The sequence below is a fragment of the Tasmannia lanceolata genome, unplaced genomic scaffold (assembly GCF_043159265.1).
Source record: "Tasmannia lanceolata isolate RefF3 unplaced genomic scaffold, GAP_Taslan_0.1 ptg000003l, whole genome shotgun sequence".
Taxonomy (NCBI): Eukaryota; Viridiplantae; Streptophyta; class Magnoliopsida; order Canellales; family Winteraceae; genus Tasmannia; species Tasmannia lanceolata.
In genome coordinates this window covers 17,156,613-17,300,791 of record NW_027518680.1, presented here as the reverse complement: position 1 = coordinate 17,300,791, position 144,179 = coordinate 17,156,613, and the positions used below count along the sequence as shown (strand labels likewise).

At 39.6% G+C, this 144,179-nt stretch overlaps 2 protein-coding genes and 1 pseudogene across 13 annotated transcripts; 1 reads left to right on the top strand and 2 right to left on the bottom strand.

Annotated features, from left to right (window-relative positions):
- Nucleotides 1-25,244: 25,244 nt before the first annotated feature.
- Nucleotides 25,245-68,059, bottom strand: LOC143866424 (uncharacterized). The gene is made up of 3 exons (XM_077375962.1): nucleotides 67,319-68,059; nucleotides 33,580-33,995; nucleotides 25,245-26,369 (listed from the first exon to the last, which is right to left on the bottom strand). Exons 1-3 carry the CDS (start codon nucleotides 67,773-67,775, stop codon nucleotides 25,245-25,247), a joined length of 1,998 nt encoding a protein of 665 aa, XP_077232077.1. The 5' UTR covers nucleotides 67,776-68,059.
- Nucleotides 68,060-83,560: 15,501 nt separating this feature from the next.
- Nucleotides 83,561-91,733, top strand: LOC143852982 (uncharacterized). Of its 11 annotated transcripts, none has more exons than XR_013236949.1 (5): nucleotides 83,725-84,042; nucleotides 84,817-84,913; nucleotides 90,470-90,550; nucleotides 90,653-90,789; nucleotides 91,284-91,733. XR_013236949.1 is itself a non-coding variant. In XM_077362681.1 (5 exons), exons 2-4 carry the CDS (start codon nucleotides 85,862-85,864, stop codon nucleotides 88,389-88,391), a joined length of 2,307 nt encoding a protein of 768 aa, XP_077218796.1. In that variant the 5' UTR covers nucleotides 84,920-85,674; nucleotide 85,861; the 3' UTR covers nucleotides 88,392-88,837; nucleotides 91,284-91,733. The 11 variants fall into 11 exon arrangements, 2 of the variants coding, with proteins under 2 accessions (XP_077218796.1, XP_077218788.1); XM_077362681.1 differs by lacking the exons at nucleotides 83,725-84,042; nucleotides 84,817-84,913; nucleotides 90,470-90,550; nucleotides 90,653-90,789 and adding exons at nucleotides 84,920-85,674; nucleotides 85,861-87,668; nucleotides 87,759-87,963; nucleotides 88,097-88,837; XM_077362673.1 differs by lacking the exons at nucleotides 83,725-84,042; nucleotides 84,817-84,913; nucleotides 90,470-90,550; nucleotides 90,653-90,789 and adding exons at nucleotides 84,920-85,727; nucleotides 85,861-87,668; nucleotides 87,759-87,963; nucleotides 88,097-88,837.
- A 6,630-nt stretch (nucleotides 91,734-98,363) lies between these two features.
- On the bottom strand, nucleotides 98,364-142,740 carry LOC143861635 (uncharacterized; annotated as a pseudogene). Its single transcript, XR_013239980.1, has 3 exons — nucleotides 142,251-142,740; nucleotides 112,335-112,850; nucleotides 98,364-99,717 (listed from the first exon to the last, which is right to left on the bottom strand). The product of XR_013239980.1 is annotated as an uncharacterized LOC143861635 (transcript).
- Between the last annotated feature and the right edge of the window lie 1,439 nt (nucleotides 142,741-144,179).

The window sequence follows — 144,179 nt, the reverse complement described above, 5'->3', positions numbered from 1 at the left end:
CAAACCTATCTCTGTCCATAATCCAATCTTACTTGATATTTCAGAATACACTGGAGGACCACGACCCTTCAAATTTGATCCCGATTTATGAGAATTACCGGAGTTCGAAGATATACTATCACTGTGGTGGAACGAGATTCAGGTTGAGGATTGGAAAGGTTTTGTTCTATGTAAATAGCTAAAAGGGGTGAAATTGAAGATCAAAGAATGGCAAAAAGTGATCGATGAGGAAAATCGGACCTGAAAGGAGGATGTCCTCGCTGCTCTGGAATTCTTTGAAGGGAAGGAAGCAAATGGGAATCTCTCGAACTAAGAAAAGATGGAGAGGCTGAGCCTGTTGGAAGAACATGAGGAGATTTTCAGGAGGGAGAAAATCTGGTGGCGACAAAAGTCTAGGATTTTTTAGTTAAAGAAAGTAATAAAAATACAAAGTTCTTCCATCGAATGGCGAACACTAAGAGGAGGGTTAATGATATAAATTGTTTAAAAGAAGGCGCGGAACTCGTGGAGAACGCGGATGAAATTATGGATAGGAGTATACGGTATTATTCCTTTCTTTACACTAAAACCGTGGATTGGCATCCGAAAATTAATGGTTTACAATTCTGAACCATCAGTCTGGTTCGGCGAAGTTCCTTGGATCTAGATTTCTTGGAAGATGAGGTAGCAAATGCCATCTTCTTGATGAAAAAGGATAAAGCTCTTGGGCCAGATGGTTTTCGTATGGCCTTCTTCCAGAACTACTGGAGTATTGTCAAGGATGCAGTGATGGATTTATCTTCAAATTCCATGAAAGGGGCATTATCAGTGAAGCGGCCAAGGCAATTTTTATTGCACTTATCCCAAAAACGGAAGGGATCATTAGAATAAGACTTTCGTCTGATTAGTCTAATCCTTTGTGTATCTAAGATCATATCAAAGGTCCTTGAAATGAGATTAAAGGGTGTAATGGGTGGTATAATAGAGCAATTTCAAGGGGCTTTCGTTGATTCGTGACAGATTCTTGATGGGGTGTTAATTGCAAATGAGGTGGTGGATTCTATTAAAAGAGATGGTAAGGCTGGGCTGGTGCTCAAAGTTGACATTGAAAAGGCCTATGATCATATTGACTAGGAGGTGTTAGAAGATATACATCAATGCATGGGTTTTGGGCAAAGATGGAGGAAATGGACTAACGCTGTGGTATCTTCCAATAGCTTCTCGATTCTAATTAATGGCTCAGCGAAAGGATATTTCAAAAGCTCTAGGGGCTTGCCACAATGGGATCCTCTAGCTCCCTATCTATTTATATTGGTGGTAGAAGCCCTGAGCTTAGTGCTTATAAAGGCAAAAAGTCTGAGGATTCCCGTTACCATGCTTTTGCAATTTGCAGATGATACTTTGGTTTTCATTGAAAATGAGGAATCCTCTATTGCTAATGTGAGATGCATCTTTAGATGGTTTGAATTGGTATCGGGACTGAAAATCAACTTCCGACAAAGCATGCCGACGGGAATTAATGTGTACTAGGATCTAGGCAAGAGTTATGATAGGGCAGTAGGTTATGAAGTGGGTACCCTACATATTACCTATCTTGGTTTACCTTTGGGGTTTGGAATCCCGTCAGCAGCTCAGTGGGACCCCGTCATAGAAATAATTGAACGAAAGTTAGCGATTTGGAAGAGGAGATATTTCTCGTTGGGCGGAAGGATTACATTGATTAAAGCTGCCTTAGAAAACAAACCAGTATACTTCATGTCTCTCTACAAAATCCCAATAAAGGCGGCTTTGAGAATTGAAAAGCTACAGAGGGTTTCTTATGCGAAGGGGATGGCAATACTAAGAAGTTGAAACATTTAATGAATTGGAAGCTGTCTAAACTGAAGAAGAATGGAGTCCTTAGAATTGGCAAGATTAAATATCGTAACACGTCCTTACTGGGCAAATGGTTGTGGCGATATGGGATTGAAAAATCTAGACTTTGGCATGAATTTAGGGTGATGATATTTTCACCCCCCTTTCATTACGTATGCGCCCCCCCCTTATAATGTGATTTGACGTCAAAAAGCTTTAAAGTTGCCCACTTTCACATCAAATCACGTTATAAGGGGAGCGCATGCGTAATACAGGGGGAGTGAAAATATCATGTCCCTAAATTTATTGGGAGGAAATATGGAATGGAGTGGGGAAAGTGGAATGCTAAAACCTTGGGCACAGGCAAGGGATCAGGGGTTTGGAGATCCATCTGTTCAGTAAAGGAAGATTTTGAAGTTCTCATCCGTTATAAGGTAGGGGAAAGGACATGAAGTTAGATTCTGGCGAGACTTATGGAGTGGTGACAAATTACTATGTGAATCTTATCCGAGACTTTTCAGGGTAGCATTGAATCCTGAGGCGTCGATGGTGGATTACATGGTAAGAGACAATGACGTGGGACAGGGCTTTTGGGATTTAAGACTAAGAAGGGATTTGAAGGATGCAGAAATCTTGGATCTTCAATTGCTTCTCACACAATTAAATTCTATGTACCGCTTGAACTTTAAAGATGCTGAGAGGATATGGACCCCGGAACCAGATGAGGACTTCACTGCTAGGTCATTATTTGCCTCTATTAATAAGGGTCGTGCCTCCTCAAGTTGCAAAGTCTAGAATTAACACTTGTGACTGGCTTAAAAAAAGAAAAATCTAACTAGCCAGTAGATGTGTCTTGTCCTTGGAGGTGGAAGAGACCTTAGACCACCTAATTCTACATTATCCTTTTTCATTTAAATTATGGACTAAGGCGTTTTAAAGTTTCAGAATGTCATGGGTTTATCAAAAATCTATCAGGAGAGTACTTCTAAATTGGAGTACAAGTCCCTTTAGTGATTTCGGGGTAATGCTATGGAAAACCATCCCATACGCCATTATCTGGAACATTTGGAAAGAGCGTAATAGACGGATATTTGAGGAATTGTAGAGATGTGCCAACCGAGGCGCAGTGGATATAAGACTGGAAATCATCTGTTGGACTAAAGCAAAAAAGAGGATCCCATATAGTTTAACTGATATTATGTGCAACTGGTGGGCGATCATATGGGACGGAACTATACGGACTAAACCAACACCAAAGTGGATGCCACCTCCATCGGGTTGCATGAAACTGAACTTCGATGGGAGCTCCATAGGCAATCCAAGTAAGGCTGGGTTTGGGGGTCTGATAAGAGATTAAAGGGAAGCAATTATTATGTCCTGTCCAAGGCCAGCAGGAGAATGTGATGCAAACGAGGCAGAAGTAAGAGCAATTCTCTTTGGACATCGGTGGACCTTTGAACATGACATGAGACATCTCATTGTGGAAGGGGACTCTGTGAGTGCAATTAGTTGGGCATCAAATACCTCAATGGGTCCATGGAGGATTAAGGGGTTAATTGAAGAGACACTGGATCTAATTCGAAAATTGGAACCCATGATTGAGCATCAAAGGAGATCGGCTAATGAGACAGTGGATACCTTAGCAAAAGAAAGAGTATTCAAGGACAGTATGCTACTTGTTGCTTCTTAAACTATCTACTGTTAAAGATTCTGTAATTGTGCTCATTTCGTTTGTTGTACTAGACTAGGGACATCTTGTCCCTATTTTAATCATTAATGAAATTGTCACTTTAAAAAAATTAATTCTATGGTCACAATCAAACGAAGAACAATACCACTTAGAGGTCATTGGCTTAGTCTAAAAAGCGTGTTATTATTATCACCGACCGCCCATGGTGTCAGAACTAGTTCGTCACATATCTGTAAATACCCAAAATACCCCCCTTTTAAATTTTCGTCCCCCTTTTTGAAAGAGGGGCGTTTTTGTCCATTTGAAGTTGACTCAAATTAGGGCTTCCTAATAAAGCCTATAAATACATCTTATGAGAGATTAAGAAACCCTAAACCATCTTTGCAGCCATAAGAAAAGATCTTCGTGGAGAAAAAGAGGAAGAACGCGATTCAAGAAAAGAGATCACAAACCAAGGTAAGATTATTAATTTTTAATGGTTAAACGAATGAAAAGAACCCTAAACTGGAGATTTGATGTGAAAAGAGGTGTGATTAGAGCCTTGGTTTTAGTTTATGGCAAACTCCATGGTAGATCTTAGATTCTTAGGATTCGTTTCGTCTTGAACCCCCCAAAGAACTCAAGATCAATTTGTTTGTATCCATAGAAACCTTGTTATTTGAGAATTTTTTAGCGTGGAATTGGATTAGATGGATTCCTCTCATCGACACGAGTCCAACAGATCCAACCACGTGCGAATCAGATGTCAAACGAAGGAGTTATGGCCGTTTTAGTGCAAAAACGGTGAAAAATTGCGTTTCGGATAAATCTCGGTCTGCGCATGGAGCAGATGTCCGGAAAAATGGTGAATGTCCGTGAGTACCAAGTTTGGCAACAGTAGATCTGCGGACATCCGGGCGACAATTTTTCCAAAACTTCATAAATTCATAACTTATTCGTTTCTTGCTCGTTTTCGACATTCTTGTACTCTACGGGTATGCTGAAAACATCATCTTTCTGTTAAAAATAGTTTCAATAAGTTTTGGAAACTTTACAATAATGATATCACCAAAATACTAAAAACAGCCATATAATGGGTTAGCTTTTGGGCCCTTATTTGTTACTTATGCCTTGTTCAGATCAGGATATTGAATCATAATCCGAATTAAGAAAGGAATCGAACATCTTTGAGGTACGTAATAACCTACTACTTTGGGTATTATAAACCCTTCTCATTTGAATCAGTATTGACTTTGGAAACCTGTATTGATGGCTTTGAACCTCGGGATTTACTTTAAGTCTAGCATGCCGTTTTGTTTCACCCACTGCTACTTTAGAACCTTTGAAACAACTGTCTGAATATCTGTCTGGACTTTAGACATTTGGAACCATCGTTTTGAATTTTGAATCTTTGGAACTATTTGAATATTTAGAAGTATTTGAACCTCTGAAATAACTGTTCTAAACTTGGAACCTTTGGAATAACTATTCTGAACTCTGAACCTTGGAATAACTGTTCTGACCTCTGTACCTTTGAAATAATTGTTCTGAACTCTGAACCTTGGAATAACTGTTCTGACCTCTGAATCTCTGAAATAACTGTTCTGAACTCTGAACCTTTGGAATAACTGTTCTGACCTCTGAACCTCTGAAATAACTGTTCTGAACTCTGAACTTTTGGAATAACTGTTCTGAAGCCTGAATATTTGAAATAACCGTTATGAATATATGTTCTGAATTTTGAACCTTAGAAACTACTGTTTAGAACTTTGAATCATTGGAACCATTTGAATAATTAAAATTATCTGAACATGAACCCTTGATACCTTCTGAACACTTCTGTGGAGGCTTGGATGATTTCTGGACCCTGCCATAAGGGGGTAAAATATTTGGCAACTGTGGACCCACCATGGGGGTAGTACACTGGAACTTCTAGCTCGTCAGTGGGATAAAACGCTGGCCCTATCGACTGGTATCTGAACTTGAGGAACTAGTTCTGACACAGTGGACTGTCAATGGATAAGCAATAACACGTCTTCTGACACTGTGGACTGTCGGTGGATAAGCAATAACATGTCTTCTGACACTGTGGACTGTCGGTGGATAAACAATAACATGTCTTCTGGCCATGTCGATGATTCTGAAGTGTATTTGAACTCTGAACACCATATGGATTTGACCATAGCATTTGAATTCTGAAAACCTTTGACTTTGATCAGAACTTAGACATTAAATTGCCTATTGCACTTTAATTCAGAACCATATTTGACATGCACGCATATTTACCTTGTGCCTATTATTCAGCTGTGAACTCAGTCTTCTGCTTTGACTCTAATATTCAAACCATATTAAACCTTGGCATGCTTAGACTGTACTTAGAGTAGTATTTTATTATGTACTGAGCTTTTCAACTGACTGTGGTTATAAAATATTTTCAGGTTTTGACCCTCGTGAAGTTAACGAGGAACAGGATGCTTAGTTTTGGAATTTGGATTTTGACTCAGAGATTAGCTTATTTGTTTTCAGTTCATTAGGAAGTGAGTACTTTGAATAAGATGTAAAGACAGCATTGTTTATTTTGCTTTGACCCTTGGGGGAGAGGTGAGATTTGATTTGACTCTGATGGGTCCGCATTAAATTGAACTTTGATATTTAGTTATGGAATGCCTGGTTATTTCTATTATCTGCTTTGTAGCCTTGTGCATTTGTGAGACTTGTCTTGCAGGTGTACAGCGCCGCCACGTCCTACGCCCAGGGTGGGGTTTGGGGCGTGACAATATCACATATCTGTCGACAGGGCTGGCATTCCTTCCCACTGATGGGATCCATATAATCAGTGTACGAACCCCAAAATGGTAGGGTCCATATAGCTGTAGACGCCCCATTTTGACAGGCCCCAAAGGTCCTAAAGTTGAGTCGAAGCTTTGGAGTTAAATAAATTCCCGAGAAAGTGGACCCCAAGTGAGGAGAGAACTCGAATTTTACCAGCTTATTGTGTACATTTATAGGTACAAATTCCCTGAGAAGTTGTTAATATTCCTAAGAGTGCCCCTGCAAAATCTCGCAGGAATCGGATAAGAAATGGCGAATAGGGCGAGCCAAGTTTGTGCTATTATTGTAATTTGGCCAATGTAAAAGGGGGAGTGAATAACACTAAGGAGGGCTGTCCAATAAGCTAAGGGGGGGCTCAAAAATATCATTTTTTTTTATTTAAAAAACCCACCGATTAGGGCTCTCAAGGAAGAAAAAGCTCTTCATTTTTTTTTACAGAGGGGAGAGAAGGGAAAGAGCAGCCACCAAACCCATCTCCTCCTCCGGCCTCATCTCCGGCAAGCCACCATCACCGACCACCGCCATCTCCACAACCTCTCCATCTTCTTCCTCCACTCATCTGCCATTTCTCCACTCACGGCCGCCTCTTCATCTTCTCCGGCCATCTCCCTTGACACCGGCACGCACCCACCTCCACCACCTTCACTATCATTAACCCCCATTAAATCCGACCATCTCAGCCATCACCTCTCAAAACCCATTTCGATTTTCATTTCAAAACCCATTTTAAAACCCATCTCAGCCACCACACCCCATATTCCCTTCCCATTAAACCCCTTCTTCCACCTCCGGCCACTCCTCCGGCCAAGCCTCCTCCACAGCCGCCCACTTTCTTCCCTAAGCCACCACCACCTCTGCAACTACTTCAGCCACCACCACCATCGTCTTCCCCTCTTTATTCCCTTCACCCATCCGATCAAACCCCACCTCAATCCGATCACCTACATCCACACCACCTTCTTCTTCTCCAACCCCCAACCTCCATTAAACTCATCTCCTTGATTCCTAGATCTAAAACCCATTTTTATTTTGATTTTCCTCATTTTCTACCACCAAACCCTCTTTCATTTTTTGCCCCAACCACCACCTCTGCAATCTTCTTCCCCGGCAAACCCCGCTGGAATCCGGTCACCCAAACCCTCTTCCATTTTGTGTAGGAAAATCGCAGAGAGAGAAAGGTCTAGAAATCAGGGAGAGAGAAAGGGAAGAAGGTTTTGGAGCTCCGACCACCAAATCCCTTCTCGCCGGCAAGCGTCTCCGACCGCCGCCATAAGATCCTACCCCACCTTCTTCTTCCCCTTCACTTCTTCCACCGTTGCCTCTATCAACATCTGCTGCCTTCAAAACCCATCTCAAAATCCATTTATATTTCTACAGCTCGCTCTCTCTCTCTCTCTCTCTCTCTCTCTCTCTCTCTCTCTCTCTCTCTCTCTATATATATATATATATATATATATATATATATATATATATATATACCCTTGAATCCGATCCCCTCCGAGCCCGTTCCGGTCAGCCATCATCCCCATCTTTTTGTGAGCAGAGAGTAAGGGATAGAGAGCTTTGATTCCTAAAAAAAAAAGGGGGTAAGAGCTGCAAAGAGAGTTTGAGAATTTCTTGCTAGGGTCTATTGAAGGAAATCAAAGAGGGGAAGAAGATGGAGCCAAGGAGCATCCCCATCACCACCATGTCGTCAGCCCCTGATAATTTCACGCTTGCGGGTAACATGCTAATTCTTGGAGTTTGGTTTCTTTGTGTTAATTCTTCGATGATAATGATGATTTAGATTACCTATGGTATGGTTGAGATGGTTTGGTTATTTTATATTGCCGACCCATCTGTTGAGGCCACTAGATGATGCAGGCTTGTTGTGTTGGATCATCAAATAAAGTGAGTTCAATGGTTTGGTCATGAAATGATGCGAGCCTTTCTATAGGGTTGTTAATTAATGTGAGTCTGTCATGTTCTGATCCAGGGAGAATGTAAACTCCTTATATTTTGACAGAGGCTACTCGGAGCTCACATTCTTCTTGTCCTCTTCTTCTCCTTTCTTAGGAGTCTCTTCAACATTCGAGTATTTAATTCTTCGGGATGTTCGATGTTTGGTATGTCCACCTGAGTTAGGGATTTTCCTCGATTCTTTGATATCTTTCATTGGTGTTCGGATTGAATTACTTATTGATTTTCGAAAGCATTTCCTGTTGGGTTTAGGCTATGACGGAATGCATCTTGAGCCAACCCCTTCCCTTCCTGCCTTAGAGTGTTCGCAGGTTAAGGGATTTCTTCCTTTTTAGAGTCAGTCTAGAGAGTTTAGGAGTCGTTCCTACCATCCTAGGATTTAGGAGTCTGTCCTACCCTTGTAGAGTTTAGGATTCTGTTCTATCCCTTCATAAAGTTTAGGATTCTGTCCTTCCATCTTTCAGAGTCAGTCCTTTAGCATAGGAGTCTTTCCTTACTTAGAGAGTCAATCTTTCAGGAGTCTGTCCTATCATCATAAGGGTTAGGATTCTGTCCATCCTCTCATCAAGTCATGTGATTTTTATCCGCTCTTGCAGGGTATAGGATGTTGTCCAACCCTTGCAGAGTCGTGATTCTGTCCAATCCCCCCCGCAAAGGATAGGATGCCGTCCAACCTTTGCGGGATATCAGGAGTCTGTCCTACCCTTATGATGATAGGATTCTGTCCTCTTGTGTCAAAAATAACAAAAACACTTCAAAACATAAAAAATCTCAAAAATCTTGAGTCTTTAAGAGTGTGGTTAGGAAAATCTTGTCCAAACTACGGATGGCTTGATCCTTAGCTGAGGGGTACGTAGGCAGCTCAGGTGTGCAGCTGGCATCCTGAATTCAGTCACAACTTCAAAAAATTCCATAACTTCAAAACCTTTCAAACCTTCCAAAAATACAAAAATTCTTCAAAATAACCTTGCAAATCATTTTCAAAAGATCTTCCCATAGAGTTAGGATTCTGTCCTAGACGTTTGGGGTGTCATAGAGTTAGGAGTCTGTCCTGATTGTGTTGCTTTGCAGTGTCTGGTCATGTGAGTGTCTCTAGAGTTAGGAGGCCTCGAGTCGTGGTCGGTTAGACACTTAGTCGATCCGATGGCTAGACTAGAACGCACTTAGATAGCCCAGCCTAGTCACACATAGGGTGTAGGGTCCACTTGCATTAGTTAGGGCATATAAGGAGTCCTAAAAATTACTATTCACTTGAACTTAAGTAATGGCGCAAGAAGCTTTAAAAACTAGTCAGGTCTAGTTGATCGAGTCTAGGATAGCGGTCCTAGAGGGTTAGGCATTGTAGTTTAGCATAGGTCGCCGAACTAATTTTACTCCGATTCTTCCCAAGGCCGGGATATGTAGTGCAGCCAGGATGGATGGCCATTTTGGTCCGAGTCAAGTATCACTTTAGAGTTTAGGGTTTGTCGTGTCGAGTCATAAGGTTGTGCTGTATGTTTTGCTGTGTTTTCTTACTTTCATGTACAGATCCTATACCTTTAGCTGTAGTATGCGTGTGTTTGTCCACCAGAACTTAGACACCAATCAGGCATGACACTCATAACCTAGCTATTCTTAGGTGGCATATCTTTCATTTTCTTTTGTGTGTGCTTCTTATTCATTTCCGAAACATGCATGATTAGCTAGACGTTATCTCAGGGATATTCATTCTTATTTCGCATGATTTTCGCCCAAAACTCTTCAAAGTTAATAATAAATGGCATAAGAGACCAGGTGCTTGCACTTGGGCGAATTGGGGGCGCCTAACCCCTTCCCCATTCGTCATCAGGCACGGACCTTTTTGTATCTCTGCTTATCTGTTGCGACAGAGCGCAGCAAGGGATCCAGGGCCTACTTCCTTGGATGGCGACTCTTTCTTTGTTTAAGGTACGCCTCAAATCCGGGCTTGTCCTCGAATCGAGAGGTATCTCACTTTGCATCGCCACTCATGCTGTGAGGGGCACTCTTTCGAGAGTTCCTTGGTGGAGCTCTCCTTCACATGGATGATCTAGAGACCGTCGGGGGGCTCGTCCCCCCGCCTCTCTCGGATCGGGGTCCACAATAGCCAGTGGACTACCCCCAATTGGTAGGGTCCATATAACCCAAGCCTCCATAAGAAGTGTCCGCATCTATACAAAGCCAAAGAATCCATAAGCATCTAAGAAGGCAAAGATTAAGCATGGTTTCCACAAGAAGTATTAAAGAGCAAAGGGTTGCATTGCAAGTACAATTGCCAATATCATGAGATGTGCTAATGTGAAAATGGTCCAGGGGAATGACAAAGTAAGCATGCTAGACCCAAAGTAGTTGTTGAGATTTTCTTCATATGTATGTGAGCAGAAGTACACAAGTCTTACAAACAATGGTTCGTAATCGAATAAGAATAACAAATCACCAAAGTAATATGCGATTATGTACCTCAAGGAGATCTATCACGCTTTTCCAGAATCAAAATCAATCACCTAACATCATAATTTATTCCATTAATAGGGAGGTTTTATGGTTTAAGGAAACTTGAGACAAGAGTACACGAATTCCAACTCGAACGGAAAAAAATCAACACAACAGGGTGCTGGTCGGTGACCTAGCATTTCTTGGTCGACTCTGAAAGGGGTGCTCGGTCGACAATCCAACGCCCTCCCAAAAGCTCAGTGCTCTCAATAGTCGACTAACCTTGCTCGGTCGACCGTCCAGCGTACTGATCTGATTTTCTCCAATTTCCATTATTTTTCTCTGAGTTTTTAACAACTTAGAGTGCAAGTATCTTCCATATCTTGTGTCCAAATTGGTCAAAGTTGGATTCTATGGAATCCATATAATAAAAAGATTCCATCAAACCCAATCCGGCGACCAGAAACTTAATGAGCGGTGATCGGAGGCAAAATTAAGATCTAAGGCACATAACTCATATCTCTACGTTCAAAGATCAAAATCATTCGATCTCGAGTTCGATGCACATTCTGAGATACAAAGAGAACTAAGAGACCCAAAATTGGAGACTAATATCTCCCAACCAAGAGAATACGAAGGGATAGCACATCTTTTCTTCAACAAGGGCATCTTTTAAGGGTTTCATGGAGTTAAAGATCGATCTAGGACAAAGATCATGCCTTAGACTAAGATCTTAGACTTGTGAACTTGGTTCTCCCTCTCCTTCACACAAAAATTTCCTCTTAGGGTTAAAACATTTTAGGGTTAAGATTAGTCTCCACCAAATCCACAAGAGATGTATTTACAGCCTTACTAAAGAAGCCCTAATCAATCATTAGTCAAAGACAAAAGTGCCCTTCTCTTCTATAGAAGGGGAAATAAAATTGATTACGGGCATTTTGGGGTATTTCACTTACATTTTTACATACATGCCTTTTAAATGATGAAAATGGTATTTATATATGCCTGCTTAGTCAAAGTATTTCCTCGAATCGATGCAACTACCAATCCTCTGTTCCTTTTACCCATTAAATGATGAAAATTGTAGTATTGTTGTATTTAAAGATTGGACATATTATGCTCTTAACCAGATGATGCATGTTGTCGGTAAATTGTCATTGATTTTTATAAAAAATTTGGTGTGTCATCCAACGATTCTATTGTGATGATTGCTAACCATTATTCAATATCCCAAACTTTCTATAGAAATTATGAACTTATTGTGAGCTTACTGAAATTGATACATTGGTGGGTATATGAGTTTCACTTAGAGCGAGCTTACTGGCATCGATACGGAAATTATGAACTTTGTGCCTTTCAACTCCTCTGTTATTTATTCAACTTTCATTCTCTCACGGTTTATTTTCAATCTCAAATAACTTTCACCCCGGTGCATCGCATGGGTTGTCCCACTGGTATATATTTATATATTGAAAGAGAAGAGGAGAGGAGAGAAAACCATAACTTTTAATCCGATGTTTTCGTGGAGTCATGTGTGTATGATGAAGTACAATAATTTTTCTTGGATTGTGCCCTTCTCAAAGTTCCCATAGTTAAAATAAATCGTATTATACAATACCCCGTGAATATTATTAGTTAGAGAAATAGGAGGGAGTATTTCTTTGGTCCATACAACCTCCATGAACTCACATACAGAAACATTCACGCTTATCTGCATCATGTGAGCTCGACTATAGTTATAACGCATATATACGGTAGCCTAGCCCAACGTTTTAGCCGCCTCAGTGAATGAGTATGTAGATTCTCGACTACACATTCTCGCCCTCCTGTTCCTCCGCCGCTCTCTCTTTCTTAGCCAATGCCTAACTAGCAAAACGGCCAAAGCCACGAAAACCGACCCCATGCAACCCCCTCCAACCAATAGCAAACCCACCAAAACCCAACTAGTTCCCATACCAGGGGGCATGATCACCCACATGGCTGCTATGTAAGCCATTGCCATGAAAGACAAAGCTACCCACATGACCTTATGTGTCATTACTAACAATTTGATTCCTGCCTCCAGCAGTAAAGGTATGAAATCGATTAGTCTCCATAACTGGCTACTCATGACAACTCCAAAATGCTCCTTCCCATTGTTACATTGGTCTTATATGTTCCCTTTGGATGAAAGATAGACGCTAAGACAGTGACAACTTTCTCACCAATATTGCATCCACAACAATTGTTAACAGCTATCCACTCATACTCTTATATCATGATGGAAATGGTTCCGTTGGATGTAACAGAATATCTTGGTAAGGGATTCTACCTAGTCTTTTTTTTTATTTTTATGACATAGGGTATCCCCACCCCAAGTTTTAGGGCGAGACTATTCCCTACAGATGCGCACAATCACCCGTAAAATCGGGTAAGCCCATGGGGGTTTGAACTCGTGTCAATGGAGAGCATACCCATGAATTTAAGCCAAAGAGCTTGGAATTGGATAACATTCAGATGTACCTGCAACTCCAAACAATGAGAACAGAATTGGTTTTCTGGGTTCTCTATTGGCATGTTTGGCAATCATGAAAATTTATTGCATGGGATATTTGTGGTATAAGAACAGTGAAAAATAAATAAAAAATATGCCACTTCAAATTAGGTTTTTTTTTTTTTTTTCCCTGATTTGCAGGGTCTTTTCATGCCCCCTTCACTTTCTAAAAAAAATAAGCATACAAGAAAGAGAAAAATAATAATTTGATCAGATCAACAAGTTAGATTTATTTCTGAAATAACATAACTTTTTAATATCATTGTAAACTCTAATTTCAACACGAGCCATGAAAAAATCAACAAGGAAGAAGTAAGATGGGAGAAAATAAAAAGGAGAGAATTGAGGATTTAAGTTATCAACGTAGCATCGAAGCGTTCTTCGAAGAGAACCTCCGTAGAAGCGATTGAGAGAAGAGATAGAGATACGAGACCCAAAAAAAGAAGAGCTTTTTTTGACGTGGCCATGGCTGGGGAAGACGAGGACTTGTTGAAGAACCTTTTGCAGTGGGTATAATATAAGCGAGGAAAATAAAAGGGAAAGTGATTATATTCGCTCGATTATTATACTTTGGGAGCAATCCCTCTAATAAGAGGAGTACAACTTGGGTCGGGTTCAACCCCAAAAAGAGTAGGGTGTGTGTGGTTCGGGTTGGGTTTTCTTGATCCAGGTTGGGTTCGAATTGGGTTCTGGTTGAGAGTTTGGGCAACCCGACCTGCGTGAAACCCAATATTATTTTATTTTTTATTATTTTTAGTTTTTAGTAAGCTTAAAAACTCAGGTTGGGTCGAGTTGGAACTTGGGTCAGGTCAGGTTCGGATTGGAAAAAAGGGTTCCTGGGTTGGGTCGGGTTGAACCTCATCGGGTTGGAACTTGGGTCTGGTTGAGTAAATGGTTCCTCAAGTTGGGTTCTGGATGGCCTCAACCAGATCCAACCCCACCCGAGTTGCACTCCTACCCTCTATTGTATTTATGCCTACTCTATCATACTAGAGAGGGCTGTCCCAAGTAAAAAAAAGGGTGAATATGTCATTTCCGAAATGAACGGGTAATGTTTGGCAACCATGAAAATTATTTTCCTTCGGAGAAGGATTTTTACAAGGTTTGTTATTGTCTCTTTTAGAGGAATTTTTATATGGTTTATTTAATGGAAAATATGAATTAATAACATTTTGAGTTTAAATTTACAGATGGTTGCTAGTTGCAACTCTATTCACTGAGGGAAGGGCGTCGTACGGTCCAAAAGACCTTTTTCAATCTAATCTCAATTGAATCTGACTCCGTGTTGTATGTGATCAAATCTCGATTTACTTTTCCCTGCCCATGTCATTCAGTTGAAATACAAGTTCACTATATAGAAAATCTCTCTATAGATTAATTCCAATCTGAACCGGAGAGATGGAGAAACTATGATGAATTGGTATAAATGAACACTTAATGGTATTGCTACATTTTTCTGTAAATTCGGCTCCAGATTATTGCCTTTTTATGTAAATTCGGTTCCCTAAAAATTTTTTGGGCTCCACTCATGCCATCCCATGTCACGCCTAGGATAAGGGTGTTTCATGAAATAATTTTCATTGTGGTCAAACACGCCCTAAGCATTCTTATTATTCTTATTCCAATTGCCACCCGAATGGTCCACAAATGGATAAACATAATCTAATCACACATCATATGTAGTTTGAATTTGGAACCATGAGCAGGAAACCCCCAACCTTTTGTAGATGGTGTTCATTTTTGTTGCATTTTGATGGCTTTCTTCTATCTTTTCTCTTAATTTATTTGTTTTTTTATGTTGAAGTGGGTTTTTGTATTTCCCATTTGACCATTTCTTTCTCCTTTTTTTTATATCTTCATGTATTTCCGAAAATTTTCCTATTTCACACCGAATTTTCGGAGGATCTTTGCTATCTTGCAAAATATTTTTTCGTTTCAACCATTTCCTAAACTGTTTTCTATTTTCCCTTTCTCTTTTTCTTAAATTCTTTATTTATTATTTTTTATTATGAAAGTGGGTTTTCTTAGGTTTTATATTGTTGTTGCTGTTTTTTCCTCGAATATTTAATGTGACTTTTCTTCTTGGGTGTTTTTTTTTTCTAGTTTTTCTCTTAATTTATTTGTTTTCTCTGTTTTAGGGGATTTTTACCTTTTCCCCCTTTTGATCTTTTCTGTTTTCTCTATATTTTTTCAAGAATATGATTATTTTTTCCTCTTATTATTAATATCTTCATTTATTTAAGCAAAATACCCCATTCCCTCCAAATTTCCAAAGTTTTTTGCTTTTTCCGTAACACTCGCGTCTTTATTTTGTTTTTGTTTGAAACTTTACTATTTTCTTGAATAGGTTCTCCTTTCGCTGACATATTTTTTCCTTGAAGGAAATACGACTTTAGAAAATGTTCAGTTTCTCTGATTTTTTTTAATCGAGTGTCTACTATTTTTATTTTGTGAAACTTACCAATTACTCCAAAAGCTTAAGCTTTTGGAGAATGCAGTATTTAATCTTTTATACTTTAACACTCCCCCTCATGTGTGGCCCTTCTTTTTTAGGGTTGGCCTACACATGGCACATGTGGCCCCTCTTTTGGATTTTGCCATTGCATGTGAATTTTGCTATCAAGGAGGTTTGAACCCAGGCATTTGCTCTGATACCATGTGAAACTTACCAATTACTCCAAAAGATTAAGCTTTTGGAGAAGCAATATTTAATCTTTTATACTTTAACATATTTGATATTCTGTTTCTTCTTTCCCTTTTCATCCGTTTTGAGTTTGGCAACTCATTGTAATCACCTATTTGGCATATCATTTTCTGATTCTCTAGATTTTGCATGTAGTATTTGGGTGGCTACTTCTTTTTGGCATATCATTTTTACAGTTTTATGATTCTTCACTTCTCTTTCCCAAAATCTAAATGCTTTTGTATTAATAAAAGGAAAAATTGCTAATCTGGCACACCAAAATACAAGAATTGTGAATGGGGGACACAATTTTGAAAAATTGTTAAAGAGGGTTGAGCTAATCTGGCACACCAAAATACAAGAATTGTGAATGGGGGACACAATTTTGAAAAATTGTTAAAGAGGGTTGATAACCCCCTTTTGAGAGTTTGATAACCCCATTTAGAGGGTTGATAACCCCCTTTTAGAGAGTTGATAACCCCAATTTCATCCCTCTCTAAAAAAATTTCAAAAGTGTGGCCCCCGTTCACAATTCTTGTATTTTGGTGTCCCCCATTGGCAATTTTTCCTTAATGAAACCTGAAAATAGCATAAAGAGAGACATTGATTTGATATCTTGATTGATGTTATTATGTTTATTTTTGGGGTTTGCTCCTTTCTTTTTATCCATTTTATTTCTAAGGCAATAGCAATCTTTATTGGATTGTTTTTTTTCTTTGTTTGATGCCTTTTAATTTCGTTATAACCAAACATTTTATTTCTAAGGCAATAGCAATCTTTATTGGATTGTTTTTTTTTCTTTGTTTGATGCCTTTTAATTTCGTTATAAATTTGGTTATTGAATGTGAACCCGAGCAACAGGACTAATCAAAACAAGAACAACACCAACATCATAAGGCAATAATTTTATAAATAAAATAAGAGGAAGACCCCAATATCAAAAGCTCTCTTCCTATGCCAAACTCATGAAAATCTTCCATCAACACATAATGTGACGTATTGTCGTGAGTGTTCTTATTATCTTCCATCAACGCGTAAACTGTGGAATGTGGATTGTTTTGGCTGATTTACTTTATCAACATTTATTGCTAATCACAAAATCCTTTCCGTATATTATCCACTTGATTTCTATAATTGGTACGCGAATCTCTATGATTAGTTGATGGGAATACAAAAAATCATTATATCAAGTATGAGGAAAAAATCCTAGAAATTGTTTGTTGAAAACTAAGGGCGTGTTCGACAACTATTCTTTTCCTGTATTTTCTCCTTTTTTAGCGGTGTAGAATGAGGAAAGCCAAAAATATCTCTAAAATCTCGTTCGGCTACTTGACCCGTTTAGGTCCGTTTCTAAAATTTTGCCTACTTTTTCAACGAAAAAATAGGATTCTACAAAGTGATAAATAACCGTTTCTAAAGTTTCTCATCACTCCGTTTCTCACCCATTTAATCGGGTGAGAATGAGAAGCCTTGCCGAACATGCCCTGACTTGGTAAAACCATTTACTCGACGTGGACTTCATCGGAAAGATTTGGTAACTCCCCTAATTTACTAGCCACCATAAGGTGTATATATTTTGATGAAATAATCAATTTCTCTATCTGTGGTAGAATCACTGCAAAACCCTATTCATAATTCTTTAGTTTTAATTCACCAATTCCTCTTTTACCACATTTGGTTCTTAATTTGCCATTGTATAAACATGGCAAACGAGGCGTACCTAGATGGGTGGAATGTTATTTTCTCCCTCTTGATCCACTTCGAGTGAGGGAAGGATCAATCCTCCTTTGTGTAGAACACAGTTTATAGAATAATTTCTCCATTGATGAAATAGAAGATTACAGCTTATTTATATCCCATAATCCTAAATAACTTTACTACACAAAAAGAATCCTACGCAAATCTACTTCCTAATTGAATAATAGCTTACTATTCTAAGAGTAGCCAATATGCTAAGAGTCTATCAAATCTCCATCTCTTACTGAATATTAATAACTACTAAAAATATTGCCAGCAACCACACTAATATCAAAAGACAATTTAGATATTGCTAAATCCTAAGTGGGACCCATCTAAGTACGTATCATTCCACCCGCCTTGAAATCAACATTGTCCTCAAGGTTGAAGATTAAGCACTGATTGGAGAAAAATGAGATCTTGCGTCCCTTCCTTCCTCCCTTCGTCTTGTAATTAGTCATCATTTCGCATGTCATCATCAAGGGTCGTGACAGCTCCATCTTCAAACGAATCTCATCATGTCGTTCATCAAAGCTCTTTTGCCATGCTTTTTTGAAATAATTGAGATTTGGATGCACGAATGGTCTTGGATGAGGATCTTCTTGATGGTGTTGGACATGTTGAGAGGAATGACTGATTTTCCGGAGATGAACTCGTCGAACTCGACGACGCTGAAGATTAGCAACGACTTTCTTTTGTGGCTTCTTCTCTTCAATATAATGTCTACCGCTCTTCTTATTTTCTCCTCTTTTTCTATTTCTTCGTTTCCTTTTTATTCTACAAGGCTTTTTGACGGTGCTCTCGCTCAATTCTTCCATCAGACATGGAGGTTCTTCTGACTTCACGCCAAACGTTAATGCTATCTCGTTGAACTTGGCCTTCATAGAAGCTAGATGCCTTAGGATCTCTCTTATATTCTCATCCCACTAATCCATTGCTCTTTCGATTTGCTTCGACATGATAACGGATCGTGCCGCTCTGATACCAATTGTTACGAACCCGATTCGGTTCGTAACTGATTGATCTTCTTAGAGAGAAGATCAGCCTCTTGATCCACTTCGAGGGAAGGATCAATCCTCCTTTGTACAGATGACACAATTTCTAAGATATTTTCTTCATTGATTTCTATAATGATAACATGTGCTTATATAAAGCACTAAAAGATAAACATAGAAAGATCTAGAAAGATCTTATTATAAGAATAAAAATAACTAATTAAAGACTATCCTAATCTAAATTAGTATCCTAATCTATCCTAACTACTAAATATAGTTGATTTCAAGGCGGGTGGAATGTTAGGTGCCTAGTTAGGTCCCACTTAGAGTGCAATAAATTAATTAGATATTTTAGAAAATAAGATCAGATCTTGCCAGATCTGATATATTTAGTAGTTAGGATAGATTAGGATACTAATTTAGATTAGGATAGTCTTTAAGTAGTTATTTTTATTCTTATAATAAGATCTTTCTATGTTTATCATTTAGTGCTTTACATAAGCACATGTTATCATTATAGAAATCAATGAAGAAAATATCTTAGAAATTGTGTCATTTGCACAAAGGAGGACTGATCCTTCCCTCGAAGTGGATCAAGAGGCTGATCTTCCCTCTAAGAAGATCAAATCTGTTGCAAACCGATTCTGGTTCGTAACAACTTCAAATTTGGTTTCATGGAATTAGTTGAATAGGAAAGCCTATCGATACTTTACAGAAGTATCTATACTTTGTGGTGTACGTTTCAAAGCCTATCGATAGAAAGGTAAATGCATGAGTCTGATCTAATTCCCATCTTGAACAATTATGAAAAAATGCTAAGCTTGTGTGCACAATTAATTGTCAGACGCCAATGCTCTAAGTCCACCTTTCACAGAATATATGGAATCACATATGGACATATCTAGCAGTACTACCCATCTCACAGGACACGGAATCACATATGGACGTATCTCATAGTACTATCCATTCCAAGAAAATTGTGGTGGCCTTGGAGATGGCTATTAGTAACTTTTACATTTTTACATAGATGCTTATTAAATGATGAAAATGGTATTTATATATGCCTGCTTAGTCAAAGTATTTCCTCGCATCTATGCAACTACCAATCCTCTGTATCTTTTACCCAGTAAATGATGAAAATGGCAGTACTGTCGTATTTAAAGATTGGACATATTATGCTCTTAACCAGATGTTGCATGTCGTCGGTATAATTGTCATTGATTTTTATAAAAATGTTGGTTTGTGATTCAGTGGTTATATCGTGAATGACTGCTAACCATTGTTCAATATCCCAAACTTTATACAGAAATTATGAACGTATTGTGAGCTTACTAAAATTGATACATTGGTGGGTATATGACCTTAATTAGGAGTGGATTTCACTTATAGTGAGCTTACTGACATTGATACTGAAATTATGAACTTCGTACCTGTTAAAGTATAAAAGATGAAATAACGCCTTCTCCAACAGGTAAGCTATTGGATTAACTGGTAGTTTCACAATACCTTTGATGCATATAAGAGGCCAATAAGTGACATATTTGCCCATTAGGATTTCTAGGCATTTATTTTTCATGTTATTTAGTTTCTAGGCATTTATTTTCCATGTTATTTAGAATTAGGAAGTTTAGTCTTTTAGGAATTCTTATTTTAGTAGGTTTCTATCTTTTAGGTTGTTAATTCCTTATTTATAGGGCTCTTTACAGCTTTATTGTAAACTTTTGATGATTATTGATATTGAATAAAGATTCTTCTCCCTCTAATTCTGGTTTTCTTCTTCTCTCTTCTGATTTCTTCTCTTCTCTCCCTAAATTCGTCTTCTTCTGTTATTTTCGTCTCTTCTTCCCCTATTTTTCTAATTCTATCCCCTTTCCTCAATTTTTCTTCACGGTGCTGCATCAATTTGGTATCAGAGCCAAAGATCCAAGCAACTTTCGATCACAATGCAACTCCCCCCCCAAGCCGCAAATCGCCATCACGCGAAGTCTCCGAATTTCGATCACCGTACCACACAAAGCCGAGCAGTTATCTTTAAATATTATTCTGATTGGTGGTAATCACAGATTTGCGTGGTCCTAATTATTGAAAAGCGTGCCTCCTTTCGGGCGTGATCGTGCTCTCCACTAGTGCCGTACACATCACGTGGAAGTTCTGCCACCATCTCCCAAATCAATCCCGTCGCAAAATCATCTCCACTTAGAGAACTATACGGCTGAAATTTTATTCCGTTCGGGTTTGGTCTTCTTGCTGCGGAAGTGGTGGTGAAGGTCACGGAAGTACGGAACTACCCCTTGCCTACTATTTCTTATTTTATCTCAAGTTAGTGGTCCCCACCTCTATTCGTATGAATTATATTGGTATTTGAGGTTTCTGTCTAAGGTAATCATTTAGTTGCCCACGTGACCCCATACGAATAAAAGAAAGAGTGGGCATAAATAAGGTAACCCCGCCCTCCATTCCTTCTCCGTTTAGTTGCTAGTAAAACAAATTTCCTAGGATTCTTGTGGGAGAATATTTAGTGGTCACATCAGCTTTTCCTTGGGGACATCAACTTTTCCTTTCTAGGGAATGGTGCTTTCTCTTTCTCTGTCTTCCCTCTCTCTCCACTCATAACAACAAAGATGTTTAACAACAGATCTCCACCCCCTTGTTTTCCCAGTCAACCCACTTATTTTTACAAGTAGTCATGTGACAAGTAATAAAAAGTCTTATATTATCACCCCACTTTCTTCTTGGGCACCCCTTGCCATTTAAGATACACCAATTTAACCCCATCTATTTTACCTTTAGACACCCCCAGAAAAAAAAACAGAAAAAGAAAAAGAAAAAAAGTTTCTCTCTCTCTTGACTTTCTCTCTCCTCTTCCCATCTAGTTTTCTCTTCACTCGGGCAATTTCTGCTCAAAATTGGGTTTCGTCATTAACACGAAAGTTGTTCGTGACAACTTTTAGAGTATATCCTGCCCACTCTTCGCAATCAGCAATTAGTGCAACTACTAAAACGACTAACTTTGGGCGTCCGTCGATTTTGGTCCGACCACTGATCCGAGCCATCCCGGAGTCCGATCTGAGATCCGCGAAAAGCAGTGTCTTCCATTTCACATGACAGACTGATCATACAATTGATTTTATTTTTTCGACGCCGATCCCAATGGCTCCACCATTTATCCCATATTTTGATAGGTACAACGAAAGCAATTGGAATGGACGCACTCCCTTTAGCTATTAAGAGGATGCATGTTTACAGTGGATTGATGCTCTAGATGCTTATCTTGAGTACAATGGCCATGATCACCAAGGGTCTGTTCAGTTGCGCGAAGGAAACAGAAAAGAAAAGGGAATGACGTGGCATAAAGAAATGGAAAGAAAAATAAACTGTTAAGAAAGCAGTAGGAGTGCGCATTCAATTGCCAGGAAACAGAAAAGAAATAGCAGGAATGTGCATTCAGTTGCCAAGAAACGGAAAAGAAACACAGGAAATGTTCTTTACCACATATAAAGCAAGTTACGCCCCCTAAGCCCTACCAAATAGTCCACCAACACAAATAAATACTCAAAAAAACTTAAGAAGCAGATTTTAAAAGCAATATAATGGAACCAACAACAAAGAGGGAACGAAACCAATGGATTAACAAGAAGAGACAAGGAATACTAAGAACATTGGCTACCACATCCATCATTACAATAACAAGATAAAAATCATATGCCAAAATCTTTTTTTTTTCATTAACAAAGATTGAAGCCAAAAACGAAAAAAAAAGATTGAACCCCAAACCTATTTCCACAAGTTCCTACCTTCATGCCCAATATATAATTCAAAGTTTAAACAACTCAAAACCCAACAAAAAAAGAAGAAAGGAGAACAAAAAAAAAAGCTTTTTGTAAACTAACTTGGATCGATCTCCTCACTGAAAAGCTGAACTAAGATCCCATGCCCAATTCCATTTATAAAAGACTCCCATTGATCCTCAATCTTGTCACTCAATTTGTCTTTCATCTTATAGTAATCACTGCCCTGACCTCAATCCCTGAAGGACTAATCTTTTTTGTTCCTCAAAAACACTGGAGTGATGGTGAGGGAGTGTGTAAAAGGTAAGAAAGTCAGATTTTTTTTTCTTAGAGAGATATCATTGGTTCTAACTTTCTGGATAACATGGCAGAAAAAAGATTGAAGAAGAATCAGGGAAGAGAAGAGATCAAGGGTTCTTTTCTTGACATTTTTTCACTTTTTTTCATTAACAAAGATTGATTTTTTTTCATTAACAAAGATCGAGGCCAAAAATGAAAAAAAAAAAAAAAAAAAAAACAAGATTCAAGCACCAAAAAATAAAGATCAGGGCATAAGAACGAGGAATAAATGTTTGTTGTCGAGGACGAGCGCACGAGGAGTGGAGATTTTCGCCATGCGAGAGAGAGCAACGAAAATTTCCGCCGACGAGAGGAAGAAGATGAAGTTTTTTTAGGGCTTCTTTGTGGCGTGCGAGAGAGATGAGGTTAGGGCTTCTGTTCTCGTGAAGAGTGTCTTTTTTTTATACTCAAAATGCGACTTTGACGATTTTCCGCGGCAACGAGAGCAAATCTGAGCCTTTTAGTCGGAATTAGAGGGGCGGAAATGGGATGGACACGTAAGCCAAAACGGATTCCACGTCAATATTTCGCTTTCCTTGCTCTTTCTTTCTATGAACAACAAAACAACTACTTTGCATCGTTTCCGCGGAAAATATGCCCATTTTCTTTTCCGTTTCCGTTTCAAACGCGCAACTGAACAGACCCCAACCGACTATCTACTGGGCTAAAGAAACTGTACGACGACAAGCACGATGCTCATGGGACCATATGGAAACGTACCGTCGTAGAAGAAGCGAGCCTCCAATCTATTGTTGGAAGGATGTTCATCAATTTTTATGGCTCTTTATACGCTCCAATATCTACGGAGATTGAAGTGTGAAGAAACAGCTTGACTAGAAGAAGCAGCTCGCCGTGAACAAGAAGCAGCAGCCTGTCGTGCACGTGAAGCTAAAATTGAAGCTGAGAATTTAGAGCGTCGCATGCGTGAGTCAGATTTGCAAAGCCGCTCCACTACTTCATCCATTTTACCCTTTGTTGATATTCTTACGGATCCAGATGCTAGTATTGATTAGATCATTGATGTTCAGCCTTTGATTCCATCAGATTCAGACTCTGAGATGGCCGATCCAGAGTTAGAGACTCAGTTGATTGCTGATATCGACATCGTTGCGTATGATGCTTCTGAGATTTCTGCCGCACCGATTGTCGATCATCTAGAGAGTGAGCTTCACTCTTCTGAGGCAGATACTGTGGCAGATCCACGTGAGGCTGATTCATTGCCTGAGTTCGAGCCGAGTGACCAGATTGTTGAGGCATTACCAGAGCATACACAGCACGAGCTGATCATTGAGGATGTCGATTACATATCATTACATGAGCACACTGATAGCATTGTTTCTCCTCCAATCAAGATGATTATGGAGGTTGAGCACGCCGATTTCAGTGCACAAGATGATCATCTTGATGCTGATCATGGATTGATACTGCCCATAGCTATTTTGCCGATCCAGGAGGAATAGGTTGCGATCTTCCCAGATAGTTTACTTCTCCAACGCAGATTCTGTTCGCATGAGTCTAAATGGGCACTTTCTTTCCTCTTCTTCCGCCGACCTTGCAGATGTTTCTCCCGATTGTCTCGAGTGTTAGACATCATGATTGCTTTCGCCGGATTACGCGTTCTACTACTTCAGTGGATTGTTTACATCTTTGACCCAGGTGGACTAGAACTCAAGGGCGAGTTCGTTTTCAAACGGTGGAGAATGATGCAGATAATAGGCCAATAAGTGGCATATTTGCCTATTAGGATTTCTAGGCATTTATTTTTCATGTTATTTAGTTTTTAGGCGTTTGCTTTTCATGTTATTTAGAATTTGAAAGTTTAGTCTTTTAGGAATTCTTATTTTAGTAGGTTTCTATCTTTTAGGTTATTAATTGACTATTTATAGGCCTCTTTACAGCTTTATTGTAAACTTTTGATGATTATTGATATTGAATCAAGATTCTTCTCCCTCTAATTCTGGTTTTTTCTTCTCTCTTCTGATTTCTTCTCTTCTCTCCCTAAATTCGTCTATTCTTCTGGTTATTTTCGTCTCTTCTTCTCCTATTCTTCTAATTCTATCCCCTTTCGTCTATTTCTCTCCCATTTCCTCAATTTTTCTTCACGGTGCTGCATCAACCTTTCAAGCTTACTGACATTGATACAAAAATTATGAACTTTGTACCTTTCAACTCGTCTGCTTATTCTTTATTCAACTTTCATTCCCTCACGCTTTCTTTTCGATCTCAAATAACTTTCACTCCCATGCATTGGACGGGTTGTCCCACTAATATATATTTATATATTGAATGAGAAGAGGAGAGAAAACCAGTACTTTTAATCCGAGGATTTCATGGAGTCATGTATATATGATGAAGTACAGTACTTATTCTCAGTTTGTGCCCTTCTGAAAAGTTCCCATAGTTAAAATCAATTGTATTATACAATAGCCCGTGAATATCATTAGTTTCAAAAATAGGAGGAAGCATTTTCTATGGTGCATACAACCTCCATGAACTCGCATACAGGAACATTCACACGTATTCGCATCTTGCAAGGTCGACTACAGTTATAACTAATACATATGATAGCCCAACGGTTCAGTGGTCTCAATGTCCGAGTTGCTTGAGTGAACTTTACTGTCTTCTTCTCAATGTCTGAGTTGGTAGATGCTTGACTAAGCTTTATTGACTCCATCTCGATGTCTGAGTCAGTAAATGCTTGACTGACATTTTTCTTCTTCTTCTCAATGTCTGAGTTGGTAGATGCTTGACTAACCATTTTCTTCTCCTTCTTCTTCCTCCACTCTATCTTCCTTAGCCTATGTCTAAATAGCAAAAAGGCAAAAGCCACAAAAACAAACCCCACACAGCCACCTCCAACTGATGTCAAAGCCACCAAAATCCATTTGTTTCCCCTCCCAGATGGTATGATCACCCACATGGCTGCTATGTAAGCCATTGACATGAAAAACACAGCCATCCACATGACCTTATGTGTCATTACCAAAAATTTCATCATCGATTTACGTCGGAAAGGTATGATACTTACTTGGACGATGACAATGCCAAGTGACAAAAACAATGCCATGTTGTTGCTGACTATGAACACCTTGAAAGGGGCATTTCTTCCCATAGTTGATTTTCCGGCCAATGCTCCATCTTGGTAGACACCACCCGGCGGGTTGATGCCGGCCGCAAAGGCGACGGTGGCAATGAGAACAGCGACTACTGTTATCGTATTTCGGGCATTTTGGAGCCCTTCGAATTGGACCTTGATCTGCTTTTTTCGGGTAATGTGTTGGGGATGCGAATTGTTGTTTAATGAATTAGAAACCTTCTTCGATGGCAATATTCGTTCATTCAAATTCTGTTGAGAGAACCCTTTGAAGGAGGTTTCCATGGTTCTTTGTATTTCATGCGATTTGGGTGGCAGATTAGTGCTTCTCTTACCACCGGCGTTCTCCAGCATGGAAGTAAGCTTGAATGCACCAGATTTGCTAGCACCACTCTCGACGATATCAAGACCTGTGGATCCACTTTCATTCAAGGAATTGACTTTAACATTGGTCTTGCTGACTAGGTACTCCACCATCTGTGCCAAAAAAAAAAAAACAGTTCTATTATGATGGCAACGTTTCCCAATTTTTTATGGGAATACAGAACTTTCAGATACTTGAATTTGGGTTAATCTGCAAAGAATAGTGAAAACAAGCAAAACAAGAGATATATTAATAGGAACCGGCTCTCTGAACAATCACTTCTAGCATTTGATGCTATCAGTAGACCTTTGTTCCCACATGCTACACGTGGTTGGGATTATAAATTTGGTGGGTGATCACAAGGTGACCCACACAGTCCTGGTTAGATGCCGGAGGGACATTACATCTATTTGAAACCAACATTTTCCCTACTCTTTATGAAACTTTAAACATTCCTTATGTAGAAAAGGGTTATAATCATCCTATTGTAGGGTATTGTGTTTCGTTACTCGCAACTTAAGTGGATTATTCCTAATTTGACTAGTGTTGAATCATCCTTTAGTTTTGACCTAGACCGTATAAGGCATGGAATACCTTATGGTAGCGGTGGTGGGAGAAGAGAGTTTGTATTTTGTTAAAAAAGAGAAAGAGGTTTCTTTCTCTTTTTCTCTCTAGTTGTAAGGAGATTTTCTCTTGTGACGAGAATTGTTGATTCTTGGTTGAGAGAGAAGCGAAAGCAGTATGGTTTGTGGATTGGGTTAATCCCAATGTATTTCTTTCTCAAAGTGAAAGATCATTTTTTGTCTTGTGAATGTAGTAATTGTTGTCGAACCACTTATATCTTGTGTTTGACTGTGTGTTTGTAACTTTATTATCTTTTTATTACTTTGCAGATGTTTGGATCGGTTTTTACCTGTCAGATTTTTCTTTACAAAGTGGCATCATGTTTGTTGGATCAAACTAATCAAAGAAGAATAACAAAAGGTAGAAAGCTTGTTTAGGAAATTCTCGTTGGAGGTAGAGGTCTGTGATGATGTATTTATCATCTAAATATTTCTTTGTGATTTCAAAACGTTGTGGAATCAATCTAAGGATGTTTAGATTTATTGGTGCGGGAAAAGAGAGAGATTGGAAAAGCTTTTCAAGTCAAAAATTCTGACCAACGGATTGTATCTGAAGTGGCATTTATATGAGCTAAAGATCTAGGAGGACAAGAATCTTCTAAAACACATAAATATATTCAATAGGTTTGTGGATCAACTTCACAATTTTGATGAAAGGATGAATGAAGATGACACTGCCTTACTGTTTCTTATGTTGTTTCCTAATTTGTACAACAATATGGTGAATAAGCTACTTTTAGGTAATGATACAGTGAAGTTGGAAGAAGTCGCGAAACACTATTGTAGTATAAAATTATGAGGCCTGATCAAAAGCATAGATTGATTGTTCATGTAAAAAATTAAAGAGGAAGGTCAAATCAAAGGGACTTAAAGGTTGGCGAAAAAAGATAAAAGTTCAAAAAAAAAAAAAAAAAATTGGAGAAAAAGCCATGTAGCGTTACAAGGGTTATAGTCACATCAAGTGGAATTGTCCAAAGCTAGCTAACAAGTCCGATGGCGGTACTGGAAATACACTGGTGGCGATGACAAATGAGTGGAGCAAAACTGTAGGAGATGTTCCCACTTTCTCAACAGGCAATCATACTTGTCATTATGATGAGTAGATTCTAGTTTCAAAATGGTATATTCATATTCCATGAGAGAATATTTTGATGCATTCCATGAGAGAAGGGCAATAGTTTTATCCACAGGTGACAGGTGCACTTGTGACACCACACGAATTGGGATAGTAAAGTTCAAGATGTTCGATAGAGTAGGTATAAAGTAAGTCCCAAATATGTAGAAGAGTTTAGTGTTTCCAAGCCAATTGGACTCGAAGGGCTGCATCCATTCTACACTAGGCAGTGCCATGAAAATCACATGCACTTGCATAATTCTAATTAATAGATCTAAGTGTGAAGGATTGGATCATCTAGTGGGGCAATAAATTTTGGTGTTCCTAGTACCTCGAAGGATAAATATTAGAAACGGAGTCGTGTGCAAATGTAGAGGGTCTCTTCCGTACTTGAGCCATAGGTAGGGGTGCAACTCGGGTCGGGTTGGGTCGGCCCGAGGAACCCTTTTTTCCAACCCGAACCGGTTCCGACCCACCCGACCCGAGGAGCCCTTTTTTCCAACCCGACGAGGTTCAACCCGACCCGACCGAAGGAACCCATTTTTCCAACCCGACCCGATTTCAATCCGACCCAACCAGAGTTTTTAAGCTAACAAAAAAAAATTCATAAAAAATGACGGGTTTCACTTGGGTCGGGTTGCCAAAACCCTCAACCCAAACCCGACCCGAACTCAACCCAAACCCCAATTCAACCCAACCCGACTTCACTTTTTCCAGGTTGAACCCGACCCAAGTTGTACCCCTAGCCATAGGTGGGTTTGTACGCAACATACGAGCGTGGGGTGATATTTCTTAATGGTGGAGATAACAGGTCAAGATCTTGCTCCTGAGTTGACTAGGTGAGTTGAATCAGAGAAGCTACACGTGTGCATTAGATATACTGATTGAGTCAGGTGGAGTTAGAACTAAGATGATTCAATTGTGTACAGCTAGTTCTTCAAAAGGGCAATGGTTGTTTGCAGAAATATATAGTAGACCGGTAGTGACGTGATGTAGGGCGCTGAATGGAAGCCAACTTTTGTCTCAAGAAGAGCATTGGAAACTCTGGAAGTGGTATCTGCTGCTCTTGTATGATATGTATGTCACTCGGTTGAAGAAAGCAGTATGAGCAAATATTATGACATAATCCGGTCTAGTAAACTTAACTGACTGGTTTGAGTAACTCACTGTCAGAGCTTAATTCCATTGCACTGTTGCAAAGGAAATACAAGTTCTCTTGGAGAATCTGTCAAGCAACTGGGCTGTTCTATTTAGTTTAGAACAAGTTGAAGTTGAAACGTGTTATTTACGGTTTACTTGTGGGTAATACTGAATTAAATTTCAGTTCCAAAAATAAGGCCATTAGAACAAGATTATGGGCAACACAGGTCACCTCCTATGAGATTGAAAGAAGAAACTGGGCAGATGTTCAAAAGGAGCCAACTGGAATAAGAAGTCTGTATCATAACCAATAGGAAATTGGAACAACTAGTGTTTTTGATTTACTAATTGTAATGACAAGTAGCAACTAATTTTTCTGAGCAGGTATTCAAACTCTAAGGCTTTTGGCCAGGACATTCAACAATCCTGTGATAAAAAAACATGGGATTCTCAAGTGAGCACATACACCACTAGTTTAAGCTAGTTCAGAATAACAGTTGAACTACATAATTTTCTCAGTCTAGGACTGGTAAGTGTTGGTGATATCTCTGATAGATAATTATGTGGGTAAAAAATTGTGAACTATGATCTGTGCATTAGAACCACTTGGAGAAAGCAATGACACAGCTGGACTATGATTTGTGTACACAGAAACGAGTGTCGTGTGTCGACACGGACACGGAGTGTCGGACACGGCAAACCCCCAAACTTTAGAAATGGGGACACGGTTAAAATAGAAAGTATGCGTAATCATGATTTGTTGAGATGGATTCGTGTGTCCAGTTTCAACATGGATACGAGTTGTCCAAATGAGGTGAACACAATATTCAATTAAAAAAAAGAATGCCACACTTGACATGATACAAAAACATGTCCACACACCCACATTTTGTCTAACACTTCCAGCAATACAAGTAAAAGTGTCCAAAGGAGTGTCGACACGTGTGGACACGCGTGTCGTGTAGGACACGTGAGTCGGCAATAAATTCGAAGTGTCGGCCAAATCATAGCAGCTGGATCTGTCAAAAACTCCTACATGGTTTTAAGTACACAGAGAACAACAATTCCTAAATCTCCTATCTTTGGATTAGGAAAGTGGCACATACTAGGGGGTGGCATTTGTTTATAGGTCTAGAACACTTTAATTCTACAACCTTAATAGGACTATCCAACTGATAAGAAAGAAAAGGAGCAGAGCACATGCTAGCTACTCCAGGAAGAGAAGTCAAATCTGGTCTCATTACAGATCGGATGAGAAAGGCAATTTGCAAATAAAGAAGGAAACTTAGGATTGAAGCTAATTCCAGGAAGAGTGAAGTCAAATCTGGTCTGATTACAGATCGGATGAGAAAAGCAATTTGCAAATAAAGAAGGAAACTTAAGATTGAAGCTAAAATTTCAGCAGATCTCAACTGTTATTCACGGTTCAGTTCAGATCATGGCTTCCTTGACTTAATTCCATAGAAACTCAAAGAAACTTGCTAGTTATAAGTTTAGGATAGAGGAAAACTTGTATTATGTAAGAGAAAATGTAAACCTTGAACTAAGGAAGAAGAATCTCAAACACATGACAGAAAACTCAGACTTGAATTTCAGATCTCAACAAAATTGCAGAACTTGAATGATAACATTAAAAAAGAAACAAAAAGATGGAGAGGTTTCTTACATCGAAGGCACCTTCATACACTCATAAATGGAGGGAAGCTTCCTCTCCCAAGAGCTTAGAGAGCTCTCCAAAACACTGACAGAACTACATTTCAAGAAATCAAGAACTATCTAAAAGTCCTAGCCGCACACCTATTTATAGGTGAGTTTCATGAGTCAGTTAAGTGACAGCTCAGGCCAGCTGTCATATACAGCTAAGGGCCTGCTAGCACTTGTTTAGGTGCTAGCCCACTCATGTGTTGATGTGTTAATGGTTTCATAATTCCGTTGCCACCTTAAGTTTCCTCTTCTTCAATTTTCTTTGAGTTCTTTGAGAGTCTTAGGGGCCGTTCGGATATGTGGATTTTAGAATCTTGGATATCCTCAAAATCCTGGATGGGAGACAAGAGAAGAAGTAGGCCATCTATTTTGCTTCTCTTTGGAATCTTGGATTTTAAGTAAGAAACCTAGGTTTAGAAATCTCTCTCTCAGCAAGCGTTTGATCATGAGGGTTCAATCTCTTAATGAGCATGTGTCACTCATTTCCTCATCTCCCTTTATATCTTTGCAGGTTTTCTAGCCTCGATGCCTAGTGAAGGCTCGTTTCTTTAGAGATAAATATAAAGAAGGCTCGCCGGCAACCTATCTTACTAATAATAATGAAGGTTTTGGGTTGCCCCATCTCTAAACCAAATAATGGCGCAGGAGCGCCCAACCTAGGTTAGGGCTTTTCTTTGCTTGGTTAATCCCGAACTAAAGAGGTTATCTAGGCAGTTGAAACTAATAGTCGGTAGTAGAAATCATCCATCAGGGTGGGGAGCTCACCTACACCCCTAACCTGAGCTGAGCTCCTGGGGTAGACGGGAGCGTATATCAGAGTTATTATAAGGCACATAAGCCCGGTCGGTGCTTTTGACTTCCTATTTAGCCGTTATCCGTATCTTCTGACGAGCAAATAAGAAACCTCATATGAGCAGCAGCAGACAAACCTGACCTACCTGTCCGTTCACTTGAGCGAAAGCGAACGAGACAGGTGCAAATGAGTCTTGCTGTTATGGCATAGTGGTTTTCGATCTACGTTCTACAGCTAAATTCGACATGTCCAATTTCCCATAGAATCTTCGGGGCCTCCAGTTGACTGGATACTTTATTATTGGTATATCGACCGGTCCAACACGGATTGAACGGCCCACTTAGGACAAGGGTGATTCTCGAGACAGTGAAGAATCTTAGATTTTAAGTAAGAAATCCAGGTTTTAGAAATCCCTCCCCCATCCTGAGATTTCTAAAACCTGGAAACATGGGATGATCTCCTACTCTCTTGCTAACAGAAAGAAGGGCGAGAAATCAGAAAACGACGGCTGGTCTCCTTCTTCTTTTGTCTACCATTCAGGATTTTGAGGAAATCCAAGATTCTAAAATCCGCGTATCCATACGGGCCCTTAAAGTGTGAAAAATCTGTATACACCTTGCCCTTAAATTTCAACCTAGGAAACATGGCTGAGATCTACATCAAGCTAGGAAACGAGTCAAGGTGAAGATTGTTGGGATTGTATCTCATTTCATACAACTTGAGTGGACCCATATTAATTTGACTAGGAGTGAGAGTGTGAGATGTAGGTTTCATTATTTTATTAAGAAAAAAAGATAGGGGGATCGGACATGGGATTTTTCTTGAAGTTTTCTTATTTGGACCATAGGAGGGAGACCAAGTCTATGTAAGGCATGGAATACTTTAAGCTACTGGTGTTGAGGGAAGAGAATTTGTCATTTTTGAAAAGAGAGAAAGATATGATTTTCTATTGGTTTTCTCTTGTTGTGAAAAGAAGAGATTTTTCTCTTGGCTATTTCTCTATTGAAGAGAAGTGCAAGGTCTAGACTGAGAGAGAAGAAATGATTGTGATTTTCTTTTTTCTCATAGCGGAAGATCAGTTCTTGCGCCACTAACGTAGGCATTATTTCAGAATCGCATATATCATCTGTTTGATTATGTGTTTGCATCTTTATTATCTTTCCATTTCTTTGCACGTGATCGGATTTGATTTTGCCCGTCAAATTTTTTCACACTATCAAGTTGTGATCAATGTCAATGGCCCTGTTAAAGTATAAAAGATAAATAACGCCTTTCTCCAACAGCTTAAGCTTTTGGAGAAGTTGGTAGGTCTCGAGTTCAAACCTCTCCAGATAGCAAAAATCAACATGCGATGGTTGGCCCAAAGTGGGACCACATGTGCCACGTGTTTGCCAAGTGGGCCACACGTGCGGGGGAGTGTTAAAGTATAAAAGATAAATAACGCCTTTCTCCAACAGCTTAAGCTTTTGGAGAAGTTGGTAAGTTAACAGGCCCCAATGGTGATCATTAGGACAAATCGACCGGTGACTGTTAGTAGCTCCATCTACAAGAAAGCCGGGTATTGCCATTGTACATTTACCGGCAATCACAAAAAATCACTGTTACAGTAGATTTATAGCAGCGGGCTCTTTGATGACCTCCAGTAATTTGCATAAATTTACCGGTTGTCCTTAAAAACCCACCAGTAAATTTTACTTTTAACGGTGGATGGTGGACATTGTTTAGTCAGTAAAACCCGGCTTTTTTGCAATGAGATCAAGAAAGTTTTCATACTGATAATCTCCTTGAAAGTATGGGATGTGTTTAGCCATGGCTATTAGTACAGTTAAACTCGTACCCCATAAAGGGACTAAAAAACTCTTAGCATGTTCAGATTCCCAACATCCCAACTGTTGCATTCCATGCTCATGTGAACTAAAAGTGCTCCTAGATTTTTAAAAGATTATTACCATAGGGAGTTTTGCAGCTGTTGCGAGGTGTAACACGGTGTCCCCGTTGTTGTCAGGCAAGTTTATGAGGTCTCTAATGTCAAGCGCTTCCACCAAATACTGAACAGCTTCATACTTGTTGTTCCTCACGCTTAGATGTAGGACAGTTTCTCCCCCTTTTGTTAGCATCCAAGCTGGTTCGAAGGTTCTGGAGAGGATCTCTTTGAGGATGGAAACTCGCCCTCTGGTTGCTGCTGAGTGGAGGGGTGTCCTTCCCTCATTATCTCTTAGTAAACAGAGGTCTGAGTCGACTCTTAGAAGCTCTCTCGTTACCTCCAAGTGCCCTTTGCTTGATGCTAAATGCAATGGAGAAAATCCTTTCTCATCTCTTTTCCGTGTGAAAGCTGGACGTATATATAGTATTTCTCGAACAATATCTGTAACAAACACAAGTAATAATTATACAATAGTGAGAAGAATGCTTAGCTGTTTAGGCTAAGGGAGGCTTCTCATTTCTTTTTCATTCTGTTAACAACTTACATGTGGATTGTTAGCATGCTATGACTAGAAAAATGTAACTTCCAGAACATAAGTGAGCGTAGTTTACATCTATCTCTGGCGTGAGTTAATTTTGCTGGGTTGTTGTATTTGGAAAGACCGAAAGACCCCAAAGTGAGGGTAGCTTATTCCTTTTTTTTGGAAATTTGGTATGCTGCTTCTGTTCTTTATTTTGGTGTAATAGTATTTATATTAGAGAAGATCCGAGTCAAATGTCGACTCTTGGCATTTCATCAGGCTTCAAAATAGTTTCTAAGTAAGGTGATCTAATTTTTTTTTGTGGGGTAGTAGATGAAGGTGAAGTGGTGCTTCTTTGTCAGTGAAGTCTCTGTGGTGCTTCTTTGTCATCAAAGTCTCTGTGGTGCTTCTTTGGCAGTGAAGTATCTGTTTTAGTTCTGGCCTTTTTATAAACAACTAATAACAAGAATTTTGGCAATGTGCTGGTTAAAAGAGCCCCACAATGTGAACAATTTTGTTTCGATTGGAATAAAAATCAGGTTTTTTATTGCTTAAAAAAATTGGAAAAATATCGAGAATTGTGTCAAATTTCAGAAATTGTCAGTGAATGGTGGTTGAATTTCGGTTCCCTACTTTATAGAGCCATACAATCCAAAAGACAATTTTGTCCTCAAGTGCAAATAAAGCATAGAAAAATGTTATCTTCTTCTCTGATTTTTCATGTTTTCCATCTCTGCAACTCGAAAGAGGAGGAAGAAGGAAAAGGAAGAATCAGCACAGGAAAATTGGAAAAGAAGAGAAGGAAAAAAAAGGAGAATCGATGCTGGAAAAAATGGAAAGTGCCGGAAAAATGGAAAAGAAGAGTAAGAAAAGGAAGCAGAAAAAGGAGAATTGATGCTGGAAAAAATGGGAAAGAAGAGGAAAAAGAAAGAAAAAAGAAGAATTGATGCCAGAAAAAATGAAAAAGAAGAATCATCGCCAGAAAAAAAATGAAAAGAAAAGGAAGAAGAAGGGAAAGTTTGGGCCATCTAGGAAAACATGAGTCATCTCGCTAAACCTTGGGTCGTGGCAGAGGCTTGGTCCTTTCCAGTGGATGGCAAACCATTAGAAATCCCATCTCTCAAGCTAAAAAATACAAAAGGAATTCTGTAATTGTGGAACAAGGAGACATACGGAGATTTGTTCCAAAATATTAAAAGAGCGGAGGATGAAGTCCTCATTGTAGAATCAACTCACCTCTCCAACATGAGTTAAGCCAATTCAGATAATCATTTCAAAGCTAGATGTAAACTGAATGAAACCATCCTCCGTGATGAAATCTTCCTAAGGCAAAAATCAAAAGAGAAATGGCTCGAGGAAGGTAAAAGAAACAACAGGTTCTTCCATGCTTTGTTGCACCACCAAAGGAAATTTGGAGGTATCTCTAAAATCAAATATGAGGGAAACTGGATTTCAGATAGGAGTAGCATCAACGTCCTAGCAAGTGAATTCTTTGCATCAGGGAGTGACGAAGGACTCAGATTTGCTCCATCTCATTCCTCCTCTGATTTCTAAAGAGGACAACCAAATGCTAACAACAATGCCTTCGGAGAAAGAAATCAAAGAAGCAATTTTCAACAGCCCTCTAGAGAGACTTTCTTCTCATCTTGCTGGGATATTATAAAGACAGACCTAGTGGAAGCTACCATCGCTTTCTTCGAATGAAGTAAACTATCTAGACAATACTCCTCTACTTTTCCTGCCTTAATTCCTGTTGAAGGGTATTTTGGTCTTTAGATGTATGTTCAAGGGTTTTGTTATCTTTGTAAATGTAACCTTAAGTTGAGTGCCTATATATCATATTACAAGTGAGCTCCCTTAATGCAGACTCATCATCTTCTCCCTCGCTCTTCTTCTTCTCTTATCTTCTCACATTGACATGATATCAGAGCAGATCTGATTTATTGAAGAAATCACAAAAAAAAAGAGAGAAAGAAGAAAGAGGAAGAAAACCCTACCTTTCTCCCACGCTCTCTATCTCTACCCTTGCCGTCCTTCTCCATATCTCCCTCGCTTTCCGCTAGCCTCTCTCCACACGACGCCCCATCTCCACACCCCTATCTTACCCTCCCTCCTCCCCGTAATCCCACCCCTAGTACCGTAACCCCCCCTTTGCGCAGATACCCCCCTGCCACTCTGCCGCGATACCCCTAAATCCAGACCCTCTCTCCACTTGACGTCAACCCCTCCTCCCTCTTACCCCTTGCACATTACCATACTCTCTCCCCTCCACTCGACACCCAACCCAACTATACTCTTGCGTAACCCCCCCCTCCACTTTAGATTAACCCAATTCCATCGCTCTCTCTCTCTCTCTCTCTCTCTCTCTCTCTCTCTCTCTCTACATCCAAAACCCCGTAACCCGAATCCCAGATCCCACCCCAAATCCCCAAAATCTCCACCCTTTCCTCAATCTCTCCATCTTGGATTCTCCATCCAAAATCCCAAATCCCTAATCCCTCCGTAAGCAACTTCAATTGGTTTCTTCTCCCTTTTCCATCCCCAATCCACAATCCCCAAATCCAAATCCATAACCCTTTTCCAAATTTCCAAACTCCAAATCCCAAATCCCTAACCAACTCTTCCATTTCTAACAAAAATCCATTCCCATTGTAAATCCCAAATTTCCATTTCCCTTTTGTAAATACCTTTTGTAAATCCATCCACCCAATATCCAAAAATAAGCAAATCCCCTTTTGTAACTTCATCCCACTTTGCCCCAAATCCACATTTCTTTTTTGTTTTCTCAATCCATAAATCCCTTTCTTTTCTATCTCCCTAAATCCCTAAATCTTAGACCCCTGTTGGGTTCTTTCTAGCTCCCTCAACCCCCTTCTTTATGATTTGAACTCCCCTCTCCACTCCATCCTAATCGTTGTGTTGATATGAGAGGTGCACGCCAACTGTTTGATGAAATGTCCGAGAGCGATGTGGCTCCTTGAAATCATCCTTTCCGATGCAAGTTGAAGGCATTAAGCCAAATGTCATTCTAAGGATGGAGTGTTGTGTTGTTGGCAACTCCGGGCTGATGTACTTTCGCCCTCTTTGTTGATGGTTCGCCTTGTTAGTTGGTTCCTTCCATGCTTTGTCTTGTTGGTGGACTCGCTTTGAGAGTCATGTTTGTTGGTGCTTCTACATGATGTGAAATTTCTTTGCGTAGTACGCCTTCTTTGTAATTGTAGTGGTTTGCATTGCAATCCACCTTGTTGGTGCTTCTACATGTTATGTGTAGTTGCTTTGCATAGTTTTACGCCTTCGTTGTGGTTGTAGTGGTTTGCGTTGCAATCCACATTGTTGGTGCTTCTACATGGTGTGTGTAGTTGCTTTGCGTAAATTTACACATTTGATGTGGTTGTGGTCGTTTGTGTTGGTTTCGGCCTTGTTGTTGTTTGTGGCTATATGAATGGCCATTTGCGTTGCTTTCGACCTTGTTGTTGTTTCTGGCTATACCCCCGGTCGTTTGCGTTGCTTTCGGCTTTGTTATTGTTCTATTAGAATAGGTTGTTTGGCCATCATCTGTTGATCCATGCTGTTGTGGGCTGATTTTATATCACCCTGTTGATTTGTTGATTTTGTTGTGGTGGGCTGATTTTATATCACCCTGTTTGTTGGTTGGTTGTTGATTCCTCGCACCTTTCTGTGGTTAGGGTTCGTTTTCTATTGGCGATGTGTTGTTCAGCTGATGTCCCCTCGTGGTACTTCGTCGTTGTTGGTTGTGCGCCCCTTTAGGGTGCTTATTTGTTGGTGGTTCGTTGTTGTTTCCCAGCTGAGACGCTTCCATTCTGATTCTTCGTATGCAAATCAGTTGGCTATTGTTCTGATTCAGGGGGAGGCTCTGTGATGATCGCTCTGGACACAATTGTTCTTGAAACTGTTGGTTTTTTTATGGCCGTTGATCTCGCCATTGTACTCACCGTGTATGGGTATTAGATGGGTATTATAGTTTTTTGTAGGGTATTGTAGTTTTCTTTGTAACAAGTTGGAGTTGTATGGTATATACACTCCATCTTGAGGGAGAGTGTTGAAGGTATTTTGGTCTTTACATGTATGGTGTTGAAGGGTATTGTTGTTTTTGTACATGTAACCCTAAGTTGGGCACCTATATATATTGTTGTGAGATGAGAGAAGAGAGAAGAATGAGAGAAAATGAGTGAGTTAGGGAGAAGCTCCCTGTCACTTATGTATTTATATAAGAGTGAAAAAAGTACAAAGACTAAACCGCCCTTAGGCACATATACACCTCTAACACTCCTCGTCAAGCTGGAATGTAGATATCATACATTCCTAGCTTGATACAAATATCATTTAGCTTAGCTTTACTCAAGGACTTGGTAAAAACATCAGCTAGCTGATCCACTGATCTAGTGAAAGTAGTGCATATCTCCCCCTTTTGGATTCTTTGACATATGAAATGACAGTCCACCTCTCATGAAAAGTCGGGTTGGTGGCAATGTGGATAGCAGCCTTATTATAGTAATAAAGTTGAGCTGGAGATGAGGAAGAGAAGCCAATCTCAGATAGGAGGGGGCACAACTAGATAAGTTCCCCACTTGTATGTGAAATGGCATGGTATTCTACTTTTGCACTCGACTTGGCTACCACGTCTTGCTTCTTACTTCTCCACGACACTAAGTTACCTCCAACTAAGGTACAATACCCAATAGTAGACCTCCTATCTGTTGGTGACCCTGCCCAGTCTGCATCATAAAATCCTTCCAACTTTTCATGCCCATGCTTCTTGAATAGCAGGCATTTTCCTGGTGCGCTTTTCAAGTAGCGAAGAATCTGAATCACGGCAGCCCAATGGGTGGTACGTGGTGCGCTCATGAACTGGCTAACTACCTCCACTGCATATGAGATATCTGAGCGAGTAACTGTGAGGTAAATAAGCTTCCGAACTAGCCGTCGGTACCTGCCAGGGTCATCTAACAAGTCTCCCACATCTGGATGCAGCTTTGTATTTGGGTCAATGGGAACAACAGCTGGTTTCATACCCATAGAACCTGTCTTAACTAGTAGATCTAATACATACTTCCTCTGTGACAGTGAGAGACTACTACTAGAGTAAGCTACCTCAATCCACAAAAAATATTGTAGACGCCCAAGGTCTTTCGTGGAGAATTCTTTTTGATGGAAGTCTTTCAACCTCTGTATGCCAACTGTGTCACTCCCTGTAATGAATGTCATCCAAATAGACTATGAGAAGGACATGCTTATCATCAAATTGCTAGCTAAATACTAAGTGGTCAACCGCACATTGCTTTAAACCAAATCGCATATTAGCATAATTGAATCTCCTAAACCATGCTCTAGGAGATTGTTTGAGCCCATATAATGATTTGCACAGTCGGCACACTGAGGAGGACATCTCTTTTTGAGCAACATATCTAATAAGTTGCTCCATATACACCTCCTCAGTCAAGTCTCCATGGAGAAAGGCATTCTTGACATCAAGCTGAAATGGGCCATCCTCGGTTGACAGCAAGGGAGATCAACAATCGCACAGATGAAATTTTGGCAATTAGGAAAAGGTCTCTGTGTAGTCAACCTCGAATGTCTGTGTATACCCCTTAGAAACCAAGCGTGCCTTAAGGTGCTCAACTGTCCCGTTGGGCAAATGTTTGATGGCAAAGACCCAACGACAACCCATGGGCTGAGCACCACGAGGAAGAGGGACCAAATCTCAATTATGATTGGCCTAAAGAGCGGCCAACTCAAGATCCATAGCAGCACGCCAACTTGGATGTGCAAGGGCCTCGAGCACAGACCTGGGCAAAGAAATAGAGGACAAGGACGAGATAGAGCTGTGAAACAAAGGAGTGAGATGATCATAAGAAATAACAGAGGAAATAGGATGTGCAATCGTAGGTGACCAAGTACGGGATACAATCGAAGAATCAGTAGGAGCATCAGGAGAGGGTAAAAGAGGTACCTATGATGGAAGAGCCGCTATCTTCGGCTGAGAAGACGCCGCCTCGGGCACAGGGTGGTGGACATCTGACCTCGGACGCCTCTGATAGACCTTTCGAGCGAAGAGGAGGAGCCGAAGGCAGCAACAATGGAGAAGAGGGGGAACCCACAGGGGTTAGGAAAAACCAGAAGAGGGAGAGGAGTTTGAGAAGCGGGCTCAACGTTACTGCTCTTAGCAAGAGCAGTAAAGGAGACTGACTCAGACAAGTTGACATCGGCGGAAAAATATAGGTGCTTCAGTGGAAGACTATAACAGCGATAACCCTTCTAGGTGCAAGTGTATCCTAGAAAGACACATCTCTCCACCCGAGGATCCAATTTATCCGGGCCTGGTGAGAGGTTGCGAACAAAACAGACACAACCAAAGACGCGTGGAGTGATGGGGGATGGATCCTCCCTGAGGATGTAAGATTGAGAAAGGGGAAGAACCATCTAAAACCGAAGATGGCAGTCAATTATCCAGGAAACACCCTGTAAGGATGACATCGCTCTAATAGTTTTTTAGAACATGCATCTGAAAGAGTAGAGTGTGGACCATATCAAGAAGGTATCGCAATTTTCTCTCGGTTGCACCATTTTTTTGAGGGTGTAAAACCGAAGATGGCAGTCAATTATCCAGGAAACACCCTGTAAGGATGACATCGCTCTAATAGTTTTTTAGAACATGCATCTGAAAGAGTAGAGTGTGGACCATATCAAGAAGGTATCGCAATTTTCTCTCGGTTGCACCATTTTTTTGAGGGTGTATGCGCAAGAGGACTGATGAACAATGCTATGGGTGGATAAGAAATCGTGAAAGTCAGCAGAGAAGTACTCCCTAGCATTGACAGTGCGCAGACATTTAATAGTACAGTCATATTGGTTAGTGATCTCGGCATGAAATGTGGGAAAAGCATGAAAGACCTGAGAGCGGGCTTTAAGTAAAAATAACCAAGTCGCACGAGAGAAATCATCTACAAAAATGATAAAATATCTATATCCAGAAAGAGACATAGTCCGCGAGGGACCCCATACATCTGAATGCACTAAATCATCTGAATGCACTAAATCAAAAGGACGCGAGACCCTAGTAACAACTTGAGAGGGAAAAGACACATGGCGGTGCTTACCGAGTTCATAGGACTTGCAGTGAAAGGACTGAATATGAGAAATACGAATCTACTGAGCTAAGCAAAATAGTGAGAGGGGGATCACAGTCGAAGCGATATAATCCATCCACCTCACAGCCCATGCCAATCGTCCTCCCAGTCGTGAAATCCTAAAACACACAATACGACGAAAAAATGAGACCGAGCAGTTAAAACTTAGTGATTTGGCTAACAAAAATCAAATTGAAAGGAGACTTAGGGACACGCAGAACTGAGGATAGAGTAATGCCAGAGCGTGGAGAAATAACACCAACACCCGAGATGGGAGAGGTGGTCCCATCAGCAAGAGTGATAGAATGGGACTCAAAGTGAAAAGGCTTAAAGGAATGAAGGGAAGAGGAAATACCCGTCATGTGGTTGGATACCCTAGAATCAATGATCCAGGAGCTGGAGGTGGTGAGAAGAGAAGCAGATGAACTATCTGGCTGTGCAAAACTAGCATTATGCGGTTGACTGCTCAAACGCAAGGCGTTGAAACTCCTCATAGTCAGCCCTGGAGAGAATGAAAATATCATCAGGTCTCGCTGGGATGGTAGAGGAGGCCAATGCATTAAGAAGACCAGCTGCGGTGATGTGCGCAGAGGGTGAGGACGGAGCTCGGGATGCAACGCATAACAAGTATCAACATGATGCTTGGCCACCTGACAATGAGAGAAATAAGGGCGTCCACGCCCTCCAGAACCACGACCGACTCCAAAATTGTGGCCACCACCACGGCCTCTACCACGGCCAAAGGAACTACCTCCACGGCCAATACGATCATCGCTATCACATGCTGCGAGTGCAGAGCCATCGACAAATACAAAAGTGGAGGGGCTACCCTAGAAACACTGCTAGGCACAGGAATAAACCTACGTGAGAGATGGGATAGAACCGGAGCCAAGAATCTGTTGTCGAAGAGGCAGAAAGTAAGGGCCCAAGGTTTCAAGGAAATGACAACACGGAGCTGGTCCCATTGCCGGGCGAGAATAGTCAGATCAACAGTGAGGAGCATGAAGACATCCAGATGCTGGCATAGAGAGACGAAGTGACTGTAGTGGGCAGCTGGAGGGGTATCGTCGCACTAGAGGCGCATCCACTCTGAGTAGGTCATGCAAATACGAGTGAGGTTATCAATCCTAGAATAGAGAACAACTGTGTGGTACCAGATATCCTTGGAAGTCTTCAGGCACATCATTGTGCGAGCCACATGGGAGGCTATGCTCTGCCTAAGGAGGGTGCGGATCAAGGCATCATCTTGCTGCCACCAGTCATAGGATGGATCCTTGGAGGGGGGGGGGGGATCATGCTCAATGAGGGCTACCTTACCTTGAGCTAGGTGGTAGGTCTCAACTGCGATACACCAACTGAGGTAATTGGACCCGTCAATCTTCTCGGAAGTCATCTATGGGTAAGAGTTCTCCAAAGAAGGAGAGTAACTAGAAGAGAGTAACTAGAGGATGAAGCCGTAAGTGGAGGAGTCGAGCTGACAGTAGGAGCCGAGTTGACAGGAGGATCCATAATGACCGGAGGATCCATGGAGGCAGAGACATTGAAGGAGGCTCTCAACCACTAAGACGGATGATAAACAAAGGAGACTTGTGACAATCACAATCACAGGACAGGCCCGGTCATTGTACCGTGGCTATGATGGAGAGACATAATAGAGAAAGACATATGAGAACTAGCCAAAATGAGAAGGAAGGCTAGGAGAGGAAATCGCAGCCCCAGAGACAAAGGAAAAATATCGCAAAGAGGATTTAGGCCATGAAGGAGAGAGAAAGAATAGAGAGACCCCTTAGACTAGGGTTTCAAGTGGGTAAAACACAATAGAGGGATGATAAAGGGTGAGAGGTGTCCGATTAGTGGGAGAAGGGACTTGGTTTAGAGGGTTTGGGTGAGACGGTTTTGGAGGACAGTGATGGAGATGATGGAAGAGGGTGAAGGTGGAGTGGGTGGGTGAGAGTGGAGGGAAGGGGCGAGGGCTGGTGGAGCGTGGGAGGTGAGGAGGCAAGGGGCGAGGGGGGGGCGAGGGGTGTGGGAGGAGTGGCGAGGGGTGTGGGAGGAGGAGCGAGGGGTGTGGGACAATGAGAAGGGAAGGCAAGGAGAGGCGAGGGGTGTGGGAGGATGGGCGAGGGGTGAGGGATCAGGGGGTTGAGAAAGGAGAGTGCGAGGGGACAGGAGGTTGAGCGAGGAGGGGCGAGTGTGGGTTAGGGTTAGGTTTTGGATGGGGTGAGGCCAAGGAGGGAGAGGTGAAGGAGGGGGTTGCAATGGTGGTCCCTAGGGGATCAAAATCCTAGGGCTCTGATACCATGTTGTGAGATGAGAGAAGAGAGTAGAATGAGAAAAAAGGAGTGAGTTAGGGAGAAGCTCCCCCTCACTTATGTATTTATATAAGAGTGAAAAGAGCACAAAGACTAAACTGCCCTTAGGCACATTTACACTTCTAACATATATATATATCATATTACATGTAACCCTAAGTTGGGCACCTATATATAATATTACATGTGAGCTCCCTTATTGGAGCATCGTCATCTTCTCTCTCTCTCTCTCTCTCTCTTCTTCTTCTTCTTCTTCTTCTTCTTCTACTCTTATCTTCTCACATTAACAATTCCAAAAACTGAAAATCCAAAAGACTTTTTAGAATTCAGGACGATTAGCCTATGCAATTTCTGTTACAAAATCTTTTATCTTTGGAACAAGGACCATTCGTCAAAGGCAGGTGGATATTCTACAACATTGGCATTGCCAAGAAATGGTGATCGGCCTTAAGAAAAAAGTGAGAGGAGGAAATGTGATGCTAAAAATTGACATGGCTAAAGCCTTCGATAGGCTAAACTAACAGTTTCTAATAGAAGTGCTAGATCAATTTAGCTTCTTGGCAAAGTGGAGATCTCTTATAGCGGAGGCAACACAAAACTTTTGGTTCTCTGTGGTACTAAACGGGGAACCTCATGTGCTCTTTAAGTCCTCGAGGGGGTTGAGACAAGGAGACCCTCTCTCCCCTGCCTCTTCATACTTGTTGAGGAAGTACTAAGCAAAGCCCTATCTGCATTATTTAGAGAGGGAAGGGCAGTTTACTCAAGAACAGGGGAAGCATTACCTTCACGCAGTGCTTGTTCGCGGATGATATAGTAATATTCTTGAATGGATGCAAGGCAAGCCTCAATCAAATCGTGAAATTCCTCAAGGTATGAAAAGTGCTCTGGCCAGAAAATCAACAAAGGCAATATCAGACAAGTCCCCTCCAGCAAGGAGAACAAACAAAGCATCTTCGACTGGTTTTAAAGCAAAAACTCTCCAATCACCTCCTGGCATTCCACTTTACTCTAGGAGACTGAAATCATCATTTTTTGATAGCCTTATAGAAAAGATCCATACCAAAATAGAAGGATGGCAAGGCAAGCTACTATCTCAAGGTGAGAGGCTAACCCTCATAAACCATGTGTGATATATCCAGTACTCCAATCCACATTTTTTCTACAATAAGCCCACCAAATTTAGTCCTCAAGCGGGTTGATAGTCTTCATTCCAATTTCTGGTGGGGCAATAGCGACTGCGGGTATAAAAAGCATTGGGTATCTTGGAGTCGTATCACTAAACCAAAGCCAGAGGGAGACCTGGCCATAAAAATGATGGCAGAGGTTTGCACAGCATTTAGAATCAGGGCTCTACACCACCTTCACATCAACAAATTACTATGGAGCAGATTTATAAGATCAATTTATTGCAAAAAACAAAGACCTTAACTTAATCGAACCAGCCACAGATAATTCAAGATTGTGGAAAGAACTGTTGGCAACGAGGACTATTGGACTTGAAAATGCTCGTTGGACTATAGGCAACGGGACCATTAAATTTTGGACAGACCTCTGGATCGGTAGTTTGCCTTAGGAATAGGCCTGTCATTGTTCCCACCCACCAGCCAACTAGCTTTAGAAATTGTCCAGTCTACACCTATATCAGCCTGAGTGATGAGATCATCTGGTGTCCAGCACCTTCGGGCATTTTCAGCACCGGTTCTGCATGGGATCGAAGCAGGTGCAGAGGCTCCTTAGCTTCTTGGGCAGGGCTGATTTGGGTTCACATTCTAGTTAGAGTAAGCTGTTTTATTCGGAAGCTTTTCCATGGAGCAGTGAGCACTGGTTACAGAATAAAAAAATCAGCACATAAAACTGGCATCCAAATGTGTATGCTGCAAACAGCCCAACGAAGAAAGTATACGTCACTTATGCATGGAAGGGGATCTAGCCAGAGACACTTGGAAAGAGTTTGCTTCTCCATGGAATTCCAAATTAATCCACCTCCAATCCATCAAAACTTGCATTCCATCTTGGTTGTTTTTGTCCAGTAAATGGAAAAGCCAAGTTGCCTTCCTATTTGGTAAAATAGCCCTCTTCATCCCTTGGGAAATTTGGAAAGAACGGTGCCTTAGGAGAATCGACGGCCAGTCCAACTCCTATAGGAAAGTGATCGGTAAAGTTGTTGAAGACTTGCGGAACTTGGAAGGTGTCTCTTGCATTCAAGGTCCCGAATAAGTTTGAATCTCTAGCTCTTTCTTTGATAGGCTCCCCCATTAATCCAGGCACAGCCCAGAAAGATTGCTAGGTTTGGTGGAAGAGGCCTCCAAATGAATCTTTCAAGCTTAACAATCACGGAGGCAAAAAAGTAACCTGGAATAATCAGGGGGAGAAGGCGTACTTAGAAATGAAGGAGAAAAAACGCAATGTCCATCCTATTTCTACTATGGGTAGAGAACTAATATGGTGGCCGAAACTTGAGGACTTCTTGATGGAGTAAGATGTTGCTCGGCCTTCCACATAGGGAATCTGATGGTAGAATCAGACAGCAAAGTCCTTATCGACCTTATGGTAGGAAAGGGTCGTCCCATGGGCAATCCAATACCCTTGGAAGGAAATTCAATCCCTGCTTATCCAGATCAAGTCTTTACGACGCCGGATGAGCGTGCGATTGATAACAGCGATGACGATCCGATAAAAAGCATAACAAAAGATAAGTGTGGTGCTCAAAAGCTAACCCACGTTGGAGGAAACTCCAAGAAAGAAGTGTAAAATAATACCTTTCTCTAAAAGAAAAGAACACTTTTCATTCAATGTTTAATTATCAAAACCAATCTCCATTACAATTCGTACCTTCCTTCTTATAGTCCTTGCACAAGAAGTAATAAATAAAAAGAAATAGGCAACAAGACCTTGACTAAAGTAATTGCTAATGTAATAAACCATGACTAAAGTGATACCTAACATAGAGCCCTGTGTAAAGAAGTAGTAGCTAATATAGAATATCGAAAAACAAGAAATAAATAACAATAAAAGAAACATTCTAAAGAAATGACGTGTGGATTTCTTAGAATGGAGCTATTCTTGTGAAAAGATTCTAACACATAAAATCTTAGATATTCTTAGACATTTGAGGTTGCCAAAAATGCTAGGATTAGAAATTTGCTAAATCTGCTTAGAAACTTTTTAAAAATTGAAACCTTGGCAAGAATCGACGAGGACCGTTGATCCCAAGATCCTCCTGCATCAGACACTCCTTCATGGAAAGAACTCGACCACGAGTTCATGTTGGTATTGTTGACGATTTGGGGAGCAAAGATCTGTGAGGCTACAGCGGGAGTACTCCTCGCGCCTACCTCAAACTGAAGTCCTTTCCAGCGAATCAGATACTTCCATCTTGCTATTAATCTGGCACTTTTTGGGTGGGCAACGGAACTTGATTTGACTTGAAAACTTGCCTTCAATATGCTCGTCGAATCGAGGTAGTTGAGGTAGAAAGAACCCGTCGCTATTCTCAACGGTTGGGCAATCATCGAGGTGGGGCCAATCTTTGTCCTTCACATGATAGATCCGTTCGTTTACGTAGCCCTTTGACTCTTGGAAGCGTTCCCTCAAGGCTCGAACTTACACTTAAGGCCTTGCAAAGCTCGCTCCATTCCGAGGCACAACTCCCGTTCTTCATTTAATTGGCATGTCAAATTTTCTATTTGACATTCCAATTTACTATTTGTGATCTTTAGATCTTCCATGGATTTTGATGCTCACAAGAACGATGCCGAGTAATTTGATTCCTTCAAGCTTGTTGAATGACATATGTAGGCCATTTGATTCTCAAGTAATTGTCACGGGCAATTTTCCGACGAATCCAACTTTGAATAATAGTGACGGAAATAACATGACTTTGGTATTCCTTCTTAGCCCAATACATTCGCCATGTCTTTTGAATTGTAAGGCATCCGGCTTTCCTTCTAGAAAAGTTCTTGGCCTTTTGGGCTTTTTGCTTGCGCAATTTTCTAGCTTGAAAATCTATGGCCTGTTGATTAGTTACCGGTGCAAACATTTTCAAGAAACGACCACGTACCTCCTCCTAATTATTGAATGGTGGTTTTCTCAATTTGCGCCGCTCTTGTTCCATGAGTATCCACAAAGATTTTGCGCGATTGGCTACAGTCTACTTGGCATACCAAATCAAATCTTTCTGGCTTAGTCCGTATGGATCGCAACACGCCTCGATAGCCTCGATCCAAGTAGTGCACTCGCACTCACCATCTCCATAGAAGATAGGAATTTCACCCAGTTGCAATTGCTCCATAGATTAGAGAACCATCGCCTTCCCGGATCCGCAGTAGATAGAACTCCCGCAGAGCCTAGCTTTGATAACAATTGACGCCGGATGGGCGTGCGATTGATAACAGCGATGACGATCCGATTAAAAATAATAATAAAAGATAATTGTGGTGCTCAAAAGCTAACCTACGTTGGAGGGAAACTCCAAGAAAGAAGTGTAAAATAACACCTTTCTCCAAAAGAAAAGAACACTTTTCATTCAATGTTTAATTATCAAAACCAATCTCCATTACAATTCGTACCTTTCTTCTTATAGTCCTTGCACAAGAAGTAATAAATAAAAAGTAATAGGCAACAAGACCTTGACTAAACTAATTGCTAATGTAATAGACCTTGACTAAAGTGATACTTAATATAGAGCCCTATGTAAAGAAGTAGTAACTATTATAGAATATCTAAAAACAAGAAATAAATAACAATAAATGAAACATTCTAAAGAAAGGACGCGTGGATTTCTTAGAATGGAGCTATTCTTGTGAAAAGATTCCTAGACATAAAATCTTAGATATTCTTGGACTTTTGAGGTTGCGAAAAATGCTAGGACTAGAAATTTGCTAAATCTGCTTAGAAACTTTTTTTAAAATTGAAACCTTTGCAAGAATCGATGAGGACCGTTGATCTGCCAAGATGCTCCTACATCACTTTATGCCAACACCAATTCAGGGATAAGAACTTGGTTGCAGATGCACTAGCTAACTTCGGGTGCTCTTCCAAGAGGAATCTTATTTTCAGGGACTCCCCAGAATTGGGGCATCACTCAACAGTAGGCGTCTACTTATAGTCTGCCTTGACGGTTCCTACACGAATGCAGATCCAACCCTGCATTCTGTCACCCTTTTCGCTCAACAAGGTATTCAAGCTTTGGACGTTCAGTGATTATCTACGCAATATCCGAACAAGGCAATATGCATAGTCGTGGTGCAAAATGCCAAGCCAGGCGACTACTTTGGCCTACCAAATCTCCAAAATAAAACAGTACTTCCATGAAGAAGCCTCAAATCAGCTCCATCAAATCGGTATTTCTCAAGTTCCTAACAGGCCATTGAGGGTTGAGGCTCTTAGTTCTCGGTATGCGAAGTAACTCAAGCAGATAGAGAACAGAGTGGTGAAATTACTGGCTGGATTCTATAAAAGCAGAACGAGTCTCTAATTACTGAACCAAGTTAATGAAGTAGAAGGGAATGAAATCACTTATTCTTAAGCCTAGTTAGAAGGAAATCAGAGCCCCCCAGCCCCTGAACAAATTTATGCAGCATCAAAAGTTTGGGGATTCCAAGCTGCGGTATCTATGGTTCGTATCTAGCTCAACAGGTTCCGCCTCATCTGTTTTTTGGGATCTCGTTGCCACCTATTTCAGATGTATTAGACTATGACCTCTTGTAATCCAAGATCAGGTGGTTTGTCCCCCTCTAGTTTTTCTCCTAATCCAATATAAATTCGGGTATGCCTGGGAGCCTTTTAATTCCGGGTTAAAAAATAGTTGTGGTCATCTTGGCAAAATTTGGGTAAACTTGGGGTCGTTTAGAAAAACTTGGGGTCCTCTTGCTAAAATGAACGACGCCAAGTTTTAGGGAAACAACCCCAAGTTTTGCCGAGACGACCCAACTTTCCCTTCTTATATATTTTCCTAGACTACCCCAAGTTTAGAGTCGACCCCAAGTTTCACCGAGACGGCCCAATGTTACCTATACGACCCTAACTTTTCCTTCTTCTTCCATAGTTTCTTAGATGACCCCATGTCTAACCGAGACGACCCCATGTTTAGCCGTGACGACCTCAATTTTTGTGAGATGACCCCAACTTTTAGCGATAAAAACCCAAGTTTCGTCGAGACGAGGCGATCCCGACTTTCCCCTCTTCATCCTCTTCTTTTCCATTTTTCCGGCGTCTTTCATTTTTTCTGACAATGATTCTTCTTTTTTTCCCCTTTCTCCTCTTCTTTTCTATTTTTTCGGCACTTTCTATTTTTTCCGACATCGATTCTTTTTTCCTTATTCTTCCTCTCTTTTTCTATTTTTTTCTGACGTCGATTCTTCTTTTTCCTTCTTCCTCCTCTTTTCTTCTACTTCCTTTTTTCTTCCTCTTCCTCTTTTTCCTACTTTTTTTCCTTTTTATGGTAAAATGACCAAAAAATGGACTTTTTCCTGAAATATTGTGCCAAAGGGGGTGTTTTCTAAATGACCAAAGGTAAAGTTAACTACTTTTTTCCACTGAGAACAAAAATGCCCCTTAAAGTCATTTCAACCACCTTTCACTTTTTGTTTACATTTTACACAAGGAAGTGATGTATCTGCCCCCTTTTTTTACTTGGGACAGCCCCCTCTAGTGTATTTATGAATTCACTTTTACACTATAGGGTTTGTCCCAAGTAAAAATAGGGGGTGAATATATCATTTCACTCTTACTTTACCTTTTACACGGTGGAAGTGATATATTCGCCCGTATTTATGAGTTCTCTTATACACTATAGGGTGTCATCCCAAGTAAAAATAGGGGGTGAATATATCATTTCACTTTAGTGTATTTATCTTACACGTGCATAAGATAAAATAAGCCCTTGGTTCTACCATTTTCGGAGACCCTGCAGGTATAAGAAAAGCTTATATAGCATTTAAGATACTATGAACTACTATTTAGACACTAAGAACCACTATTAGACACTTTAACCACTATGAACCACTAATTAGACCCTGTGAACCACTATGGACCATTAATTACACCCTCTGGACAATTATTTGACCCTATGAACTAGTATGAACTGTGGACCCCGATCCGAGAGCTAAGTCCGTCTCATATGGATCATCCACGTGAATGGAGAGCTCTACCAAGGAACTCTCGAAAGAATGATGCCTCTCACAGCATGAGTGGCGATACAAAGGTGAGATACCTCTCGATTCGGGGGCTAGCCCAGATTCGAGGCGTACCTTACACAAAGAAGAGTCGCCATCCAGGGAAGTAGGCCCTGGATCCCACACTATGCTCTGTTGCAACGGATAACCAGAGATTATAAAAGAAGGTTCGTGCCTGGTTACGAATTCGGAAGGTCTAAAGAGCACCTCATCCGCCCAAGTGTAAACACCTGGTCTCTTATGCCATTTACTTAATAATTTTGAAGATTTTTGGGCGAAAATCATATGAAATGGGAATGAATATCTCCGAGAAGACGTCTATCTAATCATGCATGTCTCGGAGATGAAATCAAAGGCACACAAGATAAAATAAAAGAAACATGTGTCACCTAAGCATAGCTAGGTTATAAGTGACATGCCTAATGGGTGTCTAAGTTCTGATGAACAAACACATGCATGATACACCAAAAAAGTATAAGGTCTGCGCAATAAAGTAAGAAAACACTGCAAAACATAGAAAATGACTCGATACCATACAACTCTAAGACTCTAATCTATACCTAGGCCCGAGTCTTTAGATGATCTGATGTTCATCCAAAGAAGCCTACGTATCCCCACCTCCACGAGAATCAAGGCAACGTAGTTCTTCGCACCTATTCTAAGCTATGATGCCTAAAACATCTAGACCTCTATCCTAGACTCGATCTAAAAGACCGGACTAGTTCTTAAAGCTTCTTGTGTGATTATTTAAATTCCAATGGATTGTAGATTTTAGGACACCCTATATGCCCTAACTAAATGCAGGTTAGCCCTAAGCTAATGCAGATGGTTCATATAATCTATGTGTAGCTAGGCTGTATATCCTAAGAAAAACAGTAGGATCTATCGCATCTTAGACCTAGTCATCAATTGGCGATGTGGATCGCCAACTGACCAGACGGAGGCGTAAAACTCCTAGCTAGGACTCACTCCTAACTCTAACACAAACAAATAAAATACACAACAAACAAACAACGAACGAGGGAGCGACTCCCGACTCAAAAACTCTCTAACTAGGACAACCTCCTAACTCTAGAGGAAGATCCTTTCAAAAAAACAATATTTTTAAAGATTTTTGTAATTTTTGAAAGATTTAAAATGCTTATTTTTAAAGGTTTTGCTGGACTTGGGATGTGGATCCCAAGCTGCACCACGTACCCTATGGAAAGGGATCAAGCCAACGTAGTTCGGAACAGATTTCCTAACTACTCCTAATGACTCAAGATTTTTGAGATTTTTGGATTTTAAGATATTTTTGATATTTTGGTTGTTTTATAGTTCTTTTTTTTAAGTTTTTGACACAAGAGGATTGGATTCTATCATCATAAGGGGAGGACAGACTCCGGATATCCCGCAAAGGTTGGACAGCATCCTATGCTTTGCGGGGGAAAAGAACAGAAACACAGCTCTGCAAGGGTTGGACAGCATCCTATACCTTGCAAGAGTGGATAGAAAAACACATGATTTGATAAGAAGCAGAATAGAATCCTAACCCCTATGATGATAGGACTGACTCCCTAGACTAAGGACGAATTCCTATGCTAGTGGACTGTCAAACTAAGATAAAGCTCACAAATAGTAAGGAAAAAGGGACCTCGTGCATATTTGACAAAGGTAAAACACCCAGCCGGGCCGGACAGCTACCTAGCCCTAGGGTGCAACAAATGTGCAACCCAATACCCATACGGGTAAGGGTATGATGCCAAGCCGAGTAGGATGTTCTCTCAAAACCAAATGATGCACAAAGAGGAGGTTTAGTAAGAGAATGAGACTGGGTAAGTCTCTTAGACACATAGGTAGGATAGAGAAAAATGTTAACAAGGAAAAAGAGACCTTGTGCATATTTGGCAAAGGTAAAACACCCAGCCGGGCCGGACAGCTACCTAGCCCTAGGGTGCAACAAATGTGCAACCCATTACCCATAAGGGTCGGGGTATGATGCCAAGCCGAGTAAGGTGTTCTCCCAAAACCAAAAGACGCACAAAGAGGAGGTTTAGCCAGAGAATGAGATTGGGTGAGACTCCTAAACACAAAGATGAACTCCAAGAGAGGTGCTGACGAGACATGGCATATCTCCTAAGGATGGACTCACTAATGAGACAAAGCTTGTCTCTAAAGGATACAACTTTCTCTGTCTGAGACATAGCCTGTCTCCCTGAGAGGGCTCTAAAGAACTCTTTCATTGCCCTTGCAATGAATGGATTTCTAATTTCTAGGGGATACACACCATGAAGACTTGGACAAGTCTTTTAAGCAAAGAAGGGAGTGCTACTTGGACTGAGCGAGTCCCCTAATGATGGGCTTGGGCTAACGCCTTCATCGCCCTACAAGACAAGGAGATTCTAGTATCTAAAGAAAATTAACCGCAATCTATAAGACTGTGTTAGTCTATCAAAGAGAGAAGAAAAGGCTACCAGATAATCGCAAATTCCACTCTATTCTTATAAAAATAAATCAAGTACTAAACAAAGAAAAATTTTCAATAAAACAATACACGATCTATAGCAATTATAAAATGATAAACAACATTAATTAGTCCAGACCAGCCGCTGGATAGCCTAATAAAGTAAAAACAATATCAAACACTTCAAAACCAACCTCAAACCCCAATACGGGGACTCCAATGAAATCAGATGATGCCAAAGTAATCATCTGATATCAAATACACGTAATAATATTTCTAATCCCGCCTTGAGATCAGACAGTACTCATGTCGATAATATCGAATAGAGTAGTCATCTGATCTCCTTCTTCCTATTAAACAATTTATTTAAATAAAATGGGCAGCAAGCAGTAAACTAATCAGTGGACAGCAATTATGTGTTTGTGAAAAGAATCAATGGGCAACATTTTAGACAACAACCAGTAAATCAATTAATGGGCAGCAGTTATATATTTGTGAATAGAATCAATGGGCAACATTTTAGACAGAATAATGAGCGGCAGCTATGCTTATGGAACAGAATTAATGGGCAACATTTTAAACAGAATAATGAGCAGCAGCTATCAATATTAACAAGACACTAAGCAATAAACATGGCTGCATGGCATCAAACAATGGGATGAAATTTGTTAGGCTCACTTATCTGTGAAAATTTAGTACTATCAAAAATCATTAGATCAAGGAAGACAATAAGGCCAAGCAATCATAAAAGATTGTAATCACTTGAAACATTGGAATAATATAGGTGGGGAATGTAAAAATGGACATTTGGCATAACCTTGTTCAAATAAGGACTCACATTCAACTTGCTTTAGCTTATCCCTGACAATACTCCCTTTTTTTTTTAAAGATGAAAACAGTGTATTACAAAGACAACAACCCCAACATTATAGTTGCACTGGTATCTAAATAATGCTCACAAGATACGTTCATATTTTTATAGATGTTCAGTGAAATATAGAAATAACAGAACTGGTATGAGACGTATGAGTGGAATGGGGAAGAAAAATAAATGGGATAAAGTCTGTAACATTATTCTCATACATCTATGCTTTCTTATCTCATTTCATAGTACTTATAACACACAAACAATCCAAACAACTTCCTGTAACAGTTATCATAAAAAAAAATACTTTGAAAAATGAATACATAATGTTTATTATTAGAAACTTACAAATTAGAATTTTATTCCAAACCAAACCAAACTAACACTAATTTTTGAAATACCAAGAATTTAATCAAATGTCAGGATAAACCAAAACCATCGGATCAAATCAACGAGACTAGCACATAGTGAATCGTTATTGTGCTAATCTCATCTCACCAATGACACAGAGAAATAATTTTAATCCAAAAACAATTTTCTTTGAACCAAAACACAATAAGCCTTATATGTCTAACATGATGGAGCAGACTCCAACCAGATATATCAAAATGATTTTCAAAGATCTTATAAGCATATAATCAACAACAAAAATCTCAAATAATCATTAAAATTAATTCACAAAATAAAATAAAAATAAAAATACCTGTAATGCGAGATCTTTCTCTTGATTACCTTCTATCTTTTTGTGATACCTTCTGATTCTATTCCTTCAAATTCAAACTGATCTTCTTAAAGCTTTGCACCATTTACCTGAGTGTTCTGCCTTTTCTCTGCCTTTTTACAAGCTCAGTTGCGTGAAATTTTAATGACATTGATCTTCAATAGCCGGAGCTCCGACGAAGAACAACCGGAGAAGGTGAGATTTTGCATAGAAGGAGAAGCACAGCAGCTTCTAAGGCCCGATGAAGCGTGAAGAAGGTGAGGGGATGAAATTCCGGAGGTCGAATCTCTGGCAGACGGCCGGATTCCAGCAAGATCTTACCGAAGAAGATGATCGGAAAACACAGAGATCTATATTTTACAGATCTGAGGTTTATAATGAGCAGATCTACGGTTTTGATTTTAATAGTCTAAAAAAATGTAATTAGCATAGAAAATCGGAGAAGAACAAATTGCCGAAGTTCCGACTGGTTCGCCGGAAAATGATGATCGGAGAAGAAGAAGAAAAGAAAAAAAAATGGCTAGGATTTAAGATTTGGGGAAAATGGAGATCATAGAAGAAGAAAAAGAAGAAGAAGAGGAAAAGGAGGAATAAGAAATGATCTTAGCTGGAGTTTTGAGCCGGAATCGTGACCGGAGTTCGACCGGAGAAGACGAAGATGAGCCAGATCTACTCTCTCTCTCTAAGCTTTCTCTCAGACTCTCTCTCTCTAAACGAATATATCTTCCTTTTTTTTATAAATGAGGGTTAATGAGCTATTTATAGACATTTTTTCGAACCGATATCCGCACCCTAATTGATAAGCGTACAAATGCGCGACTCTGACTGGCTAAATCACCCCCTTGCTTGATAACTGCACTAACTCCGCTTGTCTTTTTCGAATTTTTTCGTCGGATCTTTCTGGAATTTTGCAGGGATTTTTCTGGGGTCTTAAGGTTTCCAAAAATGTATTCATGGGTACTTAGGGTCTTTGGATAACTTGAATTTTCCCTAAAATACAAGTTTTTTTAGGGTAAAATGAAAACCTAGTGGGCCACCCCCTCATTTGCACTACACACACTATTTCGGTCCATTTACTAGGCAAACGAGCTCCGATCTCGATGAAATTTTGCAGGGGGTTAGAAGAAACCCTCATCTAGCCTAGGGTGAAGTTTGGAACCCTAATGCTGAGATTCGGATAGATTTTGGCACGAGCCGGGAAGGTTTAGGGCTTAGTCAAAATGGGGTGTCTACAGATGTTTAGGGCTTAGTCAAAATGGGGTGTCTACATGAACCATTAATTAGACGCTCTGAAACACTATTTGACCCTCTGAACAACTAATTAGACCCTCTGAACCACTATTTTACCCTTTAAACCAGTATAAACTACTAATTAGACCCTCTGAACTACTATGAACCACTAATTACACCCTCTGAACCACCATTTGACCCTCTGAACCACTATGAACCAATAATTAGGCCTTCTAAACCACTATTTGGCCCTTCTGAACCAATTCAAAGGGTGTAATTAGTGGTTCATATTGGTTTAGAGGGTGTAATTAGTGGTTTAGAGGGTCAAATAGTGGTTCATAGGGTGTAATTAGTGGTTCATAGTGCTTCATAGGGTCTAATGAGTGGTTCATAGTGGCTCAGAGGGTAAAATAGTGGTTCAGAAGGTGTAATTAGTGGTTCATAGTGGTTTAAAATGTCTAATTAGTGGTTCAGAGGGGGGTGTAATTAGTGGTCCGTAGTGTTTAAGAGGGCCTAATTAGTGGTTAGTGGCTAATAGTGGTTCATAAAGTCATAGTGTCTCCATAGTAGTTCAAACTATCTTAAATGGTATATAAGCTTTTCTTATCCTTGCAGGGTCTCTGAAAATGGTACAACCAAGTGCTTGCTTTATCTTATGCACGCATAAGATAAATAAACTAAAGTGAAATGATATATTCACCCCCTATTTTTACTTGGGACAGCACCTATAGTGTATAAGAGAATTCATAAATACACTAGAGGGGGTTGGCGCCAATATATTACTTCCACGGTACGGTGTAAAATGTAAAGTAAAAGTGAAATGATATATCCGCCCCCTATTCTTACTTGGGGTGAACGTGAATTCATAAATACACTAGACGGGGCTGTCGCAAGTAAAAAAGGGGGCAGATACATCACTTCCTTGTATAAAATATAAAGCAAAAGTGAAAAGTGGTTGAAATGACTTTAAGGGGCATTTCTGTCATCAGTGGAAAAAGTAGTTAACTTTACCTTTCTTTGGTCATTTAGAAAACACCCCTTCTAACATGATATTTCAGGGAAAAAATCCATATTTTTTTGTCATTTTCCCTTTTCTTCCACCTCTTTTGAAGATTAGAAGAAGTAAGAAAAAATAGAAATGATATATACGCCCTTTTTTATCACCAGGGACGCCCATTGATGGTGTACGTTGCAATCAAAGCCCCTGGATTTTTCTGACATCAAGTACATTAGACCCTTTTTTGTAGGGCTGCAACTTGAGCCGGGTTTTACCCGACCCGCATCGACCCGACCCGAAAATAGCCTGGGTTGGGTTCAGGTTTCATGGGTTTCAGGTCGAGCCGGGTTGAGCATTCAAAAGCCCGCATGAATCTCGGGTCGAGCCGGGTTTGAAGGGGCCCAACCCGACCCGACCCGAGTTACATAAGTTATAGTATGTACATTTTTTTCTATTGTTAGTTAAAAGTTAAAAGTGAAAACCCACGCACCCACGGTTATTGTATGTGAGTGTAATTTCTGCTTCTATGAGTTGAGTTGATTCAAGTGTTTGATCCAGCATTGTTTGATTGTAATTACAACATTGTTTGATTACAGCATTGTTTGATTCAAGTGTAATGTGAGTGTAATTACATCATTGTTTGATTCAAGTGTAATGTGAGTGTAATTTCTGCTTCTATGATTTGAGTTGATTCAAGTGTTTGATTCAGCATTGTTTGATTGTAATTACAACATTGTTTGATTACAGCATTGTTTGATTCAAGTGTAATGTGAGTGTAATTACATCATTGTTTGATTCAAGTGTAATGTGAGTGTAATTTCTGCTTCTATGAGTTGAGTTGCCTTGCGAAACAAGAATTTTCCTTAAAAAATTGCGTCAATGTGAAAAAACCCGACCCGAGATATTTCTTGGGTAAGGTTGGGTTCTCCAAAACCCGACCCGAGTTGCAGCCCTACCAGTGTCCCTGGTGATCAAAAGGGCGTAAATATCACTTTCCACATTTTTCTATGGCCTCTTTGCATTTGAGGGTAGAATTCTCTTTTGACTGTACGGCACCATAAAGTAGGTAATCAGAATTCAACCACCATTCATGTACAATTTTAGAAATTCCATGCAGTCTTTAGATCATTTTTCCACAAAAAAATAAAAATAAAAATAAAAATAAAAATTATGGCACATGTAATGCCAAAGGGGATGAGGGTGTCTCGGACAAAAAACCTATAACCTCATGTGAAATTGCGTAACAAATGCCGATTACTTTATCTTATCAAATCATTGACTTGCACGTAAGGGTGTCAATTTTGGCTCGGGCTCGGAAGCTCGCTCGAGCTCGGCTCGAAAAAAGCTCGGCTCGAATCCTTAACGAGCCGAGCCGAGCCGGCTTGCCAGGCTCGTTAAGCTTAACGAGCCGAGCCCGATTTAGGCCAGGCTCGGCTCGGCTCGTTAAGAATTTAATATATTTAAATATATATATATATATATATATATATATATATATATATATATATATATGAGAGAACGTTTCCTGCACACTGGCGTAGGTAAGGTTCCAACGCACTACTTAACAGCCACCAGATCAAAGCTATCCTAGCCGTTCATTCAAAAGAAAATGAAATGGGGGAGAAAACCTAAACGAAAACCCAGAGTGCGTCTCTCTCCCTCCCCTCACTGGTTTTCTCTGCAAAGAGCTCTCTCCCTCTCTGCAAACGGCTCTCTCCCTCTCGCGGTTTAGTTTCCCTCCCTCTGCAAACCACGGGATCTCTGCAAACCACCGATCTCTCCTCCCTCTCCCTGGAACGCCTCTCGCCACCACAGGTATTTCATCTCTCACTCCCTCCCTCTCTCTCTCTCTCTCTCTCTCTCTCTCTCTCTCTCTCTCTCTCTCTCTCTCTCTCTCTCTCTTTCTCATTTTCTCTGCAAATGAAAAGGGTTTGGATGGACTTTCGTTTTCTCTTTCCTTTTCTTCGATCGATTTCTGTCTCCATTGATGGACGTTCTGGAGAATTTGTGCGCTGAGAATTTGTGCGCGGAGATCGAATTTCGTTTTCTTTTTATTTCCGATTTGATTTTCTCATATTCTCATACATTTGTTATTTGATTCCATTTTCTGCCTTTTCTAGGGCTTATGATTTGCTCTCTCTCTCTCTCTCTCTCTCTCTCTCTCTCTCTCTCTCTCTCTCTCTCTCTCTTTCTCTCTCTCTCATTTTCTCTGCAAATGAAAAGGGTTTGGATGGGTTTCTTTTTTTCTTTTTTCAGAATCTAAACTTAGAGTATTCTCTTTCAAGATTCAGTTTTCTTCCCAGGTTAGTGGAAACCATAAACCCAGTTTCATAGGTATTTTTCCTTGTAAAATCTTATTACTAAATTTCGTCTGTTCTGCTCTTGCTCTTCATTTCAGGTGTCTGACCTTAGTAAGAGTCTGAACATTGTAAATTCTGCAGCGGAAGAGGCAAGTCTTTATCCTACTTATTTTTCCTTGCTTTAATTCTATGGTCTTGTCAAAGATTGGCATCTCATATTCCATTGAAAGTCTTGCGATCATCAGGTCAGAAAATCTGCCAAATTGAAGAGAATCATGCAGACAATTCTTTCACTGGGAAATGCATTGAACCAGGGAACTGCAAGGGGTGAGCTGAAATTTGATCTGCTTAAAAATTTCACAGTAATTACTGAATGCAGTGCTTTGATGTTGACACAAAAGCTATCAGGAGGTTCCATTTTTTATTTCCCATTTCAAACAATTGATAAATCACCATAGGGAATCAACAATCACTTCTGTGGAATTTTTTTTTGTAGTGTATAGTCTTCAACCAGTTTGTATTGTGATGGGCTTTCACCAATTTGTACCTCATTCTTGGAAAGTCTTAAATGGCATGGTGATTGTATGACAAAATGTCAAAGTGAGGCCCCCCTTAATTAGGCTGTATTGTAGGTTCTGAGCATGATGAGGTTGTGAGCATGATGAGGTTTCAGTTAATTATTAATGGTTGTTTACGAGAAACAACAGTAGCTGTAGTATGTTTTCTTTTTAGGGAAAAATACACTTAGACCCCCTATGGCTTCTGACACATTCAACTTAACCCCTAATGTAGGCCCCCTCAGTTGAACCGTGGACGAACAGTCAACTGAGGGTTCCTACCTTATACAAATTGAAACCACAGGGGGTAACTGAAAATACTTTTGGCATCTTTTTATAATCATTGTAATTTCTCATTATGCTATGTGTTTCTTGATGTTACTTTCTGATGCAGGTTGAGAAAAGAAAATAATGGCTTCCTCTACAAATAGTGATGGAAGGTCAAATTTTTTCAGAATACCCACACTAAAATGTCATTGTAAGAAGAAAGCCACTTTGAAGATAACCGATACGGATATCAACGATAACCAAGAGAGGGTCTTCTACTCTTGCCACTTCAATGTAAGTAGACATTGTTTGAGTGAAATTTTGTTTGTAGCAATTTCTAATTTCTAACATTTATAAAACACGCAGGATGGTATCACTTGGAGGTGCTCTTATTTTGTATGGTTGGAGGATGTTTTATCCGGTCGCGAATTTGGGCCCCAGAGGGAATTCAATCGTCTGCGAAGGTTGAAGGATGAGGTATCTGAGTTGGAGGGGTTAATGCAACAGACGAAGGGAGAGGTTTCCAAATTGAAGGATGAGGTATCTGAGTTGAAGGGGTTAATGCAACAGATGAAGGGAAAGGTTTCCAAATTGAAGGTCGTCATCCAACGCTTGGCAGTAAAAGAGAATGGAAATGATTGGAATAAAGTACTTGTAGTTGCAGTGTGTTTTTCCTTTTTCCTTTTTTATATGTCAAAGTGAATGTGTGGGATTGTAGAAGATGAATACGTGGGATTGACTACATACAAGATTGGTAGTAGTGTGCAATTTCCATTTCTATGTAATTTGAAAATGATTTGGTAGGTAATTTGGTTAGAACCTGGAAGTAGGATTGTCTCTTTTGTAATCTACAACCACAATTTGAAAATTTCTGAAACCATCTTGTCTTTTAAGTTTTTGTCTTCAAGTGTTGGCCGGCTTTCCCTCAAGTTTTGTATTTTAGAATGATGTTTGTCACAAGTAGCACACTTGTAAGGTGATATAATCTCTCCACTTGGCAAGTGTTGGCCAGCTTTCCCGCAAATTTCTCAAACAAAATGTCAAAGTGAGGGCCCCCTTAATTATTGAAGTGTGGTCATATTTAGGAAAACCATTCTAAATTCCAAGCCAGAACCTCATAGCCACAAAGAATAAGAAGCCTGGTGTAGTAAGTGTATGCTTCAGGACAAAAGCTTACACACGTTTCCCATGAAGCTTACTTCCTGTGGTGTGGTGCACTTGTTAAGAACCGAATAGCCTTACAAGAATATTAAACACAGGGTGATCCACTTATTTGATAGTAAATGGAAGTTTTAGGGAAACTCAAGTCCAGAGTTCCCAACGTGAATGTCTAAATCTGTATTGCTCTCAAACGAATCAAGTCTGCATGTGGGGCAATGTTAAACATTTTTTAGTGGTTGTTATTACCTTATGCGAGATGAATGGGTGACAACTCAAAGCCCTTCTAATCATTTCAATATGCCGTTGACCCAGGCAAAACAAGGGTGATGAAACTTTTAATGCACACATCATCAAGGGTGACAAACAGGTTGGATTTTTCTATATTACAGGTTTATCTAATATACACGTAAATGCCCCCAAATCTCAATGAAAATAATTCACAGAGGACAGAATTTGATGAAACATGCAGATTTGGTAGTTCTTATGACACTTTACTACTCTTTACTGATGCAACAATGGACCATAAACAACTTGCAAGCTCCCAGGAGAATCAGTCCCAGAAAAGTCAATATTGTGCCTGTAGTTTCACCAGAAAATACATATTTGGAAGTCTGCCACCTACAGTTTGCAACCTGGAGCATCAGTTGTTTCCCTGGCATTCAAACAATATTAAGTTGTACAACCTGAGGTGGGACTGAAAAAAACAAAATATATCATGTAACAGGGAGAAAATTTTATGTATCTAAAATCACAATACAAATAACAAACCAATTCCTGGGATACAAATAAGTTCAAAACCATCTGTTGCAAACCATGTATGTTCAAAACCATACAAAAAACACACAAATAACACATCTTCTTGAACCACTCTACATCTAATCTTTCATGAGAAGTCCTCAACTCCATGCATCCCATGATCAAGTACGAGTAAAAACAATGTCCAAGCCTGTCAATAAAAAACAACTGTAAGAGAAATGAAGTGAAATGAGTACTCGTAGAAAGAGAATAGTTTTGATGATAGAGTTGCACTCACCAACTGAAGAGAGTAATTTTGCATGGCTTCTTAGTACAGTACAGGTGAACTGCATGAGAGTTTAAAGTGAGCATTCCAGATGAATCAAAATTATATGGAATGCATAATGACAAATACATTGCATGAAGAAAGCTACATGAAGAAACAAATTGAATAATGACAAATATAAAATGTAATGAAATTACAATGATCTTGATTACCTCAATGCCCACTCAAATTCTCTCCATCATCGTCACCCTTGGGTCTGTTTTTGCACGTGCTCGCATAATGCCCTTTTCCTCCACATTTTTTACACGTCCTTGGCTTGGGTTGAGATTGTGACACCTCTAATGAAGATTTAAACCTTGTAGCATTTTTTGGTCGACCCTTAGTCCTCACAACTTTGGGGTCGTGAATAAATATCTCGGATGTTTCAATCAGATGATTGGACTGTACTTGGCTACCACTGCTTTCCAAGACAATCTCTCTGTCTTTCTTTGACTGTTCACATTCCGCCAACCATATATTTAAGTCTTCTTCAATCTTCTTAGAAATACTCTTTTTTCTCGGATGTTCGTCTAGTACTCTTTGAACCTTTGATGTAATACACCATTTCTCAAATGGAGTTACTTCGTTACTATCGCCTTTACTTGTAGACTCCAAAACATTCACTCGATATCTTGCCCCAATTGTCCACCTATTTAAGAGATATCGCTCGGGAAAGGTACATAAACGCCTCATATCCATTACGCGAAGTATGTGTTTGCATAAAATTCCTTGGGTTTCAAACATTGCACACTCACAAGTAGCATTAACACCTTCAGATGCATCATATACAACCTTGTACCTTCGCCACTCCTCCTCATTTCGCATTCCTACCTTGTATTCCGTCATGTTCCCATTCTCACTCTCTATGTCCTCCCAACAATCAATACTGGCTAGAAACTCAAGTTGGAACATGTCAAAAATTACCCTGGTATAATACTTTGCAGCATCTGCTTCCAATGTGCTCTTTGTCCTCAATACAGCACGTGATGATTTCGTCCTCCAATCTTCTTCAGCTTCCCTTTTCCTGCGATCCACAACGGCCTTTTCATATTGTACCACGAATTCTTGTAAAGTGGTACTCTGATTAACAAATCCATCGAAGAAAGCATTAATGCTTTCACTACGGGAACTAGAGGTCATTCCAGCAATGAATGTGTCTCTAAAATAAGCAGGAACCCAGTGCGATCGTAAATCCCACATCTTACCTAACCAACTTCTTTCGTCAATTTTATATTTCTCCACTAAAGTTCTCCATTCCCTCTCACTGTCTATTTTATATTTCCTATAAAACCAATGATGGTAGGCCTTTGCAAAGTCACTGTCTTCCTCTCTCATGGCTGGAACATGCTCAACTAGATGCCTATCGATATGCCACTTACAAAAGCGATGTCTAGTATTTGGAAAATCAATCTTAATCGCATTTCGCATGGCCACATCCATATCAGTTATGATACAACTAGGAGCCTTGCCAAACATGCATTTTAACCACACCCTAAACAACCAAATGAATGTCTCTTCCCTCTCATCTGCTAGTAGGGCACACCCAAATAGTGCAGACTGTCTGTGGTGGTTCACTCCGGTAAATGGTGCAAATGGCATCCTGTACCTGTTTGTTTTGTACGTGACATCAAATACAATTACATCACTGAAGGTTAGGTATGCCTCTCTCGCTCTGGAATCCGCCCAAAACATCGATCTCAAGTTGCCCTCAACATCTACCTCCACGGCAAACTGAAAATCCGGATCTTCTGCTCGTTTTTGTTGGAACCAATTTACTACTGTGACAGCTTCTTTCCCCATATTGTTACTTCTTTGTTTTCTCAAATGAGACGACACCTGATCTGTTGTGATATCAGAACATGAAGCACCGGATGCAATATTAATTGCCCTTGCAATGGTAATAGGCCCAAACCCTTCACTACGCATTTTGTCCATCAAATTCTTACATGATGCTTTCTTATGGAATGTAGTATGCGAATGATGCAAACGTGCTTTGTTAGGAGAAGTAAGATCATGACAATGATCCTGTACAAAACATCTCACTTCCCATTTCCCATCTTTTGTCAACTTGATATCCATCTTTGCCTCACACCCCTCTCTTACAATTCGACGTCGCTTCACTTCCCTATCAATATCTCTCTTCTCATTCTCATTTTTCCTCCCCTCTTTATCACAAACATAACTCTTCCGTATAGGTTCCCCTGTCTTCATCGACTTATTGGTCCTCCATTTTCTGATTCCAAAACCTGTAGCCAAAGCATAAAGATTATAGAATTCGTATGCATCTTCACAGTTATCAAAAAGCTGGCCTTCAAATGGTTTGTTAGCTCCTATGCTCCCACAATCCTCCTTAATAGGCGTCTCCAAACCATCACAACATCCGTCACCACTACCAACTTCAACTGAAGCCTCTTGACATTCTTCGTCATCAACCAACTCTAATATATTACCCTCAGCCACATATAATCCATCGGCTTGCGACAACGTATCATCAAGCGGAATTAACCCATTTGCGTCGACCTCTACAATAGATAGCCCTAACGGATCCATTACGTAAAAAACATCAAGTCAACGAGTAAACCAAAGATCGAACCTAGAAACATCAAACAAAATTAACTATTAAAACGAATAAGACAGCTGATTAGAATTTCATAAATTAAATCAACAGATGAATGCAATGGCAATGTATGGAGAGATAATGTAAAACCCCTGAAAAGTAAAGAAGAAATGAAGAAAGAACTAGAAAGTTTGCATTCTACAAAACTGTTAACAAAATAAATAAAGCAAAAGACTTTTGAATGATTGAACAAAATATTTTCTGCAACACATAATAAACAAGACCCAACAAAATAAATAAAGCAGAAGACTTTTGAATGATTGAACAAAATATGTTAAGTGGAAATTGTCAATGACATTTCATAGCTTCAGTCCACAATCAACAAGACACACACAAACAACACAATTACATGCCAGACCACAAAACCCAATAAAATCTATACTTAAACTCCTTGCCCTGTTTGTTTTGGATATTGAGAATCGAATTTCCTTCAGCCCAATCCCTCCAAAATTCAGAATGGAATTTCCTTCAGCCCAATCCCAACGATCTTGTGATGACAGCGTAGACATGGTCAAGAGGCCTGAAGTGGAATTCGAGCCCATTCTGAAAACCCCATTCATCCTCCCTGAAAACCCTTTTAAAAACCCCATTCATCTCATCAACAACTCATCCTCTTCCCTGTTAAAAACCCCTTTAAGAACCTTTCTTATCAATTTTTTTCTCTCCATACCGTAGGTCTCTCTGCAAAGCCCATTCTGAAAAAAGAAAAAAAGAAACCCATCCAAACCCTTTTCATTTGCAGAGAAAATGAGAGAGAGAGAGAGAGAGAGAGAGAGAGCAAATCATAAGCCCTAGAAAAGGCAGAAAATGGAATCAAATAACAAATGTATGAGAATATGAGAAAATCAAATCGGAAATAAAAAGAAAACGAAATTCGATCTCCGCGCACAAATTCTCAGCGCACAAATTCTCCAGAACGTCCATCAATGGAGACAGAAATCGATCGAAGAAAAGGAAAGAGAAAATGAAAGTCCATCCAAACCCTTTTCATTTGCAGAGAAAATGAGAAAGAGAGAGAGAGAGAGAGAGAGAGAGAGAGAGAGAGAGAAAATATGAGAGAGAGAGAGGGAGGGAGTGAGAGATGAAATACCTGTGGTGGCGAGAGGCGTTCCAGGGAGAGGAAGGAGAGATCCGGTGGTTTGCAGAGATCCCGTGGTTTGCAGAGGGAGGGAAACTAAACCGCGAGAGGGAGAGAGCCGTTTGCAGAGAGGGAGAGAGCTCTTTGCAGAGAAAACCAGTGAGGGGAGGGAGAGAGACGCACTCTGGGTTTTCGTTTAGGTTTTCTCCCCCATTTCATTTTCTTTTGAATGAATGGCTAGGATAGCTTTGATCTGGTGGCTGTTAAGTAGTGCGTTGGAACCTTACCTACGCCAGTGTGCAGGAAACGTTCTCTCTCTCTCTCTCTCTCTATATATATATATATATATATATATATATATATATAGAGAGAGAGAGAGAGAGAGAGAGAGAGAAAACATTTCCTACACACTTGTGTAGGTAAGTTACCTACACACTAGCTTAAAATACAGTGGGGGCCCACATTGTTTGGGTGATCCAAACCATTCATTTGAATGGTCCTCACATAGATAGGGTGTCCACAAAAAATCAGATCCATAGGATCATCCCAACCATTCAAACTATGGAGGCAAAAAATGGACTAATTTGTGAAGGTTTATACACGTCCATTTTACCTCCACAAATCGTAGGGTTGGGATGATCCTATGGATCTGATTTTTTGTGGACACCCTATCTCTATGAGGACCATTCAAATGAATGGTTTGGATCACCCAAACAATGTGGGCCCCCACTGTATTTTAAGCTAGTGTGTAGGTAACTTACCTACACAAGTGTGTAGGAAATGTTCTCTCATATATATATATATATTATATTAATATATACACTAAAAGGGTTATCCAGGGAGTGAAAGGGGGAGGCAAAATATGTCACTTCATTTTTGGAACCCCATTTGTTACTTGGACCACCCCCCACAGTGTAAAAAAAGTAGTCAAATTACACTAGATAGGGCTGTCCAGGGAAGATGAGCGGTGTGAACTTAATATAACCCGAGCTCGGTAAAGCTCATGAGCCGCTCGCGAGCCTGGCCGAGCCGAGCCCGAGCCCGAGCTTTTGAGCTTAATGAGCCGAGCCGAGCCTGGCCAAGCTCGGCTCGGCTCGGCTCGGCTCGGCTCGTTTACACCCCTACTTGCACGAGTGAACATTCAATTTACCGTGGCTGAGTTCTCATCCAATCCCAACTTTAAAAATACCAGTTTCTTGGATAAGTACTCTGTCACAGTAAAAGAGAGTTGACTCAGTTCATTTGGGCGATTGACTCGGGAAGCTTTAATAAATTCCATGATATACAAACAACCAACAAGGTTGTAATGTTACCTGTATATCCTCCAGCAGCAGCCACATGAAGAGAAGTTGACGCATCGTCCTCTTCGGACATAAGAAGCATTGTGAACTTGATCAAAAGATGTTTCACCACTTCCAAGTGCCCATGAGCTGAAGCTGCAAAGAGAGCGCTTTCGTTCTTGCGGTTTAGTTTATATGCGATCCAAGGATCGGTCTCTAACAGTAGTACCACCACTTGGACATGCCCCTCCCAAGATGCCTCATGCAGTGGTGTCTCCATCTTCTCATTCTCCGCCGAAAGCATATTGGGCGTTAATCTAATGATCTCCGATACCAGTTCGAAATGTCCACACCTCGATGCAATGTGCAACACGGTGTTTGATGACACTTGTTCGAGGACATCCGGGTTTTCTCGAACGAGACTCAGAAAGGTCGGCACGTCGCCCCTCAGAGTTGCCGCATAAACCCTCCGATCCATTTGAGAGTTCATAAGTCTAAAATTTGCTGGAGAGAAAGATAACAAAAAAAAAAGGATTGGGCTGCAAAGATTGTGTTTAAAAAGAAGAAACTTAGTCTAAAGAGACTTTGACAAACCACCCCACTTTTCTTGTTTTTCTATTTTCACTGCAATAGAACAGAGGCGAAGGGACAACGAAAGAGAGGCCTAGTGAGGAACTCCGAAAGGGGGTATGCCGCCCGTCAGAGTTTCCTCCTAAGGCCTCCGATCCATTTCCGAGATCCCAAGTCTATAATTTGCCGGATAGAAAGATAAAAAAAATTTGGATTGTAGATATGGTGGTTAAAAAAAGAAAATTTGTACCAAAACGCGGTGTCAATAAAGAAATTTTGACCAAAACGACCCCACTTTTCTTGTTTTTTTTTTAGAAAGCACTGCATCAAGACAGAGCTGAAGGGACAGCGAAAGTGATAGGCCTAGGTTGGTGACGTAAGGCACACGTGACAGCCACAACACGCCCATAGGGTCGCCCCTACAAGCATGCAAGGCTCCTTTACAATCAACTATTCCCAACATTCAGAGCGGCTAATAAATGTGGAAATTTTAGTCTCAATTAAAGCTCAAATGAAATACATATATAGGTCCATAAGTCTAAATCCAAACAATCCTTATTCGACGACAATCACCTTAAAAGTAACAAAAGTCTCTAACTGGAATAATGAAAGAAAGCAAGAAATCTCCTAAGCTCAAATCCAAGTGCCTGATCTCAGCAAGCACTACAACAAAACAGGGATTTCCCTACGGCAAAATCCGTAGGGACAACTACCCAAATCTGTAGGGAAAGGCTTTTACCTACGGAATTCTTGGTGCGCAGCTTCAGTAGCCTTATCAGGGGTAGGGAAAGACTTTTGCCTACGGATGTCATAATCCGTAGGGCTATAGAACTGTTGCCTACGGATTACTCCGTAGGGACTAACATAGATTTGTCCCTACGGGCATTAATGACCACAGTAGGGAAATGCCCTATTTTCCCTACATATTTGTCCGTAGGGATAATACACTTTTTCTGTAGGGAAATTCCATTTTTCGGTAGGGAAAATCAAATTTTTAGTAAGGTTAATCCAATTTTCCCGTAGGGAAAAAATATATATCCCTACAGAATTCCAAACAAACTCCGTAGGGATATGCCAATTTATTCCATAGGGAAATCTACATTTGCCTACTGTATTTAATATGAAATCCGTAGGGATAAGCCAACTTTCCCTACAGAAGTTTCAAATAATCTCTTTTGGAAATAAACTTTTCCCTACTGTTATTATTTTAAATTCGATAGGGATAGACTTGTCCCTACGGAGTTTCACAACAATCCGTAGGGAAAATGTGCTTATCCATACAGAATGTCATAAAAACTGTAGGGATATTCTTTTTTCTAAAGTGCATCAATATAATTCCACCTGTGATCTGTTGTACCTGTACTTTTATATTCCACACACAATAGATTACATCAAAATTGCATATAATCATCCACAACATTATACACAATTATAAAAAGTTCACTGCTTTAATTGATGATCTTTAAAACCACAATTTTCAATGTCGTTGAAATTATCTTCCACATTGTTCAAAATACAAAACTACAAAATAACAAATGTCTTCAAATTGCTCCCTCAACTAGCTAGACTTGACAAAATTAAACATTGTTTGAAATTCATCAACTACAAAATAACATCAAGGTCATCCTCTCCTCGAACTCCATCTTCATTTTCCATTCAACAATTTAACCTACAAACATAAAACATATAAATTAATATATATAAAAATTAATGATTCAAAAAAAAAACTAGCAATTAGCAGTTTGCAGGACACCAATGTCCACAGTATGATCCACTACAGTTGATGTTTCTATACAATCCAGTAACTCTTACATTAACTATTAAAATTATACCGATTAAAATTGAACGAGATTTGGAAATTTTACTAGGCCTATGATTCGTGTTATACCTTTGTTTATTCAACCAGCTCTTGTCCATTTCCTATACCTTCTAATGGTCCTGAAATCTGTTCATGAATTAAATAACTATGATCATAAATTGAGACATAAATAACTTTGACTATTTATTCTAAGATTTTTGTTCAAGATTTTTGTTCCCCAAAGATGATGATATGCTTCTCGACTATTTGAATGAAGATGGACAATCTATTGAACCCACATGGGAACAAGGGGGTAAACTTGTAGCCTAGTGGTTGAGGATTTGTATCTCAACCATGAGTTTAGAGGTTGGAAACCCAGCTTACCTATTAAAAAAAGATTCTTTGGGAACTGTAATTAAGTTTGACAGATGTTAAAATAATAAAGGGTTTTGTTAAGACTGCCCTACGGTGCTTTGGAAAAGAAATTTTACACATCTTTTTGATAGAAAATTCAAAAAAACATTTGTAAAAGTGTCAAACAACGTGAAAAATGATTGCAAAATTTCTTTTCCAAAGCACCTAAAAGAGTGCCCTCTCATTAACAAAACCCAATAATAAAAGACAAGATAAGTTAATGCAATTATAAAAACATGGCAGTGCGAATATCAGTAGCCTTCTTTGAGTGGGGCTATCAATGAAGTTAGTGAAAAAGAGAAAAAAGATTGGGGTTTTTTATTGATTTATATTTCCATTTTTTTCTTGGGAAATGATAAATTCGCACCCCCTTAGGATAATTCAAACCCTTGGGACCTGAAAAAGCGTTAAAGTCTTCCACATAGCCTCCTTTACAATCTGGAACTGGTTGGAGCTCCTACATTCCGAATTACAACCCATGAGATATTGTTGCAAATTTGAAAAGGTTGTTAAATGGCGAGCCAGTGCAGCCCATGTATCCATGGTACAAAGGATTCAAGGTCACCCTCCCTTATCCTCGACTAATTTCTTCAGTAATGTTAAACAGTAGAATGTTTTGACACAAATCAGGGAACAATTGAGAAATCGACAACAAAGGAATCTTACACCATCACTGGGATCATTGAGGAAGTTGACGAGACAACATTGAGGATTACAGAACTGCCAATCCGTAGATGGATACAGGATTACAAGGAATTCTTGGAATCTTTCTGTGTCAGGGAATTTAGGAGATGTTTCTCAATCAGTTATTTTAGGAGATCCCGAACTTTCAAAGTCAAAACTTGTTATGGAGTAACCCAATTTAGCTAGCATAAAATTGGAACATTCCTATCCAAGTTTAACACATTTAGGTTCTTTGCAGGCAATACTTGCTAGTGCTTTCGCTAGAAAAGATTATGAAAAGGCAATGGCTACCGTATCACGAGTTCTGCAGGTATAGTGCTTTTCAAACAGAAATAGTTCTACACAATCTCTGTCTCTCTGTTTTATTATTTAGGTAATTATTTTCTGTGTTAATTATTCGCAATTGATCAGAAATTTTTTGTCCTTATATTTTCTGAAAATACTAAGTATGTTCTATTTTGCAGTTGAGTGTGGTTCTAGGACTGTTCCTCACTGTTGGGATTTGGATTGGCTTGCAATTTGGATGGAGAGTATTTACAAAGGATCTCAATGTGGTGAAACTGATTCATATAGGAATCACGGTATTTCTTCACTCTTTTTGAAACCTAGAAGTGCCAACGGATGTGCCTACGGTTGCTATATATGAGTGCCATAAGAAGTAAACCGAAAGAGTCGGCCATCACGGAGCAAATCAAAATTATGATGATTGTGAGACAACTTGTCGAGAAACAAATGTTTTCAAACACAAGGAGCAATAGAAAAAAAGTTTTGATAAGAAAAAACCTATATCAGTTAGAAAATTGCAAGCCTTGTCTACAGGTAGCAGTAACCATTCAATTGATGTAACTAGCAAATGAATAATATTAGATAGAGAGGAATCTACTAGTCAAAGATTGCAAGCTTTATGAATAATCCTCCAAGTCCAACACCAAATATTTGTTCAAGACCTTATGAAGAAGAAGAAGACAAAAAGGAACTTACTCGCCCAACTTTGCTTCAGTCCCTCAATATTCAGGCAAAAGAACAGAGTCTCCTTCTTTGAAAGCAACAAGAATAAGATTTCCACCTCTATCACGAGCACCGGGACCCACCGCTACAATTTTTCTAGAGTTTAACTGAATCGAGCACAGGAAAAAAATCAAACTAAATCACAATAAAATAATAAATGAAACATTTTAGAGACCTTTTTTTTTTACTCATAAAAAAATGCGAATGACTTATCTAATTTTAACTCCTTTCAGTTGAAGACCTTTCTGTATTGATCTTCAAATGAACTTTTTTAAGAAAATTGATTGAAACTTTTACAGATTACTTTTGTAAGCTGGCCTAGTATGAGATTGGTTTATGAATTATTATTAATATTTTTTTTCTCAAGTAGCTCATCCTCCCTGTTGGTCACCAATTCGATTTCTGATCAATTTCATGCCCTTCATTTTGTAGAATGATGCCAAATGGGGAGGGCTGAAAACGGGTCAGGTCATGGAAGAAACTAAGCCCATTTTTGCTCGGATCGAAGTTAGAAAGGTCAGAGAAGATGAAGGTGATACAGTTCAGAATGAGGTGAAAGATAACAAGAGAATAAAACAGACTCAAGCCGTTGCAGAAGCATAGACATCTGATTGCGGAGTAGCTAAGATGTCTATAAGCAATTAAATTATCACTTAAGAGTACAAACTGGTATGTATTAATTGATACCTGATTTCTATTGAATTTTGATCATACCCTCTTGAAACTTTTATCACATTCTGAGTGGAGTCCTCTAATGTCTATATTCATAAGTTGTCTTGAGCTCATCCTGAAGGCAAGAATTCTCATGTTCCCCCCTTGAGCTGTCTTCTCATTGTTTAAAGCAAAACAGATCAATGGAGACTCGGTAACTGCACATCACATGTTTCTATGTTCCTTATTTTTTTAATGTTTTGCAATTTCTTGATAAAACAATAAAGTCCCGAATTTTTTTCGAGATTATGAAACATAGTCCAGATACCTTCCTATTTTATTTTAGGCAAAAATATTCCGTTAAATTCATGATATTATTTGTTGTCCTAATCTTGTTAAATTTTACTGCATGACGGGAATATCTTTTTTTTTTCCTTTTCTGTTGGGTGTGTAAGCTGGGGTTTGGCGGGGGACCAATACGCCATCCCTAACTCAGAACAGATGAGAGGGAGATCCAGAACTCGGGATAGACGAACACTAAACCTAAGAGTTCGAACTACTCAATACTCGTGAGTTACATAATTGGATAGCTTGATGGGAGTAGGAAATCTGTGACCTTATCTACGGCAATGACCGACAAATGAACGGTTGGGATATCCCTGCCTGTGTTTTGCCCACTCTATTTTTCATTCGCCATCATATATTTTTTATTTCTTTTAAGCGACAAATGGTATATTACATTTTTCTTTCTTTTAAGCAAAAAGATGATTTATTATTTTATTTTTCTTGATAAATTATATGGTGTTTGGCCATATTTTTCTGAGGGTAAAAATATAGCTTACTAAGTAAGACGAAGAGAATTGAGAGGACACGAGTTAGAAGATAATGAGAAGTGGAAGAAAAACAAGATGCTAATAACTCGTGTGGGCTGCTGTTAGCAAGGGCGGTACAGCCTACACAGGACTTGACGGCCTTATAAAAACTCAAATAAAACAATTTTCATTGCCATTTACAAAATTACTTCGGAAAACCCATATTAAAAAAGTAAAAGCCCTTTCTATTTATTTTAAAAATATTTTCCAATGCCTTCTTCTATAATCTGTAAGCCCTTTATTTACTCAGTTGAAACACCTTTTAAAATCTATACAAGCCTTTCATTGTCCCAGGTTGAACACAGAAATCAAAATATCAGAGTTTCAAGTCAACCATCAGTTCTTGAATATATTCAAAATCTCAAAATAATCAAGCTGAACCTCAACACAGTCAAGAGTAACCCATTACGAGTGCCATGTTTTCTAACATAAGTGTGTCTTGTGGGGGTTTTAAGTGAGTTTTTATTCTATAAAGCAAGTTTTCCACTACTTAAAAAAAAATCAGCAAGTATTCATTCGAATCAGCAATGTCAGGCATAGAAATAAGAAAGTTACCTTTCAGAAACCCTCGAATCCTTCTTCTCTTCTAGATGATTTCGCACCACAAATTTTGCCTTTTTAATGAGAGGGAAATTAGATCCCTTCCTCTTTTCTTCTTCTTTCAAACCCTAAAAGTGCCTCTGCTGTTTTGCTCTTCCCTAAACCCTAAGAAAATTAGAGAACACCTTTCTTCTTTTGGATGGAAGGAATGGAGGTGGAAATGGATAGCTAAGATGGGGGTGGTGATCAAGAGGGTCTATTTATAAACCCTAAGAAAACAGATGAGGGAGAGAGGATGGGTGGAAATGGATGGCTGATTTTACACTTCAAACTCTCTTTTTCTTCCTCTTCTCCTTCTCCCTTCTTCTCCCACAAAACCAAGCCAAAATGAGAAGAAGCTACTTATGGGTTAGGATTAGGGTTTCCTTGCCAAAACCAGAAGAGGATACTTGTGGGTTAGGGTTACGGGTTGTGACGGGAGAGAGGGAAAGATAAAAAATCGATAACTTCAAGGCTAGGGCGTGTTTACCCTCTTGGGGGTAATTTTGCCATTTTAAAAAATAAACAGGGGCGTTACTGGAAAATGAGTTCGGAATTTGTGTTTTCCGCCTTCCCGAGCGCGCCTCAAGTGCGAAAATCAGTAGGGATATAAATAAAATTAATCCCTACGGTATGCTTGGATTATCCGTCGGTAAAAGACCAATTCTGCATACGGTAAAGTACTAATTTCAGTAGGGAAACAAACCGTAGGCGTATATATCGAGATTTCCCTACGGAATACTACAAATTCCGTAGTTAAAAGTTCTACACCTACCGCTAAATAAGTAGCCGTAGGGATACTATTATATTCCCTACAGAATTTAAATCCGTAGGGAAAGACTGAACTTTTCCCTACTGAATAATAACGGGTCGGTAGGGAAAGTACAGTTTTGTTGTAGTGAAGTCTAGTGCTGTTCCTCTGTATCTGAAAATTGTTAAACCACATAATGAGCTAACAGCCCAGCCGGTTTTCCAAATCCAAGCCAGCTAATAGGAAAACGAAAACAATGCTGGTGTGAAAAAAGAAGTAACATGCCATAGAAATTTAGCCAATGCAGAAATTGATAGGAAGCAAGAAAATCATTTCTACATAAGCTACATAAGAAAAATACATTCTTTTACTAAAACCGGTTCCAACCACTCGGCTATGCAGTTTTCCGCTTTGAAATCAATGACAATGAATATATATTTCCATACACTTGGTTTTGTTGTTTTCCACTTAGAAATCAAATACTTAACAATCTTTTATGTGGCCAATTTCCAACCTTATTGGCAAGTAGTGTACCCCAAGGCGAACACTCATTCGTAAGACTCACAGGTTCTAAAGCACGCAATGTAATAATATCAATAGCCAGAGGACTCCCTACTGGCCTCTCGAGATCAACCTTACGGGTAGATAAACTCGACCGGTCAACGTGATCACGTCCAGCATCCACTGGCAGGTTGGGCACTAGATTCCCACCAGAGATCAACCTTACTGGTGGAACCCATTCCATACCAAGACTGTATACAAATATAGATAGAAGGAATTTAATATCTGCAATACCGTGCCATAAATTTTGTAGACGTTTCAAACCATAGGGGGCTCCCCCATTCAAATCCATTGAAACCATGTTATAAATAGAATGCTTGTCAATAGTGTTTCATGAATTTGAGCTTCCAAAATCATGTTAGTCACAAAGCTCTTTTTTTGTATAAATAAGAAAGCATGTTAAGACTAAAGGATTTCATGGATAATGACAATTCAACCATTTAGTATGACATGCTAAAAGATATCAGTGAGAAAACTTTCCAAAACAAGTTCCATATAATGGACTGTAATAAAAGCTTGCAACAAATCTAAGTATGAAATATACGTAATACACTGACATAGGGTAGGATCACCTACCTTAAGCGCAATCTCCAAGAATTACTTTGCAAGGTCAAGATTGATGCAGGTGTAACCACTAGTTCAGTTAATACCCAAGTTTAGGGGAGGATCAACTTCTTTAAGGAATTCTGTCGAACACCCTATGTAGCATCAATTTCCAATAAGGATTTTATTCTAGAAGATATCAACTAGTAAAAATCATTTAGGCCTTGGATATGGTTCAAATATGATCACCGAAACCACTAAGCTCCATAATTTATGATCAAAGCCAAAGGTCAGACTAAGGAATTCAACTTCCTGGACATTTCAGTACCCATAGCTCTATTGGAGACATCATAACCAATGTTGGTTCTATTATTAGAGAATAGCCACAAGGCATAACATGATGATCTAAACCGTCCAATTCATGCCTAGGGTAGCCGAATGCCTTATGGAGTGAAATTAATTCACTTTTGGTCCCATTTATGAAAACTTAATGACCAGCTATAGTGGAAATTGAGAGGGCTTTTACAAATCATTTTGTATTGTCCAAAGAAGACATTTAAATTAAAATGCCGCCTTTAAACAATGGCTAGGGATTTGTTAATTTTCAAGACAAATTACATTTTTTTTTTGAAGCTAAGTCTCAAGATTAACAAAAAGATCCTCCTAAAGCATAGAGAGATGAGAAAGAGGTTGGTGGATGAAATGAAACCTAGAGTTATAGGACTGTTAGGGTGGAAGGTTACTCACCTCTCGTTGCAAAGACCAAGCAATAGTAGGCTTTTTTTTTTCCCCTCCCGGTTGAGAAGGAACGGCGACAACAAATTGTAGTCACGTCAAAGGCGACTACAAGTATGAGATGGAGGGTCCCAGGACAACAAGCTTCCTCTTGCACTTCCCACCAAAGAGGACACAAAACTGCCAAGGTATTTCAAAACCGCAAGAGAGGAGGCTAAACAATGCAAATGAATGGCGAACGGGGCTGAAATAACTAGCAATAGTGGCTGCTTGTATTGGATTAGAATCCAGTAGCATTAAACTTTAGGTGATGCTGTAGATGAGGGCACAACCAGGGGCGGAGCCAGGAATTTACACTTGGGGGGCGGGGGGGGGGCATGACCACTAAAATAGCTGAGCCACTAATTTTTTAGCCAAGGAATCAGTACTATATAAAGGGATTTTTCAAGTGTGTGTGTGTGTGTGTGTGTGGGGTGGGGGGGGCATGGCCCCCGTCATGCTATATGTGCCTCCGCCTCTGGGCACAACACAAGGTGGCTGCTGTCATTCAAGGAAGAGGGAAAAAATTGATGCCTTGAAAGAGAACTAATCTTGTCTCTGATATTATCTTCAATTGAGAGAAAAGACCAACAATGCTCTCTTGTCCAAAGTCAATCCTCTTCATATATGCAAAGTGACTCATTTTTCCATAAGGCTTGATTTGTAAGAAAGGCAACTGCCTTGATCGACCATGTAGCAATTAAATTTGATTTGGCAAAATTTCCTTGCTTGCATATGACAAAATGGTTTTATTGGGTTAGGTAACTTGCCTTCCTTGCCCATGACCAATCCAACACACCAATCCAAATTGCCTTGCTTGCCCACCGTACTATACGTAGTTAAGAAATTAATTGGGCTATTCTTATGGCAACAAATCATGGCCATCCAAAATTCAAAGAAGGCACCAACGACTTTGGTCATTCTCTCCTACTTTTCCTTTTTGGTTTGCAAGGTGCCAACTCAATTCAGTGCATTAGGTTGGTATGATTCCTAATGAGCACACAAAAATCTTATCCTTGCTTTATTTAGGGCATTTGTTTAAAAGCATGGCTACTTTTAATAAAACATGAGATGCACAATTTTGATAGTGACACCCAACTAAAACATAACACTTTAAAAAAAAATTACCCTATTCTAGAGGCATGAGTTTTGGTAGGGACACTCATTCCCAAGCAGTAAATCCTAAGCTTGACTTTTGGTAATAACACCCATTAGAAAACAAATAGCCATAATTTAATTTCATAAGGAGAACTATATATATATATATATATATATATATATATATATATATATATATATATATATATATATATATATATAGAGAGAGAGAGAGAGAGAGAGAGAGAGAGGAAAATGATTGTGAGCTTGAAGCTCATATAGCTTATATGAGCTTGAGGGCCCAAACACATGGGTCCCACATTTTTTGTGGTCATCCAAACCATTCATTTGCAAGGCCCCCATCATAGATAGGGTGTGTACCAAAAATTAGCTCCATTGGATCATCCTAACCCTTCCAAAAGCGGAGGGCAAAAATGGGCAGATTTGTGGCAAACGATGTCTGTCCATTTTGCCGTCCACTTTTGGATGGGTTAGGATGATCCTATGGAGCTGATTTTTTGTACACACCCTATCTATGTAAGGGCTTTTCAAATGAATGCTTTGGATCTTCCTAACAATGTGGGCACACATGTGTTTGGGCCCTCAAGCTCATATAAGCTATATGAGCTTCAAGCTCATAATCATTTTCCTCATATATATATATAATACTTGGGACTGGGTATTACATCATACCCCCCTAAAAAGAATTTCGTCCTCGAAATTCACATACCTGGCGCTTGAAAAAGCTAGGGGCACTTTTTTGCATCTCCTCCTCAAGCTCCCAAGTTGCCTCTCGGTCAGAGTGATTTCTCCACTAAATCGGATCCCTTCTACTATGCTTGGTTGCTTGGGGTAGCTCGGAGAGTGGTGGAATAGGAAGTCAAAGGGAGGAGACAAGTACTTTGATTTGCCTAGAATTACCTCGAAAAATTGGTTGCTTGGCATATACTCGAAGAGTAGGAGAAAAAGTAGGGGGTGTCATTAGCAATATAGAGAGAGGAGAGAGAGGAAAGAGAGAGAAAGATAGAGTATCATTCCCTAAAAAATTCAACCATAATTCTTTGATTTTGGAAGAAGGGGACAAGAAAGAGACAATCAATTATTATATGAGAGACATCCAAGGGAATCAAGGAGAGTCAAATGCATTTTGGCAACCAAACATGGAATGGCATGCCAAATCCAAACTAAATTCCGACCGCTACTGAGCTTTTGTGCAACCAAACGAAGCATTCAAGATAATGGCAAGGGCATGCCAGACGATCCCAACGACCTTGTCCGCCACCTCATATGTACTCGCCCCATAACGACCAAATAAAGGCGAAGAATTTTCCTCCCACCTTTTGTCTCCACACGTGTGAATACAGAGATTGTGCTTCATCTCCATGAGACCTACGATCAGCTCTCCTTAAGAGCAATGATACACGGTAAAACGCCGTCATGACCCCTCCACTTATGAGGCCGCAACATGTCGCCCTAACACCAAGCTTAGGTGTAAAAGCTCCTCTCCATAAAATAGTCCCCACTGTTAGACAACTAGGTACTCCAAAAGCTTAAGCTATTGGAGAATGTGTTATTTAATCTCGTGAAACCCTTTGAAAACGGGATTCCAATTGGAAAATAAAATACGATTTAAATGACCGTAGATTTGACCCTTTTCTATGTGTATTTATTGCCTTTATTGGGATTTAAGCTCCCTCCATTTGTCTTTTAGTGGACGTTGCTCTAATGGTTGATGCCCTTTTTCCGGTGCTCTTTAATCTTTTATACTTTAACAGTTCCCCTCATATGCGACCAATATTTTAAATTTCGGCTTTGGAATGTGTTTCGGTCCTCACCGCAGAAATTTCGGCAAAATCTGACGAAATCTTTCCAACGGCTATTTTATAGGGAACAAATTTTCGACCGAAATGGAAATTTCGGATGAAATTTCGGGAAAAGCGAAATTTCGGTTGAAATTTCGATCAAAATAAAATACGGTTTCTTGTATAATGCTTTTCGATTTCGCTCTCAACCGAAACCCGAAATTTCGGATTTCGGTCGAAATTTGAAGCCTTGCATGTGACACCTCTTTTGGGTTTGGCCATTCCATGTGGATTTTTACTATTAAGTTTGCTCTATACCATGTGAAACAATCAGTTACCCCACTTGGACATGCCCCTCATAAGATGCCTCGTGGAGTGGTGTCTCCATCTTCTCATTCCCCGCTAAAACAATGCCAGGCAAATCCAATGATCGCCGATGCCAATTTGATATATCCATACCTTGAATGAATGTGCAACACTATGTTTGATGATCTCTGAGTCACTTGTTCCAGGATATTCGGTTTTTCTCCAGCGAGACTCAGAAAGGTGGGAAACGTGGTGGCTGACCCGCGGTGTTAAAATGACAGCACTTATCAGAATAGAGCCAAAGGGACAACGAAAGTGATCCGGGATCACTCTTGATAGCAGAGTTCAGGCTTCTATTTGGATTGATTTGCCGGATAGAAAGATAATGTAGTTGGGGTTGCAGACATGGTGCTTAAAATGAAGAAAATTTGTACGGGGTAGCGCGTTGGCTAACACGAGGTGTTATAATAGAGATTTTGACCGAAACGACCCAACTTTTCCTTTTTTTTTTTCTTTATTTACTGCAACAGAACAGAGACGAAGGGACGAGGAAAGAGACAGGCCTAACACGGGGAACATTTAGTAGGCCCCACCTTTAATTGATCTCTACCGTTCGCGTAAATTCAATGATCACAAATACATTTTCTGTTTACACCCCTACCTGCGGTGGTTGCACCTCACCAAAGTGAAAGATCTGTTGGATATTTTAATGTTTTAATGCCTTGAGGCTTTAAATTTTGAATCAAATTTCAAATGCTTGACTTCTTTATAAGCTTTTATGCCTATTTAAATATTTTATACTTTTTACACCTTGACTCTAAGTCCTTTATTCATTATTTATATGGTGTGAAGGTTTTGCACTTTAATTTCAAGGAAAAATTGCCAATGGAGGGCATCAAAATAGGACAATTGCCAACTAGGGACACATTTTTGAAAAATTGTTAGAGAGGGACGAAATGGGGGTTATCAAATCTGTAAAAGGGGGTTATCAACCCTCTAAATGGGGTTATCAAACTCTCAAAATAGGGTTATCAACCCTCGTTAACAACTTTTCAAAAGTGTGCCCCCCCCCCTTGGCAATTCACGTATTTTGATGTACCCCACAGGTAATTTTTCCTAATTTCAATTTCCAATCATTTCAGCTTTGATGAGAGTCGAGAGACGTTTGAGAATGTAGTATATACACCATTCTAGTGTATACAAGAGAAGAACTCAATGTTCACTTGGTTATATATATACACAAAAGTCTCTTTTCATCTCACTGGACATACTCGTTATCTTTTTTCTTTTGAACATAATGCTATTTTTCACTAGTATTTTGCAAATTTCAAGCCTACAAGCTTTGCAACATCTTTTCTTTTGGGCAATTTGCTCTGCATCAACCGTTGTTCACTAGGTCCAAGCAGGTGCGTGCACAACGTCAAAGACAAAGGAAGTTGTGTTGTATCCTGGAGATAGGTTGCAAGAGAACCCGATTGCATACTGTTCATAGTGGGGGTGATAATCTATCTTAAGTGTAGCGTTGATCCGTAACATGCGTCTACCGCTAAACTCTTTTCAATTTCTCACTTATTTGGTTCCATTCTTAACCTACTTTTTTGCGGATTATCTTCAAAATCATCGCTTATAATTTCATTTTCTTCATCATTGCTACTTGAGATATATTGTTTGAATTGTTGATCTAATCTTTTTACCCCAAATATTTCCAGCAATCTTAAGATAGATTATCCGGATTAGTTCAACATGGCCGGTGATGATTACACTCGTCCCGAGAAGTTTGATGAATTGAACTCCAAGCGTTGGCAACAACGCTTACTCTTTTGGCTTTCAACTCTTAAAGTTGCCTCTGTCTTGAGCACACCCAAACTAGTCCCAAAGAACATGAACCCGCTCAATCCGACATCAAACAAAAATGGAAAGATGATGATTTTTTGTGTCGTGGTTACATACTTAGTGCTATGACAAATTCTTTATGTGATAAATTTAGATCGAGTCTCTAGCTCAGATAAGCTACCTATAGGGTGGTGCCTATGATGTTTAGGTTATGTCACATATTGATTCTATAGGACCTAACATAGATAGGCTGTCCCTAAGAAATGATCTCCATAGGATCATGGTAAACGTGGATTTGTGGAGGTTTAAAATGGACATCTAGAAAATGGATCCATTCCTCAACAGATCGAACGGTTAGGATGATTGTATGGAGATGGTTTGTTAGGAACACCCTATCTATATCAGGTTCTATGGAATGAATGGGTTGGATGAGTCAAACAACATTGGAGATGGTGAATTTATCGTGGCTAGCACATATAAGCTATCTGAGCTTGGGCTCATATACTGCGCCCCATATATATATATATATATATATATATATATATATATATATATATATATATATATATATATATATATATATATATATAAAGAGGGAGGGGCGTTTTAGTGTTCATGCCTTACGTGTCAGCCTCCCCTTCGTCTTACGATATAGTTTTTGGTTTTTTAATTTTTGCAAATGCCGAAAAAAACCGGAAAAAATCCGAAAAAAGAGAAAGAAAACCGGAAAAAAAAACCAAAACCCTCTCTGTCTCCGATATGTAGTGCTTTATTAGCGAGATTTTAAGGACCCAAAAAATCTTGACGAGAATATTACCCTCTGTATCTGTCGCTCACCCAAAAATCTCGCCCAAGAGAAAATCTCGGCCGAGAATATATATATCTACTACAATATAGGAACTGAGAAAAGGGATTTTTTTTTATCTCTCGATTTTTCTCCTTCATTCTCTCTCATAGGATTTTACTCTTAAGCCGTTCACAAATTTATATTCATAAGCTTGACCTTACCTACCCACCCTGATATTTCCATATCTTACCCTTCAAGGTTGTCGTTTAGTAGATCTGGCAAACGGGTGGGCCGGGCCGGGTCAACCCACGGGTGATGCGAGTGTGGGTCACACGGGTCGGGTCAGGAAATGACCCACATTTTTGCAGGTCAGAATTTACGTGACCCGCGCGGCCCGCGGGTGGGCTGGGTCAACCTGCGGGTCACGTGCAAATTCAAACATTAGATGGCCCACAGCCTCTCTCTATATTAGGTGTCTTCCGTGAGAGATTTTTTTTTTTGGAGATATTTTAGATCCTGCTCGCCTTGGCTGAACAGGTTTCCCCTTAGCTGCCATATCTATGCTTGCATATGCAGGTAGCTTTCCAAGAATCTGTACTCCCTCCTCCCCGCCACGACTCTATCCTTAGAAACGGATTTTTGAGGACTCTCTCTCTCTCTCTCTCTCTCTCTCTCTCTCTCTCTCTCTCTCAGAGACACACCGCTACCCTTGCCTCTCTACCTCAAACTACTGCAGGCTCATCTCTCTCCGAAACACTCCATCTATCTGGATCTTTCTCTCGCCAGAAACAACAGAGAAAAGGCGCTCCGCCGAGCTCTTTGCATATAAAACCCCAACTTCTTCTAATTTCTATTCCTTTAGGTTGGCTTTTTCTTCTAAAATCTGAAGATACCGTAGACCCAGATCCCTACATAATCCATTTGGGGCCCACACACAATAGAAGATTGGATTTTATTGAACGATTGAGATTTGTTTAATTGGAGCAATTTGTGGGACTTTGACCTTTTTATGGTAGGACCCACAGTATGAACGGTTGTGATGACCCCCCTGTCTTTTTCGCGGGTGCCCGCGGGTTGACCTGACCCGACCCGTGTTTTTGCGGGTTGGGTCACCCGCGGGTTAGCTTTGACGGGTCACTAAAACTCAGACCCGTGCCTGCAAATTTGCGGGTGGGTCGGGTCGACCCGCGGGCACGGGTCAAGTTTGCCAGGTCTACGTTTAGAGGAGGTGAAATCGCAGATAAAAATCTGCTTCTCATCTACGACTATAAAAAAATAAATTCTGAGGCATCTCAGAGAAGGATAAGAATCTGCTTCTCATCTTTCAATGCCCCTCCCTTACCACGTACCCGCCCCCGCCTGCCACGTATGGGAAGGCAAGAAAAAATCTGAAAGTTTTTTAATATTTTTAAGATGCAATCTCGACAGCTGGTCTCTTCCTGTCCACGCGTCTCTCTCTTCCCCATACCCTTTCTCGAGATTAGTCAACTACTTTCTTCCCCAAATAGCTCTCGTCCATCTGTCTCTCTCTGTTTCTCTCGGGCTACAGCTTACCATTTCTTTTAATAATTTGGTTTGGTATTTGGGTATTTGGGTTTTTGAAAATATATTTACTCCCTCAATTTTTATTGCAGGTGGAGTGAAAAAGACGAGAGAGAGAGGACCACAGGAGGAAGATGACCTGGTTTTTGTGGATGTGTTTTTTGAGCTGGTTTTCCAATTTTAGGTTAGGCTTTTGTGGGGATTTCTTTTACACATCAAAATAAGAGAAATAAATAAATTAGGGATACGGATGTTATGCCTTTTTTCAATCCGAGAAGAACAAGAGATTGATTTTGTCTTAAACAAACTGAAGTGAATGTATTCCTTACCTGGAGCCAATCAGAACTATCAATGCAAACTTTATGTAAATTGTGATTTTCCTTCTTAATTTTGCTGCATTTTTTGAAACCCTAGGTTTATGTAAATTGTGATTTTCCTTTTTTTTTTCTTCTTTTTTGTTTTGCTGCATTATCTAATGCCTATGTTTAAGGCTGTAGATCTAACGATTTATATTCTTGCTTAGGTTGTTATTTGTCAGTCCATTCGCTTTATTTAATTCTTGCATGTCCACCATGTGGTTGGGAGTAAATAGTTGTTCATGAATGAACACAGTAACTGTTAGCTAATGCATGGTTATATAAAAACCTTGAAGGTGTTTTGAAAGTTGCAAGGGCCTAAAATTATCATTTCATTTAGAATTACCGGAAAAGATATTAGATTATTCAGCTGAGACTCATCTTCATATTGTTTGAAGATTGCTCTAAAATTCTGTATTTGGGTGGTTGACATTAGCTAATTATAGCGTCTATAGATATAATTTCCAGACAATTAACAAATTACGATATTTCTAGGCTTTTCATTGTTTAAAATGCTTAAATTGAATTATTTACTAATTATCATAATTTGTTTAAAATACTTAAATTGGATTAACTACTAATTATCATAATTGCTCTTCCAGGTGTTTTTTTTATTGAGCTTGGCCTGACTGAGGATATTTTGGTTGTTTCCCTAGCTATAGAAAATTGGTCGAGATTGGGTATTAGGGAACTTCAAAGGTGACCTTATTTTCAACCACCTCTTTTAAAGCAATTAAAATAATTACCATGCCTATTTTGAAAACCATCTGCTCTTTTCATTATTTATCTGCCCTTTTCATTATTTATTCTGTATATTACTATATTATGAAGCAATTTATACCTTGTGGAAGTTTCATGCGTGGAAATCCTGGGAATATTTGCCCAAATATTTCCAATCATAGTTGTAAATACCGTTTCGTTTCGTCCGGAATGGACGAAACGAACCGGTTTCGTTCAAATTCCGGAATGAAATTGACAAAATTTCATTTCGGACGAAATTTCGTTCCATTTCGTCCATTCCGGACGAAATTTTCCGAAATCCGGAATTTCGTCCGGAATGGACGAAATTCTCCATTCCGGCCGAAATCGTCCATAACGGCTAGTTTGACTTGCAGAATTTACGACAATGCCCCTGCAACGGCTCTTTTTGGTTTTTGACCATTTTAACCTCAAAATGTGACTGTTTATAGCTGTTGGGAAGGGTATTTTAGTCATTTTTAAATGCACAATCAATAAAAAACTCTATAAATAGCATTTTCCCTACCTTCTTTTCCTCCACCTTCACATAAGTGATTCTCCTTCTCTTCTCTACTTTCACTTACACTATCTATTCTACTAAATTTCCTACAAGTCTACCCTCTTCTTCAACTCAATCCAAGTTTATTTTGAAGCAAAGGGAAGGCATACATTCAACTTACCACTACAAGAAGTCAAGAACTATTTCCAAAGGCTTATTTCAAGTGAGTGAAGGCTAATTTTTTCTTCTTCTCTTCAACTCAAGTTCAACCCCAAGGTTCTCTTTATTTCTTTCCATTTCCTTTCTTTTATTTCTTACTTCATTTGTCCCCTTCTACTTCATTTTTTTGTAATTTGTTTTAATTTTCTTTCTTCTAATTCATTTTTCCCCTTCTTCTACTTCATTTCAGAATGAGTGGGTCGGGTTCGGGACCTTCTGCAGGAGCATCCTCTATTGGTTCGGCACCCGCTAGATCGGATGACCCGGCATGGTCTTACGGTACATTGGTTCCGGGTCAAAGAAATAAAATAACTTGCATATTCTGTGGCAAAGTCATATCGGGTGGAGGTATAACCCGCTTGAAAGAACATTTAGCGGCTGTTCCTGGTGAAGTAGCATCATGCAAAAAAGTGACTGAAGATGTAAAATATCGAATGAAGCACCTTTTAGATGCAAAGAGAAAAGAAAGGGCTAGGATGAGCATATCCAGAGCAGAGGTTGGAGGTTTTTATGGCACACCAGACGAAGAAGAAGAGCAGGATGAAGAAGACCTTGGCACACAATTGCCTCAAGTCCCTCAACGAAGAGGTAAGGAAGTTCTTGTAGAACCGAGTGGTACAAAAAGGAAGAAGAAGGGAATCACAGGAGGGATCAGGAATTTCTTTGCAGCACGAACAACCCCTGGAGCCCAGCCAAGCATTAAAAGTGCTTTGGCTACTAAAGAAATAATGGATAGAGCAGACATGGCGGTTGGCATGCTTTGCTACGATGCCAATCTCCCTTTCAACGTTGCCAATTCACCTTTCTGGCAACCTATGTTTGACGCTGGGAATGCCGTGGGTTCGGGTTATAAGGCACCTACTTATCATGCTTTAAGGGGTCCCATTTTGAAGAATACAGTGGATGAGGTAAACAACTACTTGGAGGAAATTAAGATGTCGTGGAGATACACTGGTTGTAGCATTATGGCAGATGGATGGACAGACACCAAACAACGTTCCCTAATCAACTTTTTGGTGTACTGCCCTAAAGGAGTCATATTCCTCAAATCCGTTGATGCATCTGGCATAGTGAAGAATGCCGATGAATTATACAATATCTTTGCAAAGATTGTCGGAGAGGTGAATCCGGAATATGTGGTGCAATTTGTAACTGACAGTGAGCCAAGTTACAAAGCTGCTGGGAAAAGACTAGAAGTCGCGTTTGGTACATTCTTCTGGACTCCGTGCGCAGCTCATTGCTTAGATCTCATCTTGGAGCATCTGTGCAAACCGACTGTATTTCCTCACATAGCAACCACAATTGAGAGGGCTCGAACGATTACAAAGTTCATCTACAACCATGGAAGCCTCTTGAATTTGATGAGGAAGAAGTTCACAGGAGGGAAGGAGTTGTGCCGCCCTGCTGCAACCCGATTTGCTACAAATTTCATTAGCATACAAAGTCTGGTGTTGAATCGGAAAGCACTTCAGCAGATGTTTGTGTCTGATGAGTATAGTACTAGTAGGTTTGTCCAACACCCACTGAGTGAAGGGGTAGTTAGTACTGTGTTGGATAAATCTTTTTGGGACCAATGCAAGTACATTCTAAACATCAGCGAGCCTTTAGTGAGAGTGTTGCGCTTGGTAGATCGGCAGGACAAACCGGCGATGGGTTACCTATATGAGGCTATGGATAAGGCCAAAGAGAACATCAAGGAGAGGTTGAAGAGAAAATCAGATTACAATCCCATCTGGAGGATCATCGACCAAAGATGGGATAGGCAACTCCACAGTCCCCTCCATGCAGCAGGATATTTTCTTAACCCTGCTCTCTTTTTCACTCCTACCTTCTCTAGGCACAGTGAAGTAACCAGAGGCTTGTTGGCATGCATCACTCGACTGGTACCTGATGAAGGTACACAAGACCTCATCACCAATCAGATTGAGGATTATCGAGAGGCTAAGGGTATGTTTGGAATGAAGCTTGCAATCCGCAACCGAACGAAGTTGGGACCAGGTATATTTGAGTTTTTTGTTTAATTTAGTATAATTCATTTTAACTTTCAGTTTCTCAACAAATAATGATTTACTATTTGTTACTTTACAGTTGCATGGTGGAATCAATTCGGAGGTGACGTGGAAGAATTACAGACATTTGCGATCAGAATTCTCAGTCAGACCTGCAGTGCGACTGGGTGTGAAAGGAATCGGAGCACCTTCGAACACATTCACTCTGCAAAGAGAAATAGGTTGGAGCACCAGAGATTAGATGACTTGGTGTTTGTCCATTACAATCTTAAGTTTCGAGAAAGGTATACAACGTAATATAATGTTTTCAACTCTCACCTCGTCACTTTAAGCTTTTAAGTTTAACCTTCACCTCGTCACTTTAAGCTTTTAAGTTTAACCTTTGACATTGATTAAACTTAATGTTTTCCTTTTCAGGGACTTGTTGAGGAAATCATCTACCACTAGTGACCCTTTGAGCATAGACCATCTGGATGTCATGATGGATTGGGTTGCAGAAGAAGAAGATGTCATATTCACGCCGGAAGACATTGGGTGGGAAAATCTTGAAGCACCTACTGTTGTGGTTGGGGCCGGGGACGACAACGATGACTTTCTCATGCCTCTTGAAGAAGATGTCCATACTGGTGGTCCAGGTGGTGATGACGGCGGCGGCGACGACGACGACGACGAAGAAGACATTGAGTATGATCATCCGGGTTATGATGACTGAGAGTTGTTGCTACTAGCTATTGTCTATGTTTCATTTTCATGTATCTTTTTTTTTTTAATGTTTTTCTATGTATCAGACTATCAGTTGCACTTGTGCAAGACTTTATGTGTTTAAGTAAGAATATGCCTTTTGGGACACATATTTTGGACTATTTATTAGTTTTTCATCTTTTTCTATTGATTTTTTATTTTTTTGGATTTTTCTCATATTTTTTAATATATTTTTTGTGTGAACGAAAAGTTTCGACCGAAATGCACCGAAATGACCGAAATCCCACCGAAATTCTGTTTCGGTGGCCAAAACGAAATGGCGACCGAAACGGAATTTACAACTATGTTTCCAATAAATCAATCCAACCTTGATAAAGGTTCCTATGGGTTTTTTTCCTTTGCTTAGGGGTTTTATGCGATGCGAATAGGCATGTGCCCAACAAATTGTAATGGCAAGTACCATTCAAAGAGCTTCTTAAGTAGCAACTCTCTTTTTTTGCATGTAATTCAAATCAATTCAAATTAGTTACTGATATCCTGTTTTGTGTTCTTTTATGTTGCCGTTTTTCCCCTTTTGCCACTTATCCATTTATCTACTCGATGCCTCTAAGTATTATTAATAGGAATGGATACCTCATAAAGCCACATGGGTTACATTTTTGTTTATTAATATCCTTTTGCATTATCCATTTTATATTCTCTGGAATCTACCAATAGTTATCTTGAGCAAAATATATGAAGGTTCATCATTAACTGACATTTGTATTGATGTTTTCAAGAGTTTTTGCTTTATTTTTTCTTCTACTCATTAACTCACATTAATTTTGAGTCCAATAATCACAATAGGCTGCCACAATCGGCTACCACAATCTCAAACGAACAGGGCCTTAGATTAGGAGTTTCTGTAATGTAGTTTATTTTGTGATTTCTGCCCGTAGTTTAATATTTCTTTGGAGTTTGTTCATCTTTCTGAATAAATCTTCATCATTATAAAAATTAGTTTCTTCTTCTACTCATTCTTTCATAAGAGAATAAAAGGAAGAAATAAATGGGTATTTCCCTATTAAATTATTTCTTTCAAGTTGGCAGTTAACAACTCTCAATGGTAAGTTAAAGAAAGCATATATAAAGCCCGTGAAGGGAACAAAAATTACTGTAAAAAGACAGATATTTTTTTGCTACAGTTTTTTCTTGGATTTATCCCTACAAACCATAGGTAGATAGACAGCTATATCTCTTCCTATTTACCTATCTATGATTTTACTTGATGCAGCTATAACATTATTTTGGTTGATTGTAAATACTGTTAAGTTTTTTTTTTTTTTTTAATTTCTTTCATTTTTCCAAGGAATCTAGCCTAATCCCAAATGTTGTGTATGGCATTTATTTATTTTTCTTTTCTCGCTCATGTTCTTTTTCTTTTCCCCTACCTCGCACCCCATCGCAGCCCTCTCCATTGGTTGAAGAACTTGATGTTAATTGGATTCAGAAATTCTACATGATTGAGTATTATTTATGAAGACTTTTCTTTTCATTACATGGTTGCATTACATTAAAAGAAATGACGTGACAGACTCAAGGCCCTGTTCGTTTGGGATTGTGGCAGCCAATTGTGATTATTGGACTCAAATTTACTGTGTGAACTCTGCCCTTAGTTTAATATTTCTTTAGTGTTTGTTCATCTCTTTCCTTTTTCAATGATGTTTCCTTGTGCTACTTATCCAAAAAATGGCTCATTGCCCTTTTCCTTCAAACCGCATGTCAAAACTTTTGCCTTCTCAAATTAAATGCTGCCCAACTGCAGCCAGAACTCAAGGTTAGAGGCTTAGGGTTTATTGTAATCAACCATACAGTTCAAAATAATAGTGTGAATTGACAAACATAAATCAGTGACATGAATACTTACATACGAATGTGTTCACATTGAATCTCACATCGGACAGCATCCTTTATCAGCTATTCTGTTTATTAATTTGAAGTTCATGACAACACATTGTGCAATTATGAAAACATGTAGTGCAAATATCAGTATTCTTTTCAGTCATCTATCTTATCTTTCGTAGGGCTGATTTCTAATTTATTTTACAGACACATACACAGACAAATGAAAGGTGTACACAGACCAAATATTAAGCTGAAGGAAATTCATTTACCCAAAAAAATTACAAGGTTGGAAAGGCTGCAGGGCCAGAATTAATGAACAACATAATCTGAAGAAAATAATCCATCTCAAATGTATTCCAAATCCAGATCAGCTCCATTTCCCCGTAGGAATTATGTACATTATCACGAGGGTGTTTCTCCTATCGAAAGTACGTTCTCTGAACCACATTTGTTTGGTTGCTGCCTTTCAGAAGGTTTCTTTTTCCATGTTCAGAAGAAATCCATTATAACTGAAGCAGAGCGTAGTGAGTATTTATAGTAATTAAGGGTCACGTTTGTCATCTAGAACATAACCAGGTCAATCAAAGGAATTTTGCTATTGAGTTTAAAGTTATCTACGAACAAACATAATTGCCAATGAATGGGATGTGATATGGCTTAAAAGAAGTTATTAATGTTGAAACCAAAAACTATTTTAAGGAGAGTACTGTATTTGATACTTTAGAGTGATAATAATGTTCTTTAAATGATGACTACTAATAGCAAACAAAGCCACAAGTGAGATTTATAGAATTCGTGTGCTTTTTTGTATGTAATATCATGTGTTTTAATCATTACATTTGATTCCTATGGGTTTTACACAATATGTATGGTAGATTAATGGGTTAATGCTACAAGTGCTATTGCACTTACGTTTCCTTCTTAGCATTAAGATTTAGGTGTTTGAGAGGAATGATTGTCTTGGCTAACTATGTTTTTTTTTTAAATGGCTAACTATGTTATACTATTTCTTTTTTAGGAAGAAGTCTGGGGAATCTCTTTTGTGATCCATTACGGACATTTGGATGCCATAAGATCAATGCAATTTAGTGGTAGCCACCAACCTCCAAGCAACTCCAAATTCTTGAAATTATTTTCAATCAATGCAATGGAACTCTGACCAAGCAGAGGATAAAAGAGATAAGCTTGTGCCTGAAACTAGGTTCAAATTATTTGTAGCCTCTTAGGTCTTTTCTAGCTATGCTTCCCGGCAATGGCTAACTATTGATTATGTAGTATGCATGCCTATTTCCATGCGGTAATTTTCTACAATTATACCAATTTTTTTTTCTGTTTATGTAAATAAAATTATGGTACATATCAGGTTTCTTGGAAAATCTGATGGTGTCCATGCTCTTCCTCTTTAAACAAACAAGTATTGGTGAAAATTTTGACAACAGATAATATGATTTTGAACTTTGCTGTGCAATTTTTTTGTCCTCTTTTTTCCCGCCTTTCATAGCCATGTGTGTGTTTAATCTCGAATGCATCTTTTTCAGATGAAAGAATTATACTCACAAGTGACATGAATACGACTTTGCTTTGGATAATCAGAGGAAACACAACTTTTACTAACTTTAAGAACACGAGGTCTGCTTACACACAATGCCTTTCAAAGTGTAACCTTCGGGTCACATGTCCAATCAATTCTTTAGTCTCTCCACTTTCCACTTCTAATCTTTGTCGCAGGTTATTTTCTATATTTCTCTTTGTTGCCCGTTCCGTGCATCCAACGGGGTTTTATACTAGGATTTGATATTATTGTCCTTGCCATCAGAAAGCAGAACCAAAAGTCCATATCTTTAATACGTTCTGTTCTTTAAATCATGAATGCATTCCCACTTCCCAATGACTTGAACAAATCTTTTTGCGCAAACAAAACAGAAAGAAACAAAGTTCTAGATATCTTCCTATGCAAGAACACAGAGACCAACAGGCAACAAATGAACAAGTTATAGAAAGTCATGACAAGCTTGCAAACCAACTTTGACAATCCATACGTATGAACAAGCAATGCCTATATAGATGATTTTTTTTAAATTTGGTAACATCAATCCAATTTTGCACCGATGCCTTCTTACTCTCTAGACTGTCCATTTTACAAACATCAAATGAAAGGACACCATCCAAAACAAAACTAGTAAATGACTAAACACAAAACAATATTTCAACCTTTCATGTTGTTGTTTGTTGCTTGTTCTTTCTGTTTTTGATTATAGACAAAGCATAGTTACCAGGGTGGGAAACAAATTCAGGAAACAAAACGTGAAACGGAAACGGGAAACGCATGAAAAAAAAACAAGGGAAACGAGAAATGAGAAACAATAGAAAATTGTACGAGAAACGTCTTAGGAAATGATGTGTTTTTTTCCAAAATGATTTTCGTAAGTTCCACAAATGTTTCCTACACGTTTCATAAGCGTTTTCTATGAGTGTTGCATACGTTTATCACGCGTTTACACATTATTTACGTAAGTTTTCCATATGTTTCCCATGTGTTTCAGAAACATTTCTCCAATTTTGTATCATATTTTGGAAACGTTTCCGAAACGTGTTTCCCTCATTTTGGGGGAAATGAGTTTCCCAGCCGCGAGAAACGTGTTTTAGGGGAAACGGGTTTCCCACCCGCCCAAGGAGTTTCTGGCAACTATGAGACAAAGTATCATAAGAAAAGCAGGTAGCTTTCCTGTGGCTCCCATCTTCTTAGCAACTTGAGAGAGTCGGGATATCTTCTTGAGAGCTTCATTTCTCTTCTTTACCTTCTTTTCTGCGGCCTTCCTTCTCACCTCATTTATCCTTTGCTCCATCTTCTGGAATGCCTTCTCCCGTTTTTCATCCATTTTTCTCTGCCACAACATATGCATTAACTCCTTGTTTCCAACTTTTCATTATCCACAAAATTGCACTTGCCACTGATTTTTGAATTTTAATTATAACCATCCTGTCTGGATTGCAAGAAAAACATTTCTCGTGGAAATTTTTTTGCTAGGAAATTTTTTTTTTCCTTAGTTTATGTGAAACTGCCAAGCACTCCAAAAGCTTAAATTGGGAGAAGGCGTTATTTACTCTTTTATACTATAATACTCCCTCCCATGTGTGCCCCTCTTTTTAGGGTTGGCTTACGCGTGGCACATGTGGCCCCTCTTTTGGGTTGACTATTAGATGTGGATTTTTAATATCAAGGAGTTTTGAACCCAGGGCAATTGCCCTGATACCATGTAAAAATACCAAATACTCAAAGCATAAGCGGCGAAGGCATTATTTAATCTTTTATACTATAATAATTTAGGCCCTGTTCGTTTAAGATTATGACAACCGATGCTGAATCCCAAACTGATTATTGAACTCAAACTTAAACGTAATTTTGAGTCCAATAATCAGTTTGGAAGTCACAATCGGTTGTCATAATCTTAAATGAACAGGGCCTTAGAGGTAAATTATATGATTATGATTAATGTAGAGGGATATCATCATAAATTGAAGGTCCCTCTAAATGAAAATTGAATTGGGTTGGGTCTAGTTATGGATTTTTCATGTTTAAAAGAAGTATAAAATTTTAGAAATATTTTCCTTTTGGCTGATTAATTTTCTCTCATTTAAAAACAGTTCTAAATTTATTAATCTAAAGTGAATACTTCGAATTCCTTCATGTCAGTCCTCGCCATGTGAGTCTGCTTTAATTCCCAATCACTGATTTCTGACTCCTTGCTTCTTAGCCTGCAGAAAGAGGAGATGAAGTCATTTTTAGAAACAAAGAAACAAAAAACTGGAATGGAAATATCATTCCCTACGTATGTACCTATGCATGCATGCATAGGTATGTAGACATTCATACCTATGTGAGTGCCAAATGGATTATTGGATTCAAAATTACGTTTTAATTTGAGTTCAATAATCGGTTTAGCACTTACAATTGGTTGTCGTAATCTTAAGCGAACAGGGCCTTAAGCTGTTAGAGATGGTGTTATTTAATCATTTATACTTAAACAAGTAAGAGGAGGGGGGTAAATGTACTTATTGGTGAGCTTTAGCGCTTTAGATGCCTTCCATGCAGTAATCTTGGCCAGCTTTAGAGCTTTAGCTGCCTTCAATTCAATATTCTTAATCTCAATTTCTTTCCCTGAAGTCGGCAAAGGGCGTTGGCCCCGATCTTTGATGTTCGTTGATTGAGCTTTCCAAGTCTGAATCCTCGTATCTACTCAAGTTACTGCCCATATAAACTTCTGATACTGGAATAAAATACAATTTACCAACAGAGATATTAGAATATGTGGGATCCAACGGTTGGATTGAGATAAGATCTCACCGTTGGATCATCTTGGAGGTAGATTAGGTAAGTTAGCTAAATGAGGCACGTGGATAAATTAGGCATGTGGATTAGAAGAGACAACCAAAAGAGATTAGGAAAGGAGATTTGATTAGAATTATTTTCTTCTATACTTATCTTGATCTCCCTTCTATGTTTATCATATGAATTTTCTATAAAAACACTCCTTGTGCTTAATGTAAATCATCGAAGTTTAGTGAAAATCATTGATTTTATCAACTTTATCATGGTATCAGAGCACAGGTCTCGAGTTCAAACCCCCGGATAGCAAAAATTCCACATGCGATGGTCGGCCCAAAGTGGGACCACATGTGCCACATAGTTGCCAAGTGGGCCACACGTGAGGGGGAATGTTAAAGCATAAAGGATAAATAACGCCTTTCTCCAACAACTTAAGTGAAATCCCAAAAACGGAATGGCAACCCAAGAAGGAGGGTGAATTGGGTTTTAAAAAACTTTGCCAAAAATATTGCGGAATTAAAACTTAATGGCAAATTAAACTTTAAGCACACAAATGAAACAAATCACAAATGCACAAAGAGATAGAGAGAAACAGAGTGCACCCGAGATTTATAGTGGTTCGCTCACGACCAAAGACCTACTCCACTCCACCAAGACTTCTCGGTAATTTCACTACGGATTCCCTTAACGGAGGGGAATCAACCCAATTACAAAGATAGTGGCTCCGCCTCGCAAGACTCGTCAACCCGGAGAAAGCTCTGCGTCTCCAACACTCGCTCTTGAGATGGCTACACGCGTCTCTTCACACTCGCCCTGGAGAGATGGCTCTGCGTCTCTACCTCCACTCGCCCTTTACAAGATCTTTCTTAAAAGAAAATGAAAAATACAAAACCCTCTAGAAAGGGTGGATCAAGCACTAAGCTCACACAAATAAATCTCACTCAAAAGATTTACAAATTGAATCCTATGGAGATCTTCTTCAAATAGATTTCACAAATTCAAGCTCATTGAAGAATCAAGTAGATTTTGAAAGTTTAAGCTCAAGAATGATTTTCAATCTTTTCACTTCATGTTAAATATGTGAAGAAACGTCATATTTATAGTCCATAAGAGTTTGATAATGTTAGGGACTAATTTGGGCAAGAAACTATTCTAAACAGTAAAAAAGAAACTAGCCGTTTAAGCCCCAACGGCTTTATTTTTCTTTTTTTTTTCAGACCGTTGGCAGTCGACTGGGCTAGACCAGTCAGTTGGCCAAAGGCTGCTGTCCAAATATATAAAAAAACATGCTTAAGCCGCTCCAGTCGACTGGTGGGACCAGTCGGCTGCCCCTAAACTACTGGTGAACAGTAAAACACCAGTTTTGGGTGCTCCGGGATGGTCCAGTCGGCTGCTCCTGGAAAAACTGGTTTTTTCAGGTTCTGTATCCAGTTTTGTAAAAATCATATCTCTCTAATTTCTCATCGGATTTTGATGTTCTTATACTCTACGGACAAGAGAAAAATGAGAGCTACCTGTTAAAAATATTTTAAAATGTTTTGAAGCAGTTAAGTCTGGTTTAAGGTGCTGGATTCAGAATTTCTGTGCTAATGTCATGTTTTTCCACTTGTAAACTTTGGTTAACACTTAGGCTCTGGCTCTTGGGCTATGGACTAATGTTTAGGACCTTTGAAAATGATTTTCCATGAAGTACAGATAGGTTTTAAGGTTGGTTTTGAATGATATTTGAAAAATACTTTGAAATGCGAAACCACTTGAAAAATATCTCCAACACAATCTAGAAATGTAAAGTACTTTGAACTCCCTTGATTACATTGGCCTCAAAAGGTCTTCTTTGTGCTCTTGAACTTGCAAGTGAACTTTTGAGATAGCTTTGGTACAAGTAACTTCCTCTCTTGAATGATTTCTTCACTTTGTCTTCAAGACTTCAAGTCCGCCATGCTTCTTGGATCTTCCTAGCTTTGGGGCAGACCAAGCTTCAATGCCTTGATCCAAGCTTCCTTGATTGCACACTAATGAGATTTACAACTTAGACAACCAAAAGCACATTAGTGATACAAAATCACTTGTGTGTGGAATTGTCAAAACAAGAAGGTAATGCCAAGGTGGAAACCATTGGGCTTAAATTAAGCTTTTGGAGAAGTTGGTAAGTTATCATGGTATCAGAGCACCTAGATCCTACACTAGCTTGACCACATCTCGTGCAAAGTAGTTCTCCAGCGGACGACAGATCTAGCCGGTCGTCTGCTGGCCCGTTCCATTTAATAAACCTTTGCTTCCAGAAAAACATGACGCCTCTGTTCATTCTCACAGTTGGGAAGAAATCCTTGCTGCTAGCCATGGTTGTCACAATCCCATACACCACCGGAGCACAGGCACTTATTATTGCCTCTCATTTAGCTTCAACCCCATTCTCTCATACTTTTTCCAAGTTTTTTTCCCCAGTAGGTGTTGCCCTCATTTTTCTACAAACATCCCCTTTATTGTCATTTGTGAAAGATCCTCATATTTGATATTTGCACCCCTCTTTTTATGTCCAAGGGTTTCTTATGATCTTTGTTGTTTGCCATCAATGTCCTTAGCCATTGTTTTTGTCGCACCACTCAATTTCTTAATTCTCTCTTCTTTTTCAAATCTTAAGTTCCTTTCTCATTTGACGTATTTCAGTTGAGGTACCTTATTTAGGTGCGTGCCTGAAATATTATCTCCTTTCAGTTGAGGTGCTTCATTTCTTTTGAAGTGCGTGCCTGAAAAAGAGTTTTCAATACCACGAGGATTGGTAAAACCGACCCATGTTGTCTTGCCCTTCGAGGCCTTTTCTTGCCTATTCCGGCTTTGGTCCATAGTGACCCAATTCTTGCCCATTCCGGCATTGGTTCATAGCGACCCAATTCTTGCCCATTCCGACTTTGGTCCATAGTGACCTATTTCTACTCGCCCATCAAGGCTTGAGTATCATCTAGTCTCATCGAGGCTATGATCTATTGGCTTTCAAGCTCTCTTCGTGACTCATCAATAAGCGGCATCTTCTTCGGCAGCCATCATCCAAGATCATTGGTAGCAACATCAGTCTTCATCAAAGGATTTTCGTCATCAACTGTTGAAAGTGTGCATCAAATCAGTTGATTTTGATTACATTTGTAATTTGGGGAAGTCTATTGTATTAGGGAACTTTTTTTATTGTTGTCAAACGTATATCGATTTTCAATCCATATATGTTTGAGGGGGCATTTTAGAATATGTGGGATCCAACGGTTGGATTGGGATAAGATCTCACCGTTGGCTCATCTTGGAGGTAGATTGGGTAAGTTAGCGAAATGAGGCACGTGGATAAATTAGGCATGTGGATTAGAAGAGGTAACCAAAAGAGATTAGGAAAGTAGATTTGATTAAGATTACATGTGGATTAGACGAGGCAACCAAAAGAGATTAGGAAAGTAGATTTGATTAAGATTATTTTCTTCTATACTTATCTAGATCTCCCTTCTATGTTTATCATTTGAGTGTTCTTATCAACTTTATGAAGAGAGAATTAGAAAATAACAACAAAATATGAATACTGCAGCTTTTTATTATGAAATTGACCTAATGTGTAGTGTTTAAACTGAATTTCAATGCATAGAAGGTTGGGGGTGGCCACAAAGTAGATGTGGAACTCAGGTCCGGTCATGGCAACCCTAACCCAACCCGAACCTCGGCTTGAGGAGAATCAACCCTAACCAAACCCGACTTTAAATCTCTTAACCCTTGACCCATATGTTGAAAGAGAGAAGAGAAAACCAGTACTAATACTTTTTATCTGAGGATTCCGTGGAGTCATGTGTATATGATGAAGTACAACAATTATGCTCGGATTGTGCCCTTCTGAAAGTTTTCATAGCTAAAATAAATCATATTATACAATACCCCATGAATATCATTAGTTTGAGAAATAGGAGGAAGTATTTCTATCGTACATACAACCCCATGAACCTGCATACAGAAGCATCCATGGTTATTTGCATCTTGCAAGGTCGACTGTAGTCATAACTATCTAAGATTTTATATGGTGCCCGATTGGTCACATACACTGGTGTGGCATCCACCCTTGATATTTGATCCAACAGCAGTGCACTTTTTCAACTTTTCAAGGGGCTGCTGTTGGATCAAATATCAAGGGCAGATGCCCCGCTAGTGTACATGCCCGAGCGAGCGCCATATAATTTCTCTAATATATATGATAGCCCAACTTTTCGGCGGCCCCAATGTCGGAGTTGGCAGATCCCGTAAGAATATGTGTCCGTACTGACTCCTCAATGTCTGAGTTGGTATATGCTTGACTAACCTTTGTCTTCTCCTTCCTCCACTCTATCTTCCTTAGCCAATGCCTAACTAGCAAAACTGCAAAAGCCACGAAAACAAACCCCACACAGCCACCTCCAACTGATGTCAAAGCCAACAAAACCCATTTGGTTTCCCTACCAGGTGGTATGATCACCCACATGGCTGCTATGTAGGCCATTGACATGAAAAACACAGCCATCCACATGACCTTATGTGTCATTACCAAAAATTTCATCATCGATTTACGTTGGAAAGGTATGATACTTACTTGGATGATGACAATGCCAAGTGACAAAAACAATGCCATATTGTTGCTGACTAAGAACACCTTGAAAGGGGCAGTTCTTCCCATAGTTGATTTTCCAGCCAATGCTCCATCTTGGTAGACACCGCCTGGTGGGTTGATTCCGGCCGCAAAGGCGACAGTGGCAATGAGAACAGCTACTACTGTTATCGTATTTCGGGCATTTTGGAGTCCTTCGAATTGGAAAATGATCTGCTTTTTTTGGTGGGGATGCGAATTGTTAGAGGAATTAGAAACCTTATTCTGTGGCAATATTTGATCATTCAATTTTTGTTGGGGGAACACTGTAGAGGAGGAGGTTTCCGTAGTTCTTGGTATTTCTGGCAATTTGGGTGGCAAATTAGTGCTTCTCTTACCACCAGTGTTCTCCAGCGTGTAAGTAAGCTCGACTGCATGACATTTACTTGAGTCACTCTCGACGATATCAAGAGCTGTGAATCCACTTCGATTCAAGGAATTGACTTCAACATTGGTCTTGCTGACTAGGTAGCACACCATCTGTGCTCAAAGAAAAAAAGAACAATTCTTACAATATGGTGAAAAAGTTCCTTTAACTTTTTTATGAGAATAAAAAATCTTCAGATACTTGAATTTGGGTGAATCTACAAAGAATAATAAAAACAAACAAAACAAGAGATACTAATAGGAACCTGCTATCTGAACCATCGTTTGATGCTAACAGTAGACCTTTGTTCCCACATGCTTACTCATATGTGGTCGGGATTATAAATTTGGTGGCTAATCACAAGGTAACCCACATAGTTCTGGTTAGATGCCAGAGGGACATTCAATCTATTTGAAACCAACATCTTCCCTGCTCTTTGGAACTTTAAACTCTCTTTATATATCAAGGGGTTAGAATCATCTTATTGTTGGAATTGTATCTTGTTTCTCACAATTTAAGTGGATTATTCCTAATTTGACAAGGGTTAGAATCATCCTTTGGTCTAGGCCTTATGGTGGCGGTGGTGGGAGAAGTGACTTTAAACATCCTTGCGTTTTTTTTTCCTGGTGCTGAGGGGGTTTCCTCTATGTTATTTCTCTTGTGAAGAGAAGTGTTGGTTCTTGGTTGAGAGTGAACGGAAAGGAGTACGGTTTTTGGATTTTGGCTTAATCCCATTGTAACTCTTTCTCGAACTGAAGATCTTTTTTTTTGCCTTGTGAATGTAGTCATTTTTGTCAAACTGCATATATCTTGTGTTTGAGCTTGTGTTTGTAACTTAATTATCTTTTTAGTAGTTTGCAGATGAGTGGATCGGGCTTACCTGTCAGATTTTTTTACAAAGTGACATCATGTTTGTTGGATCGAACTAATCGAAGAATAATGAAAGGTAGAAAGCTTATTTAGGAAATTCTTATTGGAGGTAGAGTAATGTGATGACGTATTTGTCATCTATATATTTCTTTGTGATTTCAAAAGGTTGTTGAATCAATCTGACGATATTTAGATCTATTTGTGCGGGGAAAGAGATCTAGTGAAAAAACTTTACATGCCAAAATTTTTGACCAAATGATTTATATCTTAAGTGACATTTGTACGAGCTAAAGATCTAAGAGGATAAGAATCTTCTAAAACACATGAATATATTCAAGGTAGAAAGCATTTTGTTTCCTGATTTGTACAACAACATAGTGTCGGCTACTTTTAGGGAATCATAAAGTGAAGTTGGAAGAAGTAGTGACAGCGCTATAATGAAATAAAATTATTAGGCATGATCAAAAGAATAGATTGATTGCTCATGTGGAGAATTAAAGAGGAGGGTCATATAAAAGAGACTTGAAAAAGGTAGGCTAAGATCTAAGGTTGGAGAAAAGGGCTAGGTAAACCACCATCTGTGAAAAAAAAAAACAGTTCTAGTATGATGGAAAAGTTTCCCAATTTTTTTGGGACTTTCAGATACTTGAATTTGGGCTAATCTGCAAAGAATAGTGAAAACAAGCAAAACAAGAGATATATTAATTGGAACCGGCTATCTGAACCATCTCTTCTAGCATTTGATGCTATTAGGAGACCGTTGTTCCCCCATGCTACATGTGTGGTTGGGATTATAAATTTGGTGGGTGATCACAAGGTGACCCACATAGTCTTGGTTAGATGCCGGAGGGACATTCCATCTATTTGAAACCAGCATTTCCCTACTCTTTATGAAACTTAAAACATTCCTTATATAGAAAAGGGTTATAATCATCCTACTGTTGGGATTGTGTCCTATTTCTCACAACTTAAGTGGATTATTCTTAATTTGACTAGGGTTGAATCAACCTTTAGTTTTGACCTAGACCATATAAGGCATGGAATACCTTATGGTAGTGGTGGTGGGAGAAGAGAGTTAGTATTTTGTTAAAAAAGAGAAAGAGGTTTCTTTCTCTTGTTTTTCTCTGGTGTCAAGGAGATTTTCTCTTTGTTATTTCTCTTGTGACGAGAAGTGTTGATTTCTGGTTGATCCCATTGTATTTTTTTCTCAAAGTGTAAGATCATTTTTTTGTCTTGTGAATGTAGTCAATGATGTAGAACCACTTTGTCTTTTGTTGTGTTTGACTGTGTGTTTGCAACTTTTACCTTTTTATTACTTTGAAGATGATTGGATTGGCTTTTTACCTGTCAATTTTTTTTACAAAGTTGCATCATGTTTTTTGGATCAAACTAATCGAAGAAGAATAACGAAAGCTAGAAAGCTTGTTTAGTAAATTCTTGTAAGAGGTAGAGTTCGACGTATTTATCATCTAAATATTTCTGTGATTTCAAAAGGTTGTTGAATCAATATGAGGATGTTCAGATTTGTTGGTGCAGGGAAAGAAAGATATTGGAAAAGCTTTACATGTCAAAAAAATTCTATGGCATTTGTACGAGCTAAAGATCTAAGAGGACAAGAATCTTCTAAAACACACGAATTTATTCAATGGGAATGGGGATCAACTTCATAATTTGGATGAAAGGATGAATGAAGATGACAATGCCTTAATGTTTTTACTTTGTTTACTAATTTGTACAATAATATGGTGCATAAGCTACTATTAAGGAATGATACAGTGAATTTGGAAGAAGTCGCGACAAAGCTATAGTCAAATAAAATTATGAGGCCTGATCAAAAGCATAGATTGATTTTTCATGTGGAGAATTAAAGAGGAAGGCCATATGAAAGGGACTTGAAAAAAAGGTAGGTTAAGATCTAAGGTTGGCGAAAAAAGGCATGTAGCGTTATCATTACAACGGTTATAGTCACATCAAGCGGAATTGTCCAAAGCTAGCTAACAAGCCAGATGGTGGCACTGGAAATACACCTGCGGCGATGACAAATGAGCAGAGCAAAATGGTTGGACATGTTCCCACTTTCTCCACAGGCTATCACACTTGTCATTATAATGAGTAGATTCTAGTTTCAAAATGGTCTATTCATATTCCATGAGAGAAGGGCCGTAGTTGTATCCTCAGGTGACAGGTGCACTTGTGACATCGCACGAATTGGGATAGTAAAGATCAAGATGTATGATAGAGTAGGTATAACGTATGTCCCAAATATGTAGAAGAGTTTAGTGTTTCTAGACCAGTTGTACTCGAAAGGCTGCATCCATTCAACCCTAGGCGGTGCCATGAAAATCACATGCAATCGCATAATTCTAATTAATAGATCGAAGTGTGAAGGAGTGGATCATCCAGTGGGGAACACAATAAATTTTGGTGTTCCTAGTACCTCGATGGATAAATACTAGAAACGGAGTGGTGTGAACATGCATAGGGTCTCTTTAGTAGTTGATCCAAAAGTGGGTTTGTACGCAACATACAAGGTTGAGTTGATATTTCTTAATGGTGGAGATAACGGGTCAAGATCTTGCTTCTGAGTTGACTAGGTGATTTGAATCAGGGAAGCTACACATGCGCATTAGCTGTACTGATTGAGTCGGGTGGAGTCAGAACTAAGATGGATTCGAGGTGTATAGCTAGTTCTTCAAAAGGCCAATATTTGTTCATAGAAATAAAGAGTAAACCGGTAGGGAAGTGATGTAGAGTGCTCAATGGAAGCCAACTTTTGTCTCGACAAGAGCATTGGAAACTCTGAAAGTGGTATCTGTTGCTCTTGTATAATATGTCACTCGGTTGAAGAAAGCAGTGTGAGGAAATATTATGACAGAATCCAGTCTAGTAAACTCAACCGACTGGTTTGAGTAGCTCATTGTCAGAGCTTACTTACATTACACTGTTGCAAAGGTGATGCAGGCCAATACCTAATTTAGGGAAAATCCTACACTCCTAGCGGATTAAGACTTTAGGACAATTTAGGGCTTATGCGGAAAACTAAAAGAACACTTAACAACTTACCTAGGGCCTCTATACTCATGTCCTGCACCTTTGACATCGTCATATGACTCTTTCTATTGATTAGTTGGTTCTGCCTATCTTTCTCTCCTTTCTATTTGCTGTTGCCGTTGGTAGTGGTTTCTTTGTTCGCTCCTGTCATTATTGATCCCTCCATTGGCATGATCACTGACGTCATCGCCTCTACTACAACCTCGGCCCCTTCTTCTTCTTCTTCTTCTCACTTGGCACCTGCGGAAAATTCTTACCCACAGTTGAATATTGCCAAGTTTGATGGAACCAACTATTTACCGTGGAAGGTTGCGATTGAGACTTACCTACTTGGGCGAGGCAAAGTCCGTTTCCTTCGTGAGGATCCTCCTTCGCCTAAGGATCTTACGTATACTCGCTGGGAGCAGGAAGATGCATTGATACGAAGTCTTCTATGGCAGAGTATGACTCCTGATATTTATTCTACTCTGATTCTTCTTCCGACTGCGAAGGAGATCTGGGATCATACTGCAGTGACGTATTCTGGGGTTGAGAACATCACTCGTATATGTTCCACTTACTCTTAGTGGATACAGCTCCGTCGTGACGACATGTCTCTTGAAACTCATTACGGGAAGTTCATCTCTTTATGTCAGCAGCTTGATGTCTTTCTGCCACTTACTTCTGATATTAATGTTCTCCGGCGTCAACGGGAACAGATTCGAGTGCTGCACTATCTTGAGAGCCTAGGCCCAGAGTTTACCCATCTGCGCCATCAGATTCTTGGTTCTGGGAACATTCCTCCGTTGCGCGAGACTTACTTCCGAGCTCAGCAGTGCGTTAGCGAGACTCCCTCCCGCCCTACTTCTGATCGTTCGGCTCTTGCAGCATATGATGGTGGTGGTGGTACTCGTCCTTCTCGGGGTGGTGGTTCTTTTTCACGAGCTCGTGGCCGCGGTGGCCGTGGTGGTGGTCGTGTTGGGAGTGGGCGTGGTTGTCCTTATTGCCCCCACTGCCAGTGCGATGACCATGTCATTGAGACTTGTTACACATTGCACCCCGAGCTCAGGCCGCCTCGATCAGCTCACCTATGCACTTCTGTCCCATTTGACTCAGTTGTCTCTGCCCCTGCCTTGCCACCTGCTGATGACTCATTCTCCTTTACACTGGCAGACTATGAGGAGCTCCAGCGCCTTCGACAGAGTGCTTCACAGGCCACTGCGGGCTTTGACCAGCCAGGTAGTTCACATACTACATTACTTTCTAGCTCCGGGTCCTGGATCATTGACTCAGGAGCCTCGAACCATATGACTGGTAACTCATCGCAGCTCTCTTCTTTTCGCACTTTTCCATCTGCTTTTCAGTCCATTACTTTAGCTGATGGTTCCACTACCCCTATCACTGGTATTGGTACCACATGTCCTTCACCTAATCTTTCGCTATCTTCAGTATTGTGTGTACCTAAATTTCCTTTAAGTTTATTATCTGTTAGCCAAATTACGAAAAATCTTTCTTGCTCTATCTCATTCTTTCCATCTTACTGTCTTTTTTAGGATCTTTCGACTGGGAGGACGATTGGATCGGGTCGTGAGGTGGATGGCCTGTACCGTCTTGACTGTAGCCCCTCTTCGTCAGCTTTACACAGTTCAGTGGATGCCTTTCAGTGGCACTTTCGACTGGGTCACCCATCACTTCAGCTCCTCTGGGCGACATCCTTAGTTCCCTCTTCTGTCTGTCCATTTCATTGTCAGTCTTGTGAACTCGGAAAGCATCATAGACTGTCTTTCCCTTCTCGAGTTGTCACTAGAGTAGATAGTTTATTTCAGCTCGTTCATTGTAATGTATGGGGACCTTCTAGGGTCGCGTCGAATAATGGATTTCAGTATTTTGCTGTTTTTATTGATGATTACTCTCGAATGACTTGGTTGTATCTATTGAAAGACCGCTCCCACCGCTCCCAGGTCTTCTCTGCATTTCAAAATTTTCATAATGAAATAAAAAACCAGTTTAGTTGCAGTCTTAAATGTCTGCGTACTGATAATGCACGTGAGTTTTTGTCTGGTACTGGTGGCTTTCAGGATTATCTCTCCTCTCATGGCATTATCCATCAATCCTCTTGTGCATACAGCTCGGAGCAAAATGGTGTCGCCGAAGAAAAACTGCACTATCTACTTGAGGTGGCTCGCACTCTCCTCTTCCAGATGCATGTTCCTAAAACCTACTAGTCTGACGCCATTCTCACTGCTTGTTTCCTCTGCAATCATCTTCCATCTTCGGTGCTTCATGGTGATTCTCCATTTCACATCGTTTATCCACATCAGGATTCATTCCCTCTTACGCCCCGTGTCTTTGGCTGCGTTTGTTTTGTCCATCATTTGGGACCAAGCCGCGACAAGCTTGACCCTCGGTCAGAACGATGTGTTTTTCTAGGTAACTCTCGCACCCAGAAAGGATATAGTTGCTATAGTCCGCGTCTGCGCCGTTGGTATCTATCAGTTGATGTGACCTTTTTTGAATCAGAATCATTCTTTGGCTCTACCTCCGTTCCTCATGTTGTCAGAAAAGAACCTGATGTGACAATTTCTCTTCCTGTTCTCCCTCCTCTTCCTCCGACTTCCTTAGCACCTCCTCTTGCTTGCCCCACTGGACAGGTTGATTCGTGTGCTCCTAGGGTGGATCGTCCCCCTACTAAAGTCCAATATCAACGTCGTCAACAACAAGCACAACTTCCTCACACCGACAAATCGTCTTCACAGGCAGAGATCTCTGTACCCTCCTCAGGTACCTTCATTTCATGTAGTTGTTTCTGACTCTCCTATTGCTTCACGTACTCGTTCTCATTCTACTTCTCACCCCATTTCTAATTTTGTCTCTTATGATCGTCTAACTCTTCCTTTCAAAAGCTTTGTCTTGTCCGTGTCTTTTGCTGTGTTACCCCAGTCTCTGGATGAGGCTCTTCATCACCCAGGATGGCGAGCTGCAATGGATCTTGAAATGGGAGCTCTGCATTCTAATCACACATGGGATCTAGTTTCTCTACCTGCTGGTGCTCGTCCTGTAGGATGCCGTTGGGTGTTCTCCATTAAATATCTACCTGATGGCACCGTTGATCGACTGAAGGCTCGTCTGGTGGCCAAGGACTACACTTAGACATTCGGTGTCGACTATCATGAGACGTTTTCCCCAGTGGCGAAGATTCCTTCCGTTCGGGTTCTCCTCTCCCTTGAAGTAAATAATGGATGGCATCTTCACCAGTTAGATGTGAAAAACGCTTTTCTGCATGGCGACCTCCTTGAAGAGGTGTATATGGAGCAACCACCAGGTTATGTTGCTCAGGGGGAGTTGTCCTCATCAGTCTGTCGCCTCTGAAAAGCAATTTATGGGTTGAAGCAATCGCCGCGTGCATGGTTTGGCAGATTTAGCGAGGCAGTTATGAGGTTTGGCCTCAAGCAGTGTGGTGTGGATCACTCAGTATTCAGTCATCAGTCCTCAGCAGGATGCATTATGTTAATTGTATATGTCGATGACATCATTATTACAGGGAGTGACCCAGGGGGAATTCGGAAACTGAAAGCCTTCCTACAAAAAGAGTTCACGACAAAGGACTTGGGACGTCTCATATATTTTCTTGGGATAGAGGTTGCATATTCTTTTAGTGGTTTGTCTCTATCACAGAGGAAGTACGTTATGGATTTGTTAGAAGAGACAGGAAATCTTGGTGTGAAATTTGTACCTGCACCCATGGATCCAAATGTGAAGCTGGTTCCAGAAGAGGGTGAGTTGTTGAAGGATCCTGGTAGGTATAGAAGACTTGTGGGCAAACTTATATACCTTACGGTTACTCACCCTGATATATCCTATGCCGTTGGGGTGGTTAGCCAGTACATGGCCTCTCCTCGTACTTCGCATTGGAATGCAGTGGTTCAAATACTCAAATATCTGAAAGGTGCATCAGGAAAGGGATTATTATTCAAAAGACATGGTCATACACGAATTGAGGGGTTCTCAGATGCTGATTGGGCTGGATCCCCTGCGGATAGGAGACCGACTACCGGGTATTGTACCTTTGTTGGAGGTAACCTAGTTTCATGGAAAAGTAAGAAACAGGATGTCATCGCAAAATCAAGTGGAGAGGCAGAATACAGAGCCATGGCGCATACTACGACTGAGATTATTTGGTTGAGATCACTCCTAGCTGAGATTGGTATTGTGTTTCCTTCGCTGTCACAGTTGTATTGTGACAACAGAGCAGCTATCTATATTGCGACGAATCCGGTTTTTCATGAGAGAACAAAGCATATTGAAGTTGACTGTTATTTCATTCGTCAGAGAATCCAGAAAGGGGAGATACGCGATGTATTTACTCGTTCTGCAGAACAGTTGGCTGACATGTTTACCAAACCATTAAATAAATCAAAACTGAGTGACATATGTAACAAGCTAGGAATGTACAATTTATACATTCCAGCTTGAGAGGGAGTGTTAGAATAAGCCTATATGCCTATGGGCATTTTAGTCATTGTAGTTATTGTACAGCTTTTATTATATTAATAAAAGGGTGAGGGGGAGATACCCAACTTACACAATTTCTCTCCAATCTCTTTTGCAACATGGTTGAACATGTGTTTGAACCTAGAAATTTTGGCAGCGTATTTTATATTTCGGCGGCGTACGCGAGATTCCGGTGGCGTACCATATGGCTTGACCCGAAGGTGTTAATACACAAACCGAATACCGACAACGTTCCAGATAATCTTTAAAATTCGCGCGCGCTTTATATAAGGGAAACAACGTTTATACGTAATAACGACAACATCTATTTGAAAACATCAGTGCTATCCCCCTTTATTTGATGTGTATAGAGATAAGCCTGGAGAGGAAGTGAGGATTACCGGTGCAATTCCGTCAGCGTCCTATGCATTAACGGGGAACGAGAAAGGAATTAAATGCAGCCCCATTTTCTCATTAAGAAACACTAAGATAATGAAAAGGGGGCTGCAAATAGAATGATTGAGGTGTATTGCCTTCCACCAAATACAAGGAGGCTATTTGGGCTCTGATTATGTCAGGAAGGGCATTGGGGTCTTTTTTCCACCTGTTTTTGAAGAATTGTGCGTGTTTCGTCGATAAGATGAAAGGTGCCAGCGTTCCTCGTTCTGTACTTTCTCGTTGTTCACCATTCTTGGTTAGTGGTTCTCATTGTTAGTTCTTCACATTGTTCGGTGTTCCTTCTTCGTGTTCTTAGTCTGTTCTTCCTACAAATGTGTGTAGTCCTCTTGCGTAGTTTTATGCATTTATCGTGGTTTGCATTACAATCCACTTGTCATTGTCTCAGGCTAGATGCCCGGCCGTTAGCGTTGCTTTCAGCCTTGTCTTTTCAGGCGACGTGCTGTCCGCCGTCGGTCTTGTCTCTCCAGACGACAGTGGTCCCCGTCGTTAGCTGGTTATCTCTTCAAGCAATGTGTTGTCCACCGTCGGCCTTGTCTCTCCAGATGCATGGTGTCCCCGGTTGTTAGTTGGTTATTTCTTTAGGGCTCTGTTTGGTTGCAAAAAGCAAGGAAGACGGCTGAGCATTTTGAGGAATATGAAATACCAAATGTTGTTTGGTTGTCAATTTTTAGCTCAAATTCCATTGGACTACTAGACATGGAAGAGACATCATTATTAGCTTTTTGCTTAGGTGGCGCCTATGTGGCGGGATTGTCCCTTCTCCTACTTTTCCAATGCAAAACCTTGTTTTTTGTGGATTTTAGAGGGGAGAAGAGTAGAATATGTCTTGTCATGTGTAATCATTACTTTTTTCTCGCTTTCTCTCTCTTCTACTATTTATTTTGTTAATGACACCCCTCCATTCTCCACATGCTTTGACATCCAACCAAACACACTACCAAAATTCCCCTAATCGTCTCTAGACAAGTCTACACATATCCCACCTTTGTCACCTCCTTGTTGACTACTACTTCCACTAAAATCCCAGCTAACCAAACAGAGCCTAGGTGACGTGCTGCCCGTCGTCGGCCTTATCTCTCCTGACGACGATGTCCCCCGTCGTCAGTTAGTTATCTCTCTGGGTGACGTGCTGTCCACCGTTGTTGGTCGGTTGTCTCTCCAGACGACAGTGTCCCCCGTCGCTGGATGGTTGTCTCTTTGGGTAACGTGCTGTCCACCGCCGTTGGTCGGTTGTCTCTTCAGGTGACGTGCTGCCCGCCGTCGTTGGTTGGTTCCTCTCACCTTTATGGTGGTGGGAGTTCTTCTCTTGGCATTATGGTACTCAGCTGATGTCTCTACTCATGGTACTTCGCCGTTGCTCGTGTGCACGCCTTTGACGTGCTTATTTTGTTCAAGGATCGTTACTGTTTTCCCCTGCTGAGGCGCTTCTGTTCGATCGTTGATATCGTTGTTCGCCGTTGCTCTTTTTCAGGGGGAGGCCTTGTGGTGATCGCCCTTACTGTAGTGCTGATTCAGAGGGAGCTATTATCTTTGGTGGCCATTGATCATGTTGTTCTATTCACAGTTGCCGTTGCCATTTTTTTCACTATGCATTTCACCTCGCCAACTTGATGGAGAGTGTTGTACCAAGCTAGCTATGTCTATGAGATTATTGTCTTTCTTGTTGTATTGGTATCTTTAGTTGTTATTGTAGTTTTCTTTGTAACAAGCTGGAGTTCCATAGTATATACATTCCATCTTGAGGGGGAGTGTTGAAGAGTGTATAAGGGTATTGTAGTCATTCCATGTATTGTGAGGGGTATTATAGCATTTGTATCATGTTTCCCTAGTTGGGCCTCTATATACACATCATATTACATGGGAGCTACCAAGTGGAGGCTCTCCATTCTCTTTGTTCCTCTTCTTCTTCCTCTTTACGCTATCCTCATTCCTAACAATTACATTAAAAAGGAAACATAAAGATGGAGGAGAGGTTTCTTACATCGGAGGCATCTTTAATACACTCATCAATGGAGGGAAGCTTCCATCCAAGAGCTTAGAGCTCTCCAAAACTCTAAAATCTCAAACTCATGACAGAAAACTCAGACTTGAATTTCAGATCTAATACAGAACTTGAGTGATTACGTTAAAAAAGAAATATAAAGACGGAGGAAAGGTTTCTTACATCGAAGTCAATTTCATAGAGTCATCAATGGAGGGAAGCTTCCACTCCCAAGATCTTAGAGCTCTCCAAAACTCTTAACACAACTACATTTCAAGAAATCAAGAACTATCTAAAAATCCTAGCAGGACACCTATTTATAGGTGAGTTTCAAGAGCCAGCTAAGTGACATCTCATGGCCCGCTGTCATCTACAGCTAAGAGCCAACTAGCACTTGTTTAGGTGGCAGTATGGCCAGCGAAGTGCTAGCTCACTCATGTGCTGATGTGGCAATGAATTCCATGCATGCTATGGTTTCATAATTCAGTTGCCATCTTAAGCTTCCTTTCTTCAATTTTCTTGGAGTTCTTTGAGAGTCTTACAGTGCTCTTAAGAACTTTGTTTCTTCCCCCTTTGATTGAAAAAAACATATATATACAACTAGCCCTTAACTTTCCTGGTTTAGATCTACTTCAAGCTATGAAATGAGTCAAGGTGAAGATTGTTGGGATTGTATCTCGTTTCATACAGCTTGAGTGGAGCCATCTTAGTTTGACTAGGAGTGAGACTAGCTTGTAGGATTCCTTATTTTATTAAGAAACAAAGAGGAGACAGGACATGGGATTTCTCTTGAAGTTTTCCTATTTGGACCAGGAGAGAGAGAGAGAGAGAGAGAGAGAGAGAGGAGAGAGGAGAGAGAGAGAGAGAGAGAGAGAGAGAGAGAGAGAGAGAGACTTAGGTTAAGACCTAGTCTATACAAGGTATAGAATACCGAGACATAGGTTAAGACCTAGTCTATATAAGGTATAGAATACCGAGACATAGGTTAAGACCTAGTTTATATAAGGTATAGAATACCTTAAGCTTCTGGCCATGAGAGAAATGAATTTGTCATTTTTAAAAGAGAGAAAGAAATGATTTTCTATTGGTTTTCTCTTGTGTTGAAAAGAAGGGATTTTCTCTTGGCTATTTCTCTTGTGAAGAGAAGTGCAAGGTCTTGATTGAGAGAGAAGAAATGATTACGATTTTTGGGTTTTGGGTTAAACCTATTGTAATCGTCTGTTGTTTCTTTTTCTCATAGCGGAAGATCAATTCTTGCCCCATGAACGTAGGCATTACTGCCGAATCACATATCTCATGTGTTTGAGTATGTGTTTGCATCCTTATTATCATTCCATTTCTTTGCACATGATCGGATTGGGTTTTGCCTGTCAAATTTTTCCACACTATCAAGTTGTGATCAATGTCTATGGGTCAAACTTTTGGTCGCCTACGCGGGGCCCCAATAGTGATCGCTAGGACAAATTGACTGGTGACTGTTTGTAGCTCCAACAACAAGAAATCCGGGTATTGCCGGTGTATGTACACTGACAATCACAAAAAAACGCCGGTACAGTAGATTCAGTAGATTTATAGCGTCAGGCTTTTATGACCACCGGTAATTTGCATAAGTTTACCAGCAGTCCTTAAAAAACCACCAGTAAAATTTACTTTTGCCGGTGGACGGTGGTCAATCAGTCGAACCCGACTATTTTATTGTGAGATCAAGACAGTTTTCATACTGATACTGTCCTTGAAAGTCTGGGATGTATTTAGCCGTGGGTATTAGTACAGTTAAACTCTTACCCCATAAAGTGGCTAAAAAACTCTTCGCATGTTGAGATATTCCCATCATCCCAACTGTTGCATTCCATGCATATGTGAACTAAAAGTGCTCCTAGAATTGCAAGAGATTCTTACCAGAGGGAGTTTTGCAGCTGTTGCGAGGTGTATCACGGTGTCCCCATTGTTGTCAGGCAAGTTTATGAGGCCTCTAACGTCAACTGTTTCCACCAAAAACAGAACAGCCTCATACTGGTTGTTCCTCACGCTTAGATGTAGGACAGTTTCTCCCTCTTTTGTTAGCATCCAAACTTTTGAGACTTATGGAGAGAATCTCTTTGAGGATGGAAACTTGTCCTTTGGCTGCTGCTGAATGGAGAGGTGTTCTTCCCTCATTATCTCCTAGTAAACAGAGGTCTGAGTTGACTCTTAGAAACTCTCTCGTTACCTCCAAGTGCCCTTTTCTTGATGCTAAATGGAAGGGTGTCATTCCCTCATTATCTCTTAGGCAACAGAGGTCTGAGTCGACTCTTAGAAACTCTTTCGTTGCCTTTACGTGCCCTTTGCTAGGAGCTAAATGTAATGGAGAAAGTCCTTGCCCATCTCTTTTCTGTGCAAGATCTGGACGCACATTCAGTATTTCTCGAATGATACCTGTAAAAAGTAATAATTATCCAATAATTAGAAGTATGCATAGCTGTTTAGGCTATGTGTCGTGCCTCATTTCTTTTTCATTTGGTTAACAACTTACAGCTGGAGTGTTAGCATGGTATGACAAGAAAAATCATACTTTCACAACATAAGTGAGGGTAGCTTACATCTATCTCTGGTGTGAGTTGATTTTGCTGTGTTTTTTAATTTGGAAAGACCCCAAAGTGAGGCTAGCTTATTCCTTCTTTTTTTTTGGAAATTTGGTAAGCTGCTTCTCTTCTTTATTCTGCTGTAATAGTATTTATATTAGGGAAGATCCGAGTCAAATGTCGACTCTTGGCGTTTCATCAGGCTTCAGAACAGTTTCTAGTTAAGGTGACCTATTTATTTTTTGGTGGGGTAGTAGATGAAGTCTCTGTGGTGCTTCTTTGGCAGTGAAGTCTCTGTTTTAGTTCTGGCCTTTTTATAAACGACTAGTAACAAGAATTTTGGCAATGCATTGGTTAAAAGAGCCCCACAATGTGAACAATTTTGTTCCGATTGGAATAAAAAAACATGGTTATTATGGCTAAAAATTTAGGAAAATATCCAGAAATTGCATCAAATTTCAGAAATTGTTAGTGAATGGTGGTTGAATTTCGGTTCCCTACTTTATGGAGCCGTACAGTCCAAAAGACAATTTTGTCCTCAAATGCAAATATAGCATAGAAAAATGGTATCTTCTTCTTCTCTGGTTTTTCCTGTTTTTCATCTCTACAACTTGCAAGAGAAGGAAGGAGAAGGAAAAGGGAATGTCGGAAAAATGGAAAAGAAGAGGAAGGGAAAAAAAGGAGAATCAATGCCAGATAAAATAGAAGGTGGCGGAAAAATGGAAGGCGCCGGAAAATGGAAAAGAAGCGGAAGGAGGAGGAAAAAAAGAATAATTGATGCCGAAAAACTGAAAAAAAAAGAGGACAAAGAAGAATCAACACCAGAAAAAATGGAAAGGGAAAGGAAGAAGGGAAAGTTGGGGTCATCTAGGAAAACTTGGGGTCTTCTTGCTAAAAATTGGGCTCCTGGAAGAGGCTTGGTCCTTTCCAATGGATGGCAAACCATTAGAAATCCTATCACTCAAGCTCAAGAATACAAAAAGAATCCTGAAATTGTGGGACAAGGAGACATATCAAGATGCGTTCCAAAATATTAAAAAAGAGGAGGATGAAGTCCTCATTGCAGAAGCAACTCACCTCTACAACTCGAGCCAAGCCAATTCAAAAGCTCTCTTCGAAGCCAGATCTAAATTAAACGAAACCATCATCCATGAGAAAATCATCCTAAGGAAAAAATTAAAAGAGAATTGTCTCTAGGAAGGTGACAAAAAAAGCAGGTTCTTCCATGCTTTGTTGCACCACCAAAGGAAATTTGGAGGCATCTCTAAAATCAAACAAGAAAGAAACTGGATTTCAAATAGGAGCAGGATACGGTCCTAGCAAGTGAATTCTTTGCATCAGGGAGTAACGAAGGACTCAGATTTGCTCTATCTCATTCCTCCTCTGATTTCTAAACAGGACAACCAAATGCTATCAGCAGTGCCTTCGAAGAAAGAAATCAAAGAAGCAGTTTTCAACAGCCCTCTAGAGAGCTCCCCCGTTCTAGACAGGTTCTCCGGACTATTCTTCTCATCTTGGTGGGATAATATAACAACAGACCTAGTGGAAGCTGCCATCTCTTTCTTCAAAGGAGATAAACTATCTACACATTACTCCTCTACTTTTCTTGCCTTAATTCCAAAAACTGAAAAACCAAGACTATTCGGAATTCTGACTGATTAGGCTATGCAATATCTGTTACAAAATCTTTTCCAAACTTATGGTAACAAGACTTGCAAAAGCCTTGCCTAATCTAATACCTTTGGAACAAGGAGCGTCCGGTAAAGGTAGGTGGATATCAGACAATATCGGCATTCCCCATGATGATCTTCCTTAAGAAAAAAGTGAGAGGAGGAAATGTGATGCTAAAACTTGACATGGCTAAATCTTTGACAGGCTAAACTAGTAATTTCTATTAGAGCGATTTGGCTTCTCAGCAAAGTGGAGATCGCTTATAGCGGAGGCAACCCAAAACTGCTGGTTCTCTGTAGTGCTAAACGGGGAACCCCAGTGGAAGAGAGGGAAGAGCAGCCTACTACCTCAGGAACATGGGAAGCATTCCCATCACCCACTACTTGTTCACAGATGATATAGTAGTACTCTCCAATGGATGTAAGACAAGCCGCAATCAAATCATGAAATTCCTCTGAAGGTATGAAAAGTGCTCTAGCCAGAAAATCAACAAAGGCAAAAGTTGCTTCACAATACCGGACAAGTCCCTCCAGCAAGGAGAACAAGCAAAGCAACTTCAACGGTTTTTAGAAGCAAAAACTCTCCAGTCACCTCTCTGGGCATTCACAACATTCTTTGATAGCCTTATAGAAAAGATCCATACCTTATAAACCATGATGTTATCAAGCACTGCAATCCACATTTTTCTCGCAATAATCCCACCAAAATCAGTCCTCAAGCAGATTGATAGTCTTCTTTCCGATTTCTGGTGGGGTAATAGCGATTGCGGGTATAAAAAGTGTTGGAGAAGAACCAAAGTGAGAGAATAGAATGAGTTGAGGGCTTCTCCCTTCACTCAAGTATTTATATTAAGAGAGGAAAAGTGCAAAAGACAACCATGCTCTTATGGCATAACATACACACAAACACACACATACATAGCTATTCAACACTCCCCCTCAAGCTGGAATGTATATATTACACATTCCCAGCTTGTTACAAATATCAATAAACTTAGCTTTGCTCAATGGTTTGGTGAAGGTGTCGGCTAACTGATCGGCAGATCGAGTGAATGTAGTACGCAACATGCCCTGCTGGATCCTGTGTCTAATAAAGTGGCAGTCTACCTCAATATGTTTGGTACGCTCATGAAATACTGGATTGTTTGCAATATAGATAGCCGCCTTGTTATCACAATACAACTCTGCAGGAGAAGATGGAGGAAACCCAATCTCAGATAGAAGAGAACGTAGCCAAATGAGCTCACTACAAGTGTGAGACATGGCCCTGTACTCGGCTTCTGCACTTGACTTGGACACAACATTTTGCTTCTTGCTGCGCCAAGACACAAGATTTCCCCTGACATATGTTCAATATCCAGTAGTGGATCGTGTGTCAGCTGGAGATCCAGCCCAATCAACATCACAAAAGGCCTCTAATCTCATGTGACTATGTTTCTTGAAAAGTAGCCCTTCGCCTGGGGTACTTTTCAAGTAGCGAAGAAGATGCACCACAGCAGCCCAGTGAGAAGTGCGATGCTCACTCATAAATTGGCTAACTATTCCCACAGCATTGGAAATATCAGGACGAGTGACAGTGAGATATATGAGCTTTCCAACAAGTCTCCTATATCGGCCAGGATCCTCTAATAAGTCCCCCTCTTCTGGGAGAAGTTTAGTATTTGGTTCCATGGGGGTACTAGCAGGTTTGATCCCCAACGATCTAGTCTCATCCAAAAGATCCTACACATATTTCCACTGAGATAGGGAAACATTTGTACCTAAATAGGATACCTCAATCAATCCCGAAGAAGTATCGAAGACGACCAAGATCCTTTGTAGAGAACTGTGTCTGAAGGAACGTCTTCAATCGTTGAATGCCACAAGAGTCACTCCCTGTAATGATAATGTCATCTACATAGACTATGAGAATGACATATCCAGCATCAGACTTGAGGCTAAACACAGAGTGGTCTACCTCACATTGTTTCATACCATAGCTCATGAGAGAATCACTAAACTTGCCAAACCATGCACGAGGAGATTGTTTGAGGCCATATAATGACTTGCGAAGATGACAAACAGAGGAAGTGAACTCCCCCTGAGCAACATACCCTTGAGGTTGCTCCACACCTCCTCAACTAAATCACCATGGAGGAAGGCATTCTTGACATCAAGTTGATGAAGATGCCATCTATGATTGACGGCCAAAGATATAAAGACACAACCGAGGGAATTTTGGCAATAGGGGAGAAGGTCTCGGTATAATCAATCCCAAACGTCTGAGTGTATACTTTGGCGACCAACCGCGCCTTAAGGAGCTCAACAGAGCCATCGAGAAGGTACTTGATGGCATAAACCCAGCGGCATCCAACAAGATGGACGCCAGAAGGAGAAGGAACAAGATCCCAAGTGTGATTCGCCTAAAGGGCACTCATCTCAGCATCCATAGCACCACGCCACCCAGGGTGGGTAAGAGCTTCCTGTAAGGACCTAGGCAAGGAGACAAAGGACAAGGAAGACACAAAGCTGCGAAAAGTAGGAAAAATGATCATAAGATACATAAGAAGATATAGGATAGGCCGTAGTACGAGAGCGCGTACGAGATGCAATGGGAGAGTCTAAATGAGGTGCAGAAGGAGGAGGTAATACCTGAGAAATGGACGGCGGAGTCTCTGGCTAGGACGAGAGGGGCGCAGGTGGAGCTAGAGGTGATCTAGGGTGGGCATGACGCTGGTATACCTGCATAGGGCCAGATGTGGAAGGAGGAGTCGGCAGTGAAACTGACGGAGAGGGCATCGGGGTAGGGGTAGGAGGAACTCGATTAGGGAGAACCGGAAGTGGAAGCGGAAGCGAGTCCAGAGACACTGGAGGAGGAGAGGTAGGACTAGGAAAATAATGAACTGACTCAAAGAAGGTGACGTCAGCAGAGACAAAGCACCAACGAAGACAAGGACTATAACACCGATAGCCTTTCTGGTACGAGAGTATCCCAGAAAAACACACCTCTCAGCTCGGGGGTCTAGTTTGTCCACACTAGAACTCAGCTTGTGGACAAAGCACACACATCCAAATACACGAGGAGTAAGAGGGAAGTGGTCACCGTGCGGGTGAAGAACCTAGAAGGGAGAGCGAGTATCTAATACTGATGAGGGAAGACGTTTAGCAAGAAAACAAGAAGTAAGAATGCCATCACTCCAATACGTTTTAGGAACATGCATCAGAAAGAACAGAGTATTGTTAGCCCAAGGGTTCCCATGGGTTTAACTATTCATCTTTACCTTCTTGTTTTGATACTAGCAAACCCAAATTGAGTACTCTTTGTGGACTAATGTGTTGCTTTGTAGTGTTGTGCCTTAAACAAGAACTTCATATGTCATATCGCCATTACACAATACAACACAACATATGGCTTGAGGATCAACATGCACAAAGGATCCAAGAGAGCTTGCACACGATGAAGACATCATCCTTGGAAGATGTCCAAGCATAGAGCTCAAGTTGAGGATCCTACAAGCAAGCCTAGTATATGCCAAGAGGAGCTTGAAGATGAACAAGTGTTGGTGACTATCTCGAGCATTCAAAGTAAAGATGATTGAAGAAGAGGAAGTCACACGTACCAAAGCATTCTCAAGTGTTCACTTACAAGCCAAAAGCTCAAGGAAGACCTTGAAGCCAATACAATCAAGGTGCTAAGTAGTTTTACATTTTTAGATTGTATTGGAGATCTACTTCAAGTGGTTTTGCATTCGAAAGTGTTTTTCAAACCTCTTTCAAAACCAACCTTGAAACCTATATGTATTTCATGGAAAATCATTTTCAAAGGTCCTAAACTTAGTAAAACAAAAGTCCATAGCTCAAGGAACCATAGCCCAAGTGCCAACCAAAGTTTACAAATGAAAAGAAATGACATTAGCACTTGAATTATGAGTCCAGCAACTTAAACCCGATTTAACTGGTTCAAAACATTTTCAAATATTTTTGAAAATAATTTTTAACAGATAGATCTCATCGTTTCCATTCAAATCAAGTATAAGAGCATCAAAATCCGATAAGAAACGAGTGAGATACAAATTTTAAAAGATCATGGCAAAAAACTATTTTTTGCATCCGCAGTAGACCGGGGCACTAAAATTGCCATTTTTTAAAATTCTAAGAGCCCTCCCGCGGGCGACCGCTCGACCCCGGTCGACTGGGACAGCGCGAAAAACTAGCCGTTGGGGCTTAACGGCTAGTTGCATTTTTGATCCGTTTGGGATATTTTCTTGCCCAAATTACCCCCAAACGGTCATAAATCATTATGGACTATAAATATGCTATTCTATCATGGATTAAAAGACTTTTGCACCCATTGAAAATCTTATTTGAGCTTAAACCTTCAAATCCATTAGTTTTCTTTAAGAGCTTTGAACTTGCATTTTCCATACTTGAAGAAGATCTCCATAGGGCTTTATTGGTGTAATATTTTGGAGAGATTGTGAGCTATTGATTGTTTGTATTAGCCTATCAAGAGGCATTGAGTGAGCTTTATCTTCTTCCATATTCATTGTAATCGGGGTCTTCGGTTCGGCCCAACAACAAAGGTAAATCCAGCGCAAAGATGAGCTTTTCTCTTTGAGGCAGTTTGCGAAGAGGGATCACTACCTTGGAGGCGGTTTGCGAAGATGAGTGTTTCCTTGAAGGCGTTTTGCGAAGAGGGTTAATCTCCTTGGAGGCGGTTGTGCAAAAAGGGTTTGTTCCCTTGGAGGCGGTGTTCATTGTAAAGCTTGGAGGTTCGGCATTTGAAGAATCCAATCATAGTGAAGGAAAATCCCAAGGAAAGGCCAAGTACTTGGGTAATGGAGTAGGTTTGTTTGTGACCGAACCACTATAAATCTTTGTGTGGTCTCCTTGCTCTCATTCTTGCCTCCTTTGGGTGTTTGGTAATATCTAACCTTTCTTTATGCTTATAATCATTTGAACAAGGGTTAGATTTAAACTTGTAATGCTTTTCAAAATCCTGATTAAACTTATAATTGCTAATTGTTAAAATTGTTATAACATTACACTTAATTAGGGTAAAAATTTTAATTACCCAATTCATCCCCCTCTTGGGTTGCCTATTGGGATTTCATTTGGTATCAGAGCTAAGGCTCTTACATAGTCTTTCTATTGAAAACCTCAAAGAGAAAGATCTATTTGGCAACCTAATGGCTTCTAGACTACCCGTATTTGATGGTTTAGATTATGGATCTTGGTCGATCTGTATGATGACTTATCTTAAGAGTCTAGATTTTGGTGTTTGGCAAACAATAGAAAAGGGATATACTTTTCCCAACACCAAAAAGCCAAATGGGAAGGAAATCAAAAAATTCACCTTGCACTCTAAAGCCCTCATTACATTGTGTTGTGCCTTAAGCACTAATGTCTATGAAAATGTCATATCTTGCAAAAGTGCTAAGGAATTATGGAACAAACTTGAAGAATTGTACAAGAACAACAATACAAGTAAAATTGCCTCACCAAACACTGAAAATATCATAAGTGAGCAATTTAAAATGAAGTGTGAAGAGTTGAATAAAGAGTTGATGGAAAGAAACAAGAGGGATTTAGTGATCAAAAATTATGTCGACTCTATGCTATGTAAGATAAAGACCTTGGAAGAAGAGTTAAAAGAACTTAAGGTCAAAGAAAATAAGTTACTTGAACTAAATGAGGATTTGAAAATTACATACCATGAACTTAATGAAAAATACAAATTTGTGGAGGAAGATGAAAAAGAACTAAGAATGAATCCATCTCGTGCAATAGATTACTTAGAAGATAAAGTTGAAGAGATGAAGCTAGAAAATATAATCCTAGTGTTGAAAAATAAAAAAACTACAAGAAGAAAAAGATAAACATGTTTGCTCTCATTCACATTCTTGTAGTTCTATTTACTCCTCATCTGCTAGTTCTTATCCTTGCACATATTATGGTAGAGTAGGGCATCACAAATCTAGATGTAGACTTAGATTTGTGAAATCAAATAAGTTTGTTTGGATTAGAAAAGATTCATTGCATAAAATAAACTTTGTTGGAACCAAGTTGGTTTGGGTTCCAAAATCCCCTACTTGAATAATTTAATATGATTATTAAATTTAGGGGTATGTGCTTAAATGTTATATCTCTTGATCTTATATGCTAGATACTATGTAATTGATTGTGATTCAAAATCTAGTATCATTTGTGTCTAGTTGATTGTACTTAGTCATTTAAAAAAAAGAAAAAGAAAACTGGTATCTAATCACCTTGTGCTTGATAGTTAATATCTTTTATAATTTTATATTCTAGATGCTATATTTTTAAAGTAGATTGATCTCTTTGCATCTAGTTATATGTGCTTCATTGATTATATCATTTAAAAATGAATTATAGATACAAATATCTTGCTTGATCCTTATGTATCTATAAGGTAGTGTTCATACCATTTGTGACATGACTCATCTCGCACAATTAATCTTATAACTTATGTTATGGTGCATAATAAAAGTACACTCTCTTATAATGGTATGACCATGTACCTTGGTCTAAGTGGTTGGTATCTTACTTGAAATTTGTTCATACACGTAGTACCTAAATTGGCTCATAGGAATAGCTTAGGATGGTTCAAGTTAGGTTCCTAAATATTATCTTATTTTTGCTAGACTTTTATATTTTAAAGTTGTTGATCATGTCCGTCTATCAATCATAAAATAAATAAAGCAAAAATTGAAAATAGAAGAAATGATAGAAAATCAAGAAAAATGCATGAAATGTCTAAGTAAAATAATTGTAAATTAAACCTTAGACTTCTCTAAATAAACGAGGTTGGGTCAAAATAAAAAAAACTTAGTGAATTTCCAAAACTATTGTTAATATCATGAGAAATTCATAAGTTGATTCATTAGCCTAAGATGTTTATCATTTATGAGACACTCTTGAATATTCTTGGCTTTTGATACAATCCCTTTCAACTTAAAATCTTAGAACATTTAAGGGAATTTGAGACTTGGTTCAATGTGAGAAACAAATGTGAGTGATCTTGACTTCTCACTGAACTACTCATGTCAAAGAGCTTTAATATTATCATTGATTTATGACATGCAACTCACTTGTTTTGAAATAAGTCTAAGAAGAACATAAAACTCTCAAACAAGTGAATTTCTTAGTGATTGTGAAGTAGTAAGAAACTTGTGTCATTCCTAACTCTTCGCAACAAACCTATGTGCACTAGAAAAATGAAAATCTAGGTAAAATCGCAAAGTGTGCAATTGAAACACATGGTCTCTATGGAGTGTATATGATGTGTGTGCAAAATAGCATCCATATGACCTTGATTTATTCACAAGAATTATTGAACTTGAAAAATAAAAATACTTGTGAACTTCAAACTAAAGTGGAATCACTAAATGATATGATTATTAAAATCCACCTAATGAGAGGCATGAGACATAAATTGACATATATATACACACTATGCTTATATATGTGATCCTTTTATATCATAGTGAAAGACTCGCAAGCTAGATCACTATAAGTTTGAGTTATTTGAAAACACTTCCTTCATTCACTCAAACTTGTATCTCATGAGTTTATTACAAATTGTGAACATCATTAAAATCATGAGACTGCCTTAAAAGCCAAAAGTGTGCTCAAAATTGAATTATGTGCATAATTGGCTTTACGGGGAAAGATTGAAATGAATGTGTTTTGATAATCACAATTAATTATTTAATTGGACTTAATCCATCAAAACACATCAATAAGCTTATAGGGAATAGGAAAATAAAAATAAAAACGAACATGAACATTCCCTAAAAGATAACTAGCTTGCTTCTATAGGAAAATTTAAAAGAACTAATTGTCTTAACAATAGAATAGAGTTGCTTATCCTAGGATAGATTCTTACATACTTATCATCATTAGCCTTCCTAGGTGTGTAGTTCATTTGATAACAAGTATAGCACTCTCTATATATATCACCCCTTGTATGATATTAGCTACCTGGTAAGATGTTAAACCTTAAAGTTAAAAACTATTCAATTAGTGCTCATGCCTTCTTTTGAAGGAACGGTACTATCACTTTAAATAAAACATCTAACTTCTTTGGCTTCTAGCCAACATCTTCACCATGATAAGTCATATGTGCCTTGAATTGTTATGTATATATTATTTGCACATAGTTAGGGGGAGCATGTGTTGCTAGGATGTCTCACCACCTCACGTGATATCATTTGAGTATCCTTAGCAAACACGTAATTGTAGCCCAAGGGTTATTTTACAACTAATCACTTCACAAACCTTTGGTGACTTTGTGTTGGACAGCCCTTTGGATTCATACGATGTATGAGTCTCTAACAAAGGGGGAGCTATATATGTAATATCTGTCATTTTCTGTCTTATCATATGTTGATTGATATGGGTATTACATTACATATGATAAGTAACTCATCTGAAGCCTTGTTGCTCCATATGTGTTGTAGTTGGGACTTGTCTTATGCTTTTATTTTGAAAACATCTCTCATTTATGACAAAAGCCCATAGCCTGAGCCTCAGTGTCACACCCTCTTAGGTTTTAGACTTATCTTGGATAGACTCATATGTTACTATCTATGCCAATGATAAGTATCATATTCTAGAGCTTTATCTTGAAGATCGTCTAGAATTCTCTTTCATAGGATCCTGTAATGAAAGAATTATCTCATCTCCTATGAATTACACTCTTATCATGTGCTTTTGAAGTTAAGTACATCATTTTCCATGATAAGATCTATTGGCTATGCATTCACTGTCATATCATTAGCCATTTTGCATTTTCATGCCTTCTCTTATAGGTTTTTACCAAAGGCCAATGACAAATATGTAGGGGGAGAGCCAAAGTGTCTCATCTTTGTGTTTATATGGACCATAATGATATGCTCACAATGTCCATTGCCCCATTAGTTGTGCTTAAAATGAAAATCTTCTAGATCGAATATAAAAAAAAACTGCTTGTCTTGCACTATACTTGCTAAAACTCTATGATAAGCATTAGGAGTGCTTAAATGTCAAAAACTTTAAGCTCATAGACTCCTTAGGGTTGTATTTAGAATGTCCATGCTAGAAATCATCCTTTGATTGTGATTAAATTGTATATTTTTACTTGCTTAAAAAAAAAACGGGTGATCACTTTAGTTTCATATGTTACTTCACTCTTTTTATGCATGTTTCACTTTGAGCATCTTCTAATCATGATAAGTAGATAGTGGGAGTGCTTATTCCACATCTTGACATATTTGTTTGAGCTTTCACTGTTGAAACCTCCCTTTTTGTCGCTGCCACAAGGGGGAGAATTTTAGAATTGATTAGGCAGTCCATAGTCTATATGCATTGTTTGCCTTATATTACCATATTAAACTTGTGCATATAGTGAGGGGGAGTAATATTTCATTGTTTATAGCATTAACTATTTGTCTATTCTTTTGATATCTCCTACCTCCTAATCAATTTGGTTTGTCATCATCAAAAAGGGGGAGAATGTTAGCCCAAGGGTTCCCATGGCTTCAACTATCCACCTTTACCATCTTGTTTTTCTTGTTTTGATGCTAGCAAACCCAAATTGATTAGTCTTTATGGACTAATGTGTTGCTTTGTAGTGTTGTGCCTTAAACAGGAACTTCATATGTTATATCGCCATTACACAATACAACACAACACATGGCTTGAGGATCAACATGCACAAAGGAACCAAGAGAGCTTGCACACAATGAAGACATCATCCTTGGAAGATGTCCAAGCATAGAGCTCAAGTTGAGGATCCTACAAGCAAGCCTAGCATATGCCAAGAGGAGCTTGAAGATGAACAAGTGTTGGTGACTATCTCAAGCATTCAAAGTGAAGATGATTGAAGAAGAGGAAGTCACCCATACCAAAGCATTCTCAAGTGTTCACTTACAAGCCAAAAGCCCAAAGAAGACCTTGAAGCCAATACGATCAAGGTGCTAAGTAGTTTTACATTTTTAGATTGTATTGGAGATCTCCTTCAAGTGGTTTTGCATTCGAAAGTGTTTTTCAAACCTCTTTCAAAACCAACCTTGAAACCTATATGTATTTCATGGAAAACCATTTTCAAATGTCCTAAACTTAGTAAAACAAAAGTCCATAGCTCAAGTGCCAACCAAAGTTTACAAATGAAAAGAAATGACATTAACACTTGAACTATAAGTCCAGCAACTTAAACCTGATTTAACTGGTTCAAAATATTTTCAAATATTTTTGAAAATATTTTTTAACAGATAGATCTCATCGTTTCCATTCAAATCAAGTATAAGAGTGTCAAAATCTGATAAGAAACGAGTGAGATACGAATTTTAAAAGATCGCGGCAAAAAACTGTTTTTTGCATCCGTGGCACCGGGGCACTAAAATTGCCGTTTTTTAAAATTCCAGGAGCCCTCCCGCAGTTGACCGGGACAGCACGAAAAACTAGTCGTTGGGGCTTAATGGCTAGTTGCTTTTTTGATCCGTTTGGGATATTTTCTTGCCCAAATTACCCCCAAACGGTCATAAATCATTATGGACTATAAATATGCTATTCTATCATGGATTAAAAGACTTTTGCACCCATTGAAAATCTTATTTGAGCTTAAACCTTCAAATCCATTAGTTTTCTTCAAGAGCTTTGAACTTGCATTTTCCATACTTGAAGAAAATCTCCATAGGGCTTTATTGGTGTAATATTTTGGAGAGATTGTGAGCTATTGATTGTTTGAATTGTCCTATCAAGAGGCATTGAGTGAGCTTTATCTTCTTCCATATTCATTGTAATCGGGGTCTTCGATTCGACCCAACAACAAAGGTGAATCCAGCGCGAAGAGGAGCTTTTCCCTTTGAGGCGGTTTGCTAAGAGGGATCACTACCTTGGAGGCGGTTTGCGAAGAGGGTTAATCTCCTTGGAGGAGGTTGTGCAAAGTGGGTTTATTCCCTTGGAGGCGGTGTTGATTGTAAAGCTTGGGCATTCGGCATTTGAAGAATCCAATCATAGTGAAGGAAAATCCCAAGGAAAGACCAAGTACTTGGGTAGTGGAGTAGGTCTGTTTGTTACCGAACCACTATAAATATTCGTGTGGTCTCCTTGCTCTCCTTCTTGCCTCCTTTGGGTGTTTGGTAATATCTAACCTTTGTTTATGCTTATAATCATTTGAACAATGGTTAGATTTAAACTTGTAATGTTTTTCAAAATCCTAATTAGACTTATAATTGCTAATTGTTAAAATTGTTATAACATTACACTTAATTAGGGCAAAAATTTTAATTACCCAATTCACCCCCCCTCTTGGGTTGCCTATTGGGATTTCAAGTACGTGCCATGTCAATACGATATCACAACTTTCTCTCAGCAACACCAATTTGCTGAGAGGTGTATGCACAAGAAGACTGATGAAGAATACCACGACTCGCTAAGAACTCCTCAAAACCACTCGAAGAGGAAAAATATTCTCGTGCATTATCCGTGCGTAAACACTGAAGAGGAGAATCATATTGAGTAGTAATTTCAGCATAGAAGGAGCGAAAAGCATGAAAAACTTCAGAACGATGTTTACGTAAATAAACCCATGTCATCCGACTCAAATCACCCACAAGTACAATAAAGTATGTAAATCCAAAAAGAAACTTGGTCCTCGAGGGACCCCATACATCGGAATGAACCAACTCAAAAGGTCTCAAAACTCTAGATACAGGCCTAGAAGGGAACGACACACGATGGTGTTTGCCAAGTTCACATGACTCGCACTGAAATGGCTGAATGCTAAAGGAGACAATAGAGGTCTGCCGAAGGCGAAGAAGAGATGGATGACCAATACGATAATGCCACTGATAGGCATCCATAGAGCTACTCAAAATTGTGGGAGAAGGGTGGTACTGAAGGTGGTAGAGGCCGTCCAACTCACGACTTGTTCCAATCGTCACCCCAGTCAAGAGATCCTGAAAAACACAATATGAGGGAAAGAATGAGGCAAAGCATTTCAAATTTTTTGGTAAGTTGACTTACTGATAATAAGTTAAATGGAGAGGTAGGAACACACAAGACAGAAGAGAGGGTAAGGCTCTCATGAGGGGAAATAGAACTCATACCAGAAATAGGGGCTCTATTGCCATCGGCAAGAGTGATAGAGCAAGACTGAGAAGGGAAGGACTAAAATTAGGAAAGAGATTGGAAATTACCCGTCACATGATTGGAGGCCCCAGAATCAATGATCTATGAGCTAGAGCTAGTGAGAAGTGGAGGGCGAACTACCTGACTGGGCAACGACTGCAGAAGGTGGGCGGCTGCTAAGGCGGAGACGCTGAAGCTCCTTATAATCAGCTCTGGAAAACTCAAAAGGGTCCTCTGGAAGGTCCGACCCAGAAGACTGGAAGGTTCCATCAGTAGGGGATGCAACAGAGAGGTGGGCAGCACAGGCGTGGCGAAGCTCCGGATGGAGCACGAAACAAGTCTCAAAGCGGTGACCATCTCGCTGGCAGTGAGTGCAATATGGCCTATCATGACCACCAGTACCACGGCTAGAACAAGTCACACGACCATGGCCATGGGCAAAGGAGCCAGTGGTGCCACGACCACGGCCAAAGGAGCCAGTGGTGCCACGACCACGGCCAAAGGAGCCAGCACCACGGCCAAAAGAACCAGCACCACAGCTCGAAGAAGATCCAGTATCATAAGAGGCAAGGGCGGAACCCTCAGAAGAAAACAGAGTGGAGGAACCACCCGGGACACACTGCTAAGCACGAGAGTAAATCTCCGTGGGAGAGGGAACGACATCTGATCCAATCAGCTGCTGGCAAAATGGTATGAACTCTGGGCCGAAAGACTGAAGGTAGTGGAACGCCCTAAGCTGATCCCGCTGACAAGTTAGAACCGTCAGATCTGAAGTGAGGGGCATAAACACATCAAGCTGGTGGCACGGAGAGATGAAGCGGCTGTAATGATCGGCGAGTGATAAATCACCCCGCTCAAATCAAATCCACTCGGAGTAGGTCGCACAAATGCCAGTAAGGTTATCAACCCTAGAGAACATGAGAGCAGCATGCTCCCAAATATCCTTGGTAGTCGCCAAGTCCATCATCGGCCGAGCAATATGAGGAGTCATGCTCTGCCAGAGTAAGGTGCAAACCATTGCATCATCCGACGCCAACGGTCATAGGAAGAATCAGAGGAGGGTGGAGGACCCTGCTCAATGAGAGAGACTCGGCCGGGAGCAAGAAGATATGTCTCAACCGCTCTCCACCAGCAAAGATAATTGGAGTCAAGGCGCTCCGAGGTCTTCTGAGGAAATGACTGCTCAACAGACGGAGAGTATGAGGGAGGATGGTAGCTCGAAGAAGGAGCCATGGGAGAGGCTGTCATACTGTCAGTAGGAGAGGTGGCAGCAAGAAGCTCAGAAATAGTCGAGGTGTCCATCAGGAGAGAAGGGGTTCACAAAGACCCGAAATAAAAATAAAGAAGGAAAGAAGAAGACACTGAAAAAGGGATAATGAGGAGTCACAAAATCAACTCCATCAGACGAGCGCGGCTCTGAGGGCCAAGAAGAAGGAGAAGAGGCATAGAGATACAAGATACATAAAGCCTCACAGATAAATGACAATAACGAGTCATAGGGATCTACTGTCAACTGTAAAGTAGAAATATGCTTAATAGCCACTGGATGATTCAAAAATTCTTTATAACTTTAAGAAACTCCATGTTAGATAAGAATACCGTAGCAAAATCATTATAGTAAATCACTAATAAGAATACCGTAGCGGAATTACTATAGTAAATCACTAACGACTCGGAGATGGAAACCAAAATCATAAGCCATGTGATTAAATTCTGGAACCATAACGCCTGCATATTTACCTTATAGCACACAATAAACTTTGCCTCCATATTAGAAGAAGTTATTAATCTTTGCTTTACGCTTTCCCATGAAATGACACCTACTGCAAGTAGGAAGACATACCCCGATGTCGACTTCCTAGTATCAAAGCACTTCCAAGCGATCTGACCGTCTGTATGTAAGCGTGGATCATTCGTAACTTGAAGGTACGGTAAAAACATATTAGCAGCTATCTAATGATCCATCCCAGAATTATTCTGCTATGTCCCTACCATCCTCACAGAGTATCCAATGTCCGGTCTAGCATAGACCACTGCACACATCAACTGTCAACCACTGAAGCATAAGAATAATATTCATTTGTTCCCTTTCCAAATCGATTTTAGGAGATCGTGCTTCACTATCACCTTTAAGGATAGGTGCCACACTCACTGAACAGATCTGCATCCTAAACCTTTTCAAAACTTTGTTTATGTAGGCCTTCTGAAATAGTCCCAAGATACCTTGAGATCTATTTCTGTGAATCTCAATGGCAATGACATATGAGACTTCATCCATATCCTTCATATCAAAGTTTTGAGTTAGGAACTGTTTCGCCTCATTTAGCATTCCCAAATTATTTGTAGCACTAGCAAAATCGTCTACAGATAAGACCAACAGATAAAATTCACTCCCACCGACTTTAAGATAGGTTCAATCATATTAGAAAACTTAAGGGACCACTGACCGGAGTCTTGCTTTAGTCCAGATATAGATTCCTTTACTTTGCAAACTTTATGACTACCACTTTCAGACGAAAACCTTTCCGCTTGATTCATGTATACCTCTTCCTCCAAACTTTCATTTAGGAAAGCCGTTTTCACATCCATCTGATCCATCTCTAGATCAAAATGAGCCTCAAGAGCCATTATAATCCTTAATGAGTCTTTTTTTGAAACTCGTGAAAAAGTTTCATGATAATCTATGCCCAACCTTTGAGTGAATCCTTTAGCAACAAGTCTCACTCTATATATTTCAATATTACTGGCAAAGTCTCTTTTGATCTTATAGACACTCTTTCAACCAATAGCTTTAGCCCCTTTAGGCAATTCAATAAGATCCCAGACTTGATTCATAACCATAGATCTAATTCATCATTCATGGCCTCATGCCATAAATCAGAGTCTTCACCGCTTATAGCTTGCGAAAACGTCAAAGGGTCTCCATCATTCGCACACTCTTGGTCAACCTCCTGAAGATACACAGTGTAATCTGAAGAGAGAGCCAGTCTCCTTATTCTTGAAGATCTCCTTAGTGCCACTACATCCTCCACTTGGATTTGATTGGCATTTTCAATGACAACATCCTCTTGGGGTGTCAAACCATCAATTGGTTCGTCCTCCATAACCACTTCTTGTGGACGGTCATGAATTCCAATCAGTTGAGCCTGAGGTGCAAAAATAGTAACTGGAGTTTGCACTTCGTCGAAAACTAAGTCTCGAGGTGGTTTGCTCTCACTGTTGTCACCATCCTCAAGAAAAACAGTGTTCTTTCTTTCAACAAACTTAGTAGTATTATTAGAACAGTGAAACTTATAAACTTTAGACCCTTCAGTGTAATCAATAAAATAGTCACTAACGGTCTTTAGGTCCAATTTCCCTCTCATGTGGATTGAACACTTTAACATCAGCTGGACAACCCCATATCCTTAAGTGTTTTAAACTGTTCCAACCTTTCCACAACTCGAATGGGGTTTTAGGAACTGCTTTACTTGTTAGAGATTTTACAAAATGATGTTAAGGAAAATAAAAGAATTTTTTTAATTTTTATTTAAATTATAAAAACAGTTCTAAGACAGGGCCGGTCGACCGGGGTATCCCGGGCGACCGCAGATTGGTTATTGGAAATTGAAACAAATTCTAGTACGGTGTGGACGGGCGACCGCGGGAGGGCGGGCGACCGCGGATAGATAATTGAAATCTTAATTAATCTCAGGGAGGTGTCGGAGGTCGACCGCGGAAGACCCAGTCGACTGCGGTTCTTTGGATCATGAAAAAATAAAATGAACAGCAGCATGCCGGCAGGAGACCGCGGTAGCCTGGTCGACCGCGACTGTTCGGAAAACTATCCGTTGGGAGAATTTGGACATGGCTTTTCACTTCCGTTTTTCAACCTTCTTTCATGTCTTTTCTTTCCCAATAATCATGGATGTTTTCAAACTCAAGAGACACCTTGTGAATGATCCAAACCACTTAAATCACAAAAGGATGTGATCAAATGATGATCATTCAAACCAATCCAAGAGATTTCTTAAAGGGATGTTTCCCTTAATGAATAGACATCTAATTCTCTATAAGAAGAGTAGAAATCTGTCTTTTCAAACTACTGAAATTCAGTTATTGCTATACTTTTCTTTCTCTCTAGCAATCTCCTACTCTCTTGTGTTTATCAAGTTATTTTGTTCTTTAAATAGTGCACAAAAGACTGTTTTCTGCAGAAACAGTTTTGTGTTTTTCTCAAAGGCTTGAAGTTCTTGAAAAGCATTTTGGGTTTGATTCCACTTGTGCAAAGTGTCATCAAATATTTGTAGGACATTCCTACAAGGCTTCATTGTATCTTGGAGGCAATTCGCAGATCCCTTTTGCACACAGCTGGTGGGGGCGAGATTTGTCTTAAGGAAAGTGATTATGCGACTTGAAGCAACTCTACAGATTCATTATAATTTCTATATTTTAGGAAATCCCACCAACAATCTTAAGACAAATTTGCGGTTGTTTCTGAGTGCTTCAATGGCGTTGTTTTCGGTTCGTCAAATGGCCCAAGACTTTGTCAAACTGGAACGCTTCGATAAAGGGAACTGCAAAAGGTGGCAGAAGAAGTTACACTTCATTCTCACTTCGCTGAAAGTGGTTCGTGTTCTTACAACTCCAAGGCCAGTGGCGGTTGAAAATGAAACTCTAGCGCAGGCTCGTGCAAGGATGAAATGGGAACAAGATGATTACATCTGCAAAGGGCATATTCTCAACGCTCTGTCGGATTCACTTTTCGACATATACCAAAGCATGGGATCGGCGAGTGAGATTTGGACAGCACTTGAAATCAAGTATACGGCGGAAGATGCAAGTAGCAAGAAGTTTACTGTAAGTTGGTTTTTGAATTTCCGCATGGTAGATGATAGGCCAATTATTGATCAGTTGCATGAAATTCAACATATAGTAAGTCAAATACATTTACAAGGTATTTTTCTTGATGACTCTTTCATTGTTCCTTCGATAATTGACAAACTTCCACTAACTTAGAAAGACTTTAGAAAAAGTCTTAAACACAAGAAAGAGGAAATGTCTCTTGAAGATTTGGCTCAATGCCTCATGATTGAGAAAGAGTTAAGGATAAGAGATAATAAAGAAGAGCATGAACCTCTATTTTCTAAAATCCATTTGGTGGAAAATGTCAAAGAATCGAACCAACAAGGGAAAGGCAATCGGAAGAGAAACAAGATTCCTGAAAAGAAGTTCAATAAAAACAAGAAAAGGAAAGGTGCTTTTTCCAATTGTGGCAAACCAGGCCATTACAAGAGTGAGTGTCGACTTCTTAAGGATAAAAAGTCGGGTGCACCAATAGACAAAAAACAGTTTGTAGCCATGATTTCAGAGGCAAATGTACTTGAAGATGGCAATGATTGGTGGATTGACTCGGGTGCGACGAGGCATGTCTACAAAGACAAGAATCTGTTTTCATCCTATGAATTGGTTGAAGATAGAAGTGTGCTCTATATGGGCAATTCGTCGACAGCAGAGTCAAAGGAAGAGGAAAGGTGGAATTAGAATTCACATCTGGAAAGTGTCTCACTCTAACCGATGTCTATCATGTACCAGAAGTTAGAAAGAATTTGGTGTCTGGAAGCATTCTTAACAAGAATGGCTTCAAACTTGTATTTGAGTCTGACAAATTTATTCTTTCTAAAGGGGGTACCTTTGTTGGAAAGGGATACATGTATGAAGGAATGTTCAAATTGAATATCAATAAAGTGAATGTATTTGCTTATGTTGTTGATTCCTTTTTATCTTTATGGCATAGTTGATTATGACATGTTAATACTAGGAAAATGGATGACATGGTTAAATTAGAATTAATTCCTAAGTATCAACATGACTTCGTAGACAAATGCAAGATATGCATGCAAACTAAGATCGTTACAAAGTCATTTTCTAAAGTTTATAAAAATAATAACTTGTTAGATCTTGTTCATAGTGAAGTATGTGATATACATAGTGTCCCCACTAGAGGAGGCAAAAAGTACTTTGTCACTTTCATTAATGATTATTCAAAGTACTGTTATGTATATCTCCTTAGTCACAAAAATGAAGTTTTAGAAAAGTTTAAAGTGTATAAAACTGAAGTAGAAAACTAATGTGGATCAAAGATTAAATGCTTAAGATCCGATAGAGATGGTGAATATTACTTTCCTAATTTTTGTGAATCGGAAGGTATTATTCATGAAACTACTGCCCCTTATAGTCCACAACAAAATGGAGTGGCTGAAAGAAAAAATAGGACCTTAACTGAAATGGTTAATGCAATGCTTGTAAACTCTGGTCTAAACAAAAGTTTTTGGGGTGAAGCATTACTTACTGCTTGTCATATCTTGAATAGAGTTTCAAGTAAAAAATCTAATATAATACCTTATGAGAAAAGAAAACCAAACTTAAATTACCTTAAAGTTGGGGGTTGTAGGGCCATAGTTAAAGTTCCCAAGCCTAAATTAAGAAAGTTAGGAGAGAAGGGTATTGAATGTATCTTTTTAGGATATGCCATTCACAGTAAGGTCTATAGGTTTCTAGTGATAGAACCCAATGACTATCTTGATGTAAACACTATAGTTGAGTCAAGAGATGCTATTTTCTATGAAAATAGATTTACTTCTATTCCAAAGGAAGTTGAGGCTAGTACTTCTATAGAATCCCCTGTAGAACTTCAAAGAGAAGTTAGTGGGTCTAGTGAATTAAGGAGAAGTAAAAGAAGTCAAAAAGAAAAGAGCTTTAGTCCTGGTTTTGTTACCTATCTAGTAGAAGGATCAAGAGAAAAACTCAAAACTTCTATAATGTTGGACCTCAACATTGAAAGTGATCCTCAAACCTATATAGAAGCCATAAAGTCACAAGATGCTGCTTATTGAAAAGAAGCTATTAATGACGAAATGGATTCTATAATGGGTAATAAGACTTGGATATTGGTTAACCTACCACCTGGGTCAAAACCAATAGGTTGTAAATGGATCTTCAAGAAGAAGATGAGAGTAGATGGATCAATAGAGAAGTTTAAGACAAGACTAGTTGCCAAAGGGTTTACTCAAAAATCCAGTATTGATTTCTTTAATACTTATGCTCCAGTTGCTAAAATTACTACCATTAGAGTCTTGATTGCTCTTGCTTCTATATAGAAACTTCATATTCACCAAATGGACGTTAAAACTGCATTTTTAAATGGTGAATTGGATGAAGAAGTATATATGGAACAACCAGAAGGTTTCATATTGTCGGGACAAGAGCATAAGGTTTGTAAACTAATCAAATCTTTATATGGCCTTAAGCAAGCCCGTAAGCAATGGCATGAAAGATTTGATAAAGTTTTAATTTCAAATGGCTATAGAATACATGAATTCGATAAATGTATTTATAGTAAATTTGAAGGTAATATAGTCGTTATAATATGTCTATACGTTGATGACATGTTAATATTTAGTACAGATATTGAATATATTCAAAGTACTAAATTATTTTTGTCTCAAAACTTTGATATGAAAGACGTGGGTGAAGCGGATGTAATCTTGGGAATAAGAATCATAAGGAATGAAAATGGTTTGATTCTAACCCAATCTCATTACATAGAAAATGTGCTCAAAAGGTTTAATCATCTTGAGTGTTCACCTGCTTCAACACCTCTTGATCCTAGTGGGAGGTTATATCATAATCATGGTAGGACCCTTTCCCAACTAGAGTATGCTTCTGCTATTGGTAGTCTCATGTATGCTATGACATATACTAGACAAGATATAGCATTTGCAGTGGGAAAACTTAGTAGGTTTACCATTAGTCCTGGTTTTGCACATTGGAATGCAATATGTAGAGTATTTAAAAACTTAAAAAGGATTATGGAATATGGTTTATATTATAGTGGGTATCCAACAGTGATTGAAGGATACTCTGACACCAGTTGGATAACTGAGCGTATAGACCATACATCAACCAGTGGGTGGATTTTCACTCTTGGTGGAGCTATTTCTTGGGCTTCTAAAAAGCAAACATGCATTACTACTTCTACTATGGAGGCATAGTTTATAGCTTTGGCTACATGTTGTAAAGAGGCAGAATGGCTTAGGAATTTATTATTGGAAATTTTGTTATGGCCTAAACCAATGCCATTGATTTATGTCCATTGTGATAGTCAGGCCACACTATCAAGGACATATAATCATGTTTATAACGGTAAGTCCAGACATATAGGATTTAGACATTGTACTATAAGAGAGTTACTGACCAATGGAGTTGTAACTATTGATTATGTGAGATCGAGCCAAAATTTGGCTGATCCTCTGACTAAAGCTCTTGCAAGAGATATGATGTGTAAAACATCAGTAGGGATGGGTTTAAAGCCATTAACCAATAGTCATCAATGATGGAACCTCGACTCAACTCTTGAATAAACATCAAGTCTTGAATTCAATGAGTCCAAGTACATCATATGGAGTGACTGCAAGCACTATAACATGCATTATTTTCATCCCAAGGTAAAGTGCTTGGTACCTGTAATGTTTAAAAGGGTAAGGATGAGCAAATGGGGCTCTTAATAGGCTTATAACAGGGTGTTGGAGTGTTTTAGTTACAGGGACACTCTGGATAAGTTTACCTATGTGAGTGTGGGAGTGGTGCCGCTTCCTATGAGACTTGGCTAGTCTCTAGAGCTCTCATAAAATCGAGATATAGATACAAGGCCAATACAAGTGTCGGCTCTTAAAAAATTGCCTATAGAGACGAAATCTTGTGTGTGTAGATTTGTCCGGTTAATAAAAGAGAATAACTAATTCAAAGATACGTCTACTATGCAATTCTGATTAACTTTGATGTGTTTACACTAAGTGAATGTTCAAATCGAGAGATACCTTCATTTATGCATAAGGTTTCCAAGCGTAATGAGAAAATTATTTTCATTTTGAAAATGGTTGGGGATTGTTAGAGATTTTGCAAAATAATGTTGAGGAAAATAAAAGAATTTTCTTAAGTTTTATTTGAATTATAAAAACAGTTTTAAGACAGGGCCGGTCAACTGGGGTATCCCGGGTGACCGCAGATTGGTTACTGGAAATTGAAACAAATTCTAGTACGCTGTGGGCGGACGACTGCGGGAAGGCGGGCGACCGCGGATAGATTACTGGAATCTTAATTAATTTCCAAGGAGGTGTCGGAGGCGACCGCGGAAGGCCCGGTCGACCGCGGTTCTTTGGATCATGAAAAAATAAAATGAACAGCAGAAGGCCCGGTCGACCGCGGTTCTTTGGATCATAAAAAAATAAAATGAACAGCAGCATGCCGGCGGGCGACCGCGGTAGCCTGGTTGACCGCGACTGTTCGGAAAACTATCCGTTGGGAGAATTTGGACATGGCTTTTCACTTCCGTTTTTCAACCTTCTTTCATGTCTTTTCTTTCCCAACAGTCATGGATGTTTTCAAACTCAAGAGACACCTTGTGAATGATCCAAACAACTTAAATCACAAAGGGATGAGATCAAATGGTGATCATTCAAACCAATCCAAAAGATTTCTTATAGGGATGTTTCCCTTAATGAATAGACATCTAATGCTCTATAAGAAGAGTAGAAATCTGTCTTTTCAAACTACTGAAATTCAGTTATTGCTGTACTTTTCTTTCTCTCTAGCAATCTCCTACTCTCTTGTGTTTATCAAGTTATTTTGTTCTTTAAATAGTGCACAAAAGACTGTTTTCTGCAGAAACAGTTTTGCATTTTTCTCAAAGGCTTGAAGTTCTTGAAAAGCATTTTGGGTTTGATTCCACTTGTGCAAAGTGTCATCAAACATTTGTAGGACATTCCTACCAGGCTTCATTGTATCTTGGAGGCAATTCGCAGATCCCTTTTGCACACAACTGGTGGAGGCGAAATTTATCTTAAGGAAAGAGATTACGCGACTTGAAGCAACTCTACAGATTCATTATAATTTCTATATTTTAGGAAATCCCACCAACATTACTTGGAACCTTTTTTAAAACATATGCGGCTGTCTTTAAGGCTTAGCTTCACAAATTTAATAAGAGGGTTGAATGGCTAATCATACTCCTAATCATATCCATTAGTGCGCGATTTTGTTGTGGTGTTCCCATCATGAAATATTGAGCAACAATGCCCTCTTCCTTTAGGAATTCTGCAAATTGACCCGGCCTTTGTCCCATTTTAGTGCATCTACCGTAATATTCGCCTCCTCTATATGATCTAACCATCTTTATTTTCTTTCCAGGTTGTCTCTCTACTTCTGTTTTGTAAACTTTAAAGGCATTTAATGCCTCACTCTTTTCAAAGAGAAGGTAGAGATACATCTCGTATGATCATCGATAAAAGAGATGAAATATTTTTTTGACCATTCACACAAGGAGTTAGAAACAGCCCAAAAATATTTGTATGTATGATCTCTAACTTTTCTGGACTCCTCTTGGCAGCCTTCTTAGACTTGTTTTTCTGCTTTTCCTTTATGCAGTGTACATAAGTTCCAAAGTTAGAAAAATCAAGAATCTCTAGGACCCCATCTTTTACCAACCTTTTAATATGCTCTATGGAGATGTGACCTAGTCTCCTGTGCCATAATGTAGAGGAATCCATGTTCTCATGATCACGTTTAATGCCAACACAATCTTGCATAGCTAGGGTATTTTGAGGAAAAAAATTTAGGCTCAAACGATGTAGGCCATCAATCAAAGTACCATTACCAATAACAGAATCCTTAACTATATCAAGGGAAGAAGAATGGAAATTAAGGTTCAAATCATGGATAGTAAGTCTAAAACAAATAAAGGTATCTAAGAGGTCATTTCTCTATATAAAAGAAAACACATAAGAAAACACATAGATGGCTCAAGCTGGTAGGTCCCTATATCCTCCACCCATGAGCATTTCTAGTTTCTTAAGAAGATAAATTGCTCACTTTCCGTTTGTGTCGGATGACTAACTAATCATTGTAAAGTGTTGGCCACATGGATTGAAAAACCAAAGTCAATCCACCATGTGTCATTTTGAACATAAACTATACTAGATTCATACAAACCAAATGACATTACCCTACTTTTTCGAGTGACTTTAAGGCAGTTTTTCTTTATGTGTCCCTTCTTCCTTCAAAAGAAGCACTTTACTTGAGTATCCTTAGCGTCGGTTTGGTTAACTGACAGTTACTTTGACTTCTTCTTGACAGAAGTACTTCTGCCAATGTTTCCTTCGTTCTTTTCTTGAACGACAAGATTGGTTGATTTCAGCTTTTCTTGCCTCAACCTCCCCTTCTCATGTACGCACATGGTCTGAAGCTTATTGAGAGACCATTCACCCTTATGAATGTTGTAGCTAATCTTAAATTGATTGTATTCCACAGGAAGGGAGTTGAGGATAAAGAAAATCAAGAATGACTCAGAAATTTTGATTTTCAGAGCCTGCAATTGCGTATTTCCATGATGTGCTCTCACTCCTTTTATCCGCAGTGTGCTTCAAATATACGAGTTTGCCCATAAGTGTGGTTGCCAATGCCTTATCTGAACTAACAAATTGTTCTTGAACAGCTTCCATGAACTCTCTGCATTGGTGGTCTTAAGGAGAGATGTCCTGATATTTTGAACAATGTGGCTCTGAATGAGCAACAAGCTTAAGCAGTTTGATCTCTCCCACTCTTTATAATGGTCCATCTCTTCTTGCATACTCTCAGTCATATGTAGGAGTGAGTGGTTCATCCACTCTAAGAGCAAGATCAAGGTCCATACAGCCTAAAGTGAGCATAACTCTATTTTTCCACTCAGCAAAATTATCCCCAGAAAGGAAAGTGATCCTAGTAGATTCAGAATTCATAAAAGATAATTGATTGCTGCAAAATATTAAACAAAGAAACATGCTTACTACGTGCTAAATTCCTATGAAGCCATGTTACTAGAATGCCAACTGATATTGACATATCTAGTTGTAAATTCATTGTATCACTGTAGCCCTCCTTTGGACCGAGGCTACAACACACATTAGATTTACACTTAGTAATCGTACTAATCAATTAGATCAGAATTTGGTTCATTCTCCATACCATTGGGCCTAGGACAAGAGCCCTCATCTAATTTCATTGATCTCACAATTCTAATGAATTCATAATGCACAAGCGCTTTTCTTTGGGCCAAGCGATTATGCATTATAAACTCATTGCAATTTCAGATACCATTAGTGTAAATGAATTGAAAAGTTGCACTTTATGTGTCAATGGACACTGTAAATGCACCACTTGTCGCAAGTATCCTCATAGACATAGGATACTTTGGCCCCTCCCAGACTAATCGAATACCACTTTATAACGGTATCTATGAGTGTATGACCGGTCATTATTTCATATTACTACAGTTTTACTTTATGGGGTATGATTTACTTAATCGTAAACCTCAAATACAACTAAAGGAATTGCACACAACAACCAAAACTGAATTTAAAGAAATATGCATATGAATTGAAACTAAAGCAACACAGTTCAAATTCAGATTGTATAATTTTACGCAATTATTAACTTCATTGTAAAAGTTTTGGATTGATCAGATTGCCTTAATGGAGAACTCAAACCAGTTTTCGTGAACCTTGACGTTGTAGGCGAAACTGACCATAAACAGCTTAGGCCTCTTCAAAATTGAAATCCATTAATCCAATCGGTCCGAAACTGATACATAGTACCTTAGGGTGCTAGGAACATTCTATCAAAATTTGAGAGTGTTTCCCAAACCTTAGGCCCAACTCCCAAAGCCCTTTTATAGTGGGAACATAGAAAACAACAACCTATTGATCTCGGATTATTCTGAAAATTGTACCATTGCATCCGAAACGCCGAAAAACTTTAGGGTACAATACATAACCTTTTTCTATTTATGATCCTAAAGCAAAAAAAGTTCGAATATCCAGTGCCCACGAAAAGCTGAGATTAACAGAAAAGCAACCTACAGGTCTCTGATGGTTCTGAAACTATTACCATTGCGTCCGGAATGCAGAAAAAAGATGGGGCACAGTTTACCACTTTCCCGAATCTCAAATTTTGAGGGCCCAAATTTATGCCCGAAAAGAATCCGAGAAAAGGACAAAAGACAAAAAGCATCACCATGACGCGTGCGTCATGGTGACGCGCCAGGTGACTCCAGTCGATAACGCACCTTCCTTTTATTTATTTATTTATTTATTTTATTAAACTTGCAAACTTGCCAAAAGGGGTTTGGTTCTATAAAACTTTAAACCTCTCCCGACGACGATCCAGACCTCCGATCGCCTCACCGTTGGTGGCGATGGAACGGTAGATGAACCGACCATTCAACCAGGCCGGCCGTTCGTCGATCGGTCGACCACACCACCAACGGCAACCGGATTTCCGGGTTGTCTTCCAAGTTGCAAAAAACACAAAACGTACAAAGTATCTTTGATGAGAATGAGGCATTCAAGCATCTCAACTCGTACCGATCAATGAAAATAGTAACTACTTTAATGGCGTCTTTGCCACTACTCACTAAAAATCTATGATTGATATACAAAACTTTAATTTTATGATTAAAATTAATTTATTATCATCCAAACTTCAAAATTTTATTAAATCGAATTCCGAATTAAAATTAAAGGGAGGATGCATAAAAATCAATTTGGATTTCTTGATTCAAAGGAATTGATCTTTTCTTGATCAATCGACACAAGCCAAAGGTCGGCTATGATACCAACTGTAAAACTTTATTTAATTTGAAATTAATGCGGAACTTACCTCCAGCCATGGCGATTAGAATCAAAGATCACGAATCCCTCAAGCTTTGACGAACAAGAGAAGAGAGATCTTCTAATCTGTAGAAGACCTTAACGGTCGATCGATGGAATCACAAGCACAATTTTCCTCTCAGATTAGGAACACTCTTTATGATGGAACTTTAGTTATACGTTTGTGTGTTGTTCCCATCAAATGCAACACATATATATAGAGATTTCGGTACACAAGAGTTTGTGTCCTTCTGCACCTCTAACACTAATGTGTTTTAGAGTTTCAAAACACTTGGGACATCCCTCAGACTCCCTTTGTGAATGGAATTCAAAGTGACAAAGGAAAAGCCAACATTTTCTCTAAAGTGGGTCTTACCAATGTGGGCCACACCATAAAATGCTAACAGGGCATAGCAAGAAAGCTGTGGAAGATGAAAATTCGGGCAGCATGGGGGGTTTTCTACATTCATGTCCGGATGGCAATGGAGGTTCTACATCTGGTTCTTTAGGTGTATCTGTCCAAACGAGGTTTACTCGGTTGAATTTCCCTAAATACGATGGATCAGAAGAACCGACAGGATGGACTTATCGAGCGGAGCAGTTTTTTCGGTTCCATCAAACCAATGAAGAAATAAAGATGCCTCTATCTTCATTCCACATGGAATGAGAAGGCCTCCAATGGTTCCAATGGTATGAGAAGACTCATAAGAACATGGAGTGGAATGAGTTTAAACTGGCCTTGTGTGTTGGATTTGGACCTACATAGTGTGAGGACTTTGATTCGGCACTCACAAACTTCGCCAAACGGCTTCAGTACGAGAATATAAAAAACAATATGAAAGGCTGTCCAACATGGTTGAAGGATGGACTGAGAAGGCCTTGGTTGGGACTTTTGTGGGAGGCCTCAAGGATGAGTTGGAGGGTGAAGTTCAAGTCTTCCGTCCAAAGACTAATGAGGCTATTGGCTTGGCATGGAAGAGAAAATCCAGCGTGGCAAGATACTTCAAAAGGCCACAATGGTTGAGCTCAATATGAATACCCCAACTTTAGATCTGAAGGCTCCTCGAAGGCTTACAATAGGTGAGATGAAGGAGAGACGTTCTAAAGGGTTGTGTTACAATTGTGACGGAAGCTTTATTCCTGGCCACAAGTGCAAGTTTCCCCAATTTTAGTTGATTAAAAGTTTTTGACGGTGGTAAGGAAGACGAAGAAACTCAAGAAGAAAAGCACCTGCCTTGAGAACAAAGCTGTTTTCAAGGGTGAGGAGTGTTAAGTTTCAGATTTTCTGAGATTTTTTAGCTACGATTAGGAATCCTAAATAAATTATGGGTAGGTAGTTTCGATTAGGAATCCTGAATAATAGGGTTGTCATTATCGTATTTATGTTTTTTCATGTTGTGTTGGTAGAGTCCTGGCTGTTGAGGACTTGTAGTTTATATAGCATCAAGCTTTTATGAAATAAAGAGAAGATTTCAGCTCATATTTTTGTTCTATCGTACGTGGACTGGTTCTCCAAAAGAGAACCATTTTTCTCCTCTTCTTCTATTCTTGCAGGTACCTATCAGAGTTTTCATCCAAGCCCAACTTTAAAAACACTGGTTTCTTCTTGGATGAGTACTCTGAGTTGACTCAGGTCAGTTGGCGATTGACTCGGGATGCCTTTAATAAACAGTGATCGATTTTTGGCTTTCCTCTTTTTAATCATATAATAAATTCCATGACTTAAAACCAACAAGGTTGTAATGTTACCTGTATATCCTCCAGCCGAAGCCACATGAAGAGAAGTCGATTCACAGTCCTCTTCGAAGATAAGAAGCTTCGGGGACTTGCTCAAAATATGCTTCACCACTTCCAAGTGCCCTTGAGCAGCAGCGGCAAAGAGAGTGCTTTCTGTCCTGCCGTTGAGTTTATAGGCGACACTAGGATCGGTCTCCAATAGTAGCTTCACCACTTGTACATGACCCTCGTAAGATGCCAAGTGCAGTTGTGTCTCCATCTTCTTCTCATTCACCCCTGAAACGATGCTGGGCATTATTCTAATCATCTCCGATACCAATTCCACATGTCCACACCTCGACACAATGTGGAACACTGTGTTTGATGATTTCTCACTCAGGACTTGTTCCAAGATATTCGGGTCTTCTCCAACGATACTCTGAAAGGTGGCTAACTCGCCCCTCAGAGTTGCCTCGTAAAGCCAAAGCCTCCGATCCATTTCCAAAGACTATAATTTGCAGGATAGAAAGGTAAGAAAATTGGGTTTTAGACATGGTGCTTAAAAAGAAGAACAATTGTACGAAAACGCGGTGGCTGACACGCGGTGCTATAAAAGAGATTTTGACCGAAACGACCACACTTTTCTTGGCTTTTTTTGTAAGCTACCCCGGTGTCATTCTAGAACCAGATAGGGACCTACGCTGGATTTCGAGTGGCATAAATTCAATAATCACAAATACATTTTCTTTTCTTAGCTACTACGGAGAAATTATATGGTGGCCGACCGTTAAGTCCCGTCAAGGTGGTACGTCCAGTGTTTAAAAATGCTGATGTCACACAGAACGCGGCCAAGAAAAATCCTTATCGACTCGGCGAGGACGCGATCATAATTCGGGAGTCGAAGGAGTTTATTCACTCTGTAGCGCAAATCACGGAATGCGGATGTGGTGCAACGCGGAACGCGGCCAAGGCAAAAAGGAGTCGACTAGGGGGAGTCAGAGGCACCACCCTCGAGTCAAGGAGTTTCTAAACACTGGTAAGTCAGAGGTACCACCCTTGATATTTGATCCAACAACAACCTCTTAAAAAGTCGTCTGCTGTTGGATCAAATATCAAGGGTGGTACCGCTTTGACGGTACTTCACGGTCGGGCACCATATAAAAACTCGCTATTACAATTGTCTCTTTGGATTCAATTGCTGGGTGGAAAGAGTAAAAAAGATGGATTGTGTTAGGAAAAAGAGATTTTGACACGACCCAATTTTCTTTTTTCTTTTTTTTTTGAGAAAAAACACTTCTGAAGAACCGAGCCAAAGGAACCACGAAAGAGATAGGAGAGATAGGCCAAAGTGAAAGATCCTGGTGACATGCAGCATTCCTCGTATTATAAAATGGAAAAATGCCAATGGGGGAAACCAAAATACAAGAATTGTAAACGGGGAACACACTTTTGAAAAATTGTTAAAGAGGGTTGATAACCCCCCTTTGAGAGTTTGATAATCCCATTTAGAGGGTTGATAACCCCCTTTTAGAGAGTTGATAACCCCAATTTCGTCCCTCTCTAACAATTTTTCAAGAGTGTGTCTCCCGTTCACAATTCTTGTATTTTGGAGTCCCCCATTGGCAATTTTTCCTTATAAAATACTACCTTTTGTTTACCAAATTTTGGGGAGTGATAAATTGACCCCTATGTCTCTTTCACAATTCTTGTATTTTGGAGTCCCCCATTGGCAATTTTTCCTTATAAAATACTACCTTTTGTTTACCAAATTTTGGGGAGTGATATATTGACTCCTATGTCTCTTTCTCTGAGGGGGTCGGTTTAAGATATTTTTCTACCTTTCGTTTACCAAATTTTGGGGAGTGATAAATCGGCCCCCTATGTCTCTTTCTCTGAGGGGTCGATTTAAGATATTTGGGGGTCGATTTATCACTACACAAAATTTTAGGGAAATGATATATA

Bases quoted from the DNA above. Each gene is read 5' to 3' on its own strand.
- LOC143866424 (XM_077375962.1), bottom strand. From the start codon at position 67,775: ATGAACTCTCAAATGGATCGGAGGGTTTATGCGGCAACTCTGAGGGGC. The intron at 33,996-67,318 runs GTAACATTACAA...TGTTTGTTACAG, and splicing joins TGCTGCTGGAGGATATACAG to ATATTGTTCGAGAAATACTA. The intron at 26,370-33,579 runs GTAATAATCTTT...TTTTTGGCACAG, and splicing joins CAGCTGCAAAACTCCCTATG to ATGGTGGAGTACCTAGTCAG.
- LOC143852982 (XM_077362681.1), top strand. From the start codon at position 85,862: ATGAGTGGGTCGGGTTCGGGACCTTCTGCAGGAGCATCCTCTATTGGT. The intron at 87,669-87,758 runs GTATATTTGAGT...GTTACTTTACAG, and splicing joins CCGAACGAAGTTGGGACCAG to TTGCATGGTGGAATCAATTC. The intron at 87,964-88,096 runs GTATACAACGTA...TTTCCTTTTCAG, and splicing joins AATCTTAAGTTTCGAGAAAG to GGACTTGTTGAGGAAATCAT.